We start from the raw sequence: 144179 nt of genomic DNA on the forward strand, positions 1-144179 counted from the left end.
CATCGGTTAACCCTTTCAGTTTGACCATGGTTTGAGGATGGTAAGCCATACTAAGGGTAAGAGTAGTGCCCATGGAAGTAAACGAACCCTTCCAAAAAGTTCCCATGAATCTAGTGTCTCTATCCGACACTATTCTCAAGGGCATACCATGTAACTTGAACACTCCTTCCATGAATTGACCGGCTACTTGCTTTGCTGAAAATTGTGTCTTGGTTGGAATAAAATGGGCTAATTTGCTAAGTCTATCCACCACAACAAAAATGCTATTCCAACCATACCTTGTGGTAGGGAGGCCCATAATGAAGTCCATTGAAATGTCGATCCATTTTCCTTGTGGGATAGGCAAGGGTTGAAGGAGACCAGCTAGTAATAAAGAAGAATCTTTATTTTGTTGACATTCCAAGCAATGAGAAACATACTCCTTCACATCCCGCCATAGGCCTTTCCAGTAGAAACTCTTGTGCACTTTGTCAAAAGTCTTAAAGAGACCAAGATGACTAGCTAAGGGCAAAGAATGCATTTCTTGAAGGATCTTAAGCCTAAAGTTGCTTTGAGAGATCAAGTAGACCTTTCCCTTGTACCATAAAAGTCCATTATGCCATTTGAAGTTTGGATATTCTTCATTTACCTCTTGTTGTAATTTTTGCATTATTGTGGCAGCATGCTCCTCCATCATATATTCCTCTTGTATGTCATTTATCCAATCTTTATATATAGTGGAGATGGTAGATACACATGCCCACATCCTAGAGAGCGCATCCGCCACTACATTGTCTTTTCCAACTGTGTATGCTATCTCAATATCATATGATTGAAGAGTTGCCAACCACCTTCTTTGCTTACGAGACAAGTTGGGCTATGAGAGGAAGTACTTCAATACCCTATGGTTTCATAGAGGTAATGATGCCATTTTTTGACTGCATGTAGTATGGGGAGCATCTATTGCTCATATACATGCATTTGCCTCTCTTTTTCATCAAATTTTCTACTCTTGTATGCAATGATACCATGTTCTTGGGCTAAAACAACCCCCAACCCTCTCCCACTAGCATCTGCATAGATCACAAAGACCTTAGAAAAGTCGGAAAACCAATATGGGTGCTGAAATGAGGAGTTGCTTCAGCTCATTGAAGCTTTTGTCGGTTATTTTATCCCAAAAGAAAGCTTCTTTCTTTAACCTATCGGTTAATGGTGCAGCCACATGAGCATAATTCTTGATAAATCTTCAGTAGAAAGAAGATAAACTAAAAAAACCCCTCAATGAAGTGGTATTTGTTAGAGTAGGCCAATCTTTCATACATTGGACCTTTTTCAAGTCAACCTTGATGCCATTTCCTCCAACAATATATCCCAAGTATTCTACTTCTTTGGCCATGAATGTACATTTGGTTGCTTTAGCAAACAACTTGTGACTCCTCAATATGTCAAAAACTTCTCTAACATGTTGTAAATGCTCTTTTTTTTTCTTGTTATATATCAATATGTCATCAAAGAACACCAAAACTGTCTTGAACAAAAGTGGCTGAAGTATCTTGTTCATTAAAGCTTGAAATGTGGTTGGAGTATTTGAAAGACCAAAGGGCATAACCGTGAAATGATACAATCCCCTCTTGGTTCTTTGGTTCTTAATGCAGTCTTATATTCATCCCCCTCCTTCATGTGTATTTGGTGGTATCCCGACCGCAAATCGATCTTTGAAAAGACCTTGGCATCCTTCAATTCAACCAAGAGATCATCAATCCTTGGTATTGGATATATATTTTTGATAGAGGCCTTGTTCAAATCCTGATAATCTATGCACATGCGGAATGAACCATCCTTCTTCTTGACTAAAAGAACAGAAGAAGGAAAGGGAGGTTGACTTGGTTGTATAAGACCCATTTCAAGTAGCTCCTTTACTTGGCACTCAACTTCTTCTCTTTCCACCTTTGAAAGGCGATATGGGGGTTTATTGATAGGCTTGGTATTTGGAAGCAAGCCGATGGGGTGATCCACTTCACACTTTGGAGGAAGAGAGGTAGGTGGCTGAAATAAATCATTATACTCTTCCAACAATTTGCAAAGACAAGGATCCATATCTTTTGAAGGAGTAGAGGGTTGATTTGAAGAGGGCTGATCCTCATCAATATTTGACAAGAGAAGGGTACTTGGCACTCAACTTCTTCTCTTTCCACCTTTGAAAGGCGATATGGGGGTTTATTGATAGGCTTGGTATTTGGAAGCAAGCCGATGGGGTGATCCACTTCACACTTTGGAGGAAGAGAGGTAGGTGGCTGAAATAAATCATTATACTCTTCCAACAATTTGCAAAGACAAGGATCTATATCTTTTGAAGGAGTAGAGGGTTGATTTGAAGAGGGCTGATCCTCACAATATTTGACAAGAGAAGGGTAAACATACATGCCTTTGCATTGATCTCTCTCTTAATCTTCTTGGTGCTAATCATCTCTAGCTTCTTCTTCTCAATCCCTTGAAGAGTAACTTGCTATCCATGCCATTGAAATTCCATTTGCAGCCTATTCAAATCCATGGTAAATCTGCCAATACTTTTTAGCCAATTGCAACCAAGTATGACATCAATGGGACCCATCTCCAAGGCAATAAGATTCACCGAAGGGGTACAAGATGATGATAAGGTGATGGGAACATCAAAACAAATCTGATTACTACTCTCATAAGCTCCATTTGCCACTTGGATTCTTAGTGATGAAGGCATTTCTTGTGTATACAACTTCAGCCCATCAAGAGACTGTGTATTAACGAAGCTATGTGTACTCGCGGTATTGATAAGAATATGAGCAATTCTTCCATTAATGTAGCCTTTAAGGCATAATGTATTGTCCCCTTTGGAACCGTTCCATGCATTAGGGGAGATAGAACAAAGCTTCAATGAGCCCAAATTTTTCCAAGGATCATCCATGTAGTAACGACCTAGGTCAAATGGAAAACCATCCATAGGGTCATAGAATTCTTCATGGCAATCATCATCATGGTCATGCATCTCCTCAAGAGTAGGTAAGCATTCAAGCTGAGATAGACTGCTTTCATTTGTCTCAACATCCAATTCCTCTTCAAAGATCATGCTCACTTTGACATTCTTAGCTTTGCATTTTGTCTTGTGGTCGGGATACCATTTCTCCCCACATTTGAAGCATAGACCTTTTGTATACAAGTCCTTCAGCTTATCATTAGACACATTCTTTCCTTGCACCATAGGAGCTGAGTTTTTGCCACCTATTTCATTCTTTTTTCCATCTAATCTATTTTCAACATTAAATGTGAAATTAATGCCCTATTTTGATCCATAAACAAAAGGAATTGTAGGAATCTTGTTGTAGGCATTTGTTGGCTTTCCTCCTTGCTGAAATTCAATCTTTGTTTGCCCAGAAATTGCATTGTTCTAGTGGACTGGTTTGGTTGAAAATATTGCCCTGTTCTTTGTTGAAAACTCTTATATTTTTAACCATACCTTTCAGCCAATTGTATGGCAGCTTGTAAAGAGGATGGTTTCATTGCTCCCACTTCTGAAGATAGAGAAGATTCAATCCCAAATATATACTTATTCAGCTTGGCATTGTTGAATATTTCAACTATATACATGTGACTGTGGTGGTCCTTTCTTATGTGCAATTTTCTTCCAAGGTTTAATAGTATTTTTAGGTTTTAATGAAGTAAACCTAGACTGGACTTCAAGCTCCTCCTTATGGTATGGCTTAGTGGATGAAGCTTGTGTTGGACAAGGCTGGTCTATGATCTCAATGCTTGTTGTTGATGATTCCGAGGAGAGTACAATGACACTCATCCTTTTGATTTCATTTACAAGTGTACTTGAAACAAAGTCACTCAAGATATGCAATACACTTCTAGTGTATGGTGGTCTATGTGAGACACAAAAACTTCAATCATTGCCCTCTTTAATGCATCCCATGTCAAGAATTCATTACCTATCCTTGACATGTACCACCACCATGTGTGCATATCCCTCCAAATGTAGGGTTGTGAATTTAATATTGGTATTCTCCGGTCTAGGATACAAAGAAAAATACATCTCAACCTTGTCAAACCATTCTTCTAATTCAGTAGGGGATGGATATTCACCCTTGAAATTAGAAATGCTTATTTTCTCCTTGTATTCCCGCTCATATTGATGAGATTGACCATTATTGTGTTGATGTCCATTAAAGTTTGGACCAAAAGAATTTTGCTTTTGAACATCATTACTCCAAGATCCATGAACATATGGTTGTTACTGTCCATGAGTATGTACAAACCCATTTGGCTAATTAATTGTCCTTGTGGCAGAAAGATAGAGTTGCCAACAACATGAGGTTGTCCATAGACTTGATGTATTCCTGCTCATATTGATGAGATTGACCATTATTGTGTTGATGTCCATTAAAGTTTGGACCAAAAGAATTTTGCTTTTGAACATCATTACTCCAAGATCCATGAACATATGGTTGTTACTGTCCATGAGTATGTACAAACCCATTTGGCTAATTAAATTGTCCTTGTGCCAGAAAGATAGAGTTGCCAACAACATGAGGTTGTCCATAGACTTGATGTCCATACATTAGAGAATGTATATTTGTTGTGGCATTCATTGGTGGTTGTTGTTTACTCATTTGATGAGGCCAAAACTAATTTGAATAAGGGCCTTGTCTAGAGGGCTGATTATTTACATGATTATTGTTGACTTGATGTTGCTATCCAAAAGAATTTTGAACTAAATTTACATGACCATGTCCATTGTAAGGGTGCTGCCCATGAGGATTATTACATCCACTTGCTTGACCATGATAAGAACTTTGTTCTTCAGCTTTCTCTTCATGTGTAGATTTATGAATAGTAGATGGCTGTCCATAAAAAGACTTATAAAATGGATGGCATCCATGTATGCCATCATCAAGCCTTGAGTTAACGTGAGTCTTATCTTCCAAATCCTATCCATGAGGGCTAGTGTAGGCCTTGGGTTGATTTAGGGGTTGAGATTGAGGCTGAAAATGAGAGGGCTAAGCTCTTTATGGCTCTCCAGCTTCATAGTGCCCCCAATAACCTTGGGAGTTGTGGTCTTTGACTGCTCTTGAACAATGGGAAGACTTGGAGCATTTGGAATAGCTATAGGTAATATCCTCTCACTCAAGAGAGCCACAAGCTTATCAATGCCCAATTTCATATCCTTTATGTCATTGGAGAGTTGTTGAAAACTGTTAGAATCAGTAGAGACATGAATAGTGCCAACCCCATTCACTTGTTTGTTTACTGCAAAATGTGTTGAACTTATCCCTAGCTCCTCATTATCATGGTTCTCAATGTAAATAGCCTCTTGTGAAGCTTCACTCTCTTTATCTAGCTAATAGTCCCTTAAACCTTCAATGATGGTATCTATAATGGGTTCCTTTCTTTTATTTTTAGCCATTGGTGACATCTTGTCCTAGGTGTACAACAGAAGAAAAACTCAAATATCTTGAGCTCTAATGATCCAAATGACCAACTTCTTGGCTCTGTATTAAGCTTACGATGTCCCTTTCAGATGAGCTATCAAGTATTGAAAATGGTTAAGTACAAAAAATTCTGTGAGCAATTTATTATAGCTGTCTGGAATTTCCTGCAACCTATGAATGCTCTATTCTAGTCATTTAATGACTTGTACCATCAATTTCATGCATGTACCAACTATGTAGACCTACAAAGGAACTCAACACTGAGAATAACCTCTGCAAAGTAACCAAAGGATTGAATAATCCCACTGTAAGCTACAAAATAAGGATCTAATCAATGGAACCTTTGTTTAAAAACCTTGTTCCAACTATTTATTGCTGACCCAAGTTACAAATGCCACAAGTAGCATACATCTTAATCAGCATAGCTCTGTCCCAATTTGCCAATTGCATTGCATTATGTTGTTATACATTTGCCTTTACATCATGTAACCTGTGCCAAATACACCATGTTGAAGGCTTAATTCTTGTGCCTTGAAGTGGTACTTGCACCTAACTTAAAATGTGTGGGATCCGAGACTTGAGGGTTGTGCAAATTTCCCTCTTAAGCCGGTTTGTGCTCCCCTCCAGGGTCCTTGTCAGTAGGGGAGGGTCACCTCTCTTTTGTCCTACCAACTCACTCGGCATCCACTTTTCCTCGTGGGTATAGACATGGCAGATCAATGCCAGCTAAGAAGACATCATGAAATGCATGTATCGTAAAGGATTTGATTGGCATTTCATGATATGCAAGAGCTTGGAAGAAATTGGACTGAAAATGAAATGAGGATAGGTAAGGAATACATGCAGCAATGACTGGCTGCTTTATAATTTTTATTTCACTTACCATTGGGAAAAATTTTCATTCATGTAATGAAATAAGAGGCAAACATTTCAATGTCAGGGTTAGAACAAAATGGATGAGAATTAGAGGCATTGGAAGTGATTATTTCAATGAATGTAAGTGATCAATTAGTGATTAATCACTAAGGTAGCTAAATGGATTGTTCATGAAGTGCATTTAAGAAAATGATTGGAATTCTGAATCATTTTAATCCCTCTTTCATCAATTGGATTAGCTCAGCAATGGGATTCGAAAGGGAGAGATTAAAGATGATTGAAAGTACCTCTTATGTTTGTAAGTGAAGAATGTAGTTGATGTAGATTCCTCTCACAATGATGGCATGTTTTCAGCTTCTAAAGATCCAAAGAAATCCCAATTAAAGTATTCTTCAATATAGTATAAGCTCCCATCTTCATATGAACTCCATTGTTGCCCCATGCCTCAAGAATGGTTGATGAATGTATAATCTTCTTCTATTTGATGAAGAACTTGAAAGATGGCAATGAACAACTCCAATGTAGATTGAAAACTCCAAATATTTGAAAGAGAATCAAAAATTTCAATAACATTGAAGATGCATGCTGTCCAAACTTCCATATACCAATATGTGCCCAAATATTCTTCAATGTTGTCAATGAATTGAAGCCACATGCATAAACAAGCTCCTTGAGTGATTTGCCACCAATACTCCCTTCATTTGCTTTAAGAAATCAGAGATTCTTTGTTGTTGTCCAAAACTATCAAGAATAGGGTTTCATGGTAGAGAGAAGAGTCCAAGAATAAGAAGAAATCTAGTCCCAGACTAAAGAAAGGCATTTGCCAATGAAGTTTGACACCTCAAACAATAGAGCTAATTTATCTTTAAGGGTATGGCAGATTTCAGAACAGGTGCAATTCATGTTGTTTTCCTAATGTGATGCAAAGGGGAAGAAGAAGGCTAAGTACATCATATTACTACTCCACATGAAGTTGAAGAGGTAAGGAACAAGGATATGGAGTCCATTATCATTGTGGAGAGCATGGGAAAGAGATTGATACAGTCCTTGGCCATGGATTCATGAGAAAAGCTTGAAAGGAAAGGGAAGAATCCATGTTCTTGAAAAGTAACTCAAGTTTAAACCAAACTAAGTTCTGTAACCCTCAATTTGTCCAACTTACCCCAATTTTTGGTCCAAAACTTGGTCACGAGTTGCCAAATTGGTTGGAGCCCGCCATTATCCATTGGTTCATGCCAAGAACCTCCATGTTAGTCACGATTTGTGATAAATCTCCATGTCAAGACCATGGTTATGGAAGAACTAACTCCTATGACTAAATTTTAACTGCGGTTTTCACTCCCTAGTCAGTGCAACTAGATCTAATGAATGAAAATGACTTCTGACAAGGATCTAAACTAATGCTCTGATACCAATGTAAAGAAGGACTAACCTAACAATGGAAATGAACAGGAAATCAAGTTATTCTAAGCTACACACGACAAGAAATGTAACAAATTGAATTACAAACATGGCCATTTCATGGAACATCTTCCATTACCACAACACAATGTAGCCATGAGCTGTGTACAAGAAAATGAAAGACAAGAAGGATAAATTTGTGATAATGCTAAAGAATGATGCTACATTAGCACTTCTTGCCTTTTTATACTAAACCCTAAGTCCTCTTTCTCTTGGCTCAAGTATTTACAATGTTTATACTTGGAATAGGCTTCACATCTCATGTTGATAATTTGCTTCATTACACCCAATAATTGGTGTGAGAGCATCTATTCCATCCCCATTTGGAAGCCTCTTCTACATAAGTGTTAACAACATCAAATTGCTGCAACATTTGGTCTTGAGCAAGTGTGTGAATGATTTCATAGAAACATTTTGAACCCAACAAGTATGCCAATATTTTGTGTGTCATATAATGGTTGATATTTGCCATTTTTGGGCCATTTTTGCTACATTGTAGTGGGTCGTTTCCCATGCATACCTAGAACTTCTAGCTTTAGCAAACTCACCCTCAATATACTCTTCTATATATTCTACCCCAATGTTTTCAATAGAGGTACAATGTGTGTAGTAGCCAATCTCACGTTGGAAGTAAACATCTTTCTTTTGCAATTTTGAACACTTTGCAATCACATGTTGAGAAATTTAGTGATGCATTTGAGATATTAGAATATTTAGGAGCAATCATTTACTCATCATCCATTTTGGTCCTACATGATGTGATTAGTTGCCAATGGACTCTTCACTACATGATACATGTTGGTGGTTTGTGATTCTAATCTTTAGTGTTTTGATAGTGGTGCTAGCAATTATATTACTCATCATAAGGAGTTGCTTTGCTTCATGGACGTGTCCTCATAGAAAGGTTATATTTAGTACACCCATAAAACCTCATATTTCATTTAAGATGTTTGTCAGGTGCATTTCACAACACTAAATGATATTACACCTACTTTCTCATTAGTACGTTTTGTAATAGGTATCAAAAGGAACATGTTGCTAATTTTTAAAGTTCCCAATGCTAGTTTCATAGCTATACTTATGGACGATAAATGTATGATTCATGATCATAGTAATTATAATGTCGTTGTTGGATAAATAACCTTATGCTATGAACTTTACAAGATAGATGTTTATGAAGGGTTGTAGATTTTTTGTGCATTTGTTTGTATTGCCAATTTTGTGGATAGTGGTAAATTTATGGAATGCATGTTTTGGACTTGAATGATAGGTCCTTGTTGTATCTTGTTAGGTAAGAAATGATGTCTTTCTTGCCACATTTGCAAGCTCCTCTAAAACATGTATTGAAGGGTTGTATTCTTGATAAAAATTAGAACGTGTGTCCTTAAGGATGGATGAGTTAGGGTAGCTAAGAAATTGCAACTTCTATACAATTATGTTTGTTTTCCTATAAGGACACCTCAAATTGGTGGATATTTATATTTCATAACATTCATTGATGATTATGCCAAACTACTTGAGATTACGATTCGAAGCTCAAGTTAGAAGTATTTATGCACTTTAAGTAGTTCTTATTTATGGATGAGAATGAGATATATTGTAAGCTTTGTTTATTGCATACAAATAATGGGGGAAGTATGTATCTAAAGAAGTTATTGCATTTATGGTTGAAAAAGGTATGAAGTAAGAACATATAGTGCCTAGTAGACATATGCTAGAACTTCTTTGCATGCATGCTACACAATATGAGTATGATTCTACGCTCACAAATGACATGTGGATTTAGTTGGCTTGCATGGACATAAAAAGGCCATTAATAATAGAGGTGGATCTACAAGTTAAAAAGAAGAGAAGATGGCAATAATGATTGCTATAAGGAACAACTTATTGCAAAGGTTATACTCAACAAATGGGGATCGATTATGATGAGACCTTTGCACCTACTTCACATAGACTACCACTCAATGTCTTCTTGCACTGGCCAAACTTTGTGGCTGAGAGGTACGTCAATTGGACACAAGGGCTGCTTTCCTTATAGGCATCTAGCATAATAAAGTATATGTTACATAGCCTCTTGAGTTTGCAAATAAGGACATGAGTTAAAGATATGAAAATTAAAGACATCATTTTTGGTCTTAAGCAAGTACCTTGACCTTAGTATGAGAAGATCAATGCATGCTTGTTGGCTTATGGTTTTTGCAATAGTTTGGTTGAGAGTGCTCTATGCCAGGAAACACAATGGATCTTTATGGTTATCAACTTAGGTTACCAAGATGAATGATGCTAAAATTATAGCACTTACACTATGCTTTTGAGGTGTCTAGCTTGGGTTTAATGTAGTACTACTTGAGCATCAATTTACACAACAAGGGCTACACTGTTATGCAATGGTAAAGTACATCCAAAATTTGTTGAATATATATACTTTTGACATAGGGAAGCTCGTGGCTACCCTTGCAAGGCCTGGTTTATACCATAAATTTTGAGCTCTAGGTGATCCAATAGATGCTTCCTTTTATCAATAACTTGTTGGTGTCTTCTTTATAGCTATCACACTATGCTAGATAACTTGCATTTGTGAGTAGATTTATATGTTCCTTAGTTTCAAAGCCTTGCCAAGCCATGAAATGGATCTTTTGCTACTTTATAAGGCACACATGATTATGCTTTATCCTCTCCATGTGGGATTGATCCACATCTACATGCTTTTTATGATCTTGCATGGGTAGGTTGTGATGTTATTAGAGTGTCCACTAATGGGTTTTGCTTTAAACTTGGTGCTTCATGTACATCTTGGTTGAGGAAAAAAAACATTTTTGTGCCCACTCCCATCTATGATGATGACTATACGGTAGCCTTTACAACCATATTTAAGTGGGTGTTGCTTAGCTACAAGCTTGGCTGTTGAAAAAATAGAGGCTTCAATTTAAGAGATAGTGTGCGTTTCACCAACATAGCATTGCATTATATTTGCGAGGGATAATAATGAGTTGGACATTGGTATGCAGGAGGGAGGGACATGAAAGTGTAATAGGTGATTCAAAAATCATCTTTATTATGTAGTGTTTGAATTTACAACAAACATAGGCTTTGATTTAAGAGATAATGGGCCTTTCAATAATATACCATTGCGTTATAATTTGAGAGGGATAATAATGGGTTGGACATTGGTATGAGAGAGAGAGAGAGAGAGAGATGCCACATATTTTAAACGAATGTGTCATATATGTATATATGCACATATTGGCCCAAAGTTATCAAAGATCATTGTCAGCTCTACATTCTCCATTTAGGTGGCCCAATGCAATTTTATTAGAATGTCAAAGTCTAGGGTTATAATGCACGCCTAGGGAAACTATATATATGTGTAGAAAATATTGAATATTAGAGAAGCCCCTTACCATGAAAAGGACATTGGAATTCCTTTCTTGATGTTAGAAATGTTGTAGTAGTCACATGATAGACAATCCTCATAAGTGATCTTCAAGAAAGCAATGAATGAATTGCAAGGGGTGAAAAGTAGTAGACCTAATCATATAAGTTGGTGTTGCCATCATATCGTAAACAACATAACCTGGAGTGATTTTACTCAAAAAGTTTCACTTCAAAATGTTTAAATTCAAGTTATGGTAGGTGATATGATGAAATTACATTAACCAACTTTAATGTGGAAGTTTGAGCACTCAAGTCTTTAATGACTACTTGGTTGTCATGGGGGTTATCATGGTTGTTATGGTTGAAAGGAGAGTTCGAATTCATAACATATTGCATGTGCTTTTTTTACTCATGTTGCATAAACTTAAGGTCAATAAGCAATTTATTAGTTACTTGTGAGACACAATTGGAAAGTTAAAGTTCCAATTGATTTATGTATTACCTTTATTGAGTTGTCTTTAGGTGGAAAAGTGTTGCCCATGTGTAAAAGTGTCATTGAGAGATAGATGTGGGGACTCAAGTTGAGTAGCAAACATGGAGTATTTGTTGGTTGTAGGAGAGGGGCTTGCCACCTAATTGAGAATAACCACCCAGCTAACTCAACAAATAGGACAATAAAAATAGGCTTCTCAAGGGCCAAGTGGAAATTGTCAAATTCTATAGTCATTGTCAGTTGTGTATATGTTAGGGCTTTCTAAGACCTTGTGTATACATAGGTAACAAGTCCAGGGAGGGAATCCTTAGGTTAGTGATTGGAAAACCATTGTTATAGGAAACATACACATTTCCTCATTACCCAAAAAACATTAAGGAGAAACCTAATGAACTCATATGATTACCCAAAAAAGCATATGGCTAAATAATTCATATGATTATAGTTATCTAGTGGGGTGGCTATAGGGTTCTAAAATATGTAAAATTGCTAGACAAAACTTGTTGATTACACTACTTTTAGTGAGGGGGCTACACTGCTACATCACTTCCAAATTCAAAGGGAACAAAGAGTGCTAGCATGGACTTCACAAGGGACCCCCATAGTGTGTGCAGTTTTGAAGTAGGTACCTTAATTATGGGCTAAAGTTAAGCTAAAAACAATAAAATATGGAATAACAAATGATTGCTTAGCTACTTCCATTCTCTCTCTCTCTCTCTCTCTCTCTCTCTCAAAAGGCCTTTTCTTACTCAATACAAGCTAGCTGCAGCTGGCTGTGAGAGAATAGTGAGAGTGAAGGGCACAGACATTGATGACAGGGAAGGATTTTCGAATGGGCAGATGTAAAGCTTAAGCATTCCCCAATCCTCTCCTGGAACAGAACCTCGGTAAGCTTCTGCTCCCATCGCCTCCGTGGCACAGACGGTTAGGTTTCTCATTTTGAGCCAAATTCATTGGTTGGATCACTGCATCAAGAGACCCCCAATATGCCCCTTTGAAGTCCTGGCTGCTGTTGTTTTTGCTCAGTTTGAGCTGTGTCGCCTTGTATGGGGTTGAGCATCTGTGCCTGGAGACATGATGATCAGAAGGGCCCTAATCTCACATAATACTTGATCCAGTGTCCTTCCCCTGCAGTCCGAATCTGATCCGACATTCAATAATTTAATGAACAACCCATGCATCTCAATGAAGGAAGTATCAAGAGCTTGTGGCAGCAACAAATTGCTCGTTCTTTAAATGGCTTATATTGGCTATCCAACCCTGCATATTGTATGCATAAAGTTAGTTAGCTTGACTATGGCGATCGAGATACAGTTTTGCTAAACTTTGCTTAACTTGTAGTAAGTTTTACTATATCTTGGGAACTTTGGCAATGACAGCTGGCTAAACAAGAAAAGGTTTGTGGTGAGACCAAGTTTATGTGCAACCGGCAGTGCAGAGGATGAGTGATAGACTGTCAATGCTTACCTTGCAGTTCTTGAAAGTAGACACCTGGATGGTGCTGCTCATGCAGTAATGCTAGAAACATTGATTTAATGCTAGAAATCCATATTCCATGCTTCATCTGCTAAATGATAAGTCTGGAGTGTCTCTCTCTCAAAATCAGTGAGATTTTGTTCATTAGTGTTTGATGAAGTCATCAGCTGCACAGACGGCTTGCAGTCAATCAAGTAAAGCAGCTAGGAAGCAATACCACTGACCAGTTTCCGAGTTAGATTCTTGAATGTGTGCCATGAATCTATATTTCCTTCTTCACTATTGGTTTTTGTGCGCACTTTCTCCTCACTTGACCTGTCAAACTATCATTTCAGTCTTTTCTGCATCTAGTCTCTCCTAACAATCCATGAGTGAATGGATGTGTCGAGCCAAATAAAACACATAATGTGTGCTGGGTCCATGTTGCAATATCCTAAATCTTGGACGTGTTAGATGTAATAATGCTGACTAAAGACCAGACTTGGCAGAGATTGGAAGTCCTATGAGGTATTATGTTAAAGGAGAACCAGGACACAGGTCTTTCTCTCTTTGGAGAGCCATAAGATTATGGGATTAAGCCTTTTGGTGCAAAATATGTCTGCACCCTTGAAGAGCATGCATGGGCTATGATGGAAGATGTAGTGCCTGGAGACTGGTTTAGTGTGGATGGACTGTCATATAGAGAGGTGATATTGTCATGTGTGCCCCCAACTACGGCATCATGTTGGTGTCTTGTTGCAACCTACCAAAGTTTGGAGCTCTTGATTTATGATTGCATGCTTATTGAAGATATCATGGCCACCCAAGCCTCAACATGATGGCACAGAAGAGGAAGATGTGGACTCTGGTGAAAGAAGCGAATGCTGCCACGTGCAAAGGCACAGGGTTTGGTCACATGTTTTGTGCCCTGAGGGGGGCGGATGGTGGTGGTTTCAGTGCAAAGTTGGTAGGTGATGAAGAGGATCAAGATACGGCATACTTGGTTGCAGTGTAGTGGAAGAGGGCATGATCACTTAGAGAGTGGCTAGACCTGAGCTAGTGGTGAGGACAGTGCAGAATCAAATTTCTTGAAGAGTAGTAGGAATTTATTCATCATCAATAGAAAGTGTATGTAATGTAAAGTGTATGTAATGTCTGAAGCCAGCTCAGCATTTATGCTGGGTTGCAAAGTGTCCACCAGTAGGGGATGGGGGTGCCTAAGTAGTGGTGAGTTGGTCCTTCTGAGCATCCAAGGCGTGAACTAAACATAACTCTGCATTGCTTCTGTGAATTTCAACGTTGATATAGGTTCTGAAACTCCATAAACTGGCACAGAGGTGCTATGAACCATTGTCTGGTTTGTTGGAGGAAGAAGGACCAAGGTGCTCTGTACTGGGAATGTCTGTACAATCTGATGGTTTAGAACTTGAGAATCCTGTGGTGAGGGCATCATTGTGGGGAGGCCATAATTTTTCTGTCTTATGCAATTTCAAGGCATCATCTAGAACTTGATCATCTATACAGAAGGATGCCCTACCACGATAGTGTTATGTCTAGGCCCACATATCATGTTGCAACTTCCTCATATCATTAAGTGCTGGACACATTTGAGCCTTGCATAACTGCTTTTCTTCACTAGGTTTGCTGCCTTTATCTTGATATTGTTGGCGACAAGGCTTGGCAGATTGTACCTCTTTCCATATATTGGCTGCTTACCATTTGCCATAATGTTGCAATATCCTGTGCATTGTATGCAGAAAGCTATGCCAGGTTACATCCATCCATGATTGGGAAGTGGATAATCTTCAGGTGACAAATTCATTTATAAAACAGACCATTATGGAGCATTATCAGACCACTGATTAGGAAAGTCAGTCTGCATGTGACATGTAAACAATTATTCTGGTCACATTTATTTGTTATCTCTAGCCCAAGAGGAGGTAACTGGTGTTATGCTTGTATATTTCTTTACATCAGAAATGGTCTGTTCCAGAAACACACAAGCACTCAAATGACAACAGTTTGTATGCAAATATATATGATTTGTCACTAGCATTGTCACCAGGCTTTGGCTAGTTATTGAAACTGCCACATAAATTTATGGAAAAGCATTTGGACAGGCAGGCATTGTTTCAATGTTTGCAGCTCTGTCAGATTGCCGCCCTAACTGCTGAGGTCTGGAAAGCATAGGCTGAACCAAATTTATACACCTACACTAGACGTTGCAGGACCAGCCATCTGCCCTGTACTCAATGTACACAGTGCCAGCCTAAAATATCATTTCCTGCAAAGCGATCTATATGCCTTGCTAAATAAATGCCAATTATGCTCAGGCGCACATAACATCTTGACTCTAGTGTGTAACTTCAAAACAGCCTCTGGCTTGCTTATATAACAGAGGCCCTGTAGAATGTATGTAATGCACTTGAAGTTAGCATCCATTGACATGGAGGGGGATATTGCTATCTTATGCTACTATTTACCAAAAGACCAGCCATATGCAAGCCTTTTTGCAGCAAATCAGCCCATAATGTGCTCATTGTGCAAATGCTGATTATACTCTTGCACATTTATAGCATCTTGACTCTATTCTGTACCTTCAAGACATCCTCTGGTTGTTTATGTTATAGAGGCCCAGTAGAATGTAGTGAGCAAACTTGAAGTTGGCAGCCATTGGCATTCACAGGGGTACTGGCATCCTGTGCTATGATCTAAATTTTACCAAAAGACCAGCCATATGCAAACCCTTTCACAACAAATCAACCCACAATGTGCTTATTGTTGAACCTTGTAACGCGATAGAATATTTGGCAGCTAGAGGTGTAAATGCTGATTAGGAGAGTCTTCCTGAATTGGCTTGCAAGATATCTGCCAAATGACCTTCATCTGCTTTTCCTGAAGTCTTATCCTTTTCACATTGCTTAAAGGAAAAATGCTGAATCTGAATTGCAGTGTGATTCGTGAATAATGCTGCCCTTATGCTGATGTGTACAAAGAGAACAACCATTCACCTCTTATAGCTGTGGTAAGGCTGGAGGGTGGCCCACAAGCCAACAGGAGGGGATCTAATTGGAGGTGATGAAGCGTGATGGTGGATTTTCTATAAAGTAAACATATATGCCTCATTGCCTAGCTATGGTGAGATTCCTTGAGAGTTTTCATGATTAGTTCCCAGACTTTTGGGATGGAGTTGGAGATCATGTTGGCCCTGGTGGTGCATCACCCATAATATTGCATAGGAACCCACTTATGATTAATTTTGTAAACAAGCAGATAGAATGTGCAAGATGCTGAAAAAACAATTTGGATCATCATCACCACTTAGTAATTCTTGTGAAGTATATCCCTTGTGCAAATTGGAACATATTGTATCTGCTCATATATCAATACATGTTTGTTGGCTTGATATGGTTGTCATGCCTTTGCTGTTTCATAATGAAAGAGGGAAGGTTGGATGAATGACTGTATCACACGTTTGCATTGTCTCTCTTTTGCAGATTTGTTGCTGCAGATTCAACGGGTTCCATGGGGAAATCAAAAAATTGGTTAAAGAGGATTGTGAATAGGAGGAGGGGCTCACATGCTGAGACTGATACAGATGTGAGCTAGATCTCCTTTTCTTAACCAGGATTTTTATTAGGATTATTTTTAAATCTGGATGCTAGTGATAAGGGATGTTTATCATTGGAAATAGTTTTTTCTTTTAAAAGTCGATAGCTGCTTTAAGTATGTAAGATGCATTCCTCTAACTGACTGCATAGAATTTGATGTTTTGAAACTGTTTCAGAAGACTTGTTTTGGTAAATTATTGCAGTCTAGCTTCTCTACCGATAATAGTAACTTTTGGGTTACCTTCTTTTCTAGCTTGTTGCCCGGTAGCAACCCTAAAGCTGAGGAATAAAATTACTGTTTTCAAATATTTTCAACAGCAACTGTCTCAAAACAGTTAGTTATGTAAATAGATGCATTTGCAATTTGAGATTTTAGAGAACTTCAAATGTACTATACTGCTGTTTTGCAACACGCTGTAACATTAACATGGATGGCAATACTGCACTTATTTTCTTCATTTTCAAATCAGAAGGTGTCACCCAATGAGAAGAATGGTAGATGGAGTCTTTGGAAGTCTCATCATGTCAGTGACAATGGATCAAAGCCTGTGGAGGATAACAGCGACAAGTCCAGAGAAAATTCTATCTTAGTTACTAGTCGCGAAACTGATGAAGTTCAGATTAATGATGCTGCTCGCAAAGAGCAGGCAGCTATTTGCATCCAAACGGCCTTCCGTGCGTTTTTGGTATGCAACACTGTGAGCTTTTAATGTTAAATTAGGAGTGTCAGACTTTATTCAATTTCGAAGGATGATGCTGTGAGCACTTCTGTCAGCTTTGTTTTTCCCTTGAGCTGATGCTTGAATGCGTAACAGGCCAGAAGGGCACTTCGTGCTTTGAAAGGTCTTGTGCGATTACAAGCGGCCATCAGTGGGCATGGTGTCCGCAAGCAGGCAACTGGAACTTTGCGTTGCATCCAGACTTTTGTACGGGTACAGGCTCGGGTTCGTACACATCGTGTGCTTAAAAGTAGAGAGGCTCAAGGCGCTCCTCCCAAACTTCCTGGACAGACAATTGAATCCCAGTCTACAGATTCTATGGTATACATATTATGTTTTATGAACAAATCTTTATTTGCAGTAGCCTTACAGATTTTTTGTTTGCATTTTTCTTTGTAAAGATGATGTTTGTGAGAGTTTTGATAAGATGCATGGTTCCAATTATTTCTATATTCAAGTATTGTTGTCATGAAGGATGTTCATAGTGATTTTTTATTCCAAAGGCCGAAACTTGATGATATTAGTAAAGAGTCTGAGGCATCTGTTATCTACTGACTTATCCATCATTACCAAAGATAAGAGATCTACTTGGGCAACTCAAGGTAGACCTACTTACAATAGCTTTTGTGAATAAAAAACTCAATACTTTCTGTAGATCATCATGCATTGGACATATATAGTGAGGCTCCAACAGAAAAGAAACACTTCTGCCCCAGTACCTGAAACGTCCTTATGATGGGTCCAAATGCTCTCTATATATGCTGACGCAAGCACACTGATGGATGTTATGTGTTAGCGAAGTCCTACTACATTATATGTTTTCTTACAAACAGTACTTTTACACTTTGCCATAGTATTTGCTAGATTTGCCCTTTTTTTACTGATTTGAGGCCTGTGGGAGGGACAATGCCAATACTTAATCCTATGTGCGCTTTTCTAGCTCTGGCGTAGAAAAAGTGGAAAAGCAAGTTGCATCAAACACATTTTGATGCAATGCACATTTTTGCCCCTTTAACACTTTGTATGGTTTGCATACATCATGATTATGTTAAGAAATACCCTAACACAAAAACATAAACAGAAACCGTACGACAAAAAGATAAAAGAACATAGTTAGGGTTAGGGTAACTCAGAGACAATGAACACAGTGAATAGATGAAGTGATATGACTACTGAATAATATGGTGCTCATGCAGCAAACACACTATGCAGTGAATGAATACTGAACCTCGAACTCCTGTATCTCAAGGATCAAGGCAGGGATAATGAGTTGGAGAGTGTGTCGTACTCCGAACGGATCGAATTGCAGCAAGGCAGCCCCCGGATGTCGAACACCAGCAAATGCAGCAATGAGAAGCTGGATTTGATGCAGACAACAGTGAGGAGATAGAAATACTAAAAACGTAGGCAGCAGGTGAGAGGAAGACTAAAAACGTAGGCAGCAGGTGAGAGATAAACTCTAAACGCAGGCATGACAGCCTGCAGGAGAGAGAGAGACTGAAAACGTAGGCAGCAGGACTGTGATGACGTGGCAGGTTGTTCGGCAGCAGGTCTATACAGGAACAGTAGTCGCCTGATTGAAATCAGCTCCAAACTGCATAAAGAGGGCTGGAAATCAGGTGCCAATTGATGGAGATAGCAATGGACAGCTTTGGCTGAGATGTCCTTCGCGAACGGGGTGTGGCAGCAAGCTGAAACACTTGAAATCTGCAAAAACGAGATTAAGGGAAGAGTGGAGGGCTGGCTGCCAATTTATAGAAAATTAGGGTTCTAGATCCTCTCCTACTTAACTCTCTCGATCTACTCTCCATTTTAGGGTTTTGGCTAAAATAAGCCTAAAATAATCATGTTTTGGGGTTGCTTAAGTGACTAAGTGCATTTCTTAGCACAACACCCCCTCTCAGGCCCAAAACAGGGCTAGAAAAGTAGGTCAGCCTAAATTTTGATTTATCCCAAGGCGTCCCATCCCAAAGTAGCCAGGGCATCGGACAAAGAGTGCGCGTCGGTTGCCCAGTGGCCTACCAAGTCTACATAGGTGATGGCTATCTTACCAAGGGAGCCCAAGTGATCACCCCAGAGAGGCCAGGGTATCGGACCAAGGGTGCAAAAGAAGTACAGTGCGCCATTCAAGGCAATAGTGGATGTTGGCCCACAAAGATCAACATGAATCAATCTAAGAGATGTCTCAACTCTATGAGAGGACTGCTGAGGAAATGGGGTATGGTGTTGCTTTCCGAACTGACAAGCTTTACAGACATCTCGAGCAAGCTTTAGGCGTGAAAGGTCCTCAACCAGCTTACGGCGTGACAACTCATAAAGTGAGTCATAACCAAGATGCGCTAAGCGAAAATGCCAAAGACGCTCATTGTTCGTAGGCTTTCTAGAGATGGCTAAGGCCTGGAAGCTATGGAACACGGAGCCCTCGGCTGTCGGCTCGGTCAGAAAGTGTGTCATGTGGTGTAGGCCATTACGCTGTACCTCACTGCGAGCAATCACTAAACCAGTCAGAGAGTCAAGCATCTCGACTGTGGTTGCTGTAAAGAAAACCGCTCGCTCCAACTGGCAAAGCTGCTAAGCAAATAACAATTCACCCCAAGTTGAGGGACATGATATACATTGTCTAGCGTAGCTAGATCCAGACCCTTCTCAGTGGCAAAAGTGACGCAACCTTGTGCTTGAATCTTGACCGAGGAGTTGTTTCCTATGCACACTTGCCCGGTTGCAGGGGCTTGGGTACGGAAGATGCCCTTGATAGGAGTCATGTGATGTATAGCTCCACTGTTCATAATCCAAACAGGAGTTGAAGTGCTTGGCTGTGTCGAGTGGGTCTCTGTGGTAACGTTGTCGGGAGGCAACTCACAGATATGGATGAGACTTGCATCTGATGTCTATGGAGACGATGTGGGCCTCTGCAGACTAGTCAGACAAGCCCTCTGGAGTTGAGAATGTTGTCGACTGAGATAGCTGTGTGGTGACAGTGTAAGTCTGACCTTTAAATTACCCCTTGCCATCACCTTGCCTTCCCTGCAGGGGATTGCCCGATTGAGGGATAGGGGTCTGAGACTTAGGTTTTGGTGCTGTGCCTCTTGCCTTTAATCGACACTCGTTGTCAAAATGGCCAGCCTTTTGACAATGTTGACAATACCTATTCTTTTTAGGTACATTTTGCCACCCAGGTTTGAGAGATTGGGATGTTCCTTGTGATTCCCTGGATTGATTTTGATTTTGATTTTGAGTTTGAGTGGAGGTTTGGTTTTGTTTTCCCTTCCCTTGTTGCCCTTTCTGAGAATGAGTAACAAGAGCCCCCTTTGAAGAGAAATTCATATGAAATTGATCGAATAACCATGCGTAACGCAACAACTGACACTTAAATTCATAGAATGTAGACATGGTAGGTTTTGAAATTATGCCTTCCACAAAATTGAAGGATTTCCTAGGGAGTTTGTTTAGGAACAATGTGGCCTGATCGTCAGAGGACTTAGGAGTCCTGGTAGTGGAGAATTCAGTAAGGAGACGCCGAAACTTAGCCAACTTGACTTTCAAGTCATCCCGGTCAGTGATTTTGAAAAGCTGAAACTCATGGTCAAGATTAATATGATAGGTGCTATCCTAAGCCGCATAGCGGTCAGCCAAGTGTACCCATCGGTCCGACGCTAAGTCAAAATGCTGAAGCTGAGAATGAAACTCAGGCATTAAGCCCTACATCAACTCGACAATAGTGGAGGCATTCCTAGCCTTCCATGAGCGGACAATCTCGTATGGAATAAGTGCGGAATTGGATTGGGGTTTCAACCCCTGCACAAGATCCCATAGGTTTTGGGAGCCAAGGACATGTCTCATCAAGTTCGACCAAGTAGTAAAGTTTGACTCGTTAAAGCGAGTCGTCATTAAATGCATGCTTGCAGAAGACGAGCTAGAACCATGAGGTGTCGAGTAGGTAGGATAAGATGGATGTGGGGGATAAGATTGTGAAGAGTAAGATGGTGGAGGTGGACGTGTCTGATAAGAAGAAGGAAGAGGAGGAAAAGATGGGTAGGCAAAAGTAGGTTGTGAGTGTCCAATGAGTGTCGATTGAGGCGGAGGCATTGGAACATGAATGTTTCCATAAGGTGCCGGTGTATGTGAAGGCACTGGGACATGGAAGCCCTGTCCAAAGTGAGGCTGGGGCACAACAGTATGACCAGAAGGTTCACTAGGGAAAGCCATGGAGGCAAACTATGGAGTCAATTGATCCACACTCGGGAGAGATTGGGGGGGATACCTAGGCTGCAATGATTTTAAAAGTGTGTGTGAAGTAGGTGAAACACCACCCGGCAGAGATAAGGATGAGGTCCTAAAGGATGTACCTATGTTTTCATAACCCCCCAGTGTGATATGTAGTGCAACATAAGGTGTATGAAATGGAAAAGTGAATGGTGTGAATGGAATTGAAGCAGCGGATGAATGTGGTGGGATGGGTGGGTTTTGAAAATGAGGTGTAGATGCATTTTGTTTATTTTTATCATTTAATGATTGGAAATGAAAATGTGAAGATGACGATGCACCATGCATGAAAAAAAAAGGAACACCAAATTCATTCTGATTTTGTGAAGTAGACTGAAAAGAAGGAAGGCTAGAAGAAGAGGTACCTGGCTTTTTCTTATAATCCCTATGACGTGTGTTAACATACAAGAATTGGTCCTCAAGAGGACCTTTTCCATAGTCAACAGACTGTACTTTTTCTTCCACATGATCTTTACCAGAATATTGCAAAGCAAAATAAGTAAAAGAAGAAGGCACAAAAGATGAATCTAACGTACCTTGCATTGGAGTGGATGAAATAAATGAATATACTCTGGATCTTGTTTTCCAATAGGGGGGCCTATCCCTGATGGAGGTCTCGACGGCCCTGCAACATCATCAGACTTACGCGTAAAATCTGAAGAGAGATTCATGCATACCTTCATTTAGGAGATTTTCTTGAAGGGCAATCCTTCGATTGAGCTCCTCAATCTTCTTTCATCTATAAGCTATAATTAGTTTATATTCTTCAGAGGTTAGCTTGCCTAGCTGTTCTTCCGCGTAATCAGAAGTGCCATCCACCATGTCGAAACTTTGTGGAGCAAGCTGATCAGTCCACTCTTGCTCGGTTCTCGGCATAGTTGGACTTGGAGATTGAATTGGTGTTGTTGTGTTCGAAGTCATTTGAATCTACTGTTGTTCTTGCTTCTTGTGTAGAGCTTTCAGATCAAAGGCCTAGGTTTCTCAGAGAATACCAGGCTTTGATACCATGTTAAGAAATACCCTAACACAGAAACATAAACAAAAACAGTACGGCAAAGCACAGAGTGATAAAAGAACACAATTAGGGTTGGAGTAACTCAAAGATAATGAACACAGTGAATAAATGAAGTGATAACTATTGAATAATACAATGCTCATGCAACAAACACACTATGCAATGAATGAATATGAACCTTGAACTCCTGTATCTGAAGGATCAAGGCAGGGGTAATGAGTTGGAGAGTGTGTCGTACTCCGAATGGATCTCGAATCGCAGCAAGGCAGCCTTCGGATGTCGAACACCAGCAGACACAGCAGTGAGAAGTTGGATCTGATGCAGACAACAGTGAGGAGAGAGAAATACTAATAACACAGGCAGTAGGTGAGAGACTAAAAACGCAAGCAGTAGGTGAGACTAAAAACGCAGGCAGGATAGCCTGTAGGAGAGAGAAAGACTAAAAACGTAGGCAGCAGGTGAGAGAAAGACTAAAAACGTAAGCAGGACAGCTTGTAGGAGAGAGAAAGACTAAAAAGTAGGCAGCAGGACTGTGATGACGTGGCAGGTTGTATGGCAGCAGGTCTGCATAGGAACAACAGTCGCCTGATTGAAATCAGTTCCTAAGTGTGTGAAGAGGGCTGGAAATCAGGCGCCAACTGATGGAGACAGCAATGGATAACTTCGGCTAAGATGTCCTTTGCGAATGGGATGTGGGCAGCAAGTTGAAACACCTGAAATTTGCAAAAACGAGCTTAAGGGAACAGTGGAGGGCTAGTTGCCAATTTATAGAAAATTAGGGTTCTAGATCCTCTCCCACTTAACTCTCTCGATCCGCTCCCCATTTTAGGGTTTTGGCTAAAATAAGCCTAAAATAAGTATGTTTGGGGCTGTTTAAGTGACTAAGTGCATTTCTTAGTACAACAGATTAGTGTAGTGCACCTATGATATGGCTGTTGAGATTTATGCAATCACACTCCTAAGACAACCTCTTTGTATGGAGCAGTAGGGCAAGGGACATGTAATAGCTTAGGAGAAGTGGCCTTTATCCCATTGTACTTTGTACTTTTAGTCTTGTCTCTCTCCACTCAAGATTGTGTTTATGAGTTCAAGCTAATCTATCTTGGAACCTAATTCACTCTAGTAACAATTAGTGTGTCGAGTCTCAATCATCATGTTTCTTATCATTGACTTTTGTCCTCCATAGCTAAACCTTGCTCAAGGATCCGTGATTCTCAACATGGTATCAGAGCCACGGTGAGCTTGATTTAGCTCCACACACCGCTCTTCCAACTCTCCACACGACCTCGGTTCAACTTAGCTTCAGCATAAGTCTTTTTCTCCTCACTCTATCTTCACTCTACCTCTCTTGACTGCTATACCAATAGTACTTACCTGCCTTGGAGCTCTTGGATCTCTCCATCCAAGTAAGATCTTAACTGGCTTTCTTTTGGGGAGTTGTTCCTTGACTCGGGGCGCAACTTCTTGTTACAGTCTGTGCCATCTACACGCAGCGTCTAGCTACCTTAGGGCTTTTCAAGGTAATGCTATGGGCTCTCTCGACAATTTGAGGTCAAATAGTATATTGTGGGAGCTGCTATATCAAAAAAACCAATCAAGCCCATGAAATACTAAAGGGCAACCGTAGCCATTTTTACCCAAGCTCATTTTTCACTCCATTTTCTCTCCTATCAGCTTACTCAAGTGTGAGCCACTTTGATCCATTGGGTCATTGAAGTTCCAATAAGATTGCTACATCAAATCAACAAGGAGGGGAAGATTTCAACCATCAAAGTTGAACATTAAGCTCAACAAGCGTAGTATCTTTTGATACTTATTAGTGCTTCTTGGCACGTGTGTCTCTTGACATATCGAAGTAACTCATTTGCTGGTTTGACCTGAGATTTTTTTGTGCTGATTTACTGCTGCTCCTACCATCTAGTATGGAGAAAGATTCACCGTCATCCCGCTTTAAAGGAACGGGCTTTCACACTTGGCAGACAAGGATCAAGTTGATCCTGATGAAGAATGGCCTTTGGTCAACAACTAGTGGCCAAGAGAAGAAACCCAAAGATGTTGCTCTTGCAATAGTATGGCAAAAGAATGATGACAAGGCCCAAGCGATCATCAAGCTTGAGCTTGATGGCAGTTATATCCACCATGTAGACACATGTGATACATCTCATGCCACTTGGGAACAGTTAATACATTGTTTGGTGCCCAATCTAAATCTTCAAAATATGGATTGTTGATTGAGTTTTTTAGGTTGGATATGAAGGTTAATACATCCCTTGCAACTCACCTTAATTATATGGAAAGTTTGCTAACTCAACTTACAAGGATTAGCCCAAAAATGAAAGCAAACATATGCATTGAAGTCTTACTCAAGAGCCTTTCTCTATACATCTCATGCGACTCGAGAACAGTTGTCGGGAGGAATAGTTGGACACATTGTTTGGTGCCCAATCTAAATCTTCAAAATATGGATTGTTGATTGAGTTTTTCAGGTTGGACATGAAGGTTAATACATCCCTTGCAACTCACCTTAATTATATGGAAAGTCTGCTAACTCAACTTACAAGGATTAACTTAAAAATGGAAGCAAATATATGCATTGGAGTCTTACTCAAGAGTCTTTCTCTAGAATTTGGTAATGTTTCCATCACACTAATTAATATGCAAAATCCAAAGCTAATAGACATCAAAGCATCACTCCTTAAGGAAGAGAAGATGCTCAAAGATAAAAAGGAAGCAAGCACTTCAAAGAAAGAACAGGTTCTCTATGTCAATAAAACAAGTACAAAGAGAAGAAATACATTGCCTGTGACTTTTGTAAAAGAATGGGACACATTGAATAATTTTGTAATGCCAGGAAAAGATCACAGAAGGCCTACCTAGCAACTACCTCTTGGGTGTAAAGGCCCTTTACGCTCTCCCGTATATCTTTCGTGTATATATTACTTTACACATGTAAACTCACCCTAGCGGGTGTAAGTGTATCGCACCCTAAGTATAAATACATTCTTTTATTCTTTGTGTACCAAATTGGTACACACCTATTTGTCGACTCTCACTCTCACACTCAAGCTCCTGTTGCATCTCGATTGACGTGTGTGTTCTCTGTCTCTGTCTCTGTCTCTCTCTCTCTCTCTCTCTCTCTCTCTCTCTCTACTGCTTGTACTCATCAAACTCGTATTAGAGCTGATGGTCCACATGGGCAGCGACAGTCTTCAAGCCCAGGTGGCTGACGGTGGTCAGCTAGACGAGACTTGCACGCAGCCATCAGTGGACGAGACTTGCGCGTAACCACTAGTGGACAAGACTTGCACGCAGCACGACAATTGACATGACTGATGAAGGCCATGTGGCGGGCGATAGGATATGGAGGCCACTCGATTGATGGGTCGCACGACTGGCATGCGGGGCTGGACGGACTGACGAAGGCGTGTGTGGCGGGCGACAGGATTGATGAAGGCCAAGTCGACGGGGGTCAGGGCTGACAGGAGCTAGATGGGAAGCAGGTCAATGATCCTTTTTAATAAATTTGAAAATTTCAGTTTTTATTCCTTCTCTTCTAGGTGTTCACATGCATAAGCACAGATCATAAATCTCTGCAAATTTGCCCTTGGAAATTTGGGGCTTTTCCAGGTTTGGTGCCTGCCACATACTTTAGTGACTCTAGACTCCATAAATTGTAGACATTGAGTGCATGGGTCTCGAAAATTTTGGGGATTTTCAGGTGCAAGTGAAATTTTTGCTCGATTGAGCCAACTCCTTTTGATTTTGTGCACTCTTGGATTTCGAAGTTGGGGCTTTTGCAGAATTTGTAAAATTTCTGCAACGTTTCTCTACATTTGATGCTCGAGAACATGAATTGATGCAATTGAGACAGTTTTATTGTAAAAATTTTGGGGCTTTTCACATTGGTGATGTGTTTTGAGTTGATTTGAGGATGGATAGTAAATGTTTTGAGTTGATTTGGGAGTTGTCATTAATGCAAATGTATCAGATTCAATTTGTATATATGCTGTAATCATTACTTGAGACTGAAATTGCAACTAAACATCTGCTTCTTGGACACCTTGGAAGTACAAGAGTGTGTACTTGCTATTACATTCAACAACCTTGCTATTGGCTAAAAGCATTCAGCCCTTTATTGCAGTTGTTTATTGCTGAAGATCATTGGTAGTGTATCTATATTTGATACAAAGAATCTCTTTGAGATTCATAAATTTGATGGCAATGGTTTTGATCTTTGGAAAGATTGTATGCACGGTATACTCTTTTTAAAGGATTGTGATGATGCTTTAGCAGAACATAAGCGTGTTGCTTTGTCAGATGAGGATTGGGCTAAAATGAATAAAAAGGCCATTACTTACATTAAAATGGTAATTACAGATGATATCTTGGTTGATATAAAGGGGCTCAATGCTGCCTATGTAGTTTGGGAGAAACTCAAGGCTACTTATGAGAATATAACTCTTGTCAATCAGGTATATCTCATGTGAAAGTTGGTCAACTTGAAGCTTGATGAGTCTAAGCCTACCTCAGAGCATTTGAATGCTTTCACTGGTATTTTGAGCCAGCTACAAGATGTAGGCTCGCCAACTTTTGATCCTAAATTGAGGGCTATCTTCTTGCTCATAACCTGCCCGATTCATGGGAAGCATTGGTTGTGTCATTTAGCAATAACCCCAACTTGACATTTGATGGTGTGTGTGGTTCTATTCTCAATGAAGAGATTAGACGCAAGGCAAGTGGGAAAAACAATGAATTAACCTACAATGTAAACGGAAGAACTAAAAAAAGACCTAATGCTGCAAATAAGAAAAAAAATCGCAGTAAAAGCAAGGAAAAACAACAAGATATAACTTGTTATCAATGTGGTGGCAAAGGGCATAAAAGGCCCAATTGTAAGTACTTTAAAGGGGAACAAGAATGCAAGAAGCAACCTAATGCAAAAAGCAAAAGGAATGGAAAGGATGGCAGCTCTACCCCTAAAGAGACAGAAAAAGCAAATGTGGTATCTAGTGTTGTTATTGAGGAGATAGAAGAGGATAAAGATGTTGATTTGCTGGTTGCATTTTCAGATCCACATGCTATGATAGTGGAGGATATGTATAGCACTAAAACGGATGTGATAAATGCTTTGTTGTTGACTCATGATGGTTTGTCACAATCATGGATTGTTACAGTGGTGCTTCATTTCATGTAACTCCATCTTTGGAGTGTTTTTCTTCCTATGTAGAAGGTAACCTTGGAAAAGTCTACCTTGGTAACAATCATGCATGTGATATTGAAGAAATGGGCAACATACACTTGGCCCTTGAAAATGATTAAGAATTGATCCTTCATGATGTTAGTGTTGAGAAACCCTTCACCCTTCACCCACAGTTTGTGTTTTTGTGTTTTTGCGTTTTGCGTTTAGGGTTTGCAGCCCCAAAAAGGGGCGCCATCCAAGACTGACTATGCCTATTTATAGGCCACTCTCTCAATCATTCTTTAAGGTTGATTCATTCAGTCCGTCACCTCTTCTCTCTAGCCTCTCCACTACCCTCACACCCCTTTAGCAGAACATTGCGGTTCGTGGTTCGTGGCTATCTTCATCATCTTCCTTGTGCTACGGCGCCCTTGTTCCCTTATATCACATTCACTCCATGATTCAGGTCTTCATCATTCCATTCATCACAGTTTCTTCTCTCTTCCCTTCTCTTCTCCATGTTTGCTGAGTTCACTCTGTGTTCCTCCCCGCAAACCCTACTGTCTTGCTGGTATGCCATCTTTTGACATGGTATCAGAGCTGGATCTGCTCACCTAGCAACGAAGATCCTCCACTCTAGTGAAGGCAAAGATCGGCGGTGGGTTCGGCATCCACTTCTCTTCTTCTTCCGCTTCATCAAAATCTCGTTTTTGCAGGTTTCAGGTGTTTTCAGCTTGCTGCCCACACCCCTTTTGCGGAGGACATCGTAGTCTTAGCTGTCCCTTGCTGTCATCTATATTCTGGCGCCTGTTTCCAGCCTTCCACTCATAATTTGCAGCTGTTTACAGTAGAGCGACTATTGTTGATCACTCTCCATTCAGAAAACAATCTCGTTTTTGCAGATTTCAGGTATTTCAGCTTGCTGTCCACACTCCGATGGGGAGAACATTGCGGTCCAAGCTGGCCATTGTTGTCTATAACAGTCTGGTGCCTGTTTCCAACCTACCATACACTGTTTGGAGCTGATTTCAGCATGTTGATTGCTACTGTTGGCTTCACTTCGTTTTTAGTCTTTCTCTCTCCTCATTAGAGAAGACAAAGACCGGTGGTGGGTTTGGCATCAACATCTGATTTCTCTACTATTTCCGCTACGCATTGGGAGATATCCTTTTTCTCTCTCCCATCCTCCCTTATCCAGTTTACCGCACCAGTACCATGGCGTCTCCCCAAATAGATTGACCTTCTACTGGGTGCTCCTATTGCGGCATGAACGGTCATCTCACCGAAGACTGTCGACATCGACCTTTGCTCCCCACCCCTTCGGAGTATATGCGTCTTCCACTGCACACTCCTTGTGCCATCTCTCTTTTTGGGCCACCAAGATCGTTCTGCATCGGCTATCAGAGTATCATGCTCAAGGCAATAAGCCGCACCCAACGTGCACTAAGTCCTTTTGAGCACATGGAGGCTCTAGGACCTTATGAGGCAGTAAGCCCTCCTGGAGACCACCCCACTGCGCAGAGGTTTCCCCCACCCACTTTCTGGTACAGTGGCTTCCATGGCCCACATCTCATCCACAATCCACTCTCCTGAGAGCTTGCGACTGTTCCCCACCCTTGGCTCATCCGGAGCCTTCTCCTTCCCCACCCTCTTCCACTCAAGTTCGAGAGGCTACTTCTAGGTACTTTTCGGCTTCTTTTTCGAGCCCCAAATACCTTCTTTGGCATGACCAACGGCACTACCTTCGTTATCAAATGCTTTGCAGTCTGTGAGCCATGAGTGGTTGGATTCCCTTTCTCTCTCAGACTAGGATTCAAAGGGGGACTCCTACTTCTACTCCTTCCGATTCAGAGAGGGACCCTATGTGACATGAAGTTCTTCACATACCATCACCTTTCACTTTCGAGGAGTGTCTTTCCTTTGAGCAGTCATTTTCTCTACTCATACCCAGGATCTAGAGGATCTACCTAGATAGAGATCCTTGGGTCTTCAGCAGTGACTTGGTGGCTAGGCTTTCGTATTCCTTCCAGCATGGAGTCATAGAGCTAGTGGCTTCTCTCCCGAGGTTGAGTTTTGGGTTCTACGGCTCATCTTGTCTCCTGATTATCTTCAAAGGTCTCCTTTCAGGTGGTATTCTCAGATTATAGGGTGGATCTTCTTCGTCCCTTGGTCAGCATGAAGCCACCTCTCGAGATTGAATACGGGCATATCCTTGTGGTTCTCGGCACCACACAAAGTCCGACATTTCTCCTATGCATTGCATGTTTTCATCATCTTTGTACTAGGGCACTTGGGCAAGTGAACAATTTTCACACGAGAGACACTGTCCAAGTGGCACCTGCTGCATGAGCATTCTTCAGCATGTAGCATTGTAACTCCACCTCACTCTTCTCTTGTTTCCCTTTTTGGGCCTGAGAGGGGGTATTGAGAAACCCTTCACCCGCAGTTTGCATTTTTGTGTTTTTGCATTTTTGCGTTTTGCGTTTAGAACCGGTTTGTAGCCCCAAAAAGGAGCGCCATCCTAGACTGACTGTGCCTATTTATAAACCACTCTCTTACTCATTCTTTACGGCTGATTCATTCAGTCCGTCACCTCTTCTCTCTAGCCTCTCCACTACCCTCACATCCCTTTAGGAGGATATTGCGGTCCGTGGTTCATGGCTGTCTTCATAATCTTCCTTGTGCTACGACACTCTTGTTCCCTTGTATCACATTCACTCCATGATTCAGGTCTTCATCATTCCATTCATCACAGTTTCTTCTCTCTTCCCTTCTCTTCTCCATGTTTACTGAGTTCACTCTGTGTTCCTCCTCGCAAACCCTACTGTCTCGCTAGTATGTCATCTTTTGACAGTTCGGTATGTTTCTAGCATCAAGAAGAGTTTACTTTTTGTTGGGCAGCTAGGCATCAAAGGTTACTTCACGACTTTTGGTGGTGGAATGTGGAAGATACAGAAAGGGTCAATGCTAGTTACTAGAGGTGGTAAAAAAGGGACTCTATATTATCTCTATTGCAAGGCACTCCTTGGAAAGGTTGTTGCAGTTGTTGAAGTGTAGTTACACATGGAGTTATGGCACAAGTGTCTTAGACACATGAGCCAAAAGGGTTTGCAGACACTTTCTTCACTTGGAAGAGTTGATGTGAAAAACTCAAAGCTTGATTTTTGTGATGATTGTGTTTTGGGTAAACATGTTAAGAGTCCATACTCTCATGGAGCCTCTAGAAAGGCATGTATCTTGGATTTAGTCCATTCTAATGTATGCACCGTGCCAATAAAAATTGATAGTGGTTTTTGTTATTTTGTGTCTTTTATTGGTGACCGTTCTAGAAAACTATATGTTTACTTAAGCAGAAAAGTGAGGCATTGGATGCTTTTAAAAGGTTTAATGCATTTGTTAGTACTCAAAAGGGTTTAAAATTAAAATGCATAAGAATAGAATTCAATAAATTTTGTGATACAAATGAGATTAAAAGGGAGCTTACCGCTCCTTGAGCGAATGAATTGTATGTAATGTGAGAAGATTCGGTGCATGCTGTCCACAGCTTATCTCCCGTAATTGTTTTGGGTGGAGGCACTTAAAACCGTGGTACATATTTGCAACTGATCTCCACACCGTGCACTTAAAAGTGACACTCCTGAAGAGGTTTGGTCTGGCAAACCTGCTTTATATGATCACTTAAGAGTCTTTGGTTGCGAATGCTATGTACACATACCTATTGATAGTAGAATCAAACTTGACATGAAATCTCATAGAGGCATCTTCTTGGTTTATGGAGATGAGGGTGATCAACTTGTCCTCAACAGCCAATGCAATACATCATTATTTCCAGCCACCATTGACTAACTTGATGCAAAAGTTGCCCACAAAACTAATATACATACCAATGTGGAAACTCTTATATATACAAGCACATTAGTGCATGATGTTGGCAACTAGATACAAGAGATGGCAGCTCTTGATCTTCTAGTGATGTCATGTGCTGCCATATCATTAGTGCGGTCATCATAGGTGTTGCCATGTGCTACCATTGTTGAGAAACACGGATCCTTGTAGCTACGGAGGAAGGAAGTCAATGACAAGAAGCATGATGACTGAGACTAGACACACTAACTGTTACTCCAGTGAATTAGGTTCCAAGATAGATTAGCTTGGACTCATAAACACAATCTTAAGTAGAGAGAGATAAGATTGAAAGTACAAATTACAATAGCATTCATATTCAAATGATTGTCAAATATACTCTTTTATAGTTGCAAGTTTATACCACTTTTCTCCATTGTGCCTTTGGGATCTCCTAAGTTGTTGCATGTTCCTTGCCCTACTGCTCTATACAAAGAGGCTGTCTTAGGAGTGTGATTGCATAAATCTCAACACCCCTCCACAATCACAATCATTAAAAAGCACTGAGTATACAGAGGTTGTCATGAATAAAATGTTGCTAAGTGTAGACATGGAAAAACCAACCATATTAAGCTAGAGGCTGTGACAAGGCCTCACTAAGTGTGTAGAGGCTATAGTGCACATGTTATGTAAGGGTTACAAAGCTTATGATCAAAGTATTAATGTAAATACATATAAGGCTTAAAAAAGTCGGTCTAAATAGTGGGGAATAGAAGGACTGATGAGACTTGTTCTTGTGCTCTTAAGTATCTTCTTCTTCTTCTTTATGGTCTTCTTTTTCTTTGGCAATGATAAGTAGGAGCACACACACACACACACACACACACACACACACACACACACACACACACACACAGAGCACATGTCAATCAAGGTACAGCAAGAGCTTGAGTGTGAGAGTGAGAGTCGACAGATAGGTGTATATCAGTGTGGTACGCACAAAGAATAAAAGAATGTATTTATACCTAGGGTATGGTACACTTACACCCGCTAGGGTGAGTTCACATGTGTAAAGTAATATATACACTAGAGATACACGAGAGAGTGTAAAGGGCCTTTACACCCAACAGCCTCCCACTTAAAGGTCCTAAGCGAACCTTTAATTGACTCCCACAAGTCTAATGCAATGCTCATGTGGAGCCTCTGCAAGACTTTTAGTGAGAACATCTGCAAGGTTATCCTGTGATTTGATCTTAGTCAGTGTGACTAGACGAAGTACCTTGCTGATGTACCTTTCTTATGAGAGAAATAAGAGCTGTTGCTCTCTATCTCATGTCATACGCATGCCATGCGTTCAGCTGCACCTAAATCCTTCATGGAAAAGGCGGAATTCAGCTGTCTTTTCAATGCATTAATCTGGCTTTTATGCTTACTAGCAATAAGCAGATCATCCACATAAAGCACAAGTATACGAAGGCTTCCATCATCAGCCTTTTTAATATATAAGCAGTGATCTGCACTACGTTTGTTTAAATTCACGTGAGAGCACGAAGGCATTAAACTTTTTATACCATTGTCTAGAAGCCTCTTTCAAACCATACAAGCTTCTTTTAAGCTTACATACCAAATGCTCCTTTCCTTGTATAACAAAACCTTTGGGCTGTTTTATGTACAACTCTTCGTCCAAATCACCATGCAAGAATGCAATTCTAACATCCATTTGATCAAGTTCAAGGTCCATAGATACTACAATGGCAAATAACACTTGAAGAGTGGTCATTTTGACAAGAAGAGAATACACTTCCTAAAGATCAATACCCTCCTTTTGTGTATAGCCCTTAGCCACAAGTCTAGCTTTGTATTTGGGTTTGCCATCTACACATTTGATTTTATAGATCCATTTGTTAGGAGTGGCATTCCTATCCTTGGGCAATGTAACCAAATTCCAAGTATCATTCTGATACAAGGACTTCATTTCTTCCTGCATAGCTAGCTCCCACTTTTTCTTCAATTCACATGATAGAGCCTCTTTATACGTAAGAGGCTCACCTTCATCTGTGAGCAAAATGTAATCCAAAGAAGGATCAAATCTTTATATAGGTCTTCTAACATGTATAGACCTTACCCAATGATTTGTGTTATCAGGTAATGGATCCACATCCAAGGGAATGTCAATGACCTCATTGTTTGGCTGCTGAACTACATGTTCAGGTTGCTGTAATACAATTTCAGGCTGTTGTAATTCATTCTCAGCATCAATAATGATACACTGATTGTCATAATCAACATCAAAAGGAGCTAAATTTTCAATGGCTGATGGCTGTTCAAGTGACTGATCATGCTGAAATGTAACTTTTTTTTTGTCTAAGTCATTAGATGTGACATTTTTCAGCAGCTTTGACTCATTAAATACCACATCAAGCTCCGTAGCACCTTTTTTGTGCATAGAACCCAAGCTTTGTAGCCCATGTCCTACTGATCACTGACACTCCTCTGTGAGCATAGGCATGAATGAAACCCAACAAAAACTCTCCTAAATTAGTTGCGAAAGAGGCTAAGAAGAAAGCTGCTAGTATGGCTCTTATAAATACTCCTCCTTCTACCTCGGAATTTGCAAATGTTATGCAGGATACATAATGGGCATTTAGTGTGCAATGTAGTTATGATCTTTCTTTACATAATTATTAGATGCTTGTTGTGGATTCAGATGTATAGTACTATGATAGTGGTGCCACAAGGCATATTACTTCTCTATGTAGCTTGTTCACTTCTCTTGAGCATATCTCCAAGAGCAGTACTATGACATGTGCTAATAACTTATCTTATCCCGCCAAAGGAGTTGGAGAAATTGTGTTGATTGTGATTAATGACAATACTTTTACACTTATAGATGCTTTGTATATACCAGGGATAAAGAATTTGTTGTCAGTTTTTGCATTTGGCGAGATTGGCTTGATTGTGAAGTTTGTTGATGATAGATGTATAGTTCATGATCTCTCTTATGGTGATATGATTATTGTATCCAGTTTACTATGCTGTGAGTGTATAAGCTCAATATTTATGGGAAATATATGAAAGACATGGCATACGTTGTTGCAGACCTGTAAATAGTATCAAATGCAAAACTTTGGTATGCGTATTTTGGTCATTTGAATTTTGCTAGTTTGTTGCGTTTGTAGAAATCTGATATGGAAAATGTGCCTACTCTTGACGTATGGGAAATGCATGGAAGACATGGTATATGGTGTCATAGATTTCTTTTTGATATACAATGCATGTCCTGACAAATTGCTCAACATTGTATCTCAAAGAAGGTTAATAAAAGAAATGTTTCATTGCTTTAATTGTAGCATCAATACTTCTGTACCGTACATTAGGAGAAGCATAACTCTCAATCATCACCTTAGGTCTCAATTACTTTGTGACACATAGCCGTCCATGTATCATTAGAAAACTCTCTCTAAGCTTAAAGTTCTCATGGTTTGGCCATTGCAAAGTTGATTATATGTATTCACAAAATTTGAATCGGCAGCATACTGATCTTTTGTAGTATTCAATTCTGTGTGATATGCCATAGTGACAGTCAAAATCTGAGACCTACGTGACAATGCATCAACCACCACATTCTTTAATGCTATTGATCTATTGTAGCATTCAATTCTGTGCGATATACCACAGTGGTCGAAATTTGAGGCTTATGTGACAATGCATCAGCCACCACCACATTCATTTTCTCATGTATGTGTATGATTTGAAAGTAAAATATGCATAATAAGTTATCCCATCTCATGCATTTATGAAATAGCTTAGTATGTGTCAAAAAGTAGTGCAATGGTTCATAGTCCGTTTGTAAAAAAATACCCTAATGCAAACACAAATAAAAGCATATAACAAAGCATAAAGTCAATACAAAACATGGTTAGGATGAGGGTAGCTTAAGACAATGAACACACTGAATGAAAAAGTAAATGAATATTGAATATACAATGCTCATGTAGAAAACAAACCATGCAGGGAATGAATGCTGAACCTCGAACTCTTGTGTTTGGAGAAGTGAGACAAAGGTAATGAGTTGAAGAGTTGTGTACTTGATAGATCTCGAAATGTAGCAAGGCTGCCTTCAAGATGTCAGACACTAGCTAACACAACAAGGATGATGCCGGATTAGTGTGACAGACAGAGGAGAGAGAAAACAAATAAACATAGCCATTGATGATAATGTGGTAGGTTGATGGTAGCAAAACATAGGTTTGATAATGTGGGCAGGTTGACGGCAGCTAAAACGCAAGTTTGATGATGTGGCAGTTTGTATAGCAGTAGGGCCTAGGGGATTATAAGTGCAGCAGTTTAGCAGGGCATCAATTGTAGATGATGTGGTTGATGTGGAAGGTGAGAGAACAACAAGGCGGAGGTTGGAAGCAGGTGCGAGACTAATGTAGACAGTAATGCGTAGCTTTGGATGAGATCTTCTCTGCAAATGGGGTATTGGCAGCGAAGCTAGAGGGCTTGAAATTTGTAAAAACGAGTTTGAAAGTGAATGGAGAGTAGCATGCCTATTTATAGAAAGTTTCAGGACCTTGTACTATGCATAATTTAAAACTCTTGAACTGTAGAAAGTTTCAGGACCTTATAGTGTGCATCATTCAAAACTCTTGAACTGTGCATCAATTTAGGGTTTTGATTAATTAAGCATTTTTGGGGCATCCCTCTTAGGCCCAAAAATTAATCTAGAAAGGAAGGCCAATCCAGTTTTTTGAGTGTTTAAGTTTATATGTGTTTTTACACCAAGGTGTTCCACTCCAAAGTAGCGAGGACATTGAACAAAAGGTGCACGGTGGCTGCCAAGTGGCCTACCAAGACTACAAAGGTGATGGTATCTTACCAAGGGAGTCCAAGTGGTCACCTCAGAGAGGCTAGGTCATCGGACAAAGGGTGTACGTTGGTTGCCCAGTGGCCCACCAAGTCTTGCAAAGGGGGATGGAACCACACTGAATTGGTTTTATGTTTTTGTTTTTTTTTTTGGGTGTTTTTGTGGGGGGTGATTAGATAATGAATGTTACAGAAAGGGGAGGTGGCGGATGATTAACGGATAGGAGATAAATAGCTATACTCAAAGGCTTTCATAAAATAAGCAGGCTATCCCTACCACTATTGGATGTCGATGAAGAAGGAATGGATTAGTGGAGTGTGTAGCAGATTTGGGAGGTATATGGAGAGGCAAAAAAGATGGGTCGAAAGCAAGCTAGCAAGGCTAAGCAAGCAAGAGAGAATGTCTTAGAGATTGCTATGTGCAATGTTGCGAATATGGTGGATCCAGAGTCAACCACTCAGAAAGATTGAAAAGGATAAATGCGCATAGATGCATGTTTACATGAAGAGAATGCCAATACAGTGGAGTTATGGAAAGGGAGATGCAAGAGTGATTATGCTCATGCAAAATGCTATGTAACAGTGCCACTTGGACAGTGCCCTCGCAGAGAAATTGTTCACTTGTCCAAGTGTCCTTTTACAATCATGTAATCTTTACAGTGCGGATGAAGATATAATGTTTAAACATATACAATAATACAATGTCTGAATCAAAATCTGTAAGCATCATCATTGTCACTGTCAAGAGAAGAAGTCATCCCCTCTCAAAGTGGAGGGGAAAGCCGTAGATAGCCTCTCTCACCATTGGACAATGGAAGAAGAAGTAAGTACCCCTTTGTCCCCAAGATGTTGATTCGATGGAGAAAGGAGTAGCACCCAAAGAAGAAGAGCGAGATACATGTCTAGCTGAAAACTTGTGAAAAGACTAGCTTCCAAGGTGGCCTCCAAAGATTCAGCTTTCTACCTATTTGAGTGATCGCAAATGCATAAAAAGTTTTAAAAACAGCAAACACGTGACTTTTCTTTTTGAACAGATAAACCCAAATCTTCCTAGAACAATCATCAATAAAAGAAACAAAATATGCAACACCACCCAATGATTTCACGGGTATACTACATACATTAGAATGCATTAAGTCCAAGACATTGGACTTACGAGAGACACCAGAGCAAAATAAAACTTTTATTTGCTTTCCAAACTGACAGTCATTACAAAAGTCAAGTTTAGAGTCTTTTCCATCAACCCTCTTCAAAGCAGTAAGGACATCAAGTTCTTTCTGGCTCATATGGCCTAATCTTTTATGCCACAACTCCAAATGACAACCAATTTTAGCAACTGCAAGGAACTTGCCATTCAAAGCTTTACAGTGCAAACAATACAAAGGTGCTCTTCTTGGTTCCTTTTGCAATCAACATGGAACCCTTTTTCAATTTCCCCAAACCACCACCAAACAATGTAGTGTAACCATGCAAGTCAAGCTGACCAATAAATAGTAAAGTCTTTTTGATGCCAGACACATATTTGACATCTTTCAACACAAGCTCTTGCCCATTATCTAAAGACAAGTATACAGTGCCTATCCCATCAATGTTGCAAGCATGGTTATCTCTAAGGTACACTTTTCCATAACTGCCGGCATTGAACATAGCAAAATAATCCAAACAAGGAGTTACATGGAAAGGAGCACCAGAGTCTACAATCCAAGTCTGAGTGACACCATTATCGACTGACAAAAGTGTATCAATCACATCAGCCTTGGTAATCTACATATCTTGCATGTGACATACAAGGGCATCATAATCAACTGCACATAATACATCAGCTTGTGTATCTGAGAGCTCCTCTATGACTACGCTGGAGGCCACATTGGCCTTTTCCTTGCCTTTGGCTTCCTTAGATGCATTTGTCTTATCCTCTTTCTTCTTTTTGTCTCCTGCATTCTTCTTTCTCTCTTGTTTCTTCTTGTAGTACCTGCAATCAGGCTTCTTGTGGCCCTTCCAACCACAGTGATAGCAAGTAATGCCACTCTTTTTCTTTCCTTTGCTCTTGCTTCTGTTTCTCTGTTCAGCATTTGCATTTTTCTTTTCAGCCCTGCCTCTTACATTATAAGCTGAGTTGCTGCCTTCTCCACTAGACATACATCTAATTTCTTCATTCAAGATTGAACCCCTCACACCATCATATGAGAGATTAGGGCTATTGCTGAGAGAAACCACCAAGGTCTCCCAAGAATCAGGCAGTGTCATGATAAAAAAGATTGCCCTCAATTTATTATCAAAATCCAAATTTGCATCCTTGAGCTGATTTAAAATGCCAGTAAATGCATTGAAGTGCTCAGCTGTAGGCTTTGACTCATCCAATTGCATATTCAACAACTTGCGCATTAAATGCACCTATGATTAACAGGTGTGGTGATCTCATAGGTAGTTTTGACAGACGTTAAGGGTAAGGGTGAGGATTTGTTTCCCCGTCAGGTCAGGGAATGATGTCGGGAGTCGAGGCCGTTTCGAATAAAGGGTTAGCACAGGGTGGTCGTTTCTTCTCCTACAGCTTCGTCTTCTGCAGCTTTGTCGTCACCTTCTTCTGATTCTGTAGATCCTCTGCACCACAACAATCGTTAAATTTTATAGCTTATTAAGGATCATTTGGCTTCAACTCTTAATTTGTTTTCTGATCGTCATGGCGGTAAGACACATAGAGAAACGGGTGGAAGCGACAGGACGTGGAGAAGTTCATCCACGGGGTCATCGAACAACTTTAGCGCGCGCACACTCTTTGCGTCTCTCGTCTTCAGCTTCGATGCATCCTTCTGGTCTTCTTTTGTCGCAGCTCAGTCCGCCGTTTTCACGTCCTCCATCTTCATGACCACACAACACTCCTCCTCCTCCATCTTTTGAAGAGCTCGTTGATCATCTCTTCGTCACTTTTGTCACCTTTAGCAGCTCCAGACGTCCTCTGATGTTGCCTCTTCTTTGTCTTCTTCTTTTCGTCCTTTCCTTCCCCTCGATTCCGGCCTGCATTTATATAGCTACTCTTCCTCTACTGCGGCTTTTTGACAATTTTGGATCGGAGCTTTTTCCTCTAGAAAAGCTTTCGTTTCCATCGTCAGTACTTACGTCAATCAGGTGGCGATCAAAAGCTTTAAGCTTTCTAACATGATGTTATTCCAAATTGTCGTTTGCTTTATTATGAAATTCTTGAATTATCATACTTTGTTCCTGATTCCAATGAATGCCGTTACGAAACAATATCGTCCAGAATTTTGAACATTTGTCATGCTTATTCCCTGGTTGCATGTTGAGATGCCACATGGCAAGCAGTTAGTACTTGGTCTTCTCAATCGATTGTTGGTCCATATTGTGCAAGGCATTGACTGACATGACTGACAGTTTCTTATAATCTTAAGCCAACACTCGAAAACTTTAAGAAGTGTAACGCTCATAAGTCACCACATAATTTGGAGGAACATCAAGAAGTTTTCCTTGTCACAAATAATCTTTGGAGCCCTTGATACAAAAGTAAAGTAGGAACCTTGTACTTGCACTTTTGTGGACATTATTTTTAGGTGTGATGTAAAGTGATGTCGCTGTATGATCTGGTAGACTAACTCATAATGACCTCCTTTGAGACAAATGTTCACAAATTTCCTTCAATTTCATATGAGTATAAGCCCAATCAATTTCCTTCAAATTTCCCTTCATTAAAGTCTAAAGATTAATTGTTCACAAATGTAAGGGTATGACATCCATCCAAAACTTGAACAGCTTGCTCAAAAATTTTACTAGCTTCTGTTTCAAATCCTTCGTTTCCATCAAGTGAATCCACCCCTCGAAATTCTTTATCGTCACTTGCCAAAGTTTCAGTCGATGTTCTAAATATCCAAATTTTGAATTTCCTTCGTCCTTCTTTTCTTATCCTTGGATTCTTCAAAATGGTCATTCTCTTCATATGAACGTGTTCTTCCATGTGTTGTGCCCTATTAAAACACGCTTTGAAAAAGAATTTCGTGCCGAATCACTCATGCAGTTTGCAAATTAGAATCCATGCTTTGCAATCAATCGAGCGATGCTCCCACAAAACATTATGAATGCATTGAAGAATTTGTGCCTAGCCTAACTACACGTGCTCTTGCGTCATGCAAATGCAAACACAAAAGATACACACAACGGAAAATAAACTCCTAATGATGTTGACTAATGTTTTCAAATTCTTGGCAAAAAACTCCACTCTCAAATTTGCAATGGTGGACGTGCAACGTCATGACACCGTTGAACGTCTGACTTTTCACGAATGGTTCATGATTGTTGGATGCTTCTCTCAAAGTGACATAGAGAGAGAGAGAGAGAGAGAGAGAGAGAGAGAGAGAGAGAGAGTGTGTGTGTGTGTGTGTGTGTGTGTGTGTGAAAGTATGACTCGATTTTGGGTGTACTTACAATGTGTTGATACACAAAGAATAAAATGTATTTATACTTAGGGCACGTAAGGATGCGTTCACATGTACAGTTAAGTAATACACGTGTACTATACACGAAGGGCCTTTATCCCAACAACACGATAACTCAAGTCCACAACAGTAGGATGGGTAGACATTTCCGACTTCTTCTCAGGTGAAGAGGGAGCAAAAAGACCAATTGCCATGTGAGTAATGGGTCTACCTTGTTGTCTCAATTGTGGAGAGGGAGCGAGAGTACCCTCACCGGATGTGCTTGAGACAGAGCCTTGGGCGAATTGCCCTTAGCTTTTAAATGATTCTCATTGTCAAAGTGATGAGCCTTTTGACAATGTTGACAATACCTATTTTTATTTGGTACATTCTACCACTTGAGTTTGAGTTTTGATTGGGAGATTCCTTGTGACTCATTAGCTTGGATTTGGTTTGGATTTTGATTGGAAGTTTGAGTTTGCTTGCCCTTCCCTTGTTGCCCCTTCTGAGAAGTTGCAACAAAGGTCCCCTCTGAGGAGGTTGTTCCATGAAATTGATTGAATAGTTGAGCATAATGGAATAGCTAACACTCAAATTCATAGAATGTGGGCATTTGAGGTTGCGAGTTTCACTTGCTATACAAAATGGAAATATTTCTTCAGCAGCTTATTAAGGAACAATGTAACTTGATCATTAGGGGACTTATTGGCCCTAGTGGTTGAGAACTGAGTAAGGAGATGTTGATACTCAGCCAACTTTACTTTCAAGTCATCCTTATTATTTATTGTGAAGTTTTGTAGCTTATGGTTTAAGTTGATGCGCCAAGTTTGATCTTGTGCCATATAGCGATCAACTAGATGGGCCCAATGCTCAGATGGAAGGTCAAAGCATTGGAGCTGAGAATGGAATTCAGAAGAAGACCTTGCATCAACTCGATTATGGCTATGGCATTTCGGCTCTTTTAAGAGCGACAAAACTCATATGGAAACCAACAGGGGTTAGACTGGGGTTCTTGTCCGAGGGCAAGTACCTTGGGAATCCAAAACATGCCTCATCAAATTGGACCAAGTGGTAGAATTAGACCCGTTAAAACGAGTCTTGTTGGAAAATGTATGCTTGGTTGATGAGAATAAAGGGGATGCTAGTAGGCGATAGGTGGATGGTATAGGATATGGAGATGGATAAGGTGGATTTGGTAGTGGTGGATAAGAGAGTGATGGAGAAGGTGGGTAGATAGAAAGAGGTTGTGAGTGTCCAAGGAATGTTGATTGATGTGGAGGCACTGGAACGTAAATATTTCCATAAGGTGCCAATGGTGGAGGTGGAGGCACTGTGATATGTGAGCCTTGTCGAAATGTTGGTTAGGGAATAGACGAACGACTCATTAGTCCAACAGCAGGTAATGCCATGGAGGCAAACTACGGTACTAACTGGGGCACACTCGGGTATGTTTGGGAGGCACTCTGAAAGAGATAGCCCGAAAGTGTGTGTCGGGGAGGCCGAGCCTCCATCATGGGTACGTTGCCCGAATAGGTGGAAGGAGATATCCTAAAGGCTGTGCCTAAGTTTGTGGAATCCCCCCAAGGTGGTGTGTGGTGGAACATGTGGCGCACTTAATGGAGACTAAAAGGAAGGTGTAGTGGAACGTGAGGGTGGGAGCCCAAAAGGATTTGTGATTGGTGTGGAAGTGGGAAATGATGTGGTTTCCTTGTGAAAATTGAGACCAAGTGGATTTATGATGGGTGTAGTAGTGCAAAATGAAGTGGGTTCCTTTTATCTATTAAATGTATGAATTGAAAAGATGATTGTGATGTGGATGTGGATGTACCTACTCCAATTTGACCATGAGAAAAATCATTTAAAGGAAAAAGAAGTGAAGGGATACTTATAGCTTCTTGCTTCAATTTCTTACCTTCTTTTGAGTTTAGAAAGGAAAATTTGTATTTTTCGTTGCTCATAAACAAAAAATCATTACAAATAATCCCTTCATCAAGAGGATCTCTTGACCCTTGAGAAAAAGAGAAATCAGCTTAAAGAGAATCAGAAACATGTGTTCATACTTGACATTGGAGTAAAGATGACTGATGGAAGTGGTGTATAGTTCATGCTAGTTTCCACTTGCGGATGGCGAGTCCATGGTGGGGATTCTGTCTTTCTTGCATGGTCTATGCATCGAGTCTAAAGGAGAAAACTTATTCTGACCTTCAATATCTTGCTAAGCCCTATGCATAAGTATGAGATTGTACTCTACAGGTGAAATCTTGTATGGTTGATCGACTCCATGGTAGTCGGAAGTCACTCTAGCAATGCTAGATCTATCAGTGGCAAGCTGGGAGGTCCACTCTTGATTGTTTCTGGACACGTTTGGTTGTGGAGAGTAAAGTGGTGTGGAAGTGTTCAAAGTCATCTAACCCTTTTGTTGTTCCTACTTCTACGGATGAGCTTTCCAATCAAAGTCCCAGGCATCTCAAAGAGAACTTGGCTCTGATACCATGTGAAGTAGTGCCCTAAACACAGAAAACACAAAACCAATTGTATGACAAAGCACAAATTGATAGAACATAGTTAGGTTTAGGGTAATTGAGAGACAATGAACACACAAATTATTGAAGTGCATGTTTACAAAAAATACAATGCTCATGCAGCAAACACACTATGCAGTGAATGAATATTGAATCTCAAACTCGTGTCTCAAGAACCAAGATAGAGATAATGAGCTGGAGAGTGTGTCATACTCCGAATGGATCTCGAAACATAGTAAGGGAGCCTTCGAGGGACACCAGCAAATGCAACATTAGAAGTTGGGTTTGATGCAGATGGGTAGTGAGGATATAGATAGAAAAAATGCAGGTACTTGAGGAGAGAGAAAGACTCGGTGATAGTAGAAAAACTGCAAACGCAAATGCTGATGTAGTCCTCCCAGCCAAGCGACATAAAAAACAGTAGGGCGATAGTGTTTGGATGGTTGCTAGCAGCCACAAGTGGTCCAGTAGCAGTCTCCAATTGTGGAGAGGGGTCAGTAGGTAGCAAATGCAGCAACTGTGTGGCTGGATCAGCAAGGTGATGGCTGGAAGGTGAGAGAACAACAGGGTGGAGGCTGGAAATAGGCACTAAATTGATGTAGACAACAATGGGCAGCTTTGGGTGAATGTTCTCCATGAATGGGGTGTGGGTAGCAAAGCTAGAGGACTCAAACAATGTTATTAACCTTTGCTGGTCGAATGAATATTTTCTTTTCCGTTAGATTTGGGGTGCTGCCTGCAAATCACTGCCTCCCTAGCCAAGGGCCGCTTTCATGCCCTCTAGGACCCAATTTCCAAAACAGAGGTCTTTGATAACTTCCACACCTCATAACTTGTCCTTGATAACTTCCACACCTTGTAACTCGATGTACTGTTCTTGAATTTGCTACGTGCTTAACTACTCCATCTAATCGATAGGCTGGACACACATGGGCCACATTTTTACCATTTGGATGCATATGCCTCATTTGACATACAAGTTAGGACTCACATGGGCCACATTTTTACCATTTGGATGCATATGCCTCATTTGACATACAAGTTAGGACTCAACCAATGTTTGGGCCACACATGGCTTCTCCTCATAATGGTGGCTTACAACTTTTTGCACCATGGATCATTGGTTGCACCTTACGAGGGATGGGCATGGTAGAATCATAGAACCTAGCTTTGTTCCTATTGCATGAATTTGCAAAATAATAGTACTAGATAAAATCATTTGCAAACAAAGTCATTCTCCCTTGTCAAAATAAAAGTCAACTAGATAGCAAATAGGGACATGCAGTTTACTTGCTGCTTCCAGCAGGAGTTCCCAGATGACCAAATCAAGTTAAAAAATAGCAATTGACGAAAAGCATTAGAAAGCTCAAGTGCAAGTGACTTTATATAACATTGATCAATCAATCTGTAAATTTTATGTTTTCTTCTTTCTAGGCTTAGACGACCTTCTGCCTTTGCAGGCTAAGGCACTTGCTGTAGCTTTGTTTTGCCTTAGTCTGAAAGACAAGTTTATTTTTTGACTATTGATGTAATTCCAAAAGCAAGAAAGTGGCCAATGTAATGTGAGAGTATTTGTGACATATCCCAGGCACCAGCTACTGCTCTTTAAAAAGGTCTAATCAGATCATGATTGTCTCATATGGTTTCACTGTTACCCTTGGTGATGTTTTGGAACATCTAGTACTCCCCAAAGTTGTAGTGAAATCTGACTCATCAAATATACCAGTATGGCTTTATGTTGACCTTTTGAGACTCGTACTATTCAAAGGTAACGCATTGAATGTTTGACAGGCAGATTGGGATGATAGCATTGGGACTGTTGAGGAAACTTTAGCTAAAATCAAACTAAGGCAGGAGGCAGCCATTAAGCGGGAGCGAGCTATGGCTTATGCATTTTCAAATCAGGTATTATGCATTCAATGATTCATCTCTTTTTGATTATGGGGCATCACATGGTTCATGACTTTTTTGAATAATCGTTTGAAGGGTCTCCAATATTGGCATGCTAGTGCACTCTAATATGTTTTCTTCTCCCACAGTTGGAACCAAACAAGTATTTTGTTTGAAGTTCATGTCAACTAATGCAGTCCTTAAGAACTGAATATATTCAAATTGGGATCTGATTAACTTGAGATGGTTTGCGAGTCACGACTATGGGTAAAATTTACTGGGTTTGTGAAAGGGTGTGAATTGTTTATACAATCAGTATTTGCCACCATACTTATAAACTTTGTCACCATGCTTAACAAGAAGACATCTGAATCAGTATAAAAGACTCAAAAGAAAGTATGTTCATTAGTAGCAAATGAGTACAGTGTACACTTGTCCACATTTTGGATCTTGCCTTATCCCACACAGAATTTATATTTGCTGGGAAAGGGGTAAGTCTCTCCAAACATTTCAGCACTTCAAGGCTTGTGGGCTTGCTACTTGTACATTTAGTGCATTGGCACACTAGTAGCATTGTCTAGTGTGCTCCTGCATCCCAATTACTGAGTTGATTTAAAGCTCAAAGAAACGACCTTCATGATTGTACTTTAGTTTCCGAAAGGATCTGACAAGCATGATCTTGACAAGCCTATAAAGCCCTAGACAAGCTCAATATCTTGCTGACTCTAGCCCCAGAATGAGCCATGAGTAAGTGGTAGCCTTAAAATCAGTGAAAGCTTTGCCGATGTCCTGTTGTTGAGCTTGTTGAGCCCAACATGCTTGAGGCCATTGCAACATCCTGAGTTGCTATAATTCAACTCTATTGACATGTACTTGACCCATAATAGGTTGTTGATCTCAAGAGCGTAGGTGTAGGATCCATAGCTTTGCCTTCTGTAGCATATGACACATAATGTACAATGTTGCCAAATAACTCAAAGCTATTGAGCCACTAGGTGATTGAGGATCTTTGACCAACTTATTGCCTTTTGCAGATCACAAGAGATGTGCTATTGCTCTTTGATTGTAGCAATATTAAATTTTGCTAAACTCTCCTCCCATCTACTTCTTGAGATAAATACATGCTACATGGGCTCTTTACTAATAGGCTAGCCTCTAAATGCGTGCCCTACTAAGAGTAAGACACATGGACTAAGACGATTGACGGATTTAAGTGATGCATAGGACATAAAGCATACAAAAGATAACGTGCCACATCCACATTGTTATCAGTCCCTAGACTCACTTACACTCAATGTTTTAACCTGCTTTGTTCAGATCTCAAGAACATCTAGAGTAACTTACAATGTTTCTCTTTGTAAGACTCACAACTAGAGTGTGTACCGTTAGAAGTGGGTGCAGTGATAGAAGCATGTGAATCTGTTGTGATAGACTGCACAACACAAGAGAGAAAAGAAAAGAGAAACACTATGAAGAAAGAAGAACACTGCAAAGAGAACTCAGAAGAAAAGACATGCATGGGAAATGGGATGCATATACCAAGATGAGAGACAATACAGAAACAGTAGTGTGTCACTGGCTATGTGGGCACTGGTAGTGGCTCCCCCTCTCCGATGGAACTTGTTGTAGGTGTATGCTGAATGAATGAGACGGACTGGAGGAGGGAGTCATTAGTTCTATATATAGGACTCAAACATGAATTGGTTGTCCTGCATTTGGGACCATAAACACATCAGGTTGGGCAGTAAAATAATGACCAAGCGGCCATAAACTGGTGCCACAAATACAATGACCACATCATAAAGAAAAAGAAATGTGCCCTGCCCATTGGGAATGTTTAGATTCACACATGAACTTACTATAGTCGCTAACATGTACACCCATGACTCTAACTGTTAACACCATCTCTTTTAGTTCCGAAATTGTAAGGCCAAAAAGTCCATTGTGCTCTTTGGATGAGCTCTTTACACTTTATCTTCACCTCACTTGTTGATGGGTCTTTCATGCCCTAAGGGCTTCTACTAAAGGCAAGCAATTGATTAGTCCTTGGGAGCAACACATGATGAATGGATGCATCGACTTAGGCCTTGTAGCAAATTTGTCTTTAACGATAATGTTCTCATCCAAGTCCACTTATGAGAATTAACTCCTTGTACATTTGAAATTCCTGTTGGAACAGAAGGGATGTAATAAATTTTACAAAGGCTATGACACCTTCTTATCAAATGAAGATGCTGAAGTCTTAGACAACAAATCTTATGATGTACTTATCCTTTGATCCAATATTCCACTTTGTCCTAATCCAACAATGTCCAACTCTATGCATGTCAAACCAGAGAAGATGCAGCTAAAGATGGAACAGGAGCTTTACCAAGCATAGAGCTTTTTTTTTTTCAGATCAATAGAACTACAAGCAAAGAAAAAAAGTGATGTTATTAGTTGTGGGTTTTTTGACTTTTCGAACAGGTATTGGTAGTTTACTGTTGTATAGTTAGTACTCTCAGGCATAGTTACACATTTCCCATTTCCAAGCCGGATAGTTCTATGCAGTCTATAGGTCATTTCCATCATATCTGGGCAGTCAGGCAGGCCAGATAGGCCATGTAGGTTGCCATATGGCAGTCCATTTTTATTGCGCAGCATTTTATGCATTAGTTTATTTAGTGATTGCTTTTGTGCAATAGTCGGCCAATTTTAAACTAGTTGACCTGGTTATTTTATCGGTATTTTTCAGCCTATTTATTGCTTGGCTTACTCCTGCCATCATTCACTTGGTTTTTAGGTGGAGAGAGAGATTGGTTCATGGAGATACATTTGACAGCCCATGTACACATCTGCCTTCTTCATGTCAGCATTCGTCTGTTACAGATATCTGCGTCTACTGTCTCTTTTCTCTCTCCCTCTTCTCTCATGCTCATTTTCTTAGTCTAGTCACATGCTTCCGCATTCGCTGCACTTTGACACGGTCTTAGAGCAGCGTTGAAGGGCTTATTGATCGTTGATAGACCTGAATGGCAGATTTCAGCACGACAAAAGCTTGCATTTTCAGCATTCGAAGGGTGAGGCAAACACATGAAGTGCGGGAAAGGAGCCAAGGTGCTGTTTTTTGCTGTGAAGGAGTAAAGGCTGCATTTCAGCCTTTTGGAGCTGATTTTGAGTTTTCATCACTTGCGGCGGTTGAAACAGGTTTGGGATGAGTTGAGGAAGCCCTAGTAGACATTGTTTGGGAGTCAAAGGGGGATTGCTCTTATTTTTGTGCAAGTTATTCAGGTGACAATGTCTTTCAAGATCGACGTGGAGTTTTAGGTTCTTATTGACTGTAAGATCCCCATGTTACCAGCTCTTCATTTCGATCAAAAGCTTGATGGGGAGAATTACTGCATCTGGTGGATAAGGATGCTTGCCATTCTAGAGTGGTATGATTTGGCGGAGCTCGTGATTGAGGCTATAGAGCCGTCCTATTGCTCGTGATGCCTCCAAGCTTTTTGTTGATGAGAAAGCTGAGTTGGTCAAGGTACATGCACATTGCAATAAATTGAATGCCCACATCTGTTCTTTCCTCTCTCTCTCTCTCTCTCTCACTACAATCATTATAGCTCACATTGGCATTTGACAATTACTTGGGAGATATGGTTGGAATTAGACTAGTTGTAAAATTGGATGACCATTATGAAATGGATGTCTCTAGAGGTATAGATACGGATGTTGAACTTGTCCAAGTCCGCTTTTCATATGGGAGAATGTCAAGAAGCTTTGTCAATTATAAATGCAGGGCTAGATGGCAAGGAAGGTGATCCTCTTAGAGGACATGGTGATAACTCTTTGTTGGTAGTTACTGGCTCGATTTACTACATTCTATTCCGACTTGATTGCTTCAAGATAGGTAGGTACCCTTAAGTGGGAGGAGTTGGTTCCAATGTTCATGGACCAGGAGGAATATGTCAAACGTCAAAATGCTCCTAAGTCGGAGGTGTTGACAGGACAATATTTCCAACATAAGGGGAAGAACTCAAACAAGAAGAAGAAGGATGAGAAGGCCACGCAAGATAAAGCCAAGGAGTCTACTTGTCACATTTGTGGCAAGATAGGTCATTGGAAGAAGGATTGCCTCGATAAGGACAAGAAGGATGCCAAGAAAGAGAAAACTATGAACTTCGAAGGCCCAAGAGCAGTGGCTGCTCCTTCATTGGCCGCCTTCCTCCATTTGGAGGTGATTGAGGATGCTCCTCCAATAGCATCTAATATAGTGATGTTGGCTCCCTAGCCTCGTGAGTGGAGTATGGCTAGTGGCGCTCCCCACCACACGACTCCTTTTATAGATGGTATTACCTGTATGCATTTGATATATGGGCAAGTTCTCATAGGTGACAACTCTTTTGTCCTTATCAAGGGTAAAGGTGATATGTAACTAATTTCGGATTTTCAAGGTGGTATCCACACATCAAAAGCTCTCTATGTGCTGGGTTAGGGATATCATCTTCTTTTAGTGAGCAAGATTTGTGCTCTTGGTCTCATAGTCAAGCTTGATAAGGACTCTTTCCAAGTTCTTGATAGAGATTCTTGATAGGTTCTTTGTGCAGGTCATGAGGATAATAGGGTCTACAAGATGTGGACTTTATCAACCTTTCTTCTCTTTTTCACTCTTCTCAAACTTATATTGAGCTATGGCATGCTCGATTTGGCAATCTCAACTATGATTACCTTTAGAAAACCACTCGTGGTCCGCTTATGTGTGGATTGCTAGAGATTGGGGTCAACTATCCACCATGTGTATCTTGCAATCTTGGTAAGCAATATAAAGATGTGATTCCTAGCAAGGTTTCACGTAGGGCTAAGTGGCCCTTGGAGCATGTTTCGATAGAGTTATGTGGACCGATGCGAACGGAGTACCCTAAGGGAAGTTTATACTTTATGCTAATTGTTGATGATTTTAGCAAGGTGACTTGGGTATATTTCTTAGAGCTAAGTTAGAAACGTTCTTACACTTTAGGGATTGGTTGATCTTGGAGAAAAAGTCTAGCAGGACACTCAAGACCTTGTGCGTTGACAAAGGAGGGGAGTTTGTCTCCAATGAGCCAGTAGGTTTTGTGTAGACTGTTGCATTCATTAGGGGTTTGCCAACACGAACACACCTTAGGAGAATGGCATATTGGAGTAGAATAATCGCAATGTGATTGAGATGGCATGGATTACGATGGAGCATCGACAGACACCTCAGTATCCATGGGCTGAAGTAGTGGCCATCGCTATCCACATCCTTTATTGATTCTCTACATTGGTCATGGTTGGTATGACACCTTTTGAAGCTTATTTTGGTCAAAAGTTGGATGTGTTTTATTTCAAGGTGTTTGGGTGTGTTGCTTATGCTCACATCTCAAAGAAATAGAGAGATAAGTTTGAGCCCGCTTCCAAACGACATGTGTTCGTGGGTTGTAGCTCGCAGTACTAGGGAGTCATACTTTATGATCCCATTTCATAGGAGATATACACGAATCAAGATGTTCGGTTTGTGGAGTTTCCCGCTGTAGAGGGGGGTGTTGAACATCTTGTACTCTAGTGGAGGAGGAGACTGCTTTACCACTGGAGTCACCCATTGAGCCACCATTAGTAAATGTTCCAAAAGCTTCAGTAGAGGCAGAGTGCAAGAGGAGTATTGGCCTCCTCTTTGTTGATAACGTGATACACTTCATGATGTAGGAATTGAGGGAGTTCTTGAGGAGTAACAACTATAGGATGGCATGGGGCGATCTTGAAGTAACTAGGTACACTCCACCGAGCTTGTTTGTACTGAATATTGTTTGATGTCTTATACCATACAAGATAGGGAGCCGATCTCCATGAAGAAGGCTTTGCAGTCATAACATTGGAAGAAGGCTATGGAATAGGAGTCGGATGCTATTGAGCGGAATGGCAATTGGGATCTTGTGCCACGACGTGTTCATTGGAAGGTGATTGGAGTCAAGTGGGTACTTCAAGATCAAGTACCATAGTGATGGTACTTTGGATAAGCATAGGCGCAACTCATTGCAAAAGGATTTATGCAATAGCTAGGAGTGGATTTTCATGATGGGTTTGCACCTATAGTTCAGATGGCTACTATTAGGGCCATTCTTGCTTTAGCTAGGCATAGGAATTGTCCGATTTATCAACTTGATGTGAATTCTACATTCCTTAATGGAGATTTCAAGGAGGAGATCTATGTTGAGCAACCTCTTGGTTTTTTCTTATCCAGATTCCAATGGCAAAGGGTACAGGTTGAAGAAGGCCCTTTACGGCCTCAAACAGGTTGCACGCGCTTGAAACGAGAAGATAGACTTGTTTCTCCAAGAGAAATTAGGGTATTGGTGTTCCTTTGTTGATTCCCAATTTTATGTTCATACCTCAATGGGAGGGCATGCACTGTTAGTGCTTTATATTGATGATCTCATTTTGATAGGTGAACATGCCTTGAAGGTCAAGTATACAAGATGTTGAGATGATGGATATGGATCTTTTTCACTTCTTTTTAGGTCATGAGATTTGGCAGACTCCAAAAGGGATTTTTATCTCCTAACAATGGTATATGTAGGAGCTTTTGACTACGTTTGAGATGGAGGGGTGTAAGGCTATTTCTACTTCCATGGATCTGAACTGGAAGACTACAGTCCATGCAGATTCACTAACGGTGGATGCTACCTACTACAAGCAGTTGATTGGATCATTGATTTGGCTTCTTAAAAGTCGGAAAGATTTGCGTTTTCTTGTAGATTTGCTTGCAAGGTTCATAATTGAACCCAAGCTGGTTCATTGGAATTCGGCAAGCTACTATGAGGGATTTGTAGTTCTTGAATGGGACCCTTGACATATGCATTTATTATTCAACAGGTACAGGTTATTTAGCCTTGGTTCTACAAGGCTAGACGAATGCAGATTTGAATTCAGATTGGGCTAGAGATGTTGACCATTGGAGGTCAACAACAGGATATTGCTTCACTTTGGGTTCATGTGCAAGAAGTAGCCCATGGTTGCCTTATCATCTACAAAGGTAGAGTATAGAGCGGCATCTTCTACCACATGTGAGATAGTGTGGCTTTGACGGTTGTTAGGAGAGATTGGCTATTCTTAGATAGGTCCTACTGCACTACATTGCGACAATGAGAGTTGCATTGCTTCAGCATGGAATCTTGTATTCCATGCTCAATCAAAGCGCATTGAGATACAATACCATTTCATTCGGGTGAGGTTCTTGGATGAGACCATTGATGTGGTATATTGCAAGATAGAGGAAAACTTGGCATATTTGTTTATGAAGGCTCTTCCTTAGGCCATTCTTTGACAACACTCCAGATCCGTGAGCCTCATGCCTTGTCCATGATCTAAGAGGGGGTGTTAGAGATCTATTCATCCCCTAGAGAGGTATTGGCAATTTGCCGTTGTATGGTTAGCACTCTTGGGCACAATTATGCATGTCCTATTTTTAGGTTGGACAGTTCTATGCAGTCTATAGGTCATTTCCAGCATATTCGAGTAGTCGGGTAGGCGAGATAGGCCATGTAGGATGCTGCATGGCAGTCCATTTTTATTGCGTAGCATTTTATGCATTATTTTATTCAGTGGTTGCTTTTCGGCAGCAATCCACCAATTTTTAATTGGCCGACCTGATTATTATATTTGTGTTTTTCGGCCTATTTATTTTTTAGCCTGCTTCAGTCATCATTCACTTGGATTTAGGTGGGCAAAGGGATTGACTCATGGAGATACATTTGAGAACCCTTGTACACATCTGAGTTCTTCATTTCTGCATTCATCTACTACAAATTTCTATGTTCTACTGTTTCTTTTCTCTCTCCCCCTTCTCTTGTATTCATTTTCTTTCAGTCCGGTCATCCGCTTCTGCGTTTGCTGCACTTTGACATCAAGACCTGGTCTAAACACTCCATGGTAGCAATTGCCTTTAGGTCCTACTATACCATGAAGTATACTTAATGCATTGCCATACTCCCATTCTTCAAGAACCTCATGCATACAACTTGAATTGTGTGAAGTCTTCTCCCTTTGAGAGTGAAGAATGTGACTTTTGTTCAAGTCAAGCCTTGTCATTTGCTGAATTTCTCCACTCATAAACCCTTTCAAAAAAAAGAATAGCATTGCACCTAAAGTGGAAAAGGATCCTTGATGGAGTGACATACTTCCATCCTCTCAAATCCTCATGTAGACAACTTCAGTCCTATAAAATCTGTCCCCACTAGAAATTAACTAAGTGACTTAGTTTTATGGAGAGCCTTGTAATTTGCCACATTTCTCTACCCACTAACATTTATTTTTGGTATATAGTAGGATAAGCTGTACGGCAGCTCTAGAAGGTGGGAAAGCTGTAAACACAGGCTATTTCAGCCTTGGATAGTAGGTGGCAGCTAATAGACGGGGGTCTGGTACAGCGGTAGAAGGCTTGGTAGCAGGCGACGAGTGGTAGACAACAATGATGGAGAGATCTGGCTGAGATATCCTTTGCGAATGGGGTCTGGATAGCAAAGATCTGGCACTTGCAAGCCACAAAAACGAGATTGTGGCTGAGTGGAGGGCGGCATGCCTATTTATAGAAAGTTTGGGTCTCCCCAATTAGGGTTTGTGCTGATGGGACACAATCACTCTCTAAGAACACATTTCTTCTTAATAAAATGTTTAATTCATTAATTAATTAAGTTTTGGTGCTATTTTAATAAAGTTAATGCATTTTTAGTTCAACAGTTGCCTCATGCCACCACCAAACAATGGAAGGGAAAGCTATGGGGGTCCCCTCTCGACTAAGGCTGATGTTGAAGGGGAAGGTGGATAAATGGTGATTCACTAGCAAAGGTATTAAAGGATTGGGCGGTTAACTTGTTTGGTTAATATGTTGGTGTGGTTGTTTGACGAAGGCACAAACTCTAGGTGGATGTTGCCTAGCTTTGCTCACTCTATGGTAAAGTGGTGGTGAAACTCCAATGTGTTATGCCTTGTTGTTAATGATCTGGTTGCTAGCAAGTGCTATGGCACTTTAGCTATTGCAATAGATCATTGTTGCACTTTGGCATGGAAACTACAGCTCTATCGTCAAGCTCCTCAAACAGATGACCCATGGGGTACCATCATACACGGCTTGGTCTTTAGGGTCGATTAAAAATGCAGCTGCAATTTCTTGTTTTTGGCTTGGCCAAATGATTAGAGCTGAGCTAGAGGAGATACATATACATCACGAGAGCACTGGGTATCCAAGTCTCCAATGCAATCAAAATTGTAAATCCTTGCATGGTTAGTTCTTGACTAAAAGAGAAGTCATAAGAGTAAGTAGGCTTGACATACCTTTATACCGTATGTGCAATCCAATGAAATTACTTAGGTGCATTGAAGTACTAGCTTAAAAAGAAGATTAAATAAGCTAGATTTGGGCAAGTGTGAATGAGGCACGAGGGTTTTCGTGTGAGAGAGAATAGTGGGAGAGGAATGCTCGAACAAGAAGAAATGATGACGCCAATGAAGATAGAACTCAACTGAATATTAGATGAAAGCTGAATACAATGATCAGTTACTCCACGTGCTATAGTGTGCAGCTATAGTGAGGGTGTTAGAAGCGAGAAGGCAGGAAGTGATAATGGCCAATTGACATGTGGACTTATGAATAGGTAAGAAATCTTAAAAATACTCTTGGGTGGTGGAACCCAAATAAACCCTGAAAGCATTCGGGTGGTGCCTTGAGACAAAAAGATGGACAAGGCACAAAAATAGGAACAAATGACAAAACGACCAAACATGACCAAATCAATGGACCTGGATAGAGCTCCAAATGTTCCTCACCTAGGGCTCATAACTAGGAGATGACCATGACCATTAACACTCCCTCTTAGATCCTAGGTGTACTTGAACTCGCAAGGGACACAAAGGATGAAGAATAAAAGGCAATGGATTAGCCTTTATGAAGAGATTTGCACCCCAAGAGGCAAGGGGTCCTGCAAGTACTGCAAAACCTGCTAAGTGACCTGCCAATGGGGGCTGAAGAGGCCTTTGCATGGATGAACTCAAGATGAGAATTGCAAAGAGTCACATTTGGTTGGGTTAAATGAGCCATATCAGGGACCCAACCAAGTGCCTACCTAGTGACATCTGTCCTTACATGTAAGGAATGTTGGGACAACTTGGAACGCTAGGTTTGAGGCCGTGAAATCAGCCTGCAAGAAATCATTCTAAAGACTGTCAACAACTCAGCCACATATCTCTGCAACGAGATGAAAATGCTAGTGGGTGCCTAAATCACCTCTAGCTCAAGGAAAAAGTGAAGAAGTCTAAGATCTGTCATCTCAAACTTAGTGCTCAGTGTCTCTTTAGTGTGTGCAATGTGCTCAAAGCCACTCCAAGTAATGATCAAATCATCAATAAACAAAGTGGCATATATTGCTTACCTATCAGACAATCTAAAATAGAGGTTAGGGGTCATAATCATACTGTTGGAAGCCATGGCCAAGAAAGGAGTGCTCTATGTGCTGATACCAAGCTCTGAACACCCTTGTTGGATGTGGTACTATGATACCTTAGCAATCTCTCTTCTCACTTGCTATTCATTGTTCATTGTGAGTGCGTGTGCATGTGCTTGCCACTGAGCATTGACCCCACAGCAGCAATCTCTCCTCTTGCTGTTCAATGTTCACTGTGAGAGTGCATGTGTGTGTGCAACTAAGCATTGACTCAACAGGATTTTGGTCATTTGTCCTGCTGCTCAAAAATAAAAGCTATTCGTTTTTGTTAATCAGAAATAAATGCTTTTTGGGTCCTTTTTCAGGAGACAAGATGAGGATTAATACCTGGGATTCTGAGATCGGTGCTAACTGTAATTTTAGTCGCTTAATAAAGCATGCCATAAAAGGGCTATCCTAAATCCTACTAGGAATATAGAGGTGATGATTATCTTCTTTTGGGTATCTTCTTCTTCTTATTTCTATTTACTTTTTGGTAAATCAATTTTATTGGTGTATACTATGGCTTTAAAGTTCTACACGGGGGAACTTAGTTGTGCAACGCCCTCATGAAGAAGTAGGGATGCTGAGTTGAGATGGCTGCTCTAGAACAAAGAACGAGTCATTGAAGCTCAAATGCTCTGCCCAGAGAAGCAAAAGGGACATATATGCTTCCACCTATGCAAGGGGTTTCACTTGAAGACCACCTTTTTGACCAGCAAAGTGCCAAGTTTTGTGAAACGCAATGCTATGTAAAGGGAATGCCAAATGGGACATGTGTAGAATGGGTTTTCACTCGAGCAGTGCCCTCTAGGACTATTGTTCACTCTCTCAAAGTGTCCTTGTACAATGTTAATGCATGTTAGTGTAGATACAATTGGAAAAGGATGCCAATGTTGAAGACAATAGAGGACAAACCAATCCTTAGATGTAAATGACGGAAAGCACCCCTCTCACCATCATGCTGATGCCACAGGCAGAAGAGGAGCTAGGGCCCCCTTTCCCATCAAGTGCTAGTTGATGCATAATGAACCTGATGAACGTTCTAAGAAGCATATGAGTTGGAAACCTGTGAGAAGAAATGGACTTTGAGGTAGCATCAATGGGTTCTGAAACTTGGCCTTAAGAGATGAGGCAGATAAGCTCCGAATCCATGATGGTTGAAGAAATGGGGCTTAACAAGGAGAGACCGTGGAGCTCAATTAGAACTGGCAGATCTTGGAAATGTTAGCCTGGAATTGTAATACAAGGCTAGCATGTCGGTACCAGAAGAAAACTTCGAAATATGCACACTTGTGCTTCATATTGAGATGCTTTTCTTGCAAGCCTAAGGATGTAGGTAAATGTAGAGGATTGTAGCAGAGTGTATACAATATTCTAGCTAAAGATCCTATTAACCTTGTCCTAAGGGCTATCTAGAGGGGAAGCATAAAGGCTCTTGCCAATCAAGCCTTCAAGAGTCCCAAAAGGTGCTAGCTGAAGGGTTTGATTACGTGCATAATCAAAACCCCCTCTTGGCTCCAAGGGGGGTCAGTCTAGTTGCTTCTTGATGTGATTGAGGTCCAGTTGGTAGTTAAATTCTGGTTACCTATTGATTGCCCAGCCTTTGTACGACATGCACTGTCAATGTAGCTGGGCTTGTGGCAATATATGCAAAATCTATTCTTTCTAGGATGTTCTGGCACGCAGGTGTGTTGGGTTTAGGAATGGAATACACTTGAGATTGACCCCCGAATGCCCATCATATGCAAAAGAGGGATTCCTTGCATGGTGGATCCATGTGCAGCATGGAGATTAGGATATGCAATGTGGGTAGCTGCTGGATGATGCATGTGTTTAATTGAGTGGCCAAGTGAGGGATGGAAGGGGTCACCCTAGGCATGAGAAGTAACTCCTGCATTTGAGTTCCTTGGAATGGTGCACAGTGTGTGAGTGAAATTCCCAGCATAGTGGCACCAAGAGTTATATTGGTATCCATTTGAGGATAGTTGTGAGGTGTAGAGTGCATAGATTGCATTCTCTACAATGAAGCACCATAAGATAGGCATGTGCTCACTTGAGAGGAAACATGAAGTAATCAATTCCCTGTATTGGGACCTAAACCTATCTGAGTTATTGGAGTTCAACTTTTAGTTGGGAATGAGGCTAATTCTGTTTGAGAAGCTGCAAAGAGATTAATTTTAGTGAAGATCTATATCTAAACTAAGAGCAGGAGATGCTATTGAGACTAATTTTTGTTAGGACCAGGATTGTCTCCGTACGTAGTATGGACTGATCCTTGTAGTAATGTACTGTCCATTTTCATTTGAAAAAACGATTTTTTGGCCAGATCCCTCGCCTCCTGTCAAGACATTGTCAGGCATTCTAAGAACTACTTTAGAAGGTAGTCCTAGTGACCTTGTTCTGCTAGCGGCTAGGCAGCTGTTTTTAGGAGATTTTGTTGGTAGTGAGAGAGAGTTAGAGAAGCCTGCCAAAATATAAAGAAGAGAAAATTTTGAATATACTTGAAATATAAAAGTACAGAGGTGTGTTAAAAGGGGTTCTAACCCCTCAAATAGAAAAGGAAAAGAAAAAAAATCTTAAGAGCAGTTGATCATCACCTTGCAAGGGTGTGGTATGTTCTTGGGGATGATTCAGATCCGAGGCCGATGCCTTGTCTTCCTAAACGTGGCGTCTACCTAGAAAAAAAAACTAAGGAACCCGTGCTACCTTCCAATGCTTCATGTGTACCATATTCAAGGACACACTTAGAGAATGGTTGGAAGTATTTGTTGATAACTTGTGTGTCCACACCAACTTGAAAGAGCACTTGAAAAAGCTGCAAATAGTCTTTGAACGGTATAGGCAATATGGTCTCTCATTGAACCCCTTAAAGTGCCAATTTTGGGTGAAGCATGGGTGTATTTTAGGCATAGTTGTCAAATACGAAAGGTATGATATGGTACGGTACGATAAAATACGGTACTAAATGGTACCTTATGATGTTATAAGGTACGGTACGATATTAGTACAAAAAAAAAGAAGATGATTTTTCAAATAACAAAAACCATAAATCATTAAATGATAGATCATAGAATACATGTTTAAAGTGAAAATAGCCATTTCATTACAGAATAAGATGAATACATGGAGTGACCATTGTAGTTGCATGGGTTGCGCAAAACATGCAATACAACTACAGTCTAGTATATTTGATACAAAAAAAAAGAGAGACCTATGTCATATGAATCTATGATGAGGCATCACTATAATCATCATCATCAGAACCATCTGAGTGCTAATCAAGAAAGTCTGAAGATGACTCCTCGGCATCCGATGATGAGACACACTCATACTCATCCTCACTGATAAGGTTACCATCATCATCAAATGATGGCTCCCTAGGTGGTGGTTCTGTAGGCAAGGGGGGGATGTCATCATGAGGCACAGGATGTGAGGTACTAGAGCCTCACCTTACATATGTCTGCAAGCCACTTGAACCATCCCTCCTCGATGATGGAGGGTATCGAATGACCATGCCCTTGCTACCACCTACTCGAACTCCTCGCCCACGAGCACGTTGACTACGAGTGTCACGAGTATCTGCTGCTATAAGCTCTCTATAGAGCCGTGCAAAAATCATCTCCTCCTCCTCGTCCACCTCCTTATGTATACTCGGAAGAGTGTCGCCTATCAACTTGAATGTATCAACATTCAACTACACAATGCAGTGATGCACGTAAGATTGATCATTGTAAATGCTTAAGTCTAAATTATAAAGTATAAACTTCAAAGTTCAAAGTTTAAAAGTTAAAACAACAAATTTTAAAATTTAAATGTTATGGTTAAGTGTTTAAACTTTACCTCCTTTGGACTACCCATGCTCATCATAGCTCTCATCATGTGTAAGTTAGTGCAGCAATAGACTAGCTGCTCTAACTGTCGTGTGCTAAGCCGATTGCGAATCTTTGTGTGAATAAGAGAATAGGTACTCTAGTTTCTCTCACATGCTCCCGAAGAGCAATCCTGGGCAAGGACCCTCATGGCTAAGGGCTGAAGGTCTCCAGTGCGTATCCAAAGTTTTGCCACCAAAATAAAGGCTTCACAAGTGACTCTCTTCTCCAATAAGTGGGAGAAGCAAAAGCCACATGCCCTCTTTGATCTGCATAGCATCCTAGCTCCTCTAGCACTGCATTGTGGTCATCCACAAGGACCACATGAGTCAAATAAGCAAGCTGGTCCAAACGGAACTATCATCCATGACCGTTGGTGACTTGTAGACCGGATGTACCAATGTGGCAAAACCATAGATGGGCTTATACATCCATGCTTATCTCCTCTCTGCTATCTCTAAAACATGTGTACGATGTGTCTCTGTGATCACTGTACAAGCACGTGCCTCCACTAATGCCGCTCTAAAGAAGTGAATGAGAAGGCCCATGGTGGACCCCTTGCAATCACTCATACGTAACACCCTATAAAAGGGAGTCATGACAATGACAACGGCACGGACTTTTTGCCAAAACTGCTCATTAAGGCACAAGCATTGCATGGCTTTGGCCTCCTCTGTCTTATGCTCATGCCACTTGTTCCATAGAGTGGACATCACTGTTTGGCGCAAGGCGGACCGCACCTCATAAAGGCGCTCTAGCAATAACCACATGTAAGCAAAGCAAGTTGAAGAAGGCTTCTTCAACTCCAGTGTGCTATGCTTACGATACATCGCAAGCACCTTTACCTTTACTATGAAGAATGTGACAATTGATGTAGCTTTGTGGACCACCCTCTTCACCCACTTGAGCTTCCCAATGTTCTCCATGAGCAAGTCCAAACAATGACTTGCATATGGAGTCCACAGAATCATAGGGAACTCGGACTCGAGCAAATGGCCCATACGCCCACAATTCGATGCATTGTCGGTAACAACTTGCACCACATTTTGAGGGACCCATCTACAACCACAATTTACAAATTACAAGTAAGTATACTTATTACTTAATACTAACAATACTTGAAAATTGGAGGTTAGAGAGAGAGAGTCTAGAGAGAGTTAAAACTTGAGCCTTGCAGCTTGGGGGGAAAGAGAGAATCGAGATAGATCATAGATACTAGAATGAAAGAAAGTGAAACAAATTTAAACGGAAAATTGCAATGTATATCTCAATGATAGCTTTTCGAATGTGGCGGTAGATGAATGCGCCTATCATTTTTCTCCCCCTCTTGTTGGTATCTACGGCCCGCAAAAAGTAAGTGCTGAGTGGACATGAGACGAGTATATTGATGATGTCATGTTTCTTACGATCACTCCATTTGTTGGTGAGAATGGAGCAACCATATTTTATCCATGCGGCCCAAATAGGATCAAGGGCTCTATCAATCCTCTCCTTTTCATTAATCTTTTTCGTCCTCATGCCATTGTATGCAACACCGGTCCATCCTTCACATGGATCCACATTGGCAATGGCTTTTATCATCTTCTTCCATTTCTCTTGCTTTAGAACATTGAAGGCAAGATTGTCCTTAATCACCGTGCGTGCAATTTCAATGTCCACAAGTCGTTGCCTTTCTCTAAGAAAGGCAACTGATCCACGCACATGGCCGGAAGCTTGAGAGAGAGAGGATTGTCTCTTCGGCACCGCACGAGCCTCCACTCTTTGTCTTTTACTGGAGCCGGATGCGGATGTGGAGCTCCCACCACCAATGGTAGAGGCCTCTCCCGCATTGGTTGAAGATACGCCCACATTGGATGCTTCCTCGTTAGTAGGCATAGGAGTTGGTGTCGATAAGCCACTTTCTCCTCCTCTTGTGGATCCTCCTCTCATCTTGGCGAGAATCTCCTCCGCAATGTTTTGAGGGATCTGCAACTTGCCCCCCCTCTTGGAAAGATGTTGGAGAAGTCGAGTTGCACCACTTGTGTAGAGCTTCCCGCAATACTTGCTTGTCCAATGGTGGGAGTTGGACTTCTTTGTGACCCTCTCCACATGGATCGCATGCAAATTGAAGGCAACATACTTCTCACGAGTCATGGTTCCGATGACGGATAAAGAAGCCCGAGAGAGAGAGAGAGAGAGAGAGAGAGAGAGAGAGAGAGAGAGAGAGAGTTTTACGGAAAAAAATAGAGAGAGAGAGAGAGAGTCTCGACTCTTGAAACTTGAAAGTTGAGTCTTGAAAGTTGAAAGGGAGGGAGACTCGAGAGGCCCGAGGGTTGGGGTAAAGTTGAAAGAGCAAGAGCGAGAGAGAGGGGATGGGAGATGAGAATGGCAAATGCTTTGATAGGGTGCGGGATAGAGGGGATGGGAGATGAGATTTGAGAATGGCAAATGCTTCAATAGGGTGCGGGAAAGAGGGTATGGGAGGTGAGATTTGAGAATGACAAATCACAAGTCTATTCAAGAATCAAGATCCAAGAGAGGAAGATGAGAATTGTAAGTGCTTGCTAAATTGGTGTGGAAGCATGAAGGAGAGGAGCACCTTTTATAGATGAGAGAAGGGTCAAAGTTCAAATAGTCAAAGAGGGGTCAATGGTCAAAGAGAGGGCTGCCAGCTAGAAGGAATCCAAAGAGGGCTGGGGAGGGGAGTGCATGGCTGGAAAAGGGGGTGGGATGAGGTATCCAAGGCTTCTCACCCCCCAGAAAGTGCCACGCAGCCAGGCGGAGTAAAAGCAGGGATGTAGAAAATGCGTGACGTGGGATGCAAGATGCCCAGGCAAGGTGACTGAAATAGGCCTGTTTTAATGTACGAATTCATATGGATACGTACCGTACGGTACCATACGAATCTGTCCGTATGACGTACGAAGGCAACTATGTTTTTAGGGTACATTGTGTTGAGGAATGGGATAGCCACTGACTCCTTGAAAGTTAGAGTAATTATAGACCTTTCCCCTCTGACCAACTTCAAGGGAGTTCAATGCTTCTTAGGTCACACATGTAAAGGTGCCTTGAAACAATTATTCCTTAGTGATGAGTTCCCCTCATTAGCATTGGTGGACACACCACAAGTATATTGTGTGTGTGTGTCTCTCTCTCTCTCTTTCTTTTTTTTTTCGTAAAAGTCTGTCTGTCTGTCTCTCTCTCTCTCTCTCTCTCTCTCTCTCTCTCAAACCTTCATTTCTATTATTTGTATGATCATTCATGTATAATGTATCCACTTCCATCTAAGTACTCGTAAGTTGTAGTGCATGTTGCACATGTGGCATACGCCATAGAGGTTTAGGCATGTTGCCCTCAAGTATTCACCTTATATACTCTAATAGCATTGTTGTTTAGACTTTAAACATTTGTTCTATCATCTCTAGTTCAAAATAATCAAGTTAAAATATTTTTTTAATTGTATTGTACCTTATAAAATCTTAAGGTTCCATTTCATACCATATTTTATCATACCATATGGTATCATACCTTTCGTACATGACAGCTCTGGTTAGGACTACCAAGGTCTCTTATATTATAGCTATCACATTTGACAAGTGCATTAACCATAACATACATACGGCCCGAGTTATCTATATACAAGAGGCAAAATTCAAGCATCTTGCATGAGATTGTAATTATCATGCAAAACTAACTCTCAATTCTTTGCTGCAAAAGGCCTATCTTGTGTTTCTAGGGAACCAATACACAAACACATGGGGCGTACCTCTCATTCACTTGATGATAAGAAAAAAACCTCAGTAGCTGGTAACTTCAGTTCAATAAACTTCTTCGTCTCTTGATTACATCATCTTCTCCTTATTTGATCTCTTGCTTACTCATCTCACAATGACTCAATAAGTGCCTATTATAAGCTATAGCTTCCTCTATGGCTCTCAAAAGCCCTCATTTTTACACAGCCTAGGGACTCATATCACTAAGGCAAATATGAGCTAATATGAGCTTTCTTAGTCAACAAGTCAAAAATCCACAAATGCCATAAAATCATGCAGTGTGTACTTATCCATGCGGTTTGTTGTCCAAGTAATCTCATAAATTCATCACCAACCCATGTCATGTTGTCACATAAGTCCTCTCCACAAAGTTTCATGCTGCTACGTAGGCCACGTGCTCAAGTTCAAAAAGCATTGCACTGAAAGAAAACAAATAAATTCACTCCTGAACTTTGTTAAATGCACCATGTTCTTCTTTCCTCATGTTTGTGGCTTTGTATTAATGACATCACTTCCTTCTTAGCTCATTTCTGGTCTTGAAAAAATGCTTACTGTTATTTCCTTTAGAAGTGCATGCTGATATAATGGAGGATTTCCTCGAGTGCAGATTTGATACTTTTTCTGAATTTATAGACATCAGTTATTTAGGATCACTGCTACAAATTCCTGGAGTTTTTTTTTCTAGCACAATCACAACTGTCTCAGGATGAAGGCTATAGGACAATAATTGACGTATAGCAAAGTTGGTGGAATTGAACAGGAGTGCCATTACAAATAATAGAATAGAGAAGAGAGATTGAGAGAAAAATAGAGGAAGGTTTTTCACATGCAAGTGAAATTGTTTCAGTGGAGAGCTCATGCGAAGGTGACATCGGAAACCTTGTTTGACTATGGACTTGACAATTCTTCGTGGAGCTGGATTTGGCTTGATCGCTGGATAAGTGGGCGGCCAGGAGAATTTCATGCTTTGCATTATGATTCCAATCAACCTGCAGAGTCTGTGACTTCAGAGGAGGATGGAGGTAAAAACAGGACAAGGAAACCAGCTTTAGACATGCAGACAATGGAGAAGTCCAGAGTATCTCTTGATTCTTCAAAGCCAAGGTTAGAGGAGCCAGATGGGAATGAGAAATCAAGCAGCATATTGAATAGGAGACGGTCTTTGAGCAACCCAAAACAGCGACCCAGTAAGGATGTAAACAGAAGGCATTCTCTACCCAATCCAGTCAGGAAGCCTGCAAATGCCCAAAATTCGTCCCCATTGCACGCAGCTCAATCAGCTGCATCAGTGATGGAATCAGAACAGAATAAACAGCAAAAGGTATCGGGAAAGCTGGATGATCAGCTGTTATAGTATGAACCTCATTAAATTTTAGATCCAGAATAACTTGTAGATGATTGTTCGTACACTGTGTGATGGTACCTTGAGTAGAGTTTTTCTTTCGGACTGGATGGTTTACTCTCTGAAAGGTCCCAGTCCTGGCCTTTCATAAATGAGATCACTTTCTGACTTGGCTACTTCTGTTTTCTGTAGACTTCTGTATCATGATAAATTAATATTCATTCTTATATCTGTTCAGAAAACTCTGGCATACATTGCTTGGTCATATCATTGTGTTAGGACAAGTATTGAGTGCTAGGCAGTGGAGCACAGACAGTTCTGGTCGCAAACATCTGAAGCATATCTGCCGCATTGTACACATAGTCGGTTCAGTCGAGATGATGAAATGGGGCTGTTCTCAGAAAACAGATGCCAATCTGCCTGAAATCAGGCTCATCTGCAAGGTTTGCTGTAACATAATGTTGCTTCAAAAGATCTCGAACACCATCATTTCAAAATTTATTTACAGTAACGAACAAAATATGTACCGCAAGAATTATGAAGTGAATAGAACATGTACCATAATCTCTCTTGAGTGAACAAGTGAATAACGAGTGTCCCCTAGTAATCAGATTAATATGGAAATAACTCAATCTCAAGTTCCATTTGCATGTCACACAACTGATAAATTGTATAGAATTCACTTATATGTAGAGCATTTCGTTAAGTCGCAAACTGATTTTCGGTGTAATACTATTATGACGAGTAGTGTCCATTTTGGTGACAAGTCAAGTGGAACCATAGTCTCTTTTCAATATTGTACATTGTACATGGTACCTTCACCACCACCATCAGAATAGACCCTTGACCTTGGGCTTTCCACACCATCTCACCACAACTTGAGCTAGTGGGTCTTGGCATTCATTTATTTACTTATACAAGGGTATTGAAAATTTTATTTTGAAACATGTGCTTATCGGGGCACTTACTCGTGCTAAAGAGATACCAACACTATAGGTATGTGTGGATCTACAGTATGAGATAGAATAGACTGGCTAATGCCTTTTAATGATGGTTTTCTCTGAGGCTGTTTGTAGTGTTTGAGAATTTAGACCAAAATAATATGCATTACTTGGTTTGGATAATGTTAGTTAGCATTGCCTGCAGTTAGGGAAGTGCCTAGTAAAAGGTGCCTAGCTGGGCCTTCCATTGAGCCTTGATCGCAGTCACATGCGTGTTTGCCATTGAGCTTACTATCATTTGTCGTCTTAAATGCATAAAATAGACACGAGTAATCGCTAATATCATCACCAATGGCTGTAAATACCAGCCAGTTGGGGAATGGAAGTTTGTGCTCCTGCATGCTGTTTTGCCTGTCCTTTCATGCTTACCCGGCACAACCGACAGCTGAGTTTCATGATGTGGTGGCAAGATCCGAGCTCTTCTGGCTGTTGAATACAAGCACAGAGCATGGGTTCTCTACTCGGACCTGGCATCCCACAGACTTTCATAAGTGGGTTGATGGTGGGCGGCTTGGTTTGCTGATGATAATAGACATGTACCGTGTTGAAGCTATGGGCTTGGGGAGCTAGCTACTACAATGATCATGTTGTGTAATTTTTGGGCAGCAGCATTTTACCCTGCTGAAAATGCAGATCATTAGAGTGCCGATCATGGCAAATCGTGTGGAATGAGAGAGAGCTTAGGCAGCAGAAGCCTGAATGTGATGATATGCAACAGCTTGGAAGTCTAGGCTGTACAGCTGATGAAGTTGCCCCTGATGTGGCCGACTGCACAACCAAGCCCTTTGCTCCCTGATTTCCGCTCCTCTGCACTTGGAATCCCAACCTAGATAGACACATTAAGAGGTTTGCTGTAGCCCATAATCATGCCAGGCTCAAATTAACTATGAGCATATGTTCAAACACTCTTGTGAAGTAGGCAAACCCAACATTTCCTTTTCAAGAAAACCGCATTTGCAAAGTTTGCTCCAAGCATTTAAAGGGTGCATCATAAGCACCTTACAAATCAACTAAAGAACCAATAAAAGACCAAACACATCGAGCATAAAGACTTCTTCACTATTTTGAATGCACCATATTTTACTAACAAAACAATTATTGTTCACAAGAAAGCCCTTGGAAACAAAAGAAGCATAGTTAATCAAATCAAATCCCAAACTTTCAACAACAATCAAACCCCTCAAAAAAAGGCCATTGCCTATGTGCACTAGTGCACCCTTGTTCCATAAGGAGTGAATTGACTCTCAAATATTTTGGTCTTGGCTTTTTAGATACGATTGGAGTTAGTGAGATTGGTGGTCTAGTAAATGGGTATGTTGATCCCTTGAACTTCGTGTTTGATAAACATGGGATGATGCATGGCAATATATCTTATGCTAGTAGCCTTGGCATGATTATTGTGCATTAATGGCAAAAAGAGTGGAAACATATTCTAAGAAATAAGTAACTTATCTAAAAGTTGAAAAGAATGTTCCATTATATTTGTTCTACTTAAACAATGTGTACTTTCCATAATGCTACATGAGAGAGAGAGAGAGAGAGAGAGAGAGAGAGAGAGAGAGAGGTGAAACAATTTAGTAACATATGCAAAAGACTGAAATGGCCTATGATACTATATGTTACGACCATTTGTACAATAATACAATTGTCTATACATAAATGATAAGGGAAAGGAAATCTATATGTTGATAGTGAAAAATCTAGTTGATACTATAATATGTGGAGATATCCAACTATTCAAACACAACATCAAGCTCAAAAATACATGAAGTGGATCAAAAAAGACCATGAGGATACATATGTATCATCTCAAGAAATCCCTCGTCTTTCATCGTGGGATAGTGTCAATCTCATCTTATGTAGAAAAGGACATGGGGACCCTAGCTTTGGTTCAAGCACTAATTTGATCCTATGCATGCATGTGTCATCGAGATGTAGCTATTAGGATCTAGCATGCTTGGATTGGCTAAGGTGAACTACTCAATTGTTAATATCCTTGATGTAATGTAGTCTCAATGTAGTCCATGTCTCGATAGCAATCTAAACCCATCTTTGAATAGACAATGGAAGCACACTTGAATCTCATAGTAATCAAACAAAGGCAAATCTAGGCATTAGGAAAAAAATGAACTCACAAATGGGCCTTTTAGCCTTCCCCTCTCTCCTCCTTAAAACAAGGGAAAGTGGAGAGAAGAATAGTAAAATAATCCCCTTCACTCTTTACTATTGCAATCTCGTTTTGTATTTTTATATTATCTACAAAGGATTTGCTCAGATTCCTTCTATCTCCTTATTCAATAATACTTTTAAACTAAATTTTATACTAAAAAAGAAGTCAGTTACAGGAGGGTGGTGCTTGGTTTTCTGTGTAAAATGACTAGTAGATCGAAGTGATTATTTTTAAAGCAAAAATAAGAAAAAATAAATTTCGAGCATTCATTTTAGGATATTTTGGGGATTTTTTATATTCTTGCTTATGGTCAACAAACAAATATGTTGGTCAAATTTCTCGTTTTAAAAAACCCCATTTAGAGGTAAAAGTGATTTTTAAAAAATGTGAAAATTTAGGGCATTCCTTTACTCTAAGATTTTCTTCTACATTTCACTACTCTCTCATAGCTCTATTGTGAGCTTTTCTCTGTGCTATTCTACGTACATTGTCCTCTCCTACTAACCATCAATGTATTTGTGTTCTCCCTTTACACTCCTACGTACATTGTCCTCTCCTACTAACCATCAATGTATTTGTGTTCTCCCTTTACACTCAACTATTCAATTTTCCTTGATATCCATGTATCCTTCTATCCTACATTTAACCATGAGCTATCTACTTTACTTTGATATGTTTGTATGTTTGTTTCTGCCTCTCTAGTCTACCTCCATAGATATCAAAGCCCCTATTTCTATTAACCTATCTATGCGTTTATTTGTACTTCTCTGATTTGCCTCCATAGAATCAAGCACCCTGATGCCATTAATATATGTATATATCTATTTGTGCTTTTTTAGTCTACCTCCATAGACATTAAATCCCTATTTTCGTTAACATATGTGTATGTTTATTACTATGTGTTTACATGTGCCTCTTTAGTCTACCTTCATTGACTCTACTATATTTTCATTAACATCTTTGTGTGTCTATCTATGCCTTTTTAGTTTACCTCCATTAACATTTACCCAATTGATCCCCTAATCAATAAATCTTCATTTTTATCAAGAATTAGAAACTTGGTGAAATATGTGTGAGGGTGAAAATTGATAGCTTGGTTGTACTAGGTGCTGCAATGATTAAGCTAAAGCATGTGTTCATAACTTACAAAGTAACGGTAAAAAGTTGTCATGATGTCATCACGACACATTATCTAGAAAATACAAAGGCTAATAAGAGAAGTGAAGCAAATTGAATGAATATTAGGATTTCTATCTTATTCATTGAGTTTCCAATCTCTTACTATGTAGGAAAGATGGCTGGGAAAAAGGTAATGGTAAAGAATCTTCCTCGCAAAGCCTCTTATCATCTTCAACTTAGTGGGGCATCTACTAGCTTAGATGCCATCTTTGACAACAACACTTCATAGCCTTCTAATGGACCATCCTCTTCTCAACCTAACCTAGCTTCCTCAAGTTGCTCCCTCCGAGAGGGGACCTCCTCAACATCCCCACAAGAAGCATAAATGGAGGCCAAGTACATTGGCCTTGAGATAGATAAAAAAGTACCAACTCTCTTTTGATCTAATCATTTCAGACACTTGTTTCTCAAAACTTGTTCATGAGATTATGCAAGACATGTACCAAACGCAAAACAAGAGGTGCTTTCTATCACAAGGTAAAGATAAACCCAATTGCTTCACCAAAGAATCTCTTCACACTCTATAGGGTGATGTAGATGCTTTTTTTTGGTAGACTAGATTGACTAATGCTCAATATTGTGCAAGACATGCTAAATGCATTCTGCTACCCCCAAAGACTTTCAACTTCTAAGGAATCTCTAGGTAGTGAAGGATGCATTCATTCTAATGGAATGAATATTATTTGTAACATTATGTTTTTGGACAAGTGTTTTCTACATGCCTAGAACACAAGACTTTGTGTGAGATTGAAAACTATTATACTAGCTTTGAAGTATGAACATAGTTTTGAATCTTCACTCTCAACTTAAATGTGAGTCTTCTTATCGTATTTTGGCTAAAAAAGTACTTTTTTTTTGTTTTCAATCTTCACTCTCAACATAAATATTAGTCTTCTTATTTTATTTTGGCTATAAAAGTATACATTATTATTATTATTATAAATATTACCATGAAAAATATGTCCAAACTTGCCGGGTCTTGTTGCACACTTTACTCTCGAGACCTTCATAGTCTATACAGGGATCCATCTACATTTTTCATTAGGATAATTTTAAAAATACCTACCTATATCAGAATGCGATGAAACTTAATGTGCACTCGTTAGGTGCCCAAGAGCACACAAAAAAAATTAATGTAAAAAAAAGCAAGGAAGTCCCTAGAACACAATATTAGTGAGTTTGGGAATCTCCCAATTCCCATTTTTTGAATACTAAAAAGGTGGCACCCGGATAACATACCCATAAGTTTCTCAAAAACATATGATGTAACTATCATTGGAAAGCACTTGAAAAATGGAATCTATTGAGCTATAGAACGCTCGATTTGGAGTTATAGTGTTCAAGTTATAACAAATCCAAAGATTTGACCACGTGTCCCAAACTTATGGAAAATTCCCATATTCCCCAATATGGTGTTCTAGTTCCAAGTCTGGCATTTGGGGCCACTTTCTAACATTCTTAAAGAGTTAAAAGTTCAATCTTCTTCTCATTTTCATGTATCACTTTTAGTCTTTCCTCCTCAGCTCCATTTTTCTCTCCCCAGGCTTGCATGGTGCGCACCACGCAAACTACTTATCGTAACGTCAAGACTATGTGAGAGGGTGAGAGGATCGAAGCTCAGCTGAGAGTGTCATAGAAAATGGGGAGAGTGAAGCACAACACCCAATGCAATAGATTGAAAGGGTACAACCCTTAAACCTTAGGGTTGTTGTAGGGGGTGTTCACACCCGAACATTTTAAGTGCCCGTAAGTGTGTGACATAAGCATATACCAAAGAAGACAATAAGTTTGGGGGAAAAAACCTCTCGTACTAAGAGTAAAAAGTGCACCAGTGTCCTATTGATCACTATCACTCCTTTGTGAGCATAGGCATGAGTGAAACCTAACAAACTCCCTTGGAGTAAAGAGTGATAAAAGATACAAGGATCATTCACCACCAAAGGAGATCAAATTTAAAGCATTGCGAAATGCTTCAAATTTGTCACGAGGAAGGGCTTTGGTGAAGTTGTTTTCCACATTACTAGTGGTTGGATAATAGACAAGGCTGATATCACTTGCATGTAGCCTCTCTTTGACAAAGTGATAATGTATCTCAATGTGTTTTGTGTATGCATGAAACATTGGGTTCTGTGCCACTGCAATGGCACTCTAACTATTAGTGAACAAAGGTGTAAGCTCCATAACAGATACATCCAGATTGGTTGGTAAGCGCTTAATCCATACACATTCAACTGTGGTAGTGAAAGCTGCCTTGTATTCAGCTTCACATGACGATGTGGCAACCGTGGATTGTTTCTTGCTAAGCCAAGATATGCAAGATGAGCCAAGAAAGAAACAATTGCGACTAGTAGAGTGACGTGAATCATAATCACCAACCCAATCAAAATCGATGTAAGAATGTAAATGCAGTGGTCCCCCCTTGGCATAAAGCAATCCAAGAGATCTAGTACCTTGCAAGTAACGAAAGACACTTAATAGCATGCCAATGTGACATGCGTGGTTGATGCATATATCTGCTCAGGGCTGAAACATCAAACTATATCCCTAGCCTAGTGTTGGAATGTTTCACCAATTCTTCCAAGATATATAACCTTGTCTCCAACAATAAGAAGAAGATATGACAAAGGAAGCAACTAAGCGTCATAAAAAGTATTGACGAATTTTCGCATTTTTCTTTTGATTTACAAGATGGAAATCTAAAAGAAGTACATAGAAGGGTTTAATTTAAAAGGATTTTTTTATTGTTTCTTGAAATTCTTAAGAAATAGGTCTTTAATTCGGTAAATCAACGAAGAAAAAGAATTGGATTGAAGGGATTAGGGTCATATTGGACTATTTCAAAGATGAATAAACATATTCCTTTGCAGAGACAGGATTTGAACACGTGACCTCAAGGTTATGAGCCTTGTGAGCTACCAGGTTGCTCTACCCCGCATGGCTAACCCCCTTTTTAGGTAAATAAGGCATCCAACTATTGGAGCATATGTGTGTATATCAAACAAATCATTGTCATCATGTAATGTCAGCTTTAGACAAGGTTCCATTGGCATACAGACTGGCTTGCAATCTTGTAAGCCAAACCTCTCAAGAAGTTTACCAATGTATCTTGACTGTGATAAACCAATACCTCTAGCATCATGTATGAACTGAATGCCCAAGTAATAATGCAAAGAACCCAAGTTTGACATCTCAAAAGTTTGCTGCAAATTTTGTTTAAATGCTGAAATTTGATTAGCATGTGTTCCTTGTAAGCAAAAGGTCATCAACATATAGACAAATGATCAGCATGGATCCCCTCTATTTACATACATAAAGGGTAGACTCAAATGAGCTGTTTATAAACCCTTGGCTAAGTAAAAAGGCATCAATCTTTGCATACCAAGCTCAAGGATCTTGTTTCAGGCCATATAAAGCTTTTTTGAGCTTGCAAACCAAGTGTTCGGATCCCTCAACTACAAAACCAATGGGCTGATGTACATATACTTCTTCATGAAGTTTCCCATGTAAAAATGTAGTTTTAATATCTAACTGATGCACAATCCATCTATAATGGGCAGTCAAAGCAACCATAGACATGATGGTAGTCATTCGGGAGGTAGGAGCAAATATCTCCTCATAGTCAATTCCTTTCTTCTGTGCATAGCCCTCAGCTACAAGCCTTGCCTTAAATTTGTCAATGGATCCATGTGCATTTCATTTCAGCTTGTAGACCCATTTTGTTCCAATGGCTTTCTTTCCAAAGGGCAAAGTCACTAAATTCCATGTTTGATTCTTAATGATATAATTAGATTTAGCTTGCATTCCTGCCAACCAATGCACACTTTGTTGTGCATCCTCAAAACATTCAAGTTCCTCATCATCAATTGTACTTGTTGCCATAACAAACTCCATGGTATGTGCAATATCATTTATATGAGCTTGCCTTCTAGTATGACCATCCATGGGTGCATCGATATGACTATCTTTCATAGTTTGTAAATACCATCTAGGCATTTGTCTTGCCTCTTGAATGTACACAAGCTCTTGTTGAATTTTAGTTTCAACACTTTGTTGAATATTCAGATAAGCCAATGGTAGACTTTCTATATTTTTCGATGGAGCAGCTAGTTGAACATTAAGTTCACTTGTTGAAACTCCAGCTGAATCACCAAATGCAATGGGCAGTAGCTCTTCAAATACATCACAGGCAACCTGATGTGTGTCAAAACCAGAAAGGGAAAATTTTGATTTTTCATCAAATAGTACATCCCTACTACTGACAAACACCTTTGTAGAGATAGGATCATAGAGTCTATAGCCTTTGCTCTCACTACTATATCCCACAAAAATGCATTTGATAGCCTTGTTATACAACTTTTTTATGAGTACTTAGGGAATGTGTGCATATGCAAGACACCCAAAGGTACACAAGTGCCCAACAGAAGGCTGTTCTAGGGCTCAAAAGGTGTAAGTTTCTTTAATGCTTTGGTGGGGCATCTGTTCAAAACATGGCAAGCATACATAACAACTTCCATCCAAAAACTGTATAGCAAGCTCTTTACTTTTAGCATACATCTGGCCATCTCCATGAGTGACCAATTCTTCCTCTTTGCAACCCCATTCTGCTGTGGAGTATAAGCAGTAGTGAACTGATGAACAATGCCCTTCTGCTTCAAAAAAGAATTCAGCATAGAGGACATATATTCCCCCCCTCGGTTTGAATGGAGAGTCTTTATTTTACAACTATATTGGTTATTAACAAGTGCTACAAAAACCAATAATGCATCATACACTTCTGACTTTTTCACCAAAAGAATAGACCCAACAAAAGTGAGTAAAGTCATCAATAAAAGTCACAAAATAGTAACATCCTCCCAATGACTTTTTCTGCATAGGCCCACATACATATAAATTCACTAACTATAACCTAGCTATGGCTCTAAAAGTAACATCACGGCGAAATAGAAATTGATGCATTTTCCCCAAAATACATCCTTCACACAAGTGCTCATGAGGTTTCTCCAGAAGAGGTAATCCATCTAGCATTTGTGTATGCTTTAAGAGCATCAAGCTACCATAGTTCACATGCCCCATCCGAGCATGCCATAAGTCTACCTATATCATAGCAGGAGTAAGAGTGGATGCCAAGTACACTTGGCTAATCAATTGAAAGGGCAATCAACTCATATAACCCATGCCATAAAGTGCTAGTCAAGACCAAAGTCATGTGCTCTTGATCTCTCACCTTGCATCTGTCATCATCAAAGGTGACCTACAATCCACAACGTGCTAAAGAAGAAATAGAGAGCAGATTCTTCTTTATATGTGGCACAAACAAAGCATCTTGTAAGTAGAGAATAGAACCATCAATGGCTGTGAGAGCACAATCTCCCCAATACCTCAAACATGGTATGATGCATTGTTGACACACTGTACAGACTTGTCAACTGGAGCTGCACCAATAGAAGCAAATAAATCTCTGTGAGATGTGATGTGCTTAGAAGCACCATTGTCAAAAAACCAAGTGCCTACATCCTCGCCTGCATCCTCAGTAGAGCTAATGCTCTATCAACCGAAGAAGAGTCATAACTGCATGTGTAAAAGCAATAGTCCTTGTCTACAACAAAGGGCGAACTCAAAGCAGAGGAAGGAGCGTTAGAAACAGATATCCATGACTCCTTTTTCTTATCCTTGGTGATGCACTTTCTACACTCAGTGATGTAGCGACTTGGCTTGTTGCAATAATGGCATTTGCCCTTTTTAGCTTGCGTGCTACCTTGTTTTTTATTACCCTACAAAGTGCCTAAAGTTTAGAGCTCTGCGAAGCATTCTTTACTTGGCTGCCTTTGCCCTTTTGTCTAGCCATAAAAGCCTGCTTAGAGGCTATGACATGCACACCACTATTTCTTCTTGTTTGGTCCTCCTCTAGAAGCAAACTGACTAATTGAAGAAAGGAAATAGGCTGTGGGGCAATCCTCATGGTGAGGTTTAGGGCCATATGAAAAGCCAAGTATGAAGGAGGTAATGAGTTCAATGTAGTAGATATCAGCTATGCATCTGAATAGTACTCTCATCGATATTCATAAGTTGTTTACACAAGTCCTTAATTTTATTCAAGTGATCCTGCATAGAATCAACCTCATCCATTTTCAATGTTTCAAGCTCTTTCTTTAAGAAAGAGATGTGAGTCTCATTCTTACCAGCAAACTGCTTCAAAGTTAGCCAAGCTTCTCATGAAGAAGCTGTAGACCAAATGTGAGAGATGATGGACTACTGAACTGCCAATGCAATCAACGACAAAGCCTATGCATCCCATGTATTCCATGCTTTTTGAGCTGTTGATCTTTGGGGAAGTGGCTAAAGTTGAGCAAGTTGAACGGACTGAGGTGCCCGTTATCCACATCCTCAAAGAGGTAGGAGTCGCAAGAGCCACAACTCCGGGCCTAACTTTTTCTCCATTGACATAGTCCCAAAGATTTTTCACAAAAAGCACATTCTTCATTATGAAGGACCAAAGTGAGTAATTATTACCATCCAATCTGTCCTCCTTGGATATATAGGTAAATACATCTCCTCTCTGATTTGCCATGATAATCAATACCAAGAGAAGGCAAAAGAGCAATGTCCAAGCTGGAATAACCTAGAAACCTCCAAAAGATCAAGAAATTACAACAAATAGCTTGTTGCAATTAGTACATTGATGTACACTGTCAAAATTGTCCGTAATGCATGTAGTCCAAGGTGCAATAAATGCTCGGCAACACTGTAGAAGCAAAAACCCCAAAATTTCTTGTCCCAAAATGCTAAAAAACAGTTTATTTTAGACTAAAACTGCTCCACATGTACCAATGTTTTCACAAAACCCAAAAGCCCCAAAATTCTTGACTTATTTGCCAAGAAATTTTTGTATAAATTGTGTCCCAAACACATATCAAGATTGCTTGTGCTTGCTCGGGCAAAAGCGCCTTCCGTACAAATGAATTTGGAAGAAAAAAGTAAATTTTATTGGCGAAAATTTATACATGGCATAGGAACCAGTTGCATTGGTGGTGGGCGGTTTGAGCAGGTAGCAGACGTCCTGTCAGATTGGTGGGTGATTGGTGGTCTAGGCATTGAGGCTTCAGGGGCAACAATAGACACAAGTGGGAAGCACTGGCCATAGGCAGGCAAGAGTAGAGACTGTGGGCTACAACAGTAGTGGCGGGTGACGCAGGTCACAGGGGAGCTGCATAGAGATGATAGGTTCAACGGGTGGCTCAAGCACATGTATAGTTAGGTGCATCTGGTGGGGTAGCTAGCATTGGTGCTGGTGCTAGTACAGGCTGTAGGTCGTTGGCTGTTCTAGCTGACAGATACACCTTGAGTGGGTGGCCACCTTTGAGACAGGCTATTGGTTTTACTAAGCAAAGGAAGTACAGTATGAGTTGAACACAGAGAGCGGACTGATATGTACTCTGCTCTTATACCAAATGTGAGAGGGTGAGAGGATCGAGAAGCTCAGTTGAGAGTGCAATAGATAGTGTGGAGAGTGAAGCACGACACCCAATGCAATAGATTGAAAGAGTGTAAGATGAAAGTACAAAGTACAACCCTTAAACCTTAGGGTTGTAGGGGGTGTTCACACTCGAACACAATAAGTGCCCATAAGTGTGTGACATAAGCATATATGAAAGAAGACAATAAGTATGCGGGAGAAAACCTCTCGTAACGAGAGTAAAAAGCGCTAGAGTGTCCTATTGATCACCACCGACACTCCTTTGTGAGTGTAGGTGTGAGTGAAACCCAACAGACTATGCACACTCTCTGCCACCTGGTGCATCAACTATAGCAGGTGCAACATCCTCTGAGACTCCACATAGAACTTTGTAGAAGAAGAAGAGTAGATGGAGACCAAGTACTGTAGCCCTATGAGAGATTAGATAGATACAACATGGGTATAAGCTTCTAATACCCAAGGTACTATTCCAAAAGATTATTTGGGAGATCCTACTATGCAGGCCTTCCAGACATCCACGTAGGCATATCTTATTGATCTCTTTGATGATACATAGTTATGATTGCCATCCATGTGAAGCAAGTCACTATGATTGACAAATATATGAACTTCATTATTCACGTTTGTTAGGGTTAGGAACTCAAACCTCATGTTACTTAGACATGAGGTTTTGCTATGTATCACCATACTGAGCAATCTCAAAGCCTTTGCTTTGTATGGTAATCAATTAGATATGTATTTACATTTATGTCTCCCATATTTGTGTACTTGTCATCTTTATTTTGAGTAATTTTAATTGCTGAGTTTATTTAATTGCCAAGCATAGCCATTAATAATGTGTACTTTAACACATTGTTGAGTTTATTTGATTGCCATGTGTCGCCATTAACAAGATATACATCTAACCATTTTTTGTACTAACACAAATTATATATGGCCACATTTGGTGTAGCCACACATTGTTGTAATAACACATATTATGTATGATATGAATTACATTCTCCCAAGTAAAGCTCATCATTTTCTAGGTTGATGTTGGCTCCTGACATATTGTGACTTCTTGAGAAACTAGGGGGTCGATTTGATTGATCAAGTTGGGTAGAGTTGTGTTCCTAATTGTGCATGTCATTGTTGCTGCCTAAATGGCTTGATGATTCAAGTCTCTTAGTATTCGATGATTGGTGTCCTTGGTCACTATTCAATGTTTGGGGGTCTCTTCCTACTGGTGGGTTTGTTCATCTTATCTTATCTTGTGTGAATTCCTTGTTATTTAAAATGAATCTCAATTTTATGTGCACTCAGATGCTAGTGGGGTGCTCCTTAATGTGCACAGTAAGAAATCAGGCTTTCAGTTTGGTGATGAAATGTGCGAATTCAATCACAATCAATGCAGATCACACTCCCTTTAATCAAATTTGACTAGTGCTAGCTCTTCCATGCAAGTGGCAGCCACTCATAGTGGTCTACTCTAGGTCCTTGCTATATGTTTGAAGCGCAGTCTAAAGGGTAGCGGGTTCAGGTTGTCCATCCGGATCTCTATTGGAGTATGGTCAATGACCATAGTCACTCTTGGATTGTTGGATCTCAACTCTTGAGTCAATCGATTCTATTTCCCCATTCACTTACTTGGGGATCTACTAGGGTGTCCTACAACTAGGGCTTGGCCTCTATAGGGTCTAGTGTGGTCAGAGTTTGTCAGAATTTGATGTTTGATTTTCCCATATGATTTGTAGGTTTTTTTGTATGATTGCCAGAATTGGATGGTCAACTATTTGAATTTTGAGGCCATCTAATTTTGGGCTCATTAGGGTTTGCATGATTGGACGATCTGATTACGTTCGATATTGAAAATCAAATGACTTCAAGGCAATCAAACGATCTAGTTGTGAGAATCGAACGGTCCAAACATGGTGGTGAAAATGGGCACAAACTCGTCGGCATATCACACTCGATGGCTCCTCCTAGTCTATGGCAAGCTCTAGAATCAAACAACAAGGGATCATCAACAATCAAAACAACTCATCTATAGCCTCTGAATGCACTTAGTCACACAAATCAAAGCTTTCCTTGCCTCACTGCTACCTTCTGACAAACCTCTCTCTCTCTTCTCTCTCTCTCTCTCTCTCTCTCTCTCTCTCTCTCTCTCTCTCTCTCTCTCTCTCTCTCTCTCTCTCTCTCTCTCTCTCTCTCTCTCTCTCTCTCTCTCTCTCTCTCTCTCTCTCTCTCTCTCTCTCTCTCTCTCTCTCTCTCAACTTTGAATGTAGAATTGAGCTCCCCTTTGCTCTCCCTACCTCTTAAACCCCTTGTTTTTCAGTCTTCCACTCCTCTTCTTCTCTCTTTCCTCTCTCAATGCATTGAAGCTCCTTTTTCTTCCTATTCTTCCCTCTTTACAACGAATACCCTATTGTTTGTTTCTCTATTTTTCCTTATCTAGATGCATTCAAATCACAAGCAACCGCTTACACTAATCCAACCTACTTACCTAAATCCAAAAAACCAAAAAACCTTACTTGCAAAGGAGATCGAATACCTTTTCAGATCCCTCACTTTCTACCTATCTCAAGCCAGGGAAAACCCTACTTTAATGCTTGATTTAGAGTGTGCAAGTAATCAAAGCTTGAATCCGTTTTTCTTGACAATAGAATCAAAATGTGGGAACTTCTCACTCAACCACCAAGGCCCACAGGTTTCTTATTGCTTCAAGTGTTTCAAGCCGAGTGCAATGGCTTACCTCTCATAATATAGTCATATACACTCTCACACCTACAAGTGTAGTGAGCTTATCTGCATGCTCGATCAAGTTGCCTCCTTACTCAAGCACTCTAGTAGATCCATAATCCAAGATGTAAGCTCAAGAAAGCTTAATTCTTAAGCTCCAAGCTCCATGCTCCATTGCCGTGTGTGAGATAAGAGAATAAGAAGAGAGGAGAAGATGGAGAGCTTCTCCAGCATGGTCCCTCACCCTCACACACTCACTCCCTCGCACTCCCTCTCTCAAGCACAAGCTCAAGCGAGCAAGAACAAGAAGAAGAGGAGAGCTAGTTTTGGCCACACATAAGAATGAGCTTCTTCAATCACTTTTTGCCTTTTATACAAAAACCTAATCCCCTTTGGGCATCGATCCCTTTTTTACATGCCCGGTCGTTTTAGCCTAGGTCCTCTTTTCCCATTTTCTTCCTATTTGCATTGTACCTTCACCCATGCCCATCTCCATTTACAAATTGCCTAAAAGGGAGCCTAGCACAATGCTCTCTTACAAAAAATTGCAATGCATCTTTGCATTTAAAATGTGATTTTCCTATTTGCACTTGTCCTGAACTTTTAAGTTTTTTCTCCTATTTCTTCAATTAGGACACCTTTTTTTGCTTTGTCCTGCATCTTTTTAATTTTCTTTTTGCTTTCTTTGCACTAGGGTTAACACCTAGGAAACCCTAGGGTAGTATACATTGATTTCTCACAATGTAAGTATGCTCAAGAGACATGCACTACATTCAGATAACTCATCTACCCTCTAGGTTGCCACAACCTTGGGGTTGGATTAGGACTTCACAAGCCTACACATGTCTAAGTGCACAACATTCTTCATTAGTCCCTTGTCTTTGTGGCATGAAGCCTAAGTAAGTTTGCTCATGCCAAATCAGATCGCAACATACCTTACCAGAGGGTGATGACCCTCAACTAGAACCTAACGACATTCACCTAAAAAACACATGTTCCTAGAAATTTCACTAGGAGATTGTTAGGGCATAAGACATGAACTACAAGAAAACAATTTGAACATGAGCACATGACTAGGACATGTGGGCTAAGCACCACAATTTGAGCCAAGTAGCTAGGAAAGATGGAGCACACAATCCACCGAAGGAACCAAAAAAGGGACAAATCCACCAAGATGAAACTGGAATAATAATCTAAAAGCTTGACCCCAATGGAAGGGATAACTAGCTCGACCCACGGAAGAGATAACTAAGACCCAAAATGACAGAACATGCCATATAGAAGAATCAAGTAATAAGGACTAGAATTTGAAAGTACATACACTTGCAAGACAAGCTTAGAATTGTACCTTCCACTAACCCCAACACTAACATACCAAAAAGTGTGCATAGAAAAGAAAAAGAGATCAAGCCAAACATCCATAACTCTTTCTGGTGCAAGGATAGTTTGGCTATATGAAAAAAGGTGTTGAACAAGCATAAATAGCCACATGAATAGGGAGCATCAATTGCTTAACCATCTTGAAAAGCTTGCTCAGAATCCCTACTTGGTTTTCATGAGCTGATAGAAATGGACATCATTCAACATCTTGGACTATAGTGTTAAGAGTAGTTGGATGAGAGCAATAATGCCTTATGAAAATTGACAATCTTGGCCCCCTTATTTCAATCGAAAGGATAAAGGGATAAAAAAGAGATAAGCACTAGAAGGCAAGGCTACTCCTAGATGTGGGGGTGGTTGAGTCCTCTCACACCTCTTTCACAAATACATAGCAAGAGAGGTTGTGAGATAAAATTGGTGCCCCATAATCAAGAATGTATGCAGCCATTGCATCATTTGTGCAAATTAGCACCAAGATAAAGGCTACAAGGTCACCCACATGAGGGGCCCACCCCTAATAAGAAACTATGATTGGCCACCCATAAGGCTTTGTCTTGATAGAAATTCAAGAATATGGCTGACCAACCTCAAGATCTCTAAAGAATCCACCTTTTTCACTCTCAAGTATCTTTCCATTGCCAAAATGAGATTAAAAGATGAGATGGCATTGGTGAAATTCCAATGAGACACTCCTCCCCAAGACACTCAAGGGTCCCTTAGAATCCTTAGTAGGCATGCCAAGCTTGGCAATGGTCATGTGACCAAAGGATCTGTGCTAGATAGGCTCATGACATTACAAACTCCAGCTAAGAACATTCTCAACTGTGAATCAAAACCAAGCCATACTACACATGGAGAGAGTAGGCTTGCCTCTTACTCATCAAGATAACATGGATTAATAAGGTTTCACACCCCCACAATGAGCTTAAACTTCAAGAAAAACTTTTGCAATGGCACTATCACAATGCTTCCTTCATATCCTTGGCATAGATAGAAGAATCCAAAAGTAAAGAAGAAAAAGTGCTAGAAGATGAACTAAGAAATTTCATGAGTTCCACACATCCAAATGTAAGATCCTCTAGATAGAAGCATCCAAAAGTAAAGAAGAAAAAGTGCTAGAAGATGAACTATGAAATTTCATGAGTTCCACACATCCAAATGTAAGATCCACTAAATATGAAAGTGCCAAGGATGTAGAACCAAAGTTTATGAACTTACAAGGTATTGCAAATTCTAGGGGAAATTCATAGAAACCACATGTCATGGGATAACTTGTTGAGAATCATGCGTGACGTGTGATGGGGACCTTGCTTTCCAAGAATATGTTGCACAAGTATGAACCTTGACCATTTAGAAAATGCTCAGTCTCTACCCCATGTGACCCATTCCAATTGTGTCAACCTAGAACATTTTAATAACAAAGCTACTAAGAAGGAGCACTCAACACCATGTCTCATGCCACAAGAAAAGAAATATCATATTCAAGAAGAAAAGATCATATTGCACATAACATAAAAACCACCTACTATCAAGCCCATAAAAATCACATACTATTGAGGCTAACCTAAGATAGCACGGGGTACCCCACTAAAAAGAAACCAATGATGTGAGCATGCTAGAACTAGAGAGCATAATACTTTTATTCAAAAGGTTGAAGCTACCAACTTTGACAATGAAGATGAAGAACTTATACCACCTCCTTATCTCAGGGTCAATGTGGTGGTTATCAAAACCAACCATTAGACCACCTCCATTGTGACTAACAATGAGGCCCAACACACCCATGAAAAAAAGGATGAAGCATAGACAAGAGGCTAGGATAGGAGCCAACCCAACAATCTATGGAGTAGCAAACAAGAAAAACCTCTTATCAATTGAAAGAAGACTCTTGAGCATATAATGCAAGATTTGCAACTAGATCAAGCTATTATCAATTTAGAAAAGAAATCGAAGGTGTCTAAGAAGCCATCCCCATAGGTGAAGGAGCTCAAGATGATTGTGGCAACTACGCAATCCCCATCCAACATCCAACTTTAAAGGATTTCTTCTCATCTATAAAAGAAAGGCCATAAAACATGCATGTCCTATTGATCCACTAGTAATGACTCAAGCTCCAAACACTACTAGAAATATATCTTACAAGTGTTGCATATGGGAACTTCATAAGTGTCCCATAAACAATGATACTTGAGTGATATATATGTGATTCTGTTTGGACAAAGAAAGGCCACAAAACCTGCATGTCCTATTGACCCACTAGTAATGACTCACGCTCCAAAAACTACTAGAAATATATCTTACAAGTGTTGCATATCTGATGTTGTTGGACAAAGTTTGCAATATATGGAGACTGGAGATCAATGCTTAAGTGACATCTCCTAAGATGGGTTGTATAAGTGACACTTTTTGTTACAAATTAGGGCTCCACAAGGTGATGAACTAGGCCAAATTAGGGCTTTATTTAGTGCTTTGGTAATTGATCTTTGATTCTCTTTTAATATAATGCATTGTGTCTATAAGAAACTTTATTTGGAGTAGTAATACTAGGGGAACATTCTATTTTGCGGTCTAAGTCTCCTTAAGACAATAGTAACTATGGTGGTGGATAATATTTAGTAAAACAATGCTCTAAACTTCTTGTCCCTCAAATTCTCTTGTGCTATTGTATCTAATCCCTTGGAATCCAAACTTGATGTTCTATGGTGAAGCGGTTGTTTCTACTTGCAACCTATTAATTTGTTTTGACAAGATAGTCATGAGAACTATCATCATCATGCAATATGCTAACTTTTGAATATTTAATTAGACCTTCCACATTTCATTTATTAGCTATCCCCCATGGTCCAATCAAGTGCATGGTAGCTAGCTCCTCAATGTAGTGAAGGTTAGATGTGGTAATCTTGTTGCGTAGCAACTTGACATGATAGTTAGGTTGAATGTAACCAAGCTTACCACATCAAGAGAAAGTGATCTTGGTTCATTTTTGTTGGATACTAATGTTGGTAGATTGTGGCTTTTCTTTATCTTTGCTATGTTTTCGCTTAACTCCATTTTTTGTAATGAAATTGGGTGCACATAAAGTTCAAAAAGTGCCACTAGGAAAAAAATTGAAAGGCCTTGATTAGTACTTATAGTTTGGGATTGCTAACCTTAATTGCTTGATTATTAATTTCAAATAATTTGTGTGACATTCTAGAACTCTTTTTTAACATCATGAGCATAAGATATAACATCATAAATAGAAGAAGTTTGGAGCATGTTAAGATTTGGTTGGATATCCAATTGAAGTCCATCTTTGTATTTTCTTTGAAATGAATATTTAGGAACTTCTTTGAGCATCCCTGATAGAAGAAGTATTTGCCACAGTCTCTTCGTATAGATAGCTAGAGTTTCACCATCTTGCCAAGAAAGATTAACTCAACTACATTTAGCATGAAGATGAAACAAAGAAGGTAGGAAATATTCTTTTACCTTTCCTTGGAACTTATCCCAAGTTATAGGATGATTTGGTCTATGTTGAATGATATTTCAAAAAAGTGAAGTATTCTGGTCACATAATTTATTGCACACTTGATTTTTTATTTTTCTCAAAGGAGTATTTTTTAATCAAACAAACTAGCTTAACTAAGACAAAACAAGGTTTTCATCATTTTTATCATCAAATAAAGTACATTAAAGAGACTTATGGTTTATATTTTGATCATTCTTCACTTTTGAGCATGGGAGATGCCTCATAAGATCTTAGCAATGCAATTATCTTCAACTTGAGATGCTTGAGTTTGGTAGTCACACTCTTGAAGCACTCGGGTAACTTTAGCCAAATTATATTGGAGGAGTTCCAATTGTTTTTAAAGAGAAATCTTGGGTAAATGAGATTCTATGTTGAGATATTTGACTTTAATAAGACAAGACATCTTGGTAGGACTACTTGAATTTAGTTCAAGATAAATTTATGGCCCAAAGAATACGGCTCCACAAAAATGTACTCCTTAATGTGTTTTTATAGCCCATTGTATATTCATAAAAATTAGGCACCTAAGAATAAGCCTTGAAAGAAATTTGAAAGAAGCCAAAGGTTTTATTGCAAGCCTTTAAGGATATATAATAGTAAGGAATTGGTATTTAAGACTTTTAGCAAAATGTTTTTGTCAAAAATTAAAGATAGGGATGTCGAGCTTTTAACACTTTTAAGCTTCACTAGGCGCTAGTAATAAGGCTTAGAAAAGGCTAACCTTTCTTTAAAAAAAATTGCAAATGGGTTGAATAACATGTGATGATTGATGGCAGAATCAATGGGACCCATCATTGACAAAGGAGGGTCATATGTGTTGAGCTAAAAAATGCATTCCATAATGATTAGATCTTTTAGTACAACCCTAAAAACCAATTATTGCCACACTTTCATTAAATTACCAAACTTTCATAGAGAGTATCAGTGTCCCATAAGCTAAACCCTAATTTGGGAGGATCCACTTATCTATGATTAGGAGGCAGCATATCCACTCACCTTATCTCGTATGTTCAAGTCCTCCATCTATTGGCACACACAACTTCACTATTGTCTAATCCCCCTTCTTGGCAAATACCTTAGTTCATTTGGTAGTGACTAGACAACATTAAGCATATGGCAATCAATCTTTCATCCTTCTTTAGTGCATTTGTTAGCCCCGGTAGCAATTCTAGAGCATGTTTCCATAATCAAAAACCTATGATCTTTAATATTTGAACTCTAGCAGTTATGTTTGCTGTACCATGGCCCTTTTAGCCTACCTTTGATAGTTTGACAACACTCACCTACTATTGTAGGGATAGCTGATAGTTACATTTTGTAGCCACAACTGTTATCGCCTTCATCATCCTAACATTCATCTCCACCTTGTTGCCCACTATTTTGTGTTGCCACTACATGTTTGGCTTGATCAACTCTATAGAATTGTGTTTGCAACTATTGATCACATTCGGAGGCTTGTTGCTACATTTGGAATTCATACAAAGTGCAATACACTCTCCAACTTGTACTCTCTACCCCAATCCTTTAGGGACATGGGTGTTTGAGGTTATATATTTACTTTACAAAGTGTGTGTACTACATTGAGCATTTATCTATTTACTTGTTATTCATCTTCTACGTTCATTGTCTTTGAGTTACCACAACCATACAGAGTTCTATTATCAATCTATGCTTTGTCAGACAACTGTATTTGTATTTTGTGTTCAAGTATTTCTTTATAGTATGGTGTTGAGAAGGGGTGTAGATGGTGGTTTTGAGGTTGAATTAGTGGTAGTACTACATCTATAAAGTCATGAATGTCAAATTGTCTTCTAGCATAAAACCATTATTAAAAGGGAAACCATTGTGATAGGTGGTATTCGTTGGTAGTCAATGGTTGTGGGAAGATAAAGGGTTTTTGGACCTTTAAAAGGGTACTTCCATTATTCTACATAAAGAGAGTATGGTTTTGGAGTGTGAATTAATGTATAATACCTTTATTGAGAATATGAAAGGATGATGCTTAATAAGGATGATAGTGGAGCCTTCTATGATGGGATGAAGCATTACCTTGATATTGACGATCTCTCCAATCACCTTATGCTTCAATACCAATATTATCCCCTTTCACTATACTTTAATAATAATTAACTATCACCTTGTGCTCTGATACCAATAATATCCCCCTTCACTATACTTTTGTAACAATTAACCACAAATTGTGAAATTACAAGAAAGCATGATAATAAGAGATACAATATAACATGACAAGAGAATGGATAAGGCCTCCCCCTATGTATGAGTGAGCACCTCCCTCATGCAAATATTTGTTGAATTGTATTACTTTTCTTTTCATGCAAAAAAAAAAAACCATAGAAAAATATTGTCTTACCATAAGGCCATAATATGAAGGTCACAACAACAATGAATAACTTCATGCTTAAGCATATTGATGATAAATCATGTACCAATGGTACCAAATCAAATATTCATGCATATCAAAGGTGCTCCATTAGTAGACACAAAAATCATTACATCTACATTACTCCAATTACTAATAATTTGCTCACCAAAAACACAAAACACATTATAAATGCATACCCATGTAACAAGTTACTATTATAAGATGAATAAGTAATAATAATACAATACATATATTTTGAATTAAAAATAAAGAAAATATAATAATAGTAATAACAAAACAACCAAAATATAAGAATTGATCCCAAACATTATTTATAAACTATTGTAAATATCCTACATGAAGGAAAATTTATATTAAATTAATATTAATCTATAAGCAAATGATTTCAAATGCATACTTCAAACCATTGTGTATGAACTAAACTATGAAATTTCATATCAACTTGTCTATCAAGTTGCGAGTAATAAGCTCTCCTCTATAACTCTTAGATAACTCAAATAGTGAGCATGAATAATACTTTAATTATAAGGAAATAATGATGGTATGGATTCAATTCAGTACACAAAAGAGTACAACCATGTGCTTCTGTTAAGAACCTTTAATAGCACTCAAGCAACAAGGGAGACCAAAGGTAATGCATGTAGAAAAGCATGGCTGAAGCTTGTTAAATGAGCCACACATTGGTATGCTATAAGTAGAGCATTGCATGCATGCTTTTTGCAACATACAAGAAAATTGAATGTAACTAGTGAATGTATATTCAATAGGTTCATGAATCATCCACGGTATTTAGCATAATGGCCTTTCCCCCACAAAGAAGCGCTTTGCCCTCTCTAAACTCATCCCCCCCCCCCCAAAAGAAGGGTTAGGGAAAATTTGTATTGGGATAGGCTCTCCAAATAATAATTGAGTGCAATGGTGACTCTATACATGTGTGTATCTAGTTGGCAATGTGCGAACATGTCTCTTACTATTGTCCACCATGTAATGTTCTTCTTATATGGAGAGCTCATAAAATAGAGTCAACACTCATCTACATAGTTACTTGAGGGGTGGAGCATTGATGTCCAAAAAACACTAGCCATTTTGTGTCACCTTTATTAACCAAAATAGTAGGAAAGAAAAAGTGAATGAGAGGAAGAAGTGAAAAGTAGAGACAAGAAAAATCTAATCCATATTTTTCTTCATTGATACTTATAGGCCTTCCACTTGAGATTTTATTCACCTTTAAGGAACACCCCAAACAAGGAAAAGTAACAAAAGAAACTTGAAAAATGCACAAATAGACTCAATATGAGATGAGATGAGCTATTCCCAAAATTAACTTCAAGTAAAATTCAATCAACCTTAGAATATGACTACATTTTCATCCAAAATAAATGAGCTCATAAAGCTATGGTTTATAAAATTTTTAGCTAAAAGTAAAGAAGGATAGTAATGATGGTTGAGATAATCAAACAATGAGACTTTGAGTTGAAAAGATCTATGAATTTTGACTTATTACAATATTGAGGGGATCTACCTAGGACCACTTAAAAAAAAGGAAAAATTTGTGAATTAAAATGTATATAAAGATTCTAAAAAAGAAGAGATTGTGAATATTTTACTATTCTTTGTACATTTTTCTTTTGATCGAAGGAGGAGAAGGCCTTTATATAGCCCTTGTGTTGTTGGATTTGGGGCTGCAAGAATGTATGCACATAGTTGGGAAAAGAAGAATCTTGAGAGTATAAAACATAAAGTTATTGAGAAGTATAGAAAATTTACAAAACTAGCTTTTGCTTAGAATGGATGGATATATATACATAAAGATGGTGGAAAAACCTTGTAGGAATGAAGAAAAAAAAACTTAATGGTCTTAAGTGTATTCAAGCACGGTAACAAACTCCCGCTCTAGAAGTGATTCGATGAACAAGAGCTAACTGCCATATATACAAAAGATCTAAGTGAATTTGACTTTGATCAATCCATAAAGAGGAGTAGGCCTAATGCTTTATAAGCTTCAAACTTTTTATAATGTAAAGCCTTTATGAAAAGATCCGCAAGATTGTCCTGACTTGGTACATAGGCCAGATGATCTTTCCCCATAGAAAGTTTCTCCCCAACATAAGGATAATGCACCTCAACATGCTTAGTGTAAGCATATAATAATGAATTCCATGCAACTACCAATCCAATTTGACTATCAATGAAGATGGTGGTAGCAATTGGCTATCCGACATCCAAATCATTCAAAGAGTATATTGACCAAACACACTTACTTGTAGATGGAAAAGTTTCCATGTACTTAGTTTTACAACTCAAAGTAGCCACAATAGGCTACTTCTTGCTCCACCATGATATGCATGAGTTGTCAAGCATGAAGCAAAAACAATTTGTGGATATATGAGTATTGTAAAGACCAACCCAATTAGAGTTCCAAAATGCATTGATTAAATTGGCAAGAATTATGCCCCTATTGGATAAAATAGCCCAAGGTTCTAGCACCACTTAAATAGTGAACAATATGCTTCTCTACCTACCAATGCTTGGTGCTTGGGATATGTATTAACCTGTTAATCTATGAGATTGCAACTAGATGGTAGGCTTCATAATGCATTTAGTGAATATCTAATAGCCTACTATTACAAAAGGATATCAAAGTAGTCTTTGAAATCATGGAGGCTCAACGTCAAACCTGTCTCCATAGGAGCACCAATAAGGTTATAGTCCTCAAGTCCACATCTTTGCAACAATGTCTCAACATACATTGTTTTACAAACATCAATGCCTATATCAAAGGATCATAATTGCATTGCATGAAAGAGTCATGTAGCAAAGGGTCATAATTGCATTGCATGTTGAATACTTGTTCTATATCTTGCAAAATCTTTCTAAATTAGAAGAAGAGGCATCTGCAATAGCCATACTAGCCTCTTTCTTTCATTACCTCTTTAATAGCTAATTTAAGATGGTCTTTAATGACATGATATCTTGCATTGCAATACTTGCAAAAGCTTTTGATATATATTTTTTCTCATTCTTATTAGCCTTCTTTATCTCAACAAGGTCTACATATTTTTGCTTATTAAAGAAGTGTAGCTTTTCTTTTTACCTTTCTAACTAGCCTCAAAAACTTGGTTTGTAATACACATAATGGACCTATTTTTTTGAGATTGGTCTTCTTGTAGGAAAATAGAAATAAATTATTTACATGACAAAGGATTGGAATCTTTTTCATCATGTAATGAAGAGTAGACACATGGAAAGAAATCCCAATCCTCCTTCGTCATGTAAAGAATGGATTAGATTTTGTCTATTGATTGATGATGAAAGAAATCCCAATCCTTTGTTGTGTTGGTTTCATCATTTCAATATAAGAAATACATCATATAAGTTCACAATCCATAGTTGCTTCCATCCAACAATTTCTTAAAACTTTGATAGGACAAAATACATCATTGTTGTTAGCCATGGCCACTGACCAGAATCGACCAATGTGGTACATCACATGTGTAGAGGCAAATATGTGCAACACCAATATGTGCTATATAACACAACTCAAAGTAACCTATAAAAGACCTTACTTGTAAAATAAATATTGTCAAAAGCTTTGCATAAGAGAAAAGTTAGCTTGCATAGTACTAGAAATAGTACAAAAAAAGCCAAAAATGAAAATGTAATTTTACTTGACTTATGAATGCTTATCAAATCTCGTAGCAAATAGAGAGGATGAAGCAGAGGGTGAGATGATTCTATCTAAGAAGCCAAAGCCCAGTTTGATACAAAAATCTTAGATTTAGGGTTGCAAGAATACACACACACATCTTAGAAAAGGAGTTTAAGAGTACATAATACAAAGCGTATTGAAAAGCACATAATAAAAAGTTGAAGGAAAAAGATGTAGCCACCATTCTTATTGATACGAAGCTTCAAGAGTTATCTTGCCCAATTATGAAGGATAAGGATCAATCATATTTTTTCATCTCCATAACTTGTTGAATCTCATTTGCTTCAACTTCAAATAGATTGAAGTCAAGCATGGCTTGACCATGGGTGCATCAATCCATCTCCTAGTACTCTTAGCATGGCACAACTTAGAAAGTCTAGTGTTTAAAGAAAGGAACTGCCACCCATAATTCCGTGTTTCTAAAGTGGAATCTCTTGTCATGGAACTTGCTTGGTCAATAGACTTCATGGCCTTCTTTAGAGAAGTAAATTGTAGATAGCTAAATCATTGGAGTCAATAAGAGTGTTTATTTATTTATTAATAATTCAACACTTTCACTTTCTAAAAAAAGCATCTAAACAATGTGAGAAAAATCACAAGGGCATGCCTTGAAAACAACGTGATATAAATTATAAGGCCTTGCCTTGAAAATCACAAGGGTTGCAACATCAAAAAAAGCATTTTTTGCAATACCATATGGCTTAAAAAGTGCAAAAACATTTAGTGAAAAGTAAAGGCTACCAAACTATGTTGGATGACCCAACTTTATACATAAAAGCTTGTGGAAAGGGATAGCCACAGAAATCTCTTCCCTTTCTAGCACTATACAATTTAATATTGCTCAAAAGAAGTGTTATTGGAAAATATTTGAGAACCTTTGACCTTGATTTACGTGTTTTAAATCTTACATTTTACAAGTTTTATGGGGTATGTTATGACTAAAATTACCATTACATTTTAAAATAAAAAAGCATTCACTCAAAAAATTTCAAGGGTTTCTTTTTCAAACATTAGATCTCGAGTTTTTGTGACCTCTGCTCAAAAGAAGTGCCAAACTCCAGTAGGGTTCATATAATGGGTTGTCCAAGTTTCTATTAGTTAGGCTCACAAGAAACATATTTTGCCAACACAGACAAAACTTGATCATTGATAACTAAAAATGTCCAAAGTTTGAAAGTTTTAAATATTCTACTTCAACTTTTGAAGTTTTAAAAAAAGACAATTCATTTTACATCAATGATCAAACCTTGGGTTTTTTGTGAGCACTTCGTTTAGAGCCTTGCCACTTGTAGGTTAGTTGACCTGTGCGTAGGCAACGAGGCTAGCAAAGAAAACATGTAATGTGCAAGTCGAGTTTTTGTGTGGGATCCACTGCCAACAAGCAGAAGAGTTGAGACAAATGTAGTGAGAGGAGAGAGAAATTAGAGAAAAGTTAGGGTGGAGATGAGAGGAAGGAGGAGTGGACTAGTTAGAGCGAGGACATGCCTAGGTCTTGAGACTTAGGCGAGTCTGAAAAGTGAAGTTAGACAGACACAAGGAAGCAATACTTGGCCTATAGAAGTTCCCAAGCCACTAAACAAATTGCTTACAAGGACTACCACAAGCTGCACTATGTGGTAGCCAATGAATGTATGTGTGTGTGTGTGTGTGTGTGATATTTATTATTTTTTGAATTTATTTTACGCATACGAGATCATGAGCCCGGCACAAGTATGCTTGACAAGCGTGGGCACAAGCTTTCCACTTCGGATCCCCTCCACGCCAAGTACATCACCAGGACAGTCGACGAGTTTCCCTGATTAGGGGGTTAGAGTCAACATCACCAGGACACACGCGAGTCAACGGCAACTTTGGTGACTTGCACAGCTCTGCACGTGTCCTGGCTCCCAGGCACGTGTCCCTGGCTCTTAGGCTAGCCTTGGGATTCGAGGGAGCTGCGTGGATAAAGATAACGATCCCACGGCTCTCGCGTGGAGCATCGCTTCGCGCACGACTCACGTGGGACGATGAACGCCGCGGGTAGGTGGATTCACCGTCCGGCAGAAGAAGAAGATGATGAAAGGGGCTTCTGATGACTCCAGGCGCTACTACACAGTACATACACTACTCAGGAGGTCACTGTGAGGAGGACTGTCACACAGCGAGGAGTTCTGCAAGTCTCTGGGAGTAGTGCGGCGACCAAACTCTCAGAATGGCTGAGGCTCACAAGGGGATGAGGAGGTGGCCCAGTTCGGCTTTCTTTGTGTTAGGTAACGATGACTGTAGTACTAAATGTACTGTCTGAATCAATAGCGGTCCTACAGTGATAGTGTATGGTTGAATCTCACTGACTAATTGTGGGGATAATCAATGTAGTTTATGATTACGATTGTGGGTACAGTGTGGCTACTTCTAGTGAGTGTATGATTAACAAATGCTCACTGCGATTTCTGGTTAGAATTGTGGGTGCAATGTGACTACTTATAATGAGTGTACACTGTCAGTTAATATTTACTGTGATTGCAGGAGCCAATGCATTGTATGCCTTCGCATTCGCGGGGTCGTTCTATAACCTGGTGGTGTATCTGAGGCGGGAGTGGCAGCAGAGCTCGGCCAAGGCAGCCACCAATGTGAGCAATGTGGTGGGCACCATGTACCTGGCCGCGGTCGGTGGCGCCTTCCTCGCCGATGCTTACCTGGGGAACCTGCATGTGGCCTCCATCAGTGCTGCCGCCTACACCCTGGTACACTACTCCATCGCTATGTTCCTCAGTCACTCACCTTATGAGTTAATCACGTACCTTACAATGTACACACACACACACACACACACACACACACTCACACTCACTCACTCACTGCTGTACTTCAGATTACTTACCTACAGTAACTGTACACACCATCAAGGCCTAAATTTGATGAGCTGCCTAGTATTTCATATGACTTACCTACAGTAACTGTACACACCATCAAGGCCTAAATTTGATGAGCTGCCTAGTACTCAGATTACTCACCTACAGTAACTGTACACACCATCAAGGCCTAAATTTGATGAGCTGCCTAGTATTTCATATGACTGTCAGTTAAGTTCTTTGAAATACCTTCCATTTAATATCTGGATTGAGCCGTGAACTATCTAGAAATCTAAAAATGACAGATGTCATCTTCAATAAGACATGCCATTTGATTTGCATCAACTCTTAGGCTTATGGAATATTGCCGGACCCCGGTCACTGTGATAGAGTCATGAGGCACACCTTCTCACACACATACACACACAGTCACTATCTCTCACACACACACTCACGCACGCACACACACCTCTCTCTCTCGCGTGCTTGAATTCATTTTTCTTTTTTCTATGAAGAGAAGGTCAATGAAGCTGGGTAGGCCGGCTGATCTGTATGACCAATAGACCGATGCAAGTATGTGAGAGAGAGAGAGAGTAATCAATCCAAAGCAAGCCTATTATGGACATTTTGGCTCACATGCATGGCGCAGGGAAGCATCATAACGATCGTTGGGGTGTCACTGTACCAAGAGGCGATACTGTTTGTGGGGCTGTACACGGCGGCCGTGGGGTGTGGGTCGTACGGGCCGTTGCTGACGTCACTGGGGGGCGACCAGATGGAGGGGGCGGCGGAGAAGGCGAGTTTCATCAACTGGGCGTCGGTGGCGTTCAACGGCGGGCAAGTGCTGGCCCTGACAGGCCTGACGTACTTGCAGGACCAGAGGGACGCGTGGGTGGCCGCGGCCTGGGCGACGGCGGGAGCAGTGGGCCTGTCCGCCCTGCTCGTGGTAGCGGGCGCCGGCCCGCGCTGCCGCCGCCTCCCCGTTAGCGGCAACCCTCTCGTGCGCGTCGCCCAGGTCCTCACGTGCGCCGCCCGCAACCGGCACGTGCGCCTTCCTGCCTCGCCCCGTCATAACGATGACGATGACGATCGTGCTGCAGACTACTCCAGCTGCCTCTTCGAAGTTGGCTTCGGCAAACCTTCGGCCATCCTTGGCTGCAGGAAGTTGAAACACACCGACCAGCTCAGGTACACTCGCCTAATCGCTCAACTTTCTAATTAGAAAACTTAAAGATAAAGCTAATAGATCATTTGATTTTTAGGGGAAATAAACACGGACTGATGACGAGTCTCTCCAATTTGCATAGCTGAATTACCATTTTAATTTAATGTATCGTTGATGAATTGAGTAAGGATACTCTCACACCTAAAGTCTTAACTAGACTTTCAAAGTAAAGGTAGCTATATTGTAATCAACAAGGAGGCCAACAAATATGTCACACCTCGAGCTAGGCATGACATGATGGATGAACTGAGTGCAGCTCGTTTCAAACTAGGGTGACAGTGGGATGCTCAATTCTTCTGTTCATCATGTTAATATTAAACTGCTTGCCATTTCTTTCACACTTGGCCTTGTGGTCTAGTGGTAGGTTGTCCTACTTGGTAAGATTAGACACATGGGTTCATGCATTGGCCATGCTTTTAGTTAAAAAGTAAAGCTATTTTATTGGTCGTTAATGACATGTTTTCGGGCATGTTTTTCTTGTTGCTTGAAAAGTCAATAAGCCCAAATAGGAACCATAGTGCCACATCAACTTTTTGGTGTTAGCCGTTTGCTCTGATGTGAGATGCTATATCCAACTTGTCATATATTGATTATCTACTTTTGGACATTCCAAATTTTGTCCACCCTAGTTTGAAAACCCCCCTAAGGATAGTGTCACACCTAAAGGCTTGACTAGACTTTCAAAGTAAATGTAGCCATATTTTTAGTCAACAACAAAAGAACATATTTCACCCAGAGCTAGGTATGACACAACCCTAGCTAACATTTGGCGTACTTGAGCTCCTCTCAAAGCCTCTACAAGAGTATCTTCAAAACAATGACTATTATAATGTATGCTAGCTTTAACTAACCAAGTGTTAAGGGTAGTGTACTTTTTTCAACATTAGAATGGATATAAAATGTTTGTATACCTAGTCTTGAAAAAATTATTATTTTCTTTCGACAAATACGGTTTACATTTTCATCAATATTGGTTACCCACATTTTAAAAGGTTGTCATTATACAATTTAATTGCTCCAAAATACATTCATTTAGTTGTCACCTTATTTAGATGTGGTATTGTTCTTACCTATTGAGTTAACATGGAAGATATTAAAGACCACCTTTGTTCTAGGGTTCATGGTTTGTGTACTTGGCACATAACATTGTCTATTTAATGGTAAATAGGTTAATGATTAAATGGTAGTGCATGCATGATTTTAATAGCAGCAGGTCTATTAAAATGACATTATGAACATAAGTTTGAGTGTCCACAACTAACATATGGTAACTTTTTTAGGTTCTTGGATAAAGCAGCTATTGTCACAAATGATGAGAGATTGGATTCTTGGCATGTTTGCACAATAACTCAAGTTGAGGAGGTGAAGTGTTTGATACGCACAATGCCTATTTTCTTTGTAGGTGTGGCATTCTTCATAATTAATGCCCAAATCACCCTATTTGTTGAGCAAGGAGACACTATGGATGGTACAATTAGTATAATGGGTCTAGTCTCTTTCACGATCCCTACAGGGTCCATGCAACTTTTCACCACAATGTCTATCATCCTTTTTATAGCCATCTATGACAATCTATGTGTACCATGGCTTAGAAAGAGAACAGGTTATGAGAAAGGGTTGACAACTTTGCAAAGAATGGGCTTGGGTATTGTTATCTCTATATTTGCCATGGTAGTGGCAGCAATAGTGGAGAGGAAAAGGTTAGAAGTTGTTTCAAATTACTCATTATATGATTACCCTAATATTGTTGTTCCCATGTCCATATATTGGTTGGTTCCACAATATGTGTTAGTAGGCATTTGCCTTGTTTTCACAAGTGTGGGCCTAGTGGATTTCTTCTATAGTGAACTTTCCGATGGCATGAGAAGCTTGGGAGTTGCCATCCCTTCTATATGTGGAGGCTTAGGAAACTATTGTAGCGCATTTTTGATATCTATAGTTACTCAAATTACAAGTCAAGGTAGTTCACAAGGTTGGTTTCCAAGCAACCTTAATAGGGCTCATTTAGACTACTTCTACTATCTAGTTGCAACTATTATGTCCGTTACTCTATTGTTTTACTTGCTATACGCACAACACTACACCTACTTGAGTGTAGTGGCAGATGATATTGTCAACGATTCAAATGATGGAAGTTACTCAGCTCTTCTTCAAGATACTTAAAGGTCCTTGGTACCACCTCTATATACATTTTCTTCTTTTTGGAGTACTAATTTGTTGACATTTTTAAAAATCACATTGGCCATGTATGGAGAAGTACCATGCATGAAGCTAATTTTTTTTTCGTTCATAGTTTTTAGTAAACTCTTGTGTGCTTTGAAAATTATTGTCATGAAGAATGCCACTAAACTATATATGAACCACAAATTATCTTCATACATTCCCAAATATATTTTTTCAATCATGCAAACCAATTGTAAGATCAAGATTCTCTTATATGCACAAAGATATTGTTTTAAACATGCAAATCAATTATTACTTGGTTTGTAAATGGGCTCTATCATCATCCACCCTTTATTTGTCAAGACACTTAAAAGTTGTGAGCTAATTGTCATCTAAGACATGCATGTTTAATAAATGCAAACATCTAAGAGCTCTTTGACATTTAGCATTGGTTGATATATCAAGATTGCATGGTTGAGAGCTTTATTCTAAGGCATTTCTAGTTAATGTATCAACTATGTAAGTTTGAGAGCTTCATTATCAAATATTGCATTGCCTTTTGATAGAAATTGTTTAAGCATGTGATTTCATAGTTTTGGATACGATTTTCATGCAGGGTAAGAGTATTAGAAAAGAGTTGTGAATATGGAGGAGCTTGAATCTTGAGATCAAGAGCCATCATTGTTGTAGTAAAGGATATTGTTAATGGTACATCAACAATGATTTTAAATGTGCCAATCTAGAATAGGCAACCAAAACTCTTGTAAAATATATATGAGGGACAAATAACGTAACCATGTCATCCCAATTCTGATCATGCACTAATATGTGTAATGCTTGTTATGTCAACACAATGAACCCACCAACTATACACACGTGACATTCTTGTCTATGATATATGACAACTATTCTATGTAATGTATTTTTTACTGTGGACCTTCCATACCAAAATTTGAGAGCTAATATTTCTTGAAGAACCTTTGGATTTTGATGTTTGTGTTTTATCGACGTTGCTTACTTTGGCCTTGTTAATTGATTGTTGATGAGAGACTTTGTTGTCTAAATGTACTAATAAGGATGGATTTTGCACCTTCAATGGAGTTGATGGTTATGATCCTTATCTATTTTTTATTTTCATATATCATGTTATTTCATTGTGGCTTTGATGATTGTTGAGGCAAGAGAATCTTATTGAATCTAGCCCCAAACCTAGTTGCACTAAAGCGGACACTTGAAACTCTTTCTTCAAATTATTAGAGTTTATCCTCTCTTTCTTCAAAAAAAGAGTTAGGTGCATTGAACAAGGGAAAGCTCTCTCTTAGATATTAGGTAGTGCATTAAATCTTTTTGTGTGTGTCCCTCTATCCCCCCCTTCTCTCTCTCTCTCTATATATATATCATGTATGTATGTATGTATGTATGTATGTTTGTGGATATGATGACATGATGTAAACCTATGGTGCAAAGTGAAAGAAATGGCAAATGAAGTGGAAATATGTTGAATGGCATATGAGTCAATAGCTATGAAAAATAGTAATTTACTTATCAAGCAAGAGTTGGATAATAAACAATGTAAATGTGTGAATATATTTCAATATCCAAATAGAGAAATTTAAAAATAAGCTCAATAAATTAAAAGATCTCCAAAAAAGGGAATGCACGCAAAGTAAGAGCAATGAAGCTTAAGAGATTATAAATCTTAATCTTGCACCTCCATCCATATTTGTAGTTCAATTTATTGAAGAGAAACTTTGGTGAAGCTTATTTAAGGTGGGCTTCTAATGGTGATCCTTTACTCAAAGTGTTGGAGTTCCTATGAAACTCGAGATAGGAGAAGAGCTTAAGAGTACATTTTGTGTGTGAGTGTGTCTCATGCAAAAGCTCTCAAATTCCCATGCTCCACCAAGAAGATAAGGAAGGGAAGAGATAGGACAAGGTCCAATAAGGTTGCACATAAATTGAGTACTTATTTATTTTGAGATGTAAATATCTAGCACTTGAGTTTTTAATTCTTCCATCCTTCCACTTACCCCACTTTTCACATATAGTGCTCATATGTCTTGGTGGCATACATGTAGGTCTTTATCATTTGCATGGAAGTGAGTGTAACACTCAAATATACAACTGCATACACGTAATACTTGTGTGTATATTTGTATTTATGGGTCCTTTTATTATTTGAATGTGTTTTATAAATCTGCATAACAAATTGTAAAGAATATTTATAAAATCACACATCATTTTTTGAATATCTCTTAGCATTCAAGCACTATTTTTAGTAGTTGCTATTTTGGTAGCTATGTCCCTTGTTTGTTGTTCTCCATTTTTTACAACTTATTTTTACCACTATTTTGACTTCCATAATAGTTGTACGTCACGTTGTCACTTGCAAGTAATACACATCTCCCTCTTCCCCGCATCCCACACACACACACACGCACACACACACACACACACACACACACACACACACACACACACACACACACACACACACACACACACACACACACACACACACACATGCATGCACACACACAATCTTCTTGGTCGGTTTGCCTTTATCACACACACACACACACACACACGGCATTTCTCATCAAGATCAAGACTAATCCCTTTATTGTAGAATTGTGTTTTTAGTTATATATGGTGCAACTTCATTTCTAGTAAATGTGGGACTTGCATGGTGTCTCCCTAGCTTTGTTTACACACACACATACACACATACACAATGTCATGGTTTCAAGTTTCCGTTATGAAAATATTAGTACATAATTCATTGTTGCTCTGTGATCGTTCTTAATTTCAACATTTTATTTCCACCACAACATAGGTATATTATAATGGAATAACCTATGTAAAATGATGTCAAGTCCACCAATCTATTTTTCACTTACTATTTGTAAACTCATTTAATCATATTAATATTTCATTCTCTATTTTATATTGTAATATGCAATAATATTGGATATACCTTTATCATTATTCTCATTTTTTGTTAAATCTCTCAAACTCTTGCTAGTGGGACCCTCTAAGTTGCTACACATAAAATAATGTGCATGCCTTATCCCACTCCTCTTGGGTCCACTCCTGCTCCTTTGTGTTATGCCTTCTCTTACCATGCTACATCTAAAGGCATGGTGCCTATAAATTGCTAATAGTGGCAAAATATTTCAGCCTTCCAAATTGCTTGTGCTACATCATCACTAGATTTTCAACAAGTTGACTATGCAGGACATTGAGTTTAAGAATAATCTCTCTTCCTTGTTCTTGCTTGTGATACTTCTCGAGTCATGAGGTACTTTCTATACTGCCATGTGTACTAATATGCTTAAGCATGGTTTGAAACTCTGGGATGTTGAGGGTGCAATACTCATAGAGGAGATAAATAGAAAGAATGTGGATGTAGCCTATGCTTCTCATGCATTAACTCTTAGGGATAGATATGATGGTAAGAGTGGTAATGGCCATTGTGGTAGAGACTCACAGATGGCTTAGTCTCATGGGTAGTCTCGCAATAAGTCCCATGGTAGTCTCACAGATGACCATATTCAGCTACAATGTCATAAGATATATTACAATAAGCACAAAGAGAAAGGCAAGGGTAAATTGTAGGAAAATTTTGATATTCATAGCATTTTTTTAGTAAGTCTAGCATGATAATCAAGAAGATAAATGCCTTGGAGCTTAAATCTAATGATGATTACATCTTGATAGTTTTTTCTCTTGATGCTAGTTACTTCACGTTCACTTTTTCTCAATGTTAGCTACTTGATTTGGGGGCCTATTTGCATGTTACCCCACATAGAGATTAATTTTATTCTTATCATAGCATGATAGGTTCTATGAGAGTAGGAAATGACTTGGCATTGGATATCATTGGCATTGGTGATGTTAAACTATATTTTGCTTCAAGCATCACTTTTGTTTTATATAATGTACACCATGTTCTAGCTTTGATCAAAAGCCTACTCTTTGGATAGTTAGACAATATAGGATATCGTGTATCTTTTGGTGATTCCAAGTGGAATATTACCTATGGGAATATTGTATTTGCTCGAGGTGCCAAGATTGGTGAAGGGGGTAAGCCTGAAGTGGAAGCATGTGAGCAAAAGAAAGAGCTATGGTGCAAGGAGTAAGAGCAATATATATATATACGACGTGGAAACTCCAACAGTCACAATGTGTAACCAACCTTCCCTTTATTCAAATGTTACTAAAAGAATAAAGAATCAAGTGATTGTGATAGGCACTCACCAGCCTATAGCAATGTACAAATGTGCGACAACTGATAATGTAGTACGATATGGGTGGCTAGCACATGTGCCTTTATCCTCAACAAACCTCCACTTAGGCAAACGTGTCCCTAATGAGGAGAGAACAAGAATAAAGTAATAAAGTATAAATGTACATAAGTACAATAGGATGAGAAAAGACATCATATGAAGCTCATCCAACACCTATCAACTTCCTAGGGAAGGAAAAGCGCTCTACCGAGAGACTTTTCATGGGCATATCTACAGGATTTTGGTCAATTGAGATCTTGAAAAGGTCAGCAAACCTTTCCTCAATGACCACTCTAATGAAATGGTAATGCACCTCAATGTTTTCATCTTTGCATGGAAGATCGGATTCTGGCTAATTAGATAGCACTCATAGAATCTGAATGGGTTGTAGGGCCCACATTAGTAACATCAAGCTCTACCACTAGACAACCTAACTAGGGAGCCTCCTTGCAAGCCTTAGTAGTTGCAATATTCTTGGCCTCTATAGTAATAGAAAGGACCATGCATTTCTACACCCTAAATGTCAAAGAAGCCAGCATAATATATGCACATAGCTGTTGTACCCTTCAGGTACCTCATGATACCCTTGACGACATCCCAATGTCGTTAGTCATGTGTATCCATATAGCGTGCCACAACTCCCATTACAGATGTTATATTAGGGGATAAGTGGCCATCATGGCATACAACAAGCTACCCACGGTAGATGCATAAGGGATCTTGGCCATCCTAGCCTGTTGCTCATTAGACTGTGGACAATTGGCTTGAATAACCTTCACATGGAAAGAAAGAGAACAATCAATAGGCTTACCATCCTGCATATGAAACTGCTCAAAGGCTTTATGGATATACTTTTTTTGCAAATAAAGAAGTCCCTTAGAGCAATTGGTGTGATATGCATATGAAACTACTCAGAGACTTTATGGATATCTTTTTTTTATAAATAAAGAAGTCACTTAGAGCGATTGCTGTGATGTGCATCCCAAAAATGTGTAAGGCATGTCCCATGTCTTTCATCTCAAATCTCTTCTTAAGCTAAGTTTTCAAGGCATCCAGCTCATCATGAGCTCTTCCAACAATAAGCATATCATCCACATAGAGTACCAAAATCGCAAGACTATCATCACGAGCTTTCTTTGCATATAAACATAGATCCATATTATTACTGCTATATCATTATGAATGCATAAAAGTATCAAACTTGTGATACCATTCCTTAAGTGCTTGCTTGAGGCCATAAAGACTCTTTCTCAACTTGCACACTAGTGTTTCATGCCTTTTCTTCAAAGCCCTTAGGCTACTACATATAGATCTCATCATGCAAGTCACCATGTAAAAATGTTATCTTTAGGTCCATTTAATAAGGGTCCAGATCTAAGCAATACTACAAGGATATGGAGGTATAGCGACGATAGTTTTCGACGCAAAATAGCGGCGTTGCTATTAGTGTCGTAAATACGACACAAATAGCGACAATACTCAGACGAAAAAAATGTGGGTCGAAACTCGAGCGCGTTATTTTACGCGCATACACGAAAGAGAGGGCAAAAGGGAGAGCGAAAGGGAGAGTGAACATCTTACATTTGAGAGGGAGAGGGAGAGAAAGAGAGAAAGAGGGAGAATGAAAGCTTCTCGCTGCCGCCGCCGCCGTTCGCGAAGAAGAGGAGGAAGTGTATAGAGGGCGAAGAGGAGCTGCCGTCGTGAAGAGGAGCCGCCAAACCCTTCTTCGAGCCTTTACGATGAGTGTATTGTTCCTTCTTGCTTTGTTTTTGTGTTTTCTCTTTCTCTTTTGCTTGTTTTTGTTAAAATTCATGTGTATTGAGAGAGGGAGAGAAAATGAGAGAGAAAGAGACGGAGAGGGAGAGTGAGGAAGAGGAAATGAGAGAGGGAGAGGGAGGGAGAGGAAAGAGAGGGAAACATTAAACATATTAGGGAAAGAGAGAAAGAGAGGGAGAGGGAGAGGGAGGGAGAGGAAATGAGAGAGGGAGAGGAAGAGAGAAAAGGAAATGAGAGAGGGAGAGGAGAGAGAAAAATAGATAAAAAACATTAAACATAATAGGGAAAGAGAGAAAGAGAGGGAGAGGGTGAGTCATAATTATGACATGTTTGAACTTCATAGAGAAGTCTCTATCTATGGCTTCCAACTAGTCATCACAAAAGCTGGCCTCTACAAGTCATACAATTCTCACATGAGAGAGAGAGAGAGAGAGAGAGAGAGAGAGAGAGAGAGAGAGAGAGAGAGAGAGAGAGAGAGAGAGATTATGCTCCAACTTCATTCCCGATTACGCATACAACAATTTGATTGGCTTATTGAGCTATGATACACAGGAACATAATGAACAGACTGATATACACTCGTTACAGAAATGAAAGAATAGTTGCAGTTTGTCGTGCACTTGTAGCTTGTAGCTATGCAAGGTATTCAGGTAATGAATATCCACATCACAAATACTGGATCACTAAGTCAGCACTCTCTGCATACCTGCAAAACGACCATTTTCATTTGAGCTACGCTTGAGGAAATGAGAGAGGGAGAGGAGAGATAAAAAACATTAAACATAATAGGGAAAGAGATGAAGAGGGAGAGGGAGCCTGGAGAGGAAATGAGAGAGGAAGAGGAGAGACGAAAGAGTTGTAGTAGTAGTAGTAGTGGTTTTATTTTCTTTTCTTTTTTATTGTAGTAGTAGTAGTAGTAGTAATAGTTGTTGTTTTTTCTTCTTTTCTTGTTTATTATAGTGGTAGTGGTAGTGGTAGTTGTGGTCATGTTCGTGGTTATTGTAGTAGTAGTAGTTTTTTTTTTTTCTTCTTCTTTTCTTATTTATTATAGTGGTAGTGGTAGTGGTAGTGGTGGTCATGGTTGTGGTCGTGGTTGTCATCGTCGTCGTCATTGGCGTGGTTGTGGTTGTGGTCGTGGTCGAGGTCGTGGTCGTAGTCGTAGTCGTAGTTATAGTCGTGGTCGTAGTCGTAGTTGTAATCATGGTCGTGGTCGTGGTCATGGTCATGGTCATGATCGTGGTCGTAGTCGTAGTCGTCGTAGTCGTGGTTGTAGTAGTAGTAGTTTTCTTGTTTTTTGTAGTAGTAGTAGTAGTAATGGTTTTTTTTGTTTTCTTGTTTATTGTTGTCTAGTTTTCTTATTTGTTGTTGCTGTTGTAGTAGTGATAGTAATAATAGTTTTATTTTATTTTCTTGTTTGTTGTAGTAGTAGTAGTAGTAGTAGTAGTAGTAGTAGTAGTTGTTGTTGTTGTAGTAGTAGAGAGAGATATATGTTTTGTTAAAGAAAATAAGAGAGGGGGAGGAAGAGAAAAAAGAAGGAACGAGAGAGAGGATAAACATACAACATAATAAAGAAAGAGAAAAAGAGAAAGAGATGGAAGGAGAGGAGATAATGAATGGATATAAAACAAAGAGAGAGTGATGGCGAGGTTCGGTGAGGTTCGGTGCAACACCATGAGACGGGAAACACTCCGACATACGTTAATTTGTGGATGGGTGGGTTGAGACTTTATATACGTTAATTTTTATTGAGTTACAAGAGAAGAAATCCCTTCTCAAACAATTTAAGAAAGAAAAAAAGAATGATAACAAAAACAAATTGTTTGTTGTAACGTAGACAAAATGGAAAACGATGAAGGTCTTGATGTTCAAGATCGCGAGGCGTATCTTAATCAATGTGTCCCATGTCCTTGCTCTCAATGTAAGCTGGCAATTCGACGAGTACGATGCTTTGACGAGTTTCAATCTCAGATCATTGATTAGGCGATCTTGGATTTTCAACAACAAACGGTAAAAAAAGTTAATATCAATCATGCATTGTACTCGCAAGCTAATTGAATACCATATACAAAAAGATTGGGTGTGGTTGGCAAATTTTCTATCCAGGGAGGTGACGTCTCGTCCCAAGGAGTGCACCCTTTGTGGCCAATTAGAAGAGTTCGTAGGCGTGCGATGGATGGAGTGTCTGAGCCAATCCACCACTTGAAAGGTAGTACCCAATCTATACCGTCAATACCATAGGACACAGATAGCCTTCGAGACTTACCTACAATCTTGGAGCTTGAGATGAAGGCAATGATCGATGCATTGATTCCCATGGATGTCGAGACTTCTGATCGGCTCAGAGAGGAAGCATCCATATCATTATATGATGGGTGCCGAGTATCTTGCCTGAAGACACTGCTTGCACTCCTAAGTGTACAAGCAAAATATGGGTGGAGGGATGCGAGTGTGACCGAGTTGATCAGGTACCTTGTACGTATACTTCGTTGACTTCTTTTCGACACTATCATTAAAAATATTTGTTCTTTTTCAAGGTGTTTTATGATTTTTTTAAAGATTATTAAAGTATCATATATTACCACTTACAAATACCATGCTTGAGTCTCGTGATGATGCATAACATGTTTTACGAAAGCTTGGCATGGACTACAATAACATCCATGCATGTATCAACGATTGCATACTGTTTCGAGGAGAATACAAGACTATGGAGACATGTCCAAAGTGTGGTTCTCACATGTATCGACAGGACTTGCAAGGGCAAACCATCCCTCAAAAAGTTCTTAGACACTTTTCGCTCATCCCTCCCATAAACCACATGTTTCGTACGTGCGAGAGTATATGATCAAAGCGATGTTCCGAGCATAGATGAGGACAATATGCAAATAGAGGGATCGATATTGCAAGGGATGGAGGCCATTGAAAGCTTGGAGCATGTAGAGGAGCCAACATCGGGTAACAATGATGGAAATACAGGAGTCCAAGAATTCTTTGAGAACGAGGTGGACTCATTTTTTTGTGGTGACATGTCTATCGACCTTCCAGTTTATGCCGAGTTGTGTCAGGAGATTGACATGGGACCATAAGATACTTCATACTTGGAGCATCCACTTACTCAATTCGTTGACTAATCGCTTGTAAGCGTACATAAGATATGTCTTTTAAGTAAGATTATTTTTTAAGATTTATATTACCGTGCTTTGTATGATTTAAATTGATTATGCTAATATCATTTTTTGTTTGTGTTGATGATCTTTGTGGACACTTAGATCATCAAGATGAGTCGAGGGATGAGCGATGAGGAGTTGCAGGATATCTTCACGTGCATGTCTCTAGATCAGATGGCGAGATTCAGAGACATGGAGGACCAGTATGAAAAATGACATCATGGATATGGATAACCTTGTAAGCGTGCAAATCCCGTAGGTGATAGCCCATCTCACCTACATTCCCATAATAAAGAAAGATGCATTTCACAGATTTAGGATCTAACAAAGACACATGTCTGAGCATATGATGGAGGTTTTCCAGTCAAGACTTCCTCTACAACCTAGCAATCAATAGTTGTGCTATGGGACCATTTAATTAAGTGTATGGTACTAGTAATTGCCTTACTCCAAAAGTGTTGTGGTAAGGCTACATGTCTAAGCATATTATAGACTCATTCCTGAATCATATTGTTAATGCATTTGTCAATACCATTCTTAGGAGGATATAAGGGGTAGTCAACTGATGCTTAATATCCTACTCATCACAAAACTATTCAAAAGCTTTTAAGACATACTCATCCCCATTATCAGATCTTAGGCATTTCAACCTATATCCAAATTGGTTTTTAACAAGAGCAAGCCAACATTGAAAGATAGACAAAACATATGATTTCTACTTACTGGGGTAAGCCCAGACCTTATGTGAATAATCATCAATGAATGTGACAAAGTATTTTGTACCACCTAGTGACTAACAAGGCATGGGACCACATACATTTGAATCAACAAGAGCCAAAGTCAACCATGCGCTTCATGCTAGAGACTTTTTATGTCTATCTTCCATATCAACATTGATCACAATACTCAAAGCACTTATAGTCTAGGAGTGAATGATACTACAAACTGGTAAACATTTTCATTCCTTTAAAAGATATGTGGCCAAGGTGACGATACCAAAGAGATACATGCAGAACTGTAGCCATAGCCAAAACATGGTCAATTGACCTAGATACAAGCAAAGGGTAGAGGGTACTAGACTTAGCACCATGTGCAATAACAAGATTTCCACATGAAATCTTCCATGAGAAATCACCAAGGCACAATATACATTGCATTTTCCAAGGTGCTTGTAGAGATAAGGATCTTCAAAGCATCAGTACATGACATACGTCATGCAGGGTGAACATGTTGCCTGAACCAAAACGTAGCTAGACATCACCAATACCAACTACCTCTAATGCCATGTCATTATCCAATAGGACAGATCTAGTCACACAGCAATAGTAGTGAAACCACTCTTTATGAGAGGTCACATGAAAGAAAGCCCTTGAATCTATCAAGACCAACACTAAGTATACCGTAACAAAGCATCGATAACCTATGAAGTAGGCAAAGAAAAAGCTGCCAAGATAAGATCATCAATTGCACCAGATTGCATCCTATCAATCTTCTCAATCTTATCACTAGACTTGCTAGCATGTTATAATTATCATTCTTGTCGTGCACTTTATCCTTGTGGCACATTTTATGGCACTATGGCCGAATATGACCTGCTCACCCACAATAATGAAAAGTAAGATCAGACTTATAGCCACGGAACTTACTGCGAGACTATCCACATACCCTAGATACTGAGACTTGTTAGAGTCTCTACCATGGCCATTTTCATCCTACTGGCCTCTTGCAATCAATGCATGTGACATAGGGAAGCATCCACATTCTTTCTATTCACCTCTTTTGTCAGAGAACACTCTCAACATCTTGCAATTTCAACCCATCCTTGGCATAGAGAGCTGTTCAAAAAGTATGCCACAACTCAGGTAGAGTACCAAGCAAAAATAAAGGATTTAAAGTAACCTTAAACTCAATCTCTTACGAAGCTAAATGGTTGATGATGGAGTGACATTTATTCAAGTGTATAGACATAGCTAAATGATTGTGAACTTGCATAGCTTATCCAATTCATGCCAATCCTAAACCACAATGTTTTCGGGTTTGGTACCCTATTTTTGAGTAGTCTAACCTGCAATTCGTACACTAAATACTTGGGTCTTCCAATAGTTGTAATTGGTCCCATCTAATTTCGCTATATTGAATATATCACTATCATGAGAACCACTAACCATAATGAGACCAAGCAAAGTATAAAGAAGGGCAGGATGTAAGCTATTGTAATACCTTGTAAATCATCCCCAAAACCACTGCTAAATCAAGTAGAAGACAAGAGATACTACCAAAGTAATGAGTTGTCCACAGACTGTAAGCAAAAGACTATCAAATCCAAGTGACTACCCTAAAATAGAATGCATAAAACTGAAATGACAAGATGTTGTAACAAACTACATCAATATGCCAACAACCAACTATAAGCAACCAAGAAGGAAGAAGCCACGAACAACTGGCAATGAAGAATATCACAACTGCAATGTGTCAGAAACCATATATGCATTAGGCATAGACATTATCAAGAACTTTCGTGTAAACTAAAAAACCCCAGAAAAACATTAGGTAGATAGGATTTTTGTCTCTTAGTTCTTTGTGTAGCTTGTTGTTTTGTTGTTTAGTGGCTGGATTTTTTGAGGTTGTCTAAAAAATTATTTATATCTTTATTTTGGATTTCTGAGAGTGAAAACTTGATAGCCTTGGTCGAGATTGGTATTTTCTTGGGATAGATTGGAGCAAAACTTTGATGGTAGCCATTGAACATCATGAAACATGTATATTTTCTTGCCAACATCCTTGCACAACACGGGGATTATGGGTTCATGAGCACTTCACATTGCACTTGTGAAATGCAATGCACTTGGGGATTGTCTTCTAATTTTATCAATTACTTCCATGCGATGGGTTGAAATGATGCACTTTTTGCACTATCATTGAGCACTAACACAACACGATACCCGCTGCAGTTATATGCAATAAATCTTAGATGTATGAGCACTTGAGAGAGTACCTTTCATTGTGCATGCATTGTTCCTTGCATGCACAAGGGTTGGGATATTCATCACCAAAATAGGAACCACTGAATTAGTGGAAAGATAGATAGGTGAATTTGAGGGTTGTGAAAGATGCCTACAATTGTGAGATGGGTTGTTTTCTTGGTCAACATCATGAAGATAGTATTTTTGTTGAGTGATTGTGAGATTTTGGGTGGGTGGAGTGGAGTATAATATTTCTTCTTTGCTGAAAGTTGAGAGGCGAGGTTAAGGATGGGAAATTAATCAATGAACAATGTTTGCATCTTGCACAACACATGGACACTTCTAGATATGCTAGGCACTAAATTTTCAGTACATTCATATCTTTGTGTGTGCATTGTTTGTATGATTGCATGTCATGTTTTGGACTATGCATTTCCTTTCAAAACATGAGTGACCAAGCATGGAGTTTATCTTCAATATCATATTATTGCTAGGACACATTTCATTGAGACAAATCATGTATATCTAAAGAAAATAAAACTTTGAAGACTCAAGGGTGAAGAATGTTTGCGGTGAATTATGAAGGAGATTTCAGTTTGGCTTGGATACATGTTTTTGTTTGTTAGAATGTTATCAAATTTTTGTGCTTGAGGAATAGCATGGGAAAAGGGTACCAAGAATCCTAATTTTATTGATCTTGGGGGTAGCTTGAAATTTTGTAATGAGAGGATCGATACCATGGAAGAGTTGGCAATGCTACATAAGGGGAATTAGAGTCTTGATGATAACGCAAGATGACAAAGATTAAGGGGAATTTGAGTGTTGATGATAGTGCATGATGACAAAGATAAAGGGGCTCACTTGACAAGGGTGATAAAGAAGTTATAACAGTATTGCTTTTCATAGAAGACTTCCTTTCCTGTTTGATGGCGAAGAGTCTATCTAGCTACGATTGTGTCTTAAATGTTGCAAGGATATAGAGACTATCAATGTCACTTTGGAGAGGACATTGTTAACAAGTTCTAAAAGTCTGTTACATTAGGATAGACTGCTTTTGGCATTGCACCATTCTTTGCAACATGATTATTGAGATGGGATGAAAGAAAGAGCATACTTGCAATGTCTTAGGAGGGTCGTATACTTCATGTCAAAGTCACGGAGCTCGAGATGGGCTGAAAGAAAGAGCATATTTGTAATGTCTTAGGAGGGTCATATACTTCATGAAGTCATGGGGCTCCTCGATGATGTGTCATTATTTAGTGCAGATGAAGTTAATATAACAACACTTCAGACTTAATGAAGTGATGGACATTGTGACCTTAGTTGGAAGATTCTTTAGTGATCTATGCAACATTGGTCTCCCTATCATTTAGCTGGGGGCATTAGGGGAGTTTTGAGGTCTCGAAAATGCCCTATAAGAGATCCTAGAGAGAGAAAACAATTTACGAAATAAAATCATTTTATAGAATTTTTAAAAGGTTTATATTTTGGTAAGTTAAAATATCAAAATTCATTAATAAGTCATTGTCGTGATATTCTCATGGTCACATCAAACCTAGAAATCTAGGTCACCATAAAGTTGGCAAGGTTGTCATAATGAAGATCTTACCTCTCCTCATTAAAGTGAAAAGTAATATTCAATTTGAATTTTGGTGGATACTCGATTGCCTCCCTCCATCGTTTCTCTCTTCTTTTTTTCTCCTCCTTATTAGTCTCTTTTTTGTTTTCGTTCTTGCTTCTAATCATATCCTTAGCTATGGATCAATCACCCAATGATCTCTGTAACTCAGCTATGGATCAATCATCTAATGATCTCTGTAGCTCTCATAAAAGACCTCTCTATCATCTTCATATTGAGTTGGACAGTGAGTATGAACCAATAAGAAAGAGAACAAAATCTATCACAGTTACAGAGTCTATGAAACATATACTGAGGTTTGAAGGAAAGAAGAATATTGATCTTTGGTTAGATGGAAAGCTATATCCCAAAGATCCTAGCAGAAATAGCACTCCTCCTTTCTATAATAGCTCATCATTAATGAGGTTTATTGGTGATGGCTACAATGGATTTTTAGGTTATACACTTAATGTTGTTGCAGAAAAGGATATCCTTGGACTAGAGAATCATCTTTTGATGAAACACAATATAGAGTTGTTGCAGAAGCTAGAGGATTGTCAACAAAAAATTCATTCATTGGAAAAGCGTATCAAAGCTTATCAACAAAAGCAAACTTTATTAGGCCTTCGAAATCGACAAAGAGCTCTTAAAAATATTGAGAATCTCAAACGAGGAGGAGGAGGCTGTGGTAAAAGAATCGAAGCAGCAAGGTATATTTTTTTTCACTTGAAAAATCTTAAATATGGCTTTATTTAAATTGCTTGCATTGATTTGTGATGTTAATTTTGCTTAGATCTCTTCTACAACCAAATGCAAGTGAAAGAGATTCTTTAAAAGCAGCTCAGTTTTACTATCATCTTCTTCCTTCAGTAGTTTCAAAGGATATTTTGGAGAAGAAGAAATTTAAAAAGGCAAAGAAACAATGCTTGGAGTCATTTGTAAAGGATCATTCTTTGGATTTTGAGTTAGTACAGAAGACACTGGATAGTATTGGTATCAGTCAAGATGCTTATATGCAACTTTTCCAGCTTTTACAATCAAACATGAAGCAAGGACAAGTACACAATTGCATACTTCCGAAGCCATTTGTGGTTAGGACTATCAGACAGAGAGTTAATAACAAAGTGATGGAGATTCTAGGTGAGCCTTTTCATATCAAGGCTAGCTTCAAGGGCAAGAAAAAGGAGGTTACATTCAATGAATTTAACAATATTTTCCTTGACTTGCCCACCCTACAATGCTTAATGATCAAATTTTATGACTTGTCAGTACAAAGGCACAGGGAGTGGCTAGATTTGTGATTAAACTTGATGAAAGTGAGATTCTGAAATGTAAAAAATTGGAGAGAATCTCTATCACCTTGATGAATAGAGCACTTTCATCAGGTCATTGCAAACACTCAACATCATTTAGTGTTCAATCTGAATATAACATCTGGTGGCTAGGAGCATTTGAGGTAGATACTGAGAATTTTGATATACTATATTGGGTTTTTCATCAAACATCAATACCTAATGCTATTCAAAGGCAACAAGCAGGAGAAGAGCTATTTGTTGAAGGATTTGGGAACTACAGGATTGAGTGGCACATAGCTGGTGACCTAAAGACACTCAAATGTATGTATAATGTATCAAAGGGGGCTAACTCGAGATCTCCTTGCTTATACTGCATGTCACCAGCTGCAGAGTTAAACTCAAGCAATTGGAATAGAGCTCCCTCTAGGCACAATAAGGATCCACAGTTTAAACCAATCTTGGACATTCCTTTAGCGAATGCCCATATTTGTACACTTCATGCACTTTGTAGGATAATTGAAAAGCTTGTTCATCTCTATATAGGATTTGCATGGAAGTTGAAGCCATTATAAACTAGAACAGATGCTATAACAAAGGTTGAAAAAGTTCTCTCTGCAATTGGTTTGCATGGTGGCAATGTTGTTATTGAACCAGATCTTCAAAAGTCTAAGGATGGTAATTGTGTCCCAAAAAAACCATCTATTGGTGGAGTGAAGGCTAGAAGGTTTCTAGGCTTTCATGGGAGACTTGGCAAGATAAACTCGAGAAATGGTGGCTCAACTAGTAAATTTAATCAGTGGAAATCCCTACATAATTTAGTTAAGGATCACACTGATAATGGACAAGCTCGAAATAGAAAAGCTAAAGTTTGGGAAATACTAGACAAAGTGTTTTTTTATTGTGATAAGACTGAATGGAATGATGATGATCTCAAAGACTTTAAAAACCAATTGAACCTTTTCAAAAAGGGGATGACAGAAGCTTGGGGTGATCAACACTTTACTCACTATATGGTAAGAAGTTTGTATATGTTTGTTTTTTCATTGTCGAACTCATATAATGTTTTTTAATAACTTTCTTTATTTGTTGACTATGCAGCATATTCTATACAACCATGCTCCATACTTTATTAAACAATATGGATCTCTATCTATCTGGTCAACCCAAGGTATGGAAAAATCACATTATCAAGCAAGAACAAAATATTTTAGACACACAAGACATGGAGGTGGAAGACACAAAGCCAACAGTTTATTAGAGGTCTTTCAATGGTTCTATCGACAAATTTGGCATAAATTCAAGCTTAAAGATACAACCACATCAAGCAATACATCATCTTTAGAAAGGACTATACAAATTGTTACCCAAAGAAGAAAATATAGATATTTAAATTCTTGCACAAAGCAAAGATTTACAGAATGGTTACAAACCAAACAAAGAGTTGGGAAAAGATGGGTTTCAAGAAACCCTTAATCTTTGGCATCTTCTAGTCTGATTGTGTTGTAGAAGAGTCCTTAGTTTCAGGCACCTCAACAGGGCCTTCAGAGGAGTCCTTGGTTTCAGGTAGCTCGACAGGACCTCTAGAGGAATCTTTTGTTTTATCCCACTCAATAAGACCTCTGTATTTCAAAAACTCTTGTTTCCAATAGCCTGGAAGAAGCTTCAAATTCTTACTATCTCCTACATAAGAGAGCAAATAGGAACTAAGAACTCCAAAATATCTAGCTCTAGATCCACTGTATCGAGGCATGAAGCCAAAAACTCTTATGGCTTCTTCCTTCTCCATCAAAATGATCTTGTCCAAACCTCTGCTGAAAACTTGAGATCCAATTACCTTTGAGATAGCTCTCAAAGCCATCATTAGTAGACTTGGAGAGCTTGACAATCTATAATGATATATTACAATTGTTTGATTGTTTAAGTTTCCAATATAATGGCCAAGGCTTTGATTTTTTCCAAGCTTCATTGGCCTAGAGCCCTTGGCCCTTCCAAGAAAGTTGTCTAGATCTTCAATCTCAATCTATAGAACAAACCACAACAGTACAAGATATAAGATATTTATCTATAATGCATAATAAAGTCTAACATAAACTCAATGGGTAACTTCGAATTATATTTCATACCTTACGGTGTTTGTCTTCTTCAAGAAGACTATCATCATAAAGATTTATTGAACTCTTGAGCTTCTCATCTAATGGAGACTTCAATCTCTCTTCATACCCTACATCATCAATATGAAGTTTCTTCTGGACCTGCAAGAACTCTTCTTCTGTAGGTTGCCCCCCCTTTTCGTATTCTATGATCTGATTAATACATGTATGTAAGGCTATAGAGCTATCTTGGAAATTCTCTCCCTCAACATCAAGACTTGCTAGTGGTTCTTGTTCATAACCTATAACATTCATGTCATTTTTGCCCCAACCTGCAAAGGATTGCTAAGCAATAATGTTCTCTAAGATCAAAAAGATGTTGAATATGATTTAGCAACACATATCTCTTCTTGTTGATAAGATAAGTGGAAAATGTTGGAACACATGCAAGAGGACCTTCTTCATCAACCTGTGCACTTGGCTCAATCTCCTTTTCTTCCACCATTGTGATATTGTCACTCTTGAATAAACCTACATCAAAACCTTGGACAAGTTGATTCTCAACATCTTCTCGGAACATCTCCTCCTTCTCTTCGACCTCCTTATCCATACTTGCAATATCCTCTAGCTTTCTTTGTTGGTCTATATCTGGAGAAGAATTTTCCATGTACTGAAGATACACAATAAATCCAACGTCCTTGTGGATCAGAAGGCATTGGTGTTGGTACCTGTGGAACATCAGATGTCTCAATTATCTCCTCCTCATCCATTCCTTCCAGAGATAGCTTCCTCTTTGTCATCTTGATTAGGAAAATATTTATCCTTGAAAAAAAAACAGAATAGAACCAATATCCAATAAAACAAGATGGAACCATGGAAAGAGGCCCCAAAATTGATTTTCCAAGACAAAAAAATCAAAAAAGGAGAAAAATTTTTAGTTGACCGATGAAACGCGAAAATTAAAGTGTCCAAGGCAAATGCCTGTGAAGAAATCGCGTTTCACCGGACACTACCTTGAAGACAAAAATTATTCCAATATCTCACCGGTGAAACACGATACTTAGCAAAATATCACTAACAGGGACATTGTTTCACGTTTCACTAGTCAAAAGATGCAAATTAAGAAGAGAAACATGAACTATAAATTAATTATATGAAAACACAGAAATTGATGATAAAATCATTTCTGAAAAAGCTATGCTACTTTTAAAAGATACAAAGCACATAACATCTGTAATTATTCGTGTTATTAAAAATTCTTTCTATATTAATTAAATTTATTTTGTTAAAATACTTGTAATAAAAAAAAATTGTTACCTATCAAAGATTGTTGAACTGCTCTCCACACAGGAAGCAAGGACCTTGAAGAGAAGTCGAGTCAAAATTTCGGCAGAAAAGAAGACAATATCGGAGAAATGGCTTTGAAATGCTTTTATATTGACCGTTAAGCATGTGGTGATAGTTCCAACGAAAAAGTTTGTGTAATAATGGAAAAATACGTGTACACGTGTCTCACTTTACACACCGTATCAAACTCTTCAGAAGACGTGCGCACTCTCTTTTTCCAAAAATACGTCTGTTACATAACACTTTTTCAAGTTAAAAAAATTTCCGGTAAGTGAGAATACGTCATACGTGTGTTATTAACACTTTGCCAAGAACGTTGAGTCCATACAAATTCACCGCCTTCGCCTTTCATTGCATAGCAGAAAACATTGCTACTCCACCTTTACCTTTGGTGTTCCTTCCAATCTCCAAGCATTTCACTGCTTCCCTAACAAAGGAAACCTTCGAGCATATTGTCGTCATTAGGCTGAGATTGTGAAGAACAAGCTAAAAAGAAGGTATGGTTTCTGCATCTTGCTTTTCAATAACAAGCTCCATTCAATGCATTCTTTTGATATTTTTCCTTAATCCTTTATGTTATTATGAGCTTATCACCACTACAAAAGAATTTTTTCCACAGTGGAAGCATTTCTTAATGTTGTGGAGATTTAAGGAAATCTTCAAACTTCTTCCCTAATTCTGTGGATATTTTATGTAATCTTAAAAGCTTTCCTTAGATCAAAGCTCTTTTTTCTTGGTTTTGTCGATTTTTATGCTATTCATGAGTTGTCCGGTGAAACACGAAAATAAGGTGCTTCAAGGAGGTCTCCTGGCTTAAATTCGCATTTCACTGGACACAATGGACAATAAGTCCGGTGAAACGCGAAAAGAAGTAGCTGCAAGGAGGCGCCTTGCTTGACACTCGCGTTTCACCAGACACGCTCCAGAAAAATTCAGCTGAAACGAGAAAACGCCATGTAGCATGGATACCTCTTGTCTGGGACTCGCATTTCGCTGGACATGCTAGAGAAGAAGTAACATGTCTTTTTTTGGCAGATGGCTAGGACTAAGGCAACAGTAAGAAAAGAGAAGATTGATCCTAGGGATTTAGCATCAAAGATTCATCAGTCTTCAATGCCTCAGAAGCTCTCTAGAAAGTCAAAGCCAAGGAGAAAGTTTTCTCAAAATGTCAGGTGCCTAAGGGAGATTAGGAAGGCAGTAAATGCTCTTGACAATGCAATTCCAAAGTTGTCTTTTCAGAGGCTTGTCAGGGAAATTTGTGACAAATATAGTTTGGATAGTTTCAGATGGACAAGAACAGCTCTTAATTGTATACAAGAAGCCACAGAGTATTTTTTAGTTGAGTTTTTTAAGATGCCTACATTTGTGCTGCTCATGCTCATAGGCTCACACTCATGGACAAGCACATGGTAATTCTTAGGAGGCTAAGATATAGATTTTCAAAGGTTCTTGAGCCAATTCCCCTCACTGATATGAAGACATTTAATATCCTTAATGTGCCCCCAGCTAGGAGAAAGAAAGATGATTCCGGTCTCAGGGTTGAGGATGTCACCCATGAGAAGGATACAAGGCAACATGAAAAAGAGGAGAAAGCTAAAGAGGAACAGGCAGATAAATGGAGAGAGTATAGGAGGCAAAGGGTTGAAGAAAGGGAAACAAAGCAACTAGAGTCCTTTGAAAATGAGCTAGCCACCCTTCTTCAAGCAGCTAATCCAAAAGGATTCAGTGTGTTTTGTTTCTTACCTGGTGACTTAGGCAAAAGAACTGAGGTTATCTCCTTTGATGCTGCATGTGTTCAGATTCTTAAGGATAAAATAAGAGAAGTAAATGACAGTATTATTCTTGTTGGCCTAAGGTATGTCCATCCATAATTACTTATACTTTTTGATATTTTTTTTAACAATAAGATTTTTCTTGTTTATACTCACTATTTCTATGCCTTTTCTAGGTGTATAATGCATGAGTTTCCTTTGGATATACAACAAAAAATTGAGGTTCTTGATCCATCTATCTCATTCTTTATGAGGAATGAGCTTGATACAAGTTTTATTGAGCACTGGCTCAATTTGATTGACTTCGATACTTTGGAGCTCCTTATAATTCCATATAATGAAAAGTAAGTGATTCAATATTCTATTAGAGTTTTTGAGATTTTATCCTACTAATTTATTGAGGTATGATTGCTTTTAGTTCTCATTGGAGCTTGATTGCAATAGACCTTGTGGATAAGCAATGCTTTTTAATCAACTCTATGAAAGGAAGCCATGGAAATGCTAAATTGTAAGTTATATTATCCAAGGGCTCCTTGATATTTCAATTCTTTTTTTTGTAAGTACTCTAAATTTCAACATATTTTATATACAAAGGTGCCAAAAGATTAATTGAAGAGCTAGAGAAAAGACCCCCTATGCCGTTTGATTTACTTGCAACAATGCAATATAGACAAGTTGCGGTAAGTTATTTATTAAAATAATTGAAACATGAGTTTATTCTATGAACTACCATTCGTCCTCTTTATAGTTTTACTTTGTGTTGGTGGTTGCAGTGTCCCCATCAGGATGATAGCCATTCTTGTGTGGCTGGAGGGTGATTGCAAATGCTAGAAGAATGGCTAACTTTGTTTATCTTAATGATGATAAACATGTAAAGGTAATATGAAAGATGCTAAACTTTAAGATAGATATTAATTGCAAATAGTCCATTGATGATAAAAATATAGTCTATTGTAAGAACAATAATGAACTAAAACTCTTTTTTCTATAAATGTGTGACAGTTTTCAAAGGATTGCTATATATCTGAGCATGTTTGGTACATCAGAGCAAAGCTCTTGAAGTATATAATGGTCAATCGTATACAACCAACAACAGAGATTGGTGGGGATTTGTACCATGAAGGAGATGCAGTGCCTATAACCACAGAAGGCAAATCCACAGCTTCAACACTTTCTATACCCAAGACATCAAAGAAAGGCAAAAGGACTCCTAGAAAGGATAGTTTTCCAAAAAAGAAATAGCTTTGCCATATCGCCTTGTAAGCCTTCATATATAGAAATTTACCCTTCAGCCCTTGTATATCTCATAGAGATGGCAGATAGACATCTGCTATAAAATTTGTACATATATTTTATATTGATAGTAAAGATATCTTTTCTTGAATGTCCTTGCAGTGTATATTATTTTCTCTCATTTTCGATATCTGCAAAAAATAAATTACAAATGTTTGTTAGTTAGAAAGTGAGATCTTGATATACATCTAAGTAGATATAATATGATGTGAAAACTTACTCGTTTCTTGTCAAGTTGGAATACAAAGATATGGTAGTTCAATGTCTTCATTTTGTAAATCCATCCTTACTTGATGTAGTGTACATGATTTTCTGATCTTTAAGATTGCAATAATATCCTCGTTGAACCAAATATCAAGATCCACTATAGGATCCTTGCTGAAATCATTAAGATTCTTGTCTAAAGCAACTAGACTACTACCAACAAAATGCCATCGACTATAGTAAAAGCTAAGGATAAAATTTTGAGTAGCAATCATATATTTACAAGCTATAGAGTCTTGATCTATCTTACATATAATTTTTCCTTCTGTCCTTGTATCCCATCCTTCATCAACAAATTGTATGATATGATCATATATTAGTCTCTTCACTGAAAGCATGGTTTTGTTATTCTTATCTCCATATTAGAGAAGAAATCAATAAATATATTAATAGGCATAAATAAAGTAACTTTTCTTAGCCTACTTGAGATATTAGATTTTAGTGCTTTCTGGATCTCAGAAAATATCTTACATCTATAGCCCTCACTAGTAGCTGGACTTGGCAAAGGCCACTCAAAGCTTGAAAAATCTGGCAAAGGAAGGAGTTTTATTGATCCCCATTGGCAACGCTGCATAGGAATAACATAAGAATGGTCATAAAAGAATATTCCATTCTCTGCAAGCTCTGTCTTCTTTCTGTCTCTATACATTTCTTCTCCAATTGAACCATGTATAACATCAATAACATCAATAATAGATTCCACTGGTTGCCATTCCTCAAGATTAGAGGGATAGACATCTACAAGAAAAACAAATATTATAATGGAAAAACCTAAACCATGTTTAAGAAATGAAAAACTTTAAGAATCAAATTCTTACAATTTTGTCTATGCATTGGAAGCTTTGAAGATCCAAGTTTCAAACACAGCTCTCTATGCATGAACACATGTTGCACTAGTACCTCTTTGATGCTATTCTTATTTGCTCCAAGCTTAAAATCTCGAATTCTGCCCTTCCAAGCAGAGATAAACGAGCTCTCATGTCTTTGCCTTTTTCCACGTTTTGCTTGTTGCATGGTGATCCAACTACCTTTGCTAATGATAGTAGGAATCCATCTTCCATCAGTTTGGAATGAGTTAAACACTGATATGGATGTGATTTGGGAGCTTGGATGCCTTGTTGAAGGTCGAATTTCTGTATCCATGGTAGAAGAGAGAGATACATGCACACACACACACACACAGAAAGAGAGAGAGAGAGAGAGAGAGAGAGAGAGAGAGAGAGAGAGAGAGAGAGAGAGAGAGAGAGAGAGAGAGAGAGAGAGAGAGAGAGAGAGAGAGAGAGAGAGAGAGAGAGAGAGAGAGAGAGAGAGAGAGAGAGAGAGAGAGAGAGAGAGAGAGAGAGGACTAGGCTACCATAACAGAGGGAAAAACAATAGAGGAATAAAAGAAAGGAGGGAAAAAACTGAGCGCCATGCTTTTCACCAATTTGAATTTCGATTACATCAGTCATTATCATTAATCTAGAAACATCATTAAATAAAAGTAGCCGAGACTCTATGCCATTAATGCAAAAGATGTCATAATCACGAATACAAGAGACTAAAAATACATAATAAAAATACAAATTCGTAATATTATCATATTTATATATTTTTGTAAAATAATTTTTTAAATTTTTTTAAATAGAAGTTCCGTTACGGAGGCTTTGCTCTTATTGGTCTAGAGCACTCTCTCTCCACATCCTAAAAGGCATTTTCGAGACCTCAAAACTCCCCTAATGTCTGCAACAAGAAAACTATAGGATAACAATGTACATTTTCGCGATCTAAAATAGGCTCGACACTAGCTCTATGGCACTAACCAAGCCTCTACTACTCACCTCAAACCACCCCACATGACCTTGTGACTAGGAGCATCTAAGGGATATGCTACCCTAACCTCAAATATAGAATTTTATGTTTGTATGATTTGCAGTCCAATGAATAATCCTTTCCCACACTCCTTAGAGGGAGTCCTAAAACATATTGGTGTTATACACCATGTAAGCACACACAAAGGGAGTGCCCCTCGACTGATTACCACAGCTCCACTAAAACTCTCCTAGACCTTGGGGATTGGCCCCAAGATGCATCGTGAACACATGAAGCACATTCAAAATAATCGATCCAGGAGACAATAGAAAGTCCTCATTGAATATCCCCCAAGGAACCGAATCTCTAACCCTACAACTTAGGGTACCTCACACTCTCAACATAGGTCATTGCACATAAAAACAATTGTTATGCATCCAGGATGATACCATATGATGCACACAATGCAATAGTGTATAATTGTCGTGCTCAAATAAGTTTATTCATTAACAAGTAGCATTGTGAAAGTGTGAAAATAGTTATTTTAATGTCTTTCTTTTAATCTAGATTACTGCCTTGCCTTAGGGCTGGTACCAAGCATTCTCGTACTACTAGATCCTTTCAATTTTAGACAACAATGTACCCTATATACCATGCATAATAAAACATCATAATTCAACATACTTTAAGCACTCAACAATCCCCTTCTCCCTACCATTTAGAGTTATCCATTTGGTGGTAGGTTTAAGGCATATTTTTCATGTATTTTTCTTTCATAAAAGTAGTAAAAATCCACTTCAATATAGAAACATGGCTGAGTAGAGGCTAAACCTCATACTTCAGCTCTACCATACATTCACAATATAAATCTTATTTTTTAGATTTAAAAAACTTATTTTTTTCTTTTTTTGGTTATTTATTTATAGACAAATACTGATATTTACTAATTTACTAGATTAGATTGATTGATCTTATTGAGAATGATTTTCTTATTATATTTCAACTTATAAGTGTTAGATATGATCAATGCCCCACTCTCATTAGGTGCTACCAATGATCCATGGTGCTCAAAGTTGTAAGGCCCCCATTATGAGGAGAAGCCAAATGTGAGCCCGGGGTTGAGTCCTGATTTGTATATCAAATGAGGTCTATGCGACGGGATGGCAAAAAAGTGACCATTGTGGGTCTAATCTTTGGGTTAGACAGAGTGGCTAAGCTAGTAGTAACTCGAGGCGCATTGCATCGAGTTGCGGTGTAAGGGAGTTTAAAGGGGCCCCTATTGTGGGGTCTGGGGGCCGTAGAAGTGGCCCTTGGTTGGGGGGTCCCAAGGTGGCCAGTGCCTTGGTGGGGGTCTGGGGGCAGCGCCCCCGGCCTGGTGGTAAAGGGAATATTCCCTGGCCGACTAGTGGAGGCTCATATGGTAGGTCGGTCAGGCCGACCTAATAGCCTTCACGGGCTATAAAAGCTAAACCCCTTCACAGTCGTCGATTACTCATCTTTCACCTAGTCAAAGTTGTTGTTCTAGCTAGCCTTAAGCTCTTCACCTATCTTCTGTCTAGATCGTCATCTAAGCTTCACATAGTGGAAGCGCACGGGTGGACAGAGCCATCTTTGTATCAGTTGTTTGGAGTTAAAGAATTTACTGATTCTTCTCTTATCTGTTGTGTACTCTCTATCTCTTTCTCAGATTCTGTTCGCTGCACCGTGTAATATTTTACAATAAGAACACTATACGCATGACAAAACCCCAAAAATACATAATTTTTCTTAAATCGCAAAGTTACGGGTTTTGCGTGTTTAGCTTAGAATTATTACACAACTAATTTTTCTTGATTACTTTAACATGGTTGATAAATCAGAGCATTAGCAACCAAATACAATCATTTCCAACCAAAAATTATTATAAAACAATGAAATCTACGATTTACTCATGAAATCAAGCCTTATGACATATGTGTTTCGAAATTGGAGACCAGTTGATGCTCCCCAATAGCCATTGACGATCCTTCCAACCTTGATTTATGCTTCTTTGCACTCCCGTATCATCACATGATAAAAATATTTCATCTCAACCCACCCCCTTTTCTCATACATTAACCCATAGAAACATACAAGAGGAGAGTGAAGAGAGGAGAAAGAAAGACCAAATCAGATCTTTTAATTCAGTGCACCATTTTCTGATCTGTTTGTCGCTATGGATGGCGAAGAAATTGAGTATCTTGCTGATCTCTTGCCTAAATCTGATTCCAATTGGCAAGAAATTACATTTTTAAATTAAAATTGGGGGCACTAAAACAATGGTACCCCCCCCCCCCCCCCCCACATTTCATGATTCATGCCTTTTCATTCCTAATACAAGCTTAACAAGCTTTAAACCAAGAAACTAGTTCCAACTCTCTTGTTCACACTTGGCATAAGTGGTTTCTCACCGAATGAAGGCCCGAATGAACTCCAATTCGGTGAGAAACCACTTGGCATAAGTGGTTTCTCACCGAATGAAGGCCCGAATGAACTCCAATTCGCGAATAGACTAGACGGCCAACTTCATGACATTAAAAGCTTTAAAGTTGGTCTTCGTCACGCACTTTCTAGCTCTTGGGTCACATAGCTGCTTTATAACACCAAACCTTATGGGGGATTAAATGGGGAATCAAATGGACTTCAATTGATGAACCGAGAGTTGTGTTGGGTTCCTGGCATCGAACTCCATCTAGGAAAACTCCAACTCATCGATCCGCAACCGTTTCATTTTACATGAAAACTTGGTCTTTTACGGCTCCCGTGCCACTTTTCTACTTCAAAAATGGGCTCTAGAATCCACTCTCATTGGCAACCACAGGATACGGTGGCTCAGCCCGTCGAATCCCACGAACTGATCTGCACAAACAATAATTATAAAAAATATCAAGTTGCCACAAAAAATAATACTCAATGTTGCACAACAACAACTCTCACCCTACCCCCTGACAAAATCAAGGCATGAAAATCCTCAAGGGATAAGCCCACCATAATCTGATAGAAATCCAAAGCGAGTTACTAAGCAAATTGCTCCAACACAAACTGGTGAAAAGAACCATCAAAGAAGTCATTCTAGCGGTGGTCTGAACTACCTACCTAACATAGGACAACTGGACCAGGACCTCCTACTAGGCGAGAACTCCTATAGTCTAGTCATAAGATATTGTCTTGTGACACATGTTTCTTTCAAGTTTCCATACTCCGATGTGTAAAAAGGAGGGAGTTGAGCATAGTGACCCAAGGAGAACAGTGCATTGGTCTCATGTCTTGACTTAGCACCCAAGAAACTTAAAGGGAAGTGGAATCCATGGAGAAGAAGCTTGGCGGTGAGAGCTATGGTGGATGGAGAGAAAGAGCCAAGAGAGAGAGAGACTCAAAAGTGGGAACTCCAATAACCACAATGTGTGGCATGGACTTCCTTTATTCAAATTGTCATTAAAAGAATAAAAAATAAGTGACTGTGATGGGCGTTCGCCACCTGCAGTGTATAGTGGCGGGTACTGTTAGTGTAGCAATACATGAGCGGCTAGGCGGAGGCGCCTTTACCCCCAACAACCTCCCATGTAAAGGAGAAACGGCCCCAATGAGAGAGAAAAAAGAAAAGACAGTACAACATGCACATATGTACAATAGGATGAGGGAAAAAAATGTCATCTCATCCAATGCCCATCAATCTCCTGAGGAAGGCAAAGCGCTCGGTAGCAAGGCTCTTCGTGAGCAAGTCTGTAGGATTCTGCTCAGTCAAAATCTTGACAAGGTCAACAAATCTATCCTCAATGACCTTGCGAATGAAGTGATACCTCACCTCAATATGTTTCGTCTTTGCATGGAAGACCAGATTCTTGGCCAACTGAATGGCACTCATAGAATCTGAATGCAATGTAGGCATAGCATCTGTCATACCAAGGTCAACAATCAAACGGGCTAACCAGATAGCCTCCTTGCAAGCCTCTGTGGCTGCAATATACTCGGCATATGTAGTAGAAAGGGTCGTACACTTCTGCGCCTTGGACATCCAAGAGATAACCCCTCCAGCATAAGTGAACATATAGCTAGAAGTGGACCTCCTACTATCTACATGTCTTGCATAATCAGAGTCAGTGTTCCCCATGACTCATGTATCCTGGCTGCCATAACAAAGACACATATCTATTGTGCCCTTCACGCACCTCATGATACCCTTTATGACATCCCAATGTTTCTTGCCAAGTGTAGCCATATAACGTGCCATAACCCCAACTGCAAAAGCTATATCTAGACGAGTGGCTATCATGGCATATATAAGACTGCACATGGCTGATGCATAGGGAATCTTGGCCATCTCAACCCTCTGCTCATCTGTCTGTGAACAATCGGCCTGTGAAAATTTCACATGAGAAGGTAATGGAGAGCTAATAGGCTTAACATCCTATGTGGAAGCGCTCAAGGACTTTATGAATGTACTCCCTCTGTGACAAATAGAGTGGTCCCTGAGATCTATCGCGTGTAATGCACATACCAAGTATATGAGAGGCATGTCCCAGATCTTTCATCTCAAAGCTCTTCTTGAGCTAAGCCTTAAGAGCATCTAGCTCCTCATGAGTTGTCCCTACTAAAAGCATGTCATCCATATAGAGTACCAAAATTAGTAAAGAACTGTCACAGGCTTTCTTCATGTACAAGCATGGATCCATAGCATTGCAGTTATAGCCATGTGACTACATGAATGCATCAAACTTATGGTACCATTATCTAGGTGCCTGCTTCAGGCCATATAGACTCTTCTTTAGCTTGCACACTAGGTGTTCCCTGCCAGGGTATGCAAAGCCCTTAGGTTGCTCCATGTAAATCTCATCATGCAAGTCTCCATGTAGAAAAGCCATCTTGACATCCATCTGGTACAAGGCCAGGTCAAGTTGTGCAACCAAGGCCAAGACTAAGAGTAGCGTGGTCATCTTGATGACAGGAGAAAAGGCTTCATCAAAGTCAACACCGTGCTCGTGCTTAAAACTCTTAGCAACCAATCGAGCCTTGTATGCCGTCTTGGAGTGTGCAGGGGTACTTTTCAGCTTGTACACCCACTTGCATGGCAAAACCTTCTTACCTTGAGGCAAGGAAACCAAATCCCAAGTATGATTCTTATGCAATGAGTCAAGCTCAAACTGCATAGCCCTCTCCCAAGAGTGACAATCACCCCTGCGCATAGCGTCATCATAAGTGAGAGGCTCTCCTGCATCTGTAACCAGTACATAATCCATAGAGGGCACAAAACTGTTAGGAGGTCGCCTATCTCTAGTAGAACTCCTCAATCCAGGCTCTACTACCTGACCAACATCCTGTCTAACATCAGTATGTCTAACACATCGGGGCCATGAGCATCAGGTGATGCTACACGATGTCTAGTTGGCAGTGGAGTTGGCTGAACAGGAGCAGGTGGCTCCTCCTGAAATATAACTTTGCGTACCTCAAAAACTTTCTTAGGCTGCATATGCATTTTGTTCTCATGAAAGATGACATCATAGTTGTTGATCTCTTTTCGCGCGTGCGGATCCCATAGACGATAACCCATCTCTCCTACATCTCCATAGCTAATGAAAATGCATTTGACACTTTTAGGATCCAGCTTATTGCATTTGTCCTTGGGTACATGGCAGAATGCCTCACATCCAAAGACATGTAAATGATCATAAGAGGGGGGCTTGCCAGCCCTTACCTCCTTTGCAACCTGAAAATCAATGCCACCGCTAGGCAACCTGTTAATGAGATGCACTGCAGTAGTAACTACCTCAGCTCAAAAGTGTTGCGGTAAGCCAGTGTGGCTAAGCATGCTATGGACCCTTTCCAGAATGGTCCTATTCATGTGTTCGACCATACCATTCTGGGGTGGGGTGCAAGGGACGATCAGTTGACGCTTAATACCCCGCTCATCACAAAATTGCTCAAAAGCACGTGGTACATACTCACCCCCATTATTTGACCTTAGACATTTGACCCTTTTCCCATACTGGTTCTCTGCCAATTCAAGCCAATGCTGAAATGTGTCTAAGACATCGGATTTTCTCTTTATGGGATAAGCCCAAACCTTAGATGAGTAATCATTTATAAAAGTAACAAAGTACTTTGCCCCACCAAGTGACTGACAAGGCATGGGCCCACATAAATCTGATTGCACAAGAGCCAAGGGCTCACCCATGCGTTTCTTACTAGACTTTTTATGTGTATTGCTAGTCTGCTTGCCATACAAACAATGATCACAAGAATCAAAATGCGAAGATTCAAAAGGTGGAAGATATTATAAAGCACAGAGCATTTTCATTCCTTTAAGAGACATATGCCCCCAACAAGTATGCCAAAGGGATACATGGGGAATAGAACCCACAGACAAAACATGATCCAATGTAGCTCTAGATACAAGTAAGGGATAGAGGCTACCAGACTTGGCATCTCTTGCAAGTACAAGCTTGCCACGAGTAATCTTCCATGCAGAGTCTCCAAAAGACACAAAATACCCTGCATCATCAAGCTGTCCAGCTGACATAAGGTTGCGAGTCAATGCAGGTACATGGAGTACATCATGCAAAACAAAAGAACTGCTAAAAGGAAACTGTAGACTAACATCTCCAATGCCCACAATGTCAAGAGACATGTCATCACCAAGATGCACAGAACCAGACATGGTACAATAGGTATGAAACCAATCTCTACAAGGTGTCACATGAAAGGATGCACCCGACTCCAAGAGCCAACACTGTGCATACATAGAATGTATCTTAGAAGTCTATAAGGCATCGCATGAAGAAATTGCAAGTATGTAATCTTCATCTAAATCAGTGGCCTGCATGACATTAACCTCTTTCTATCTTCACATTGGACTTTGCAGGTACAATACTGCACTCAGAAGATTTTTTTTGCACTTTTTTTCCCTTTTTCTTACGCTTATTATCGTGCATTTTATGGCACTGCGATGTAATATGTCATGCTTTCCCACAATAATGACAAGTAACTTCCGTCCACCACGGGACTTACTGCGACCACATGATTTGGACTTGGACTTCTGAGAGTCCTTGCCCTTATGATCATTATCATGCGTGCCATGTCTGCCACCTCTAACGGTCAATGCATGTGAAGAGCAGGAAGCATCATTGTTTCTCCTGTTGATTTCCTCAGTCAATAAAGCACTCTCAACATCTTTGATTTTCAGCCCATCAAGCTTGTTCGTGCATATGGTAGTACGAAAGACATCCCATGATTCAGGCATGGTGCCAAGCATAAACAGCGGGTGCAAGTTGTCTTTGAACTCAATACCCTATGACAACAGACTCTTTATGATAGCATGAAATTTGACTGAAATGAGATGAAAGGGAGGTCCCCTCCTTCATGCGAAGATCCATTAACTACTTCAGCCAAAACATCTGTGACACAGGACTCTGCTACGCATAGAGCTCCTGAATCTTCTCCCATAAATCCCATGCACTCTGATTTTCATCTTCAACAACATTATGATGGACCTCTTCTAAGAGTGACAAAATAATGGTATATTTGCATAGCTCATCAACTTCCATCCAAACATCATTATCCATATCCTCAGGTTTAACACCCTTGAAACGTAAGGGTTTAATCTATAATTTTTGCACCAAAACGTGCCACATTTGGGACTTCCAATACCCATAATTGGTACCATCCAACTTGGCAATGTTAAATAGAGATGTATTTTTCAAGATGACCAGCCATACTATCCCAAATCAAAGTAAAAAAGAAAAATTGCAGGTTGCTATAATTAGCAGAAAAATGCACTAAAACCACTACTAAAACTGGCTGAAAGGGTGGATTTCACCAAGAGAAGCACTTATCCACCAAATATGACCAAGATAACATCAAATAGTAAGCATTACCCTCATAGAAGTGCTCAAAATCTGTAGATTTCAACTTGATGTAATAAATGACAATAGTATGTAAAACTATCCCAAAATGAAGCAATCTCACTGATACATATGTCACTGCAACTGCCAGGTAGCAAGATACATCCAATAGTAAGTTTCCAGGGGCAAGAAGGTACCAAGAACTATCAAACCAACCATGCAAGAGACATCTCATAGGTCTAGAAGTTATGCATGTAATGGGTCTCGAGGTAAGAGAAGAGACCAAGCACAAGCACAACTGATAGAGCAAGAAGCTCAATATATAACCATCCAAGATGCATACAAAACTGACAAACCTGTGTGATAGAGATAGATGCCTGCCCCAATAGGCATATCAAATCAGCCCATTACAGAAAAATTGCAGACATAAAGCTCTCAAGAGAGCAAATGCATGTAACTGTCCCACAAGCTCAAGCTCATATGTAAATAAGACTATGTGTACATCTGAATATATCAAGAGGCTCCCACCACTGGAAGTGAAGTCAAATGCAAAGAGAGCAAGCAATGCTCTAATACATCAAATACATAGCATCAGACATGCCAAATCCTAGTAGGGTACATCCGGAGCATAAATCCCAAGCTATCTCAAACCCATAAAGCATAAGCTTGAAAGCATTCAAAGACCATGTAACTGACAACCAAATGTAATGCCCAGTAGATCCAAAATGCTCAAATATATGTGAAAATGAAGCTCCAAGTAACTGTCAAGCATGGACAAACCAAGTGGCATCCATATCTGACCAAAGCATAAATGCAAGAAGTCGAAACGTCAAGTAGTGACAATAGGCATAGACCGGTCCAAAGCATGCCAACTGAAGCCAAATGCTAGTGAAGAATGACCAAGTTGGAGCTTAATCCAAGCTCAAAAGCATTCTGAAACCAAGAAGAAGCATTTGACAACCTCCAAATACATCGGTATGATCATTCAAACCTCCAGGAAGCACCCTGTATCCATGAATCAAAGCGTACACCAAGTAAATGAGCTTCAACCCAATGTATTTCAGCAAGCAATTTACTGTTAAATAAAGCTCAAACAGTGCTCAAATCTACTCCAAATCATTCCCAAAGCATAGACATAGCATCCCATAACATCCGGGCATCACCAGGCATCAATAGGCATCAAACAGGCAATGCCAAGAAGCATCAAACAGTAAATGTTAAGTGCTGCCCTGTTTTGACAATCCTGGGACTGTGTATACAGCAAAGGACTGAAGGGGGAAGCACTCAAATCGGTCACTGGGGGTCAAGCACTAATGTCGGGGAGTCAAGCAATGCTTAGGAAGGTTGCCAAGAGTGCCGGGAAGCCGAGGAGAAGCAGGGAAATGTCGGGAGTAGGTCAACCCAACCCCCTAAAAATGCGCCAAAAATTGGGCTGGTTGTTCCTGGGGACTGGGGGGTCTTCAATAGGCCTCGCAGGCACTTGGCAATGTCGAGGGGGCTCCAATGCAGCCCAGGAAGAAGCCGATGAAGGTCCAAAAGCTTGAGGAGGAGGCGGGAGATCAAAACATACCTACAAATGAAGGCGCCATGGCTGCCATTGAAGCTCGGATTGAAGCTCTTCAAATCCGGGCTGAAGAGAATGGTGGGCAAGCTCCAATGCCTTTTCTCTGATACCAGTTGAAAGGGAAGTGGAACCCAGGGAGAAGAAGCTTGGCAGTGAGAGCTATGGTGGATGGAGAGCAAGAGCTAAGAGAGAGAGAGACTCAAAAGTGGGAACTCTAACAACCACAATGTGTGGCCAGGCCTTCATTTATTCAAACTATCACTAAAAGAATAAAGAATAAGTGACTGTGACGGGCGCCCGCCACTTGCAATGTGCAGTGGTGGGTACTATCAGTGTAGTAATACACGGGTGGCTAGGTGGAGGCGCCTTTACCCCCAACAAAACCTACCAAGCTCTTGCGAGGCGACACTTAATCCTTTTCTTTTTCACTCACTTTTGTTTTCACTCCAACCTTTCTTATTACTTTATTTCTTGTTGACTAGCTGCTACCCCAAGGAAGAAAAGGCATCGACCCCGAGTCCTAACTCGTCCCAGGAACCTACCAAGCCTTCGCAAGTCAATAATCAACTGCTCTTAGGATTTTCTTTCTTTTCTTTTCCATTTTAGGGGCTAGAACCCCTTTTTGCACACCTGTGCATTGTTTTATCTTTTAAGTATATTCACCCAAACTCGCTTTAGGTATTCAAGCAACTCCTAAAACAGCTGCCTAACAGGCTAGCAAAACAGTGTCACTAGGACTACTGTCAAACATGTCTTTAATGCTTGACAATGTCGTACACCGGAGGTACATAAGTACTTAAACCTCCCCCATATATACCTAACCTAATCCTAGGACTTTATGCCTTGATTGCCGATCCCCAACAAAAGAAAATAACACCCACATACACATATAACACTATCACCTTAAGGAAAAAACTTAAAAAGGCAAAGACACCACCTGGAATGGCCACAAGATGCTCTTGCATAGCAAAGGCTCCCTCTAGGCACCTTGTTAAACTTGTCTGATGTAATCACTAAAACAGAAAACCATTAAATGTACCCACACCAAACATACACATAGCCCTCTTGGTCTAACGAGATAAATGATATCATGATAAAAAGCCCAGTCCTCTTGGCCTAACAAAACATAATTCATTTTGCCATAACCAAATATGGTCTACTTGGCATGTAAATTGCATCGCATCAAACTAACCAAGCTAAACCAAAGTGACATAAGGTGTGAGGACTAGCCTCATCCCACATATGCATGCCAACTCACTATAATTCGGTCATTGAGTTTTAAACTTAGACTTTTTGTATATCCAGAAGTCCAAGTCTTCCTATTGATATAACCTGAGTATGGGCTATTCTTTTTTGTGTTTTATTAGCTAAATGAATTACCTCCTTAGGCTCGAGTATCTTATCATTCAAATAGACTGGTTGTTCCAACTTCCCAAAGGCCTCTCCTACAGAGCGATCCACGGACTTTGACTCATTTGACCCTTCTCTATTTGGATTTTTAAATGTGTCATTGTTACCACCCAAACTAGGTAGGGCTTTAATCCTAGGCCCATCACATTGATGCATCCCAAAGCAGTGCATATTGTTAAATGTATCATTATGGTCTCTGGTCTCATCCACTTGGCAATTGACCCTAGTATATCCATTGGGAACTCTTGGCCTCTCATCTAGCACACCAAACACACTTTTAGAGATTTGAGACCTCCAAACCCATCTCCTTTTATCATTGCATGGCTTGATTGGCTACCACCACTCCTATTTTTATATTCTTTCATGATGATAGATATGTCTCAACTTGCTTGCTGTCTATCACTTTCTCTAAATCTGATCATTTTACTAGATTCAATTCTAGGTGGATCTTTACCATTGTAAACCTTAGATTTCCTATCATCTTGTCTCTCTATAGCTGAGATAGCCTCCACATAGTAGCATATATCAGCTATATTTTGGAGCGTCATCTCATTGCTATGATTTTGTTTCAAAATTAGACCATTGACAAGTTGCTTAACCACTCTGCTTCCCCCATTAGGTCTACACCGATTTCCATCTATCTCATGGCTTTGAAACGTGGGACTGGCTGCACTAGGATGCCAAGGTTCCTGGGTCTTATGATCATTATAGTTAATGCCAAGCTCCCTAGTGTGTACATGTCATTTGCACCTCCAACATGACTAACATTCAATAAATGTTACCAATCCTTATGGATTTGAAGGGTGTGGGAAAAACTCCAATAGCTCTCCCAACACTTCTGAACATATCTCTCATAATCATCTACTTGAACCTTTGCCTCCTTCAGTGACTTAGGGTTTCTCATCCTAACTTGGAACTGTGTATTTATTTTCGAGCCTCTAACAAAGAGTTCACCAAGCACATCTTTTGGTAATTGATTGACTTTCCTTGGTCAAAGCTTCAAATTTTCATCTAAGGCTCTTGTGTATTCTTTGAGAGAGGTATATAACACTTGCCAAATCTATATAAGCTGTCCCAAGAATTGAGTCATGGGAACCTTCTTTTCATATTCATCCAAAAATCTATCACATAATTCCTCAAATGATTTGATTGACCCTCTTGGGAGGCTCCAATACCATTTCCTAGCCTCTCCCTTTAGGGTACTCAAGAACACAAGCATCCGATGTAGATCATCAAACCCACTTGCAAGCAAGTTAAGCTATATACTTTCAAGTGTAGCATCGGATCCTCATCCAGCAACCCATGAAACATTGGGAGATCCCTATAAGGAGAATGGCATTTAGTTCTCTTCTTTAGGGTCAACACTGGGTCATCAAGGTCTTCATATTCATCTTGACCTAGTTCCAGCATCTCAGGGCCGCTAATCTCTTCTATTTTCATGTTTATCGGTGTAGAAAGGTTACTTGCTCCATGGACTTCCCTTTTTGCCAACTCACAAAGTGGTCTAGGGAGCCATATGACTTTAGCATATCATTCTGATCCTTCCTCAGAGGATCTTCCATACCTTGCTCATTCAAAGGCCATTCCATAATGAATTTATGCAAGAGCTTTTTCCCTTCATCTAAAGTAGATATATCAACATTATTTAGAGCTTTCACATCAGGTCTTTTGAGCAACAACTTTCCCTTAACAACGAAGGCTTTCAATGTCCTTGTAAGATCTAATATGTCAGCATGGTGACACACCATATGGGACGTTTCAACCACAACTAAATTCCATTTGTATGCTGGTACTTTTCCATGGTGTTAGGACTTTAGCATGATCGTTGGTTGATGCCATGACTGCCATGGGTTCCAACATGCTTGTTGCCTATCTTCTAGGTTGATGGATGGTTGCACACAATAGTTTTTAAATAGAGACTGACCTCGGCCCATGCCATCATACTAGAGAAGGGACTAACAACTAGGTGCTTACTATCCACATTACATAAATCATCTTGTGTAGAGGATTCAATCTCTGCGTAATTAACTAGGTCTATTAGAAGATTTTGAATAGGGCAAGCCAATTGTTTGAAACCCTAAACAAACCCCAATTTACAAATACTTTAGCATAGCCCTAATGGAAAAGGTTATAAATTTAAGTTCCTTTTCGGCCAAGGTTCATAAACTGCCACTTATTAGTGGCTCCCAGCAAATGCACCACCTGTCGGGACCTGAAATGGACATGGCATTGGCTCTATGGCACTAGTCGAGCCGCTACTACTCACCTCAAACCACCCCACACATGGCCTCGCGGCAAGGAGCATTTAAGGGATATGCTATCCTAACCTCAAATACATAATTTTACATTTGTATGATTTATAGTCTAACGAATAATCCTTTCCCACACTCCTCAAAGGGAGTCCCTACACATATTGGTGTTATACACCACGTAAGCACACATAAAGGGAGTGCCCTTAGTTGATTACCACAACTCCATTATGGCTTTCCCACACCTCAAGGATTGGTGATAATAGATAGTCCTCACTGAATATTCCCCACGGAACCGAACCTCTAACCCTACAGCTTAGGGTACCTCACACTCTCAACATAGGTCATCACTCATAAAAACAATTGATATGCATCTAAGATGATACCACATGGTGTGTGCAATGGACTTGTGTATGACTACCGTGCTTAAACAAAGTTTATTAATTAAAAATCAACATTGTGAAAGTGTGAAAATCATTCTTTCATGTCTTTCTTTTGATCTAGATTACTACCTTGCCTTAGGGTTGGTACCGAGCATTCTTGAGCTACTAGACCCTTTTAATTTTAGATAATAGCGTACCCTATATGCCACGCATCATAAAACATCATAATTTATCATACTTAAAGCACTTAACAACCCCCTTCTCCCTATTGTTTAGAGTTATGTGTTTGGTGGTAGGTTTAAGACATATTTTTTGTGTATTTTTCTTTTACGAAAGCAATAAGAACCCACTTTAACATAGAGATAGGACTGAACTGAGGCTAAACCTTGTACTTTAGCTCTACCATACATTCACAAATATAAATATTATTTTTTATTATTTTTCAAATTTAAAATATAATAATTTTCTCTATTTTTCTTTATTTTTACTATTTATTTATGGATAAATATTGATATTTATTGATTTACTAATTTAGAGTGATTGATCTTATTGAGAATTATTTTATTATCATATTTCAACCCATAGGAACAGTATACGCATGACAAAACCCAAAAAAATACATAATTTTCCTTAAATCTCAAGTTGCGGGTTTTCCATGTTTAGCTTAGAATTATTACGCAACTAATTTTTCCTGATTACTTTGAGATGGCTGATAAATTAGAGCATTGACAACCAAATAAAATCATTTCCAACCAAAAATTATTATAAAATAATGAAATCTACAACTTACTCCTGAAATCGAGCCTTATGACGTACGCGTTTCAAAGTTGGAAGCCCACTGTCACTCCCCAACAACCATTGACAATCCTTCCAATCTTGATTTATGGTCCTTTATGCTCCAACATCATCACATGATCAAAATCTTTCATCTCAGCCCACCTCCTTCTCTCATACATTAACCCATAGAGACATACAACAAGAGGAAAGAGGAGAGAGAAATACCAAAATCAGATCTTTTGATTCAGTGCATCAATTTTTGATTAGTTTGTGGCACTGGATGACGAAGAAATTGAGTATCTTGCTGGTCTCTCACCTCAGTTTGATTCCAACAGGCAAGAAATTGCATTTTTTAATCAAATTTGAGGGCACCAAAAAAATGCCCCCTCCCCCTCCCCCACGTTTCATGCTTCATGCCTTTTCATTTCTAATACAAGGTCAACAAGCTTTAAACCAAGAAACTAGTTCCAACTCGCTTGTTCACACTTGGCATAAGTGGTTTCTCGCCAACAAACAAAGCCCGAATGAACTCTGATTCACGAATAGACTGGATGGATGGCTTCGTGACATCAAAATCTATAAAGTTGGCCTCCGTTATGCACTTTTTGATGCCAAACCCTGTGGGGATTAAATGGGGGAACAAACGGACTCTGATCGACAAATCGAGACTTACGTTGGGTTCTTGGCATCTAACTCCATCTAGAAAAACTCTAGCTCATCGATCCGAAATCGTTTTATTTTGCATGAAAATTTGTTCTTTTATGGCTCTTGGGCTATTTTTCTACTTCAAAAATGGGCTCTAAAATCCGCTCTCATGTCTCATGAAGAGTATGGTAGGGTGCAACATGTTTCATATGGAGTTGTCATGGAAGTAGATGAAATACAAGGATAGAGAGGGCTTGGGAGGCAAAATGTTTGACTGGGATGTATTACACGGGATTAAGGAGGTGACTATCAAGTAGATCTAATGGAGTTTTGCAGCTCGATTACCCTTTTGCAATAGGTGTTTGAAAGGCTTATTGTCCTAATCATCCAAGGATTAAGTTTGAGGCAATCATACTACATAATTATCAACTAAGGATGTCAACGAAGAAATCCATAACACATTGCAAAATAAGCTCAATTGCATGATCTAGGGAGTTGTTTGCTAGTTCGAGATGGTGAGAGCTGCAAGTTGGAATATTGGCATGTGTATTACGAGTGGTACTAACATTAAAAAAAGCTACTAGTAAGTGGCCCAATCGGAAGTTTGAGTTGGTGCATCTTTTCAATCAAGTACTTGTTGAAGCAAGCAGTATATAAACTTCCAATAATGATAGAATAATCAACAAGTAAAAATGTAAGTTAAAGTTTTGACAAAAAGTATGAAAATAAAAAAAGATTTAAAATCTTTTTGAAAAGTGTGGCATGTTTTAATGAATGAGTATAAAAACTGGGGTGGTTGACAAATTTGGGAAGGAAGGGGGGGGGGGGGGGGGGGGGTGAGATAATGGAGGGTTCCTACAGCAGGATTCATAAGGATGAGGAGGGAAACATGCTTGCAAGTGTGGCAGAAAAAATGTTCGATCCTCAAAAGAATTTTATTTTTTGTAAGGTTTGTCTAAACCTTTACAATCAATTTTTTCAATATATTAGATTACTCAAGATTGTGAGAGTTGCAATTTGTTTCGAGTCTTAGTTACTATAGAGTAGTGGAGGTGTAGTGGATAATACTTCAAGATCAAAATCTTGAATTCTTTGATTTGTGGATGAATTTTTGTATGAAATTGCTCAAATTTAAAAAGAGGTGTGAGGCTATGAAAAGCTTAATTTTTGTGGACTAGTTGTGCTGGTGTTAGTCTATGTATTGTCGAAGTGTTCTAGACAAAATTAGCACCTTGACAAAGTCAATCAAATAATCGGCAGTCCCTTGTCATCTTGTTTTCGGGTTGTATGAGAGGATTATCTTCGATCACCTTTTGTGAAACATATTTTTTGGTGCCCCCACTCAGGAGTGCTAAAATTGACTTTGTCTTGGTTGTTTGATTAAAGTGTGACTTAGTTTCAATTTCTTGTGATTGTTGATTGGTTGAGATGACTAATGATTTTCCTGAGTTTCATGGTAATCGGACTTAGGATTCCCAAAGATTTTTAGATGAAATTGACCTATGTTGTTTTATCCATAGAGTGACAGAGCCCAAGGATAAACTCCAAATACTTAGGTATCAATTGCAAGGAGAAGCATGAAACTAGTTTGTTGACTTTGAGAGAAGCTTGAAATTGAAAAGACCCTCACAGAAGTTGGACTATGAGATCACTAGAACTACTTTTCTATCTAGATTTTAAAAAAGAGAAAGCCAGAGTGAGATTTGGGCAAAAATAGAAACTTGTGTGCAAAAAGAGAATCGGTGTATTAAGGACTTTGCTAGGGAGTTTGAAGGGTTGTGGGGTAGATGGAGTTTGGCATTGCCAAAAGGTGAGGTAGCCCCATGTATATTGAAGATATTGTATTTTGTAAATGGGTAAAATGAGAAGATTGGAGAGTGAAATTAGAGATTAAGAACCCTAATACCTTTGCGAAGGTAGTAAAGATAGAAAAACATCAAGAGAGGAAGACCAAGAGAAAAAAAGAGTTAGGATTAACCTTGGGGTTTGAGGAACCATGGGAGAAGTTGAGTTCAATGCAAGTTGAGAGAAAAGTCTTTGAGGAGAAGAGAATTAGCTATGCCTATCTAGAGAGAGGTCTACTATATTCTCTATATAGGAGAGATGAGTTGACTTGTGAGGAGTCAATCACAGTTTGTAAGGAGAAAATTCCTAGGGTAGTTGAGGAGAAAAATACTTGTTTGATTAAATTTGATTGGAGTGAAGAATCTAGGAGTGTGAGCTCTTATCCATTGACCACAAATATTGCCAGTCAAGAAATTAGTGACTTATTTGATGAGGAGGGATTTACTAATATTACTTTGGAGCTTGAGGGCTATGATGATGAGTTTTCAAAAGACAGAGATGAGCTAGAGATGGAGTTGAGCCTTAGGGGAGATAGGGAGAGACTAGATTGTTTAAAGAGCCTAGATATTTTATGTTCTTTGGGGAAGGATGAGGGTCGAGATAGTTTTGATTATTTTGATGAAGAAAGGAATGATAATAGTTTTGATAGTCTTGAGAGCATTGAAGAGAGCAGTGACAATTTAGAGAGTGAGTGTATTTGCCTTGATAGTAGTGAGGGCATAGATGGACTTGAGTGTTTGAGAGATGAAGAGAGAGTTGAGGAGAATTTCTTGAGTTTTTTAGAAGACCACAAGGGGGAGGGTTTGAAAATTGGAAGATTTGGAGACAAAGTTGAGAATTTAGATTTGTTGCCTAATGAGATTAATGTGGTTAAGTATGGTAGTGAGTTTTTGGATGTAGAGATTGATCAAGAGAGTATTGAGGTTATGGATTCTGACTCTTATTTTGATGGTGTTGTTGATAATGACTCTGGTGAGTCTTGTGAATTGGTTGATGATGGTTTGAGTAGCCCTAGAGAGGCTTACATTTGTGAAGTTGCTAATGTTGCTTTGAGTAGACTTGACCTTATACTTTTTTATATTTATCTGGATGATTCCATAATTGATTTAGGTAATAATGATGAAGAGAAAACTTTGTTTGAAAGTCTTGCAATTCCTTTTAGCTCTTGTAGAATTTTTTATAATGGTTATGATGATTTTGATTGGGGTTTTGAGGATCTTGAGAGTGACACTAATGATAATGTGAAAGGAAATTTAAGGCTTTGAAAAGAATTGAAATATTGAGGGAGGAGAGGTTTAAAAATAGGGAAATGGAGTTGAAAAGTGATTGTGAGGTGGTAATTGAGGATTTGGGAGTTAGGGAGTATTTGGTTGAGGTTATTGACCCAAATTTGTTGCATTGTGATGATGTTATTTGTAGTGTTGTCGACATGGAAGCTTTGTCAGTTTTTTGTGAGGTTTCCAGTGAGATTATTTATAAAAGGATCTTATGGAAGGTGTTTACCACTCTTTGCATCTGAAAGACTCAATTGAGTCATGTATTGTTGATGAGTTTAGTGTAGTTGGGTATCTTGGAGTGACCCCATGTTTTGATGTATTTGGTTCTTGTGGCATTGCGAATCCGAAAAGTTGACTCCTTTCAATGTTGGACTTGATTTGGATATTGAGATGGGAGACCCTTGCATAGCATCTTTTGAAGAATTTATTCATGATTGCATAGATAAATCTGTGGATGAGTTTGAGTTTGACAAAGAAAGGGTTGAAACTTTGTTTAGAAACTCTAAAGTGAACATGTTCTTTCCTAGGGTGGACAGGTGGGATTTAAAGACTTTTGCGGATGATCTATTTGCCTTTGATAATGAGGATCGTTTTGAAGCTTCCAGATTGAAACTTTGTGGTGATTTCGGTGAGAATTTTATGGATGATTTTTGTTTACCTATAGAGGAGTTGATTGAGAGAGATGTGACATTGAATTTCTTTGATTTTGAGTTTGTTAAGGAGCTTGTGGATAGATTTTTGGACTCCATTTTTGAGTGGCTAATTGATGTTTCATCATTTTATGAAAGCAACTACTGTGCATAGATGTTTGCACACTAGGGAGAGGGCTAAATTTGTCAAACCCTTTCATGTAAACTAAAAAACCCCTAGGAAAACATTAGGTAGGTAGGATTTTTGTAGCTTATTTGTTTGTGTAACTAGTTGTTTTGTTGTTTATTAGTTGGATTTTTAAAGTTTATCTAGATCAAGAATTTTTTGTGTCGTTATTTTGGATTTCTATGCATGAAAACTTGATAGGCTTGGTCGAGATTGGTGTTTTCTTTGATAAATTAGAGCATGACTTTGATGGTAGTGAACATCTTGAAACATGTATATTTTCTTGCCAATATCCTTGCACAACTCGGGGATTATGGGTTCACAAGCACTTCATGTTACACTTGTCAAATGCATTGCACTCGAGGATCATCTCCTAATTTTATCAATTACTTCCATGCCATGGGTTGGAATGATGCGCTTTTTGCACCATTGTTGAGGACTAGCATGGCATGATGCCACTACAACTATATGCAAGAAATCTTAGATACACAGGCACTTGAGAGAGCAACTTTTATTGCATACACATTGTTCCTTGCACACACGAGAGTTGGGATATTCATCACCAAAATAGGAACCACTGGAGCAATGGAAAGGTGGATGGGTGAGTTTGACAGTCATGAAGGATGCCTACAATTGTGAGATGGGTTCTTTTCTTGGTCAACATCATGAGGATCATATTTTTGTTGAGTGATTGTGAAATTTTGGGTGGGTGGAGCGAAGTACAATATTTCTTCTTTGTTGAAAGTTGAGAGGTGAGGTTAAATATTAAAAATTAATCAATGAACAATGTTTGCATCTTGCATAACACATGGACACTTGTAGATAGACTAGACACTAATTCTTCAATGCATTCATATCTTTCTGTGTGCATTGTTTGCATGATTGTTTGCCACGTTTTGGACTATGTATTTCCTTTCAAAACATGAGTGACTGAGCATAGAGTTCATCTTCAACATCATATTATTTCTTGGACACATTGCATTGAGACAATGCATGTACATCTAAAGAAAATCAATTTTTGAAGACTCGGGCGTGAAGAATGTTTGTGGTGAATTATGAAGGAGGTTTCAGTTTGGCTTGGATACATGTATTTGTTTGCTAGAATGTTATCATATTTTCATACTTAAAGAATAGCATTTGTTAACAAGTTCTAAAAGTTAGTTACACTAAGATTGATTGCTTTTGACATCGCACCATCGTTTGCAACGTGATTATCAAGATGGGCTAAAAGAACGAGCACATTTGTAATGTTAGCTGAAAAGATGAGTGGGTTATCTCTTACCAACCTAGCCTTCAATCCTCACTAAGAGAGCTAAAGAAGGGCACCACCTAGCCAAAGGGAGGATAGGATAGGACATTCATTTCCTCAAAGAGAATGGAAAGAACCAAAACACAACTTCACGCGAGAGAATTGGTAGCCCATCTTAAAGAAAATGAAGATGATGGAAGGTTAAGAGAGGTGATGGCTCCTAATTTCTCCCATGAACATATATATAACATGAGGAAATAAAGATTCACCACCAATAGAGCATATGGCAAGTCTTAATAAGTTTAAGTATGAATGTAAAGGGAGAATTAGAAGAGAGTACATATGATCTAGACACCATATTAGAATATGAGAGAGAGAGAGAGAGAGAGAGAGAGAGGGGAGAAGAAGTAGAGAAAGCTTGTCATTATGTATTCATGGAATGCTACATAATAAAAGAGACTCACTCATAGCTTACCTCAAAGAGATGGACTAGCATGAGGGTGTTCTAGAGTGCTCTCATGTGCTTGTCATTGTATTTCTTTACATCTCCATGGGCACCTTATATAGCCTCCATGAGAGATTAGATTAAGCTAATTTTCTTGATTAATATAATCCTAGATTATATATGGCATCTTTGAAAATTTGGAGAATAGTGGATGGGACAAGTCTCCACCTTGGTCATCATGCAAGAAGCCAAGGGTGGTGGTAGACAAGCTAGAGAAAGGGAGCTAGATTACAAGAGATGGGTGCCAAAAGCACATTATTATAATATATTTACAAGAATGATAAAATGGAAAGTTGATGTGATAAGGGTAAAAGAGAGAAGAAAATTGAGTGCAGCCAGTAGTCTGCGCCTTCATAACTTCAAATCGGTGAAGAATTTGTAAAAAGTTTCTTCTGCAATTTTGTAGACCAGGTCGAAACCAGTCAGGCAATGAAAAATTTTCTTGAAATTTTCTTTTTCTTAGGATTTATTGAAATTATTAAAAATGGCTTCCAAAAGCTGCTTTGACTTTAGTTCCTTATATATATGAGAATGCATATAAGCATGTGACAGAGGGGCTCCATGCTTATAAGCTTTTTTGTAAGATTCAAATGACACCATGGTGTGGACATTGACTTGTGTACAAGGGTGAGGTGTCCTCTAATGATGGTGGTAGATCCCAAAACTTGGTGATGTAGCTGGAACCCACGTGTAGTTGGAGACTAGTCATTTGAAAAAATCTATGTACTCACTTAACCCCTAAGTGTAATCGATTTTCACCTTCACTAAGATAACCCATCCCTTTTACTCTTTACATTGGCATCCCTCCTAAGAACTTGTTTTCCCACTTGCTAGAGTTATCATAACCGAGAAGCAAGGTAGTATACCTAGTGCTTGAAGAGTAAATCCAAAGTGATAAGATGTAGGGTTTAAGTTATGGGTAAGGCTCTTAATAGGGATTTTGACCAAAATTTTGTGGTAGAAATCCGGTTTGTAAAAAACCCGGATCATTAGCCCTCCCCTTAGACTAGAGGCATTGATGCCTCTAGCTTACTAATGATGGTCCAATAGAGCAGGGAGAAATGCACCCCCCCATTGGTGACTCTTCATCTAACAACTGCTCCAAAGTGTCCCTATTTCTTTGAAAATAATGCTTGAGTCACCATCCATTTACCCTTGTCTTGTGAACCCTCCCATCCATGTTACCTAGCTTATAGCTGCCATTTGGATATCTCCTTATGACCATGAATGGCCCTTCCCACTTGAACACAAGTTTAGCATCCTTTTTGTTATCAAAGCGGTTATCATAGCATAGCACAAGTGATCCTTCCCTTATGTGTTTGCTAGCCAGCTGCTTATTAAATGTATTCCTTCTCCCTTAAGCCTGCATGGAATAATGTTGGACTGTTGCTTCTCTGTCTAACTCTAGCTACTCTAGATCCAAGATCCTTTCCTCTAACTTCTTATCTTGATTCTTCTCTCTCAGCTGGCTACTAAAACACGTAAGCTGGCCAGCTCTACCTCTATAGGAAGCAAAGCCTCTTGGCCATAAACGAGGTGAAATGGAGTATAGCCAAGTGAGGTTCTGAATGAAGTCCTGAAGGCCCAAAGAACTGCACTCAATTTTTTATCCTAGTGCTTGGGGTGCATGTGTACTTACTTGGTAATTATCTTACAAATCACCCCATTCACCTTTTTGACCAAACGATTACACCGTGGGGAGTGGGGAGTATAATGCTTATGCTTGATTTTTAGCCTTTCCATTAGCTTCCCCACTAGATTAGCCCTAAAACTAGGACCTCAGTCAGAGATAATTTCTAAAGGTGTGTCAAACTTGTAACAAATATTTTCAAACACAAATTTCTCCACTTCTTGGGCTGTGATCCTACTAGTTTGCTGAAGCCTCTGCCCACCTCGTCATGTAGTCCACACCCATTATGATGTATTCCTTGCCAAACTAAGTTCGTGGGAGTGGCCCTATTGCATCAATCTCCCATTTCTCAAATGGGCCATATGTAGTTATGAGATTTTTTTCCTCATGCACTAGCTTCCTTGGTCCGGCGTTTTGGCAAGCATCACAAGCACCAATGTTGCACATCTTGATGCAGACTAGGCCACATGAAACCGACTTGGAGAATCTTTTTGCTGGTTATTTCTTGAGCAAAATGTCCGCCACAAACCCCCTCATGGCAGCTCTTAATCACATCCATAATCTCCTTTGCTATTGGCACCCTTCTATGCACTACATCCTTTCCTTTGCAATACAACACATCATTTATCAAGCGGTATTTAGTGGCCTTAGTACTCAACCACCTTTTCTCACTCTTACTCATATTTATAGGTGCCTCACCATGTTAAGAAAATAAATCACATCTTGTAGTTGAAACTTACCCTGAAACAAGGGGAGCTTTACTGCAATGATACCCACCATTACCTCTTTCAAAATTTCAGCTACTGCTAGAGTATCTGTGTCCCCATTTGTGCGCCTTGGCACAAAATAGATTTGGGCTTTCTATAGCTTCCTCATGAGAGTTTTAGCTTCTCTCATTTTCATGACTAAGTTATCATTTTTACAAGCCCAAATTCCTTTCATTTGCTTAACAATTAGCATAGAATCCCCAAAAACATCAAGTCGTAACACCATCTGAGAGACACCACCTCAAACCTAAAAGCAAGGCTTGATATTCTGCCTCATTGTTAGAATGGACATCCTCTAGGCTGATACCTTCTCCAGAAAGTTTGTCACCTTCGGGACTAAACACCACTATTCCTACTACCGCTCTATCTTTAATACTCTTATAGGCCCCATCGAAGTAGAGAGCATGGGCATTCTCCACCCATGGTGGGTCCTCAAGAGAAAGTGTCTCCTCTTTTACCTTTACCTTCTCTTTTTCCTTCTTTTGATGACATCTATGGGTCAACAAATCAGTTAGGCAAGCCTGAATAGAGTCCTCCACCTTGAAGGTGTAGTCAAACTCTTGGAGTTGTATCACCCACTTAGCAATTCTATAGCTGAAACATCCATGTGTTGTAAGGCATAGGGAAATGCTCTTCTGTCGTGATCACTGTGAACAACCTAGGGAGAAGATAAGGATGAAACTTTCTTACAATAAACATTAGAGACAAAACCATCATCTCCCCCATCTTATACCCTCATTCAAATGATGTCATTACTCTGCTAGAATAGTAAACCGGCCTCATTAGGCCAATTTTAGCATCCTTTTGTATTAGTGCTGTCCCTAGAGAATCTTTCCCAAAACTTAGGTTGACAAAAAACTCTTGATCCGAGCAAGGCTGTAAAATTATGGGAAGGGTGCTGAGAG

At 39.4% G+C, this 144179-nt stretch overlaps 2 protein-coding genes across 7 annotated transcripts; both read left to right on the top strand.

The window, feature by feature from the left end:
* Positions 1 to 12367: 12367 nt before the first annotated feature.
* On the top strand, positions 12368 to 65047 carry LOC148017964 (protein IQ-DOMAIN 5-like). 2 transcript variants are annotated; one of them, XM_087661210.1, is made up of 6 exons: positions 12368 to 12536; positions 16602 to 16704; positions 17189 to 17401; positions 17531 to 17755; positions 45341 to 45454; positions 64377 to 65047. In XM_087661210.1, the coding sequence occupies exons 2-6, from the start codon at positions 16630 to 16632 to the stop codon at positions 64881 to 64883; spliced, it is 1134 nt and encodes a 377-aa protein (XP_087517336.1). In that variant the 5' UTR covers positions 12368 to 12536; positions 16602 to 16629; the 3' UTR covers positions 64884 to 65047. The 2 variants fall into 2 exon arrangements, with proteins under 2 accessions (XP_087517336.1, XP_087517335.1); XM_087661209.1 differs by having other exon boundaries at positions 12369 to 12536; positions 17186 to 17401.
* A 27330-nt stretch (positions 65048 to 92377) lies between these two features.
* LOC148017965 (protein NRT1/ PTR FAMILY 8.1-like) lies at positions 92378 to 106204 on the top strand. 5 transcript variants are annotated; one of them, XM_087662108.1, is made up of 4 exons: positions 92378 to 92666; positions 92923 to 93140; positions 93898 to 94436; positions 95754 to 97166. In XM_087662108.1, the coding sequence occupies exons 1-4, from the start codon at positions 92609 to 92611 to the stop codon at positions 96634 to 96636; spliced, it is 1698 nt and encodes a 565-aa protein (XP_087518234.1). In that variant the 5' UTR covers positions 92378 to 92608; the 3' UTR covers positions 96637 to 97166. The 5 variants fall into 5 exon arrangements, with proteins under 5 accessions (XP_087518234.1, XP_087518236.1, XP_087518235.1 ...); XM_087662110.1 differs by lacking the exon at positions 95754 to 97166 and adding an exon at positions 97253 to 97595 and having other exon boundaries at positions 92379 to 92666; XM_087662109.1 differs by lacking the exon at positions 95754 to 97166 and adding an exon at positions 94511 to 95743 and having other exon boundaries at positions 92379 to 92666.
* Positions 106205 to 144179: the final 37975 nt, after the last annotated feature.

Source organism: Lygodium microphyllum, chromosome 21 (genome assembly GCF_053477565.2).
Source record: "Lygodium microphyllum isolate KBCC chromosome 21, Lygodium_microphyllum_v1.1.10, whole genome shotgun sequence".
NCBI lineage: Eukaryota > Viridiplantae > Streptophyta > Polypodiopsida > Schizaeales > Lygodiaceae > Lygodium > Lygodium microphyllum.

Excerpts from the sequence above, each read along its gene's own strand:
- LOC148017964 (XM_087661209.1), top strand. The coding sequence starts at position 16,630 with ATGGGGAAATCAAAAAATTGGTTAAAGAGGATTGTGAATAGGAGGAGG. Across the intron at positions 16,705-17,185 it reads ATGCTGAGACTGATACAGAT|AAGGTGTCACCCAATGAGAA; the intron begins GTGAGCTAGATC and ends TTTTCAAATCAG. Across the intron at positions 45,455-64,376 it reads CTTATGCATTTTCAAATCAG|TGGAGAGCTCATGCGAAGGT; the intron begins GTATTATGCATT and ends AAATTGTTTCAG.
- LOC148017965 (XM_087662108.1), top strand. The coding sequence starts at position 92,609 with ATGGCTGAGGCTCACAAGGGGATGAGGAGGTGGCCCAGTTCGGCTTTC. Across the intron at positions 93,141-93,897 it reads GTGCTGCCGCCTACACCCTG|GGAAGCATCATAACGATCGT; the intron begins GTACACTACTCC and ends TGCATGGCGCAG. Across the intron at positions 94,437-95,753 it reads AAACACACCGACCAGCTCAG|GTTCTTGGATAAAGCAGCTA; the intron begins GTACACTCGCCT and ends TAACTTTTTTAG.